This window comes from Melospiza georgiana, chromosome 3 (genome assembly GCF_028018845.1).
Source record: "Melospiza georgiana isolate bMelGeo1 chromosome 3, bMelGeo1.pri, whole genome shotgun sequence".
Taxonomy (NCBI): domain Eukaryota; kingdom Metazoa; phylum Chordata; class Aves; order Passeriformes; family Passerellidae; genus Melospiza; species Melospiza georgiana.
Window position 1 is genome coordinate 16,341,476 of NC_080432.1, and position 113,912 is coordinate 16,455,387.

At 46.7% G+C, this 113,912-nt stretch overlaps 1 protein-coding gene across 2 annotated transcripts; it reads left to right on the forward strand.

The window, feature by feature from the left end:
• The first annotated feature begins 1,354 nt into the window (after positions 1-1,354).
• SLC24A3 (solute carrier family 24 member 3) lies at positions 1,355-101,545 on the forward strand. Of its 2 annotated transcripts, none has more exons than XM_058021517.1 (17): positions 1,355-1,430; positions 18,968-19,108; positions 54,051-54,127; positions 61,547-61,621; positions 64,209-64,293; positions 65,860-65,963; positions 76,962-77,036; positions 80,528-80,553; positions 82,335-82,388; positions 83,929-84,074; positions 86,536-86,696; positions 87,273-87,549; positions 88,549-88,715; positions 89,347-89,461; positions 90,289-90,401; positions 98,913-98,978; positions 99,892-101,545. In XM_058021517.1, the coding sequence occupies exons 4-17, from the start codon at positions 61,556-61,558 to the stop codon at positions 100,039-100,041; spliced, it is 1,605 nt and encodes a 534-aa protein (XP_057877500.1). In that variant the 5' UTR covers positions 1,355-1,430; positions 18,968-19,108; positions 54,051-54,127; positions 61,547-61,555; the 3' UTR covers positions 100,042-101,545. The 2 variants fall into 2 exon arrangements, with proteins under 2 accessions (XP_057877500.1, XP_057877501.1); XM_058021518.1 differs by having other exon boundaries at positions 83,929-84,062.
• The last annotated feature ends 12,367 nt before the right edge of the window (positions 101,546-113,912 follow it).

Here is a 113,912-nt window from a genome sequence, read left to right on the forward strand (position 1 = left end):
CCTACCCGGAAAAAACACAAACCAAAACAAAACCCTTCTTCCATAGTTACATCCTAGGCCAGTTCTCAACTCCCTTTACTGTCTGGGTGGGAGCTGGCTCTGCCTACACTGGGCCAACTGAGACACCTGTGTTGTTAAAGTTGTGTGTAGGAGCATAAGCAGTGAATGCGTAAGAGTTGGAAACTGACATCCTGGTCAAGTTCAGAACTGGCAGAAACCCTTTCAGGAGAGGGTGGGTGAATGTAATTTGTTGCTGCCCCAGAATGAGACTGTCTTCATTGAGAAAGGTTGGTAACTGACCAGAGCTACTGACAGTGATGTTTACTTTCATTTCACTCTGTGTACAGCATACCATGGCATTTCTTGGGGAACAGACAGATCTTGGTAACAGATGTATTTGTTCTGTTGTCCTATTCATCTCAGATGAAGGTGGCATTCCAGCCAAAAAGGTCGATTGCTTGCGAAACTCCAGGGCCTGGATAATGGTGTGTCTCCACAAGTGTGGGCCCTGCAGGGGCAGCTGTTCCTTGGTGTGTGCACAGAGCCCAGGGCTCAGCACAGCCTCTAGGCGTTTGTGTCAATGTTCCAGCAGAATTACGACATTCCAAGAAAGAGGGGAAGAAAGGTTCTGGCTGGCCCAGGTTTCTCGAGCACGGCAGCCCCAGCAGAGGAGGGCTGGGGTGGCTGTGCGTGGGCTGTCCGGATGGCACAGCTCTCCAGAAGTGTGCGAGCCGGGGTGCCAGGGTGCCCAGTAGAATGATGAGAGGCAAGAGGGCTCACACAGGACCGGGATGAAGGGCAGGTGGCTGCTCACCCGGCAGAAAGTTGAGGGCAGAGTGTGAGAAACGGGAAAAAATCCCCAGCCAGCCGCAATGAGAAACCTCTGAAAGGCGCAGGGGTGGCAGCGAGGGCTGCCTCCCGCCGTGCCCGGGATCACAGGTGAGGGGTCAGCGATGCGCTGGGGCTTTTCTCTGTCCCACACAGCACAGGCCGTAGCCCAGGCGGCGATGCCGCGCGGTCCCGAGCGGTGGCGGGAGGTGCGATGGAGCGACGCCGAGCGCAGGCGATGCCCAGCCAGCCCCCTCCCAGGCAGGCAGGCAGCCGGCAGCGGGCACCACGCCGCTGTCGCGCCCGCTCCGAGCGCTGCCCGAGGAGGGGCCGAGCGCCGCCGGCCCCGCCGCCGCCGTGCGGCCCCCGCCCCGTCCCGCCCGCGGTGGGCGGGCGGAGGCGGCGCTGCGGCGCCCGGCGGGGCTCGGCGCGGCGCGGGGAGCGGTCGGAGCGCAGCGGAGCGGCCGCGATGGGCGCCCCGGGCACGGTGGCGGAGCGGCGGCGGCGGCGGCTGCTGCGGGGGCAGCGCTGCGCGCTCTGCTCGCTGGCCCTGCTGGCCCTGCTGCCCCTGCTGCTGGCCGGCTGCGCGGCCGGGCGCGGCGGTGAGTGCGGGGCCGCGGCGGGGGGCGGCGGCCGGGCCAGCCCAGCCCGGCTGCGGGGCGGAGGGCGGCGCCGCGGGGGCCGGGGCTCCCTCCCTCACGGGGTCCGCGCTGGCCGGGGCTCCCTCATGGGATCCGCGCTGGCCGGGTCTCCCTCACGGGGTCCGCGCCGGGGCCCTCCCGAGCCGCGGTGTTGCGCGCCGGGGGCGGCCGCGGGAGCAGCGTGAAACTTGGCGGAGCTCGGCGTGTGGAGCGGGGCCCGCCTGCCCCGGGGGTCCCGGCGGGCACCGAGTTCCCGGAGCTCTCCTGCGGAGCCCCGGGGTTCGGGGTTCCAGGGGTGCCCTGCCCGCCGCGCTTGGGCTGCGCGGGGGGCGGTGGGAAGCGGTTCGCGTTGTTGCTCTGCGGAGCCGCGAATGTAAGCAGAAATTAGGCAAGGCTTATTTGCCTTTAAGGAAAGAAGAGCGTACGCCTCCGTGACTCGAATTTGCTTTTTGAATAAACAGACGTGTCTGAAGGGTTTCACGGTGTCCAGCATGGTGTAAGGAATGCTCTGATGTTCAGGGAAGAGCACAAACACCAGCTACGGCTTGAACGCAGTGTTTCTTGTGGAGTGTTACGATGTTGGGATGTGTTTTTAAGATTCGGGACTTTTATGCCTTCAGTTTAATCGAATTGTCTTTTTTTTTTTCACATGTCTTCTAAAACTTACGCTTTTTCTTACAAACGTGGTGGTTGCTTCCAAGAAGTAAGGCCAGGATAAACATGAGCGACGTTGTAAGTAAACAGGAGTTTATGTATGTACTGAGGTGTATTCAGGTCTGCCAGCACGGAAGATGCAGATGTGTGACACAAATATCCATCCTTCCTTTACCTAAACTTCAAAGGCTGCTGGTGAGAATGGCTGTGGTGCTGGGGCCACACCTGTGCTCTCTTCAGCGGGAAGATGGAGATGCACTCCTCTCTCTTAAGTGCAGTGCTTCTTCCCATCCTGTGATTTGGGGTCCCTGCCTGTGCAGAAGGTGCTGATGCCACAGGTGCCTTTGTGCTCTGCCTGAACTGCCAGAGTGTTCCCCAGCTGGTGCAGCAGACTTGTGTCAGGGCTCTGGCTGCTTTGCTTCTGGCTGTTGTGATCAGTTTGCTCAAAGTTAATCTGAGAGGTGAGGAATGGCATTTGTCACGCAGAGCCAGGAATGACAGGGAGAAGAATCATGTCACAGGGGGAAATTTACCACAGCATCCACTGCATCCGCTAGCGCTGCATGGGACCAAAGTGAGTGGGCTCTTGGGGAGCCTCAGATACAGCCTGATGCTCTCCAGCATTTGTGTTGTGCTCAGGAGGTGGAAAGGTGTGTTTCTCTGTAGTTGTTTCAGTATTTTTCCCACATAAAACCAGCATTTAGAATCCACAGTAGAAACTTGTGACTAGACTGTGGTGCTTTTCTGTCGACTGGCATCTCTTTCTCTGCTGCCCTGGCAGCAGGCTCTGGGGTGGTTTTCAGTGTGTGCTGTTCGGAGTGCGTGTGGCATAAGCAGCTCCCAACATCCCTGGTGCCAGAGGGACCGATGGCAGTGTCAGGTTGGGCACAGGCTTGCCCGGGGTGCTGCAGTGACTGCTGCTCCTGGAGAGCCTTGGTGTCGAGGTCTGATCCAGCTCAGAAACCTAGGCTTGAATCACCTCTTTGCATGATGCACGCTCGCTTTTAGTGCTGCAGCTTTTCTTTGTCAGTCCCCTTCCCCTCAGGCACCATTTCAGCCGTGGCCTGGATGTGGAGGAGCCAGGCTTTTGGAATCACTGCAGACCTGTGTGTGTGTGTGTGTGTGTGTGTGTGCGCGGAGGGTGTTGGGTGCCAGAGCCTCCTTGTGAGGTGTGTGTGCTGGCACGTCTCCACAGGAAACAGGCAAGAGGCAGGTAACCACAGCAGTCTAGTTTATCAAGCATCTGGAGCAGGCAACTCTAGGGGACAGGGCATGAGCTCTGGGATTCTGCTCTGGTAGCTCCCCCTGCTTTTCTGAGGGTCTTAATCAAAGCTCTCCATGTCTTGTTTGGCTGGGTCTCGAAAATAAGGCTGCTTTGTGAAGTGAGTTTGAGATCTCCTGTTGCTAAATGATGTGTAATAACAAAGTGTTAAAACGTTATAGTGTTCTGTGAGGCTCATTCCAATGATCTCTCTATCCCACAAGGGACAAGCTTTTGGAAATAGATCTGGTGCTAAGAAGAAATCCAAGTTCACAGTTTGTCTGGGCAGTGATCATGCAGCTGGGGTGCCCCTTTCTCACTTGCTGGCAGTGTAAGTCTGTGGTTGTGCTCTGGCATTAAGGAGGTCACACTGGTTACTGAGAGGTGTAACTGAGACCAAACACAGCCCTGCAGACCCCAGATCCAGCTGTCAACCTCTGGCTGCCCGACTGCCACTCGTGCAGAAAGGGTTGAACAAAGTGTGAAGTTGGGTTTATATTTTTTCCCTCTTTATCCCCCCCCATCAATGTACTCGAGTTCTCTGTTCTAAAGGGAGGGAGGAGTGGAGACTTCATTATATGAGCCTGCCTTCTAAATTGTAATGATTCAGGCTTTTCAAGGGAGGCTTCTGAGTCAGGCCTCTTACCAGTTTGTAGTCACGGACAGCAGAAATAGCAGGGGCATCAGTCAGTGGGATTTTTCTGCTCTCCTTTGTGTCTGTGTCTTTGGCAGGATGGTGAGGAAAAGCTGGGTCTGATTCTGCAGCCCTTACTCATGGGGATGGGCACGTCCAAGCACTTGGAGTGGCCTGTGTGATTCAAGTGTGGAAGATTCAGGTTTCTTTTAAGTCTTGTTTTAACTTGATGGGAGTGAAGTGTTCAGCATGGTGGAGCAGGGCCCGCCAGATGCGTTTTGACTGGCTCTGAGACTTACCCTAAAAACGAAGCTCAGGCTCCTTTATCACAGGGCTGGTATTTGCCCGCTCCTTGTGGGCTGTGGTGTGTTGAAAGCATCCATGTCATGAGAGCACACTCTTAGAAAGCCTCTGAGCAATCCTGGGTGGTGTGATGAGAGATGGGGAGCAAAGATCCCGGGGCACGTCCGCCTTCCACCCCTGTGCTGGTTGGAGGAGCTGCAATGAGCCACGCAGTGTGCTTGCTCCTGACCGCTTTGTCACGGGCCCTGCCTCAAAGGGCTTTTCCTTACAGATCTCCTGCCTGCCAAAATAACTCTGAAGAACCTTGGTGGGACAGATCCCACTCCTCTAGCTGAGAGTTCAAGTGAAAACTCCCAGATCGGAGTGTTTTGGTTTGTGTGAACCGAGAAACCCAAACCGAACTTTGGAGGTCACGCAATGAAAGCACACAAGCAGTTGTTTTCCTCACTTCTTCAGCGGAGCGTAATCCTAGCTTCAGCGTGAGTAATCCTAGCCCAGATGTATTGCTGTAATTGTTGGACCCCTGGATATGGGAATTTACCCTCACAAACTCGGGAGAGGCATCAGGCCAGAGCGTGGTATGTGACCTCTTTGGCAGGGAGCGTGTTTGGCCTTGCAGGAAATGACTTGTTCATTTATTTAGTACTTGTTCAAGGTCCTGCACCCACAGCTGGTTGAGACTGAGCCCTTGTGTCGAGCAGCAGGGATGGGACATGTGGTGCTGCTTGCAGGGCTGAGGGGACCTGACCAGAACCAGCTTGAGGTGCTGGCAGAGCAGGGCTTGCACACCTGGCTGTGGCTGAAGGACTGCCTTCACAACTCCCGTATTTCAGAGTCTGTGTGCAGCCCACTTCATTGAAGTGCTGAGGGAGTGCCAGGCTGCATGCCAGGGCTGAGGTGGACCCTGGCACAGCACCTGGAACTGCAGGGTCAGGGTGCTCAGGATGCTCAGGAGCTCTGGCAGCAGGGTGTGAGGGCAGAGGGCTGCTGGCTGCCCCAGCTGCTCAACAGCAAGGAGAACAGCAGGCTGGCAGAGGGTGAGTTGCAGAAGGACTCAGGAGCTGATGTTCCTTTGGCTTGTGCTGCACACCTGCCTGTGCTAATGGAGCTGTGTGAGCTCAGTCCTGCCCTGTCCATGGCTTTTGGCTGCTCCTTGCCCTTATTGGTGCCTCCTGCCTGGACTCTGGCATGGTGGTGGCCCTTAGCTGAGCCTTTCCAGCAGGCTAACCCAGCAGAAAACTAGCCCAGGATAAATAAAGGAGGTTTATTGCCAAACCAGCACGCTGAGATGACTTGGTGAGAGGCATTAACAGAGAGCCCTTGGGTGGTGGCTGTGCTCAGAACAGCAGAGCTCATGAGGAGGGCTGGGCATGGTTGGTTGGTTCTGTCCCAGCCCTTTCCCAGTATTTCCTTCCTGCTGCTAATCTTCAGTAGTCCATAATTAGAAAAGGCAGGCTGGTCACACTGTCCATTTTTGGTCAGAGATGCTCAAAAGACTCAGCTGAACCTGTCATATATTCCTGTGGCAGGTATTTGTGCCTGCATCCTCTTGGGAGGATACAGACATTAAAAAAAGTCTGTGCTGGGACTGGGTCATTTAGGACATCAGCATCCAGCCCTGCAGTTGGAAAACTCCCCTCACCCTGGACCTGACCTGCTTCTAGGTGTTAGCCTGTCTGTTTTGTCTCTGTTCTTTAAATTGATGGCAACTCTCTGGTAGTTAGGAAGATCATTGGATTTTTTTTCTGGTTTCTGTTCCTTTGGAGTGGTTTAAGTTACCCCTTCTGGACTTCCTGTTGACGAGCATAGAAAATTTAGTAAAGCCTTAATTTCATAAAGCCTTCTCTAATACTAAAAGCTGAAGAAAACAGCCAGGTTTTGTGAAACCTGAGCCTGAAAATGTCAGAATTTTGTGGTTTGGAATGGAAACCATATGAAGTTGACAGGAGTGCAGGGTCTGAGGGGTGCATCTTGGTGATGGGAGCTGTGCTGTGCTCTCTCTCCCAACTCCTTTCACAGCCCCCAGTTGAGCTACAGCAGCTCATTTTTAAAAACAAATTTAGAGAGTTTAAAGCTTTTACTCTTTTTCTAGCCATGCCTTTCTTGCCCTTCTCTAGAGCAGTCTTTAGGCTTTGGAGAGCACTGGGGATGTTGAAAAGCTTTGTTCTGCTCTGGGTTGTATCAGCAGGAGCCAAGTCAGACCCATGCCAAAAGCCACTGGTAACCTCATCCTAATTTTTTTTCCGCTGCTGTGGCTTCCTGGGCAGGAGTGGTCAGGCATGCCCAGGTGTGGGCAGCGTATTCCAGGCCCTTCCATGCTAATCATCCCTTCCTGCAGACATGCTCTCAGGAGAGCAGGGCTGCACGGTGAGTAAATCCTTGTGGCTGCTCGGCATTACTCACAGCATCAAAGGGAAAGCCTGTGGAAGCAAGGTGGTAAATGAGTGTAATTTGCAGCTCGTGAATGGGTTCTTGGCTGACCCTACAGGGATGCAGGTGTTCTGCCTCTCCTCCCTGTGGGATCCTTGCTGGACTGGCAGACTCCTGCTGCCCTGGGCAGCCTGTCCTTGTTACTTACTGCCAATGGCATCTGGATGGGGAATTTGCAGTGAGCTGATCCCTTGGGGTTGGATCCCTCTGTCTTGTCCCATGGCAAGGTTCACATTCCCTTTCCTTGCATCACCTCCTGCAGGAGGTCAGGTCTCCACAGCAGTCAGCAAAGGAATGTTCAGGTGAGAATGAGCCCTGATTTTGTCACCTTGGGGTCCATAGCAGTGCAGCTGCTGGGACAGCAAGGTGGCCAAGGGATGAGCCTGCTGTGCCCAGGAATTTGGGAGGGTGTTGAGGCCTCCATCACTTTTGGGAGGATGTTGAGGCCTCCATCACTGATTTAGGAGACAGCTGAATGAGAGGACCAGCTGTACCTGTGTGAGACAGGTGAAATCCCTGTGTCCGTACTGTTGCATGGCTGGATTTCAGCTTCATGCTCAGATTTTAAAATAAAGTGGGCACAATCTCTTGATGCTGAGCTTTTCTTTAGAAGCAGGCTGAGAAGACTTTGGAAATAACAGGATTTCTCTGTGTGCTTGATTGTTGGAGGCAAAAAAAGGGAAGGGAGTGGGACAGGATGTTGCATCCAGCAGAAAGGACTGGACTCCATGCCAGAATTAAGACTGAAGCTTGAGGTGAACTGGAGATGTTTAAGCTGGGTTTTTCTTGCTGTCTTTCTTTTTTAGTTTGTTTGTTTGTGGGTTTTTGTTTTGTTTTCCTTTTTAGGTTTGATGTTTTTTTTTTTGTGGGGTGGGGTTGGTTTTTTTTTTTTGTATTCCTGGGACTAGGAGCATTGTGCCAAGGACTCCAGGGAAAGGTCCTGGGCCTTGTTCTTCTGGAAGAAGGGAAGCATTGAAGAGGAGTCCAGATGTGGTGTCCAGGGAGAAAGCTGTGTGAGACAGGACTTGCTGGGACTTTATTTGCCTTTTATGGACTTTTTTGGCTAAGATGGAATGTCATTTGCCTATAAGCTTTGCCTGTGGGAAGCAGATGGTCCCCAGGTCCTGGCTGGAACCTGGGAATGGCCTGGAGGAGAGGAGGGGAGCAGTGTGTGTTTCCAGCTGTGTTTTGTGCCCCACATTCTCCTCTTGCTCAGCTCTACAAGGCCAGGGCACAGGTCCTGTGTTGGTGGATGTGATTGTGTGTTGGCAAGGGGAAATATCTTCTTTTAGTAGGGGAAAAGCCCTCTGGGGCACACAGGAGTGTCAGGTGGGGTTTGGAGGCATGGGTTTGGTTGTTTTGGGACATTCCAGTGCCAAGCTGTGTAAAGTTGCTGGGATGCACAGCCTGGCCTGAGCTCACTGCTCCTCCAGTGGTGTGCACAGAGCTCAGCTCAGGGCTGGGTTTGTGTCCACAGGCAGTCAGGATCAGGGCTTGCCTTGCAGTGTGTCCAGTTCAGGTGGTTACCCCAGCCCTTCCTCACTTTGGCCATTCCTCAGCCCCCAGTCCTGCCGGGGGAAATGGGAGCAAGCATGACAACAGACTGTGAGGGAGGGAAACTGAGGCACGAGAGAATTTGTGGGGTTCTCCAGGCTCAGGAGTGACAGGTACCCAGGTGGAGCTCTGGTCCCCAAGTGTTCTGCCCTGTCCCTGTGGATTAGCCCTGGGAAGTGTGCCTGTCCCCGTGGTGGCTGAGGAATTGCAGAGCACAGCAGCAGGCATCACCTATCCAGGGAGAACTGCAAACAGATTTTAATGGTTTGATTGGGAAACAGCTTGCTGAAGTCCAGGAGAAGAATCTTTTTGATATGTAAGCCAAAAACATGCTAACTGAGCTACAAACAACTGAAGGGTCTGCTATTAAAATCATCCTTATTCAGAGATAGACTCAACTGCTTTTTTTCCCCTAAGATGGCCTGAACATCCTGTAACATAAAGCAGGAGGAGAAACGAGCCTTACATGGACATTCCTTTTTCCTCTGACAAGAACCTACCCTCCAATTCTCAGTGCACATATACAGGGTGGTTGATTTGTGTGTTGTTGAGAGGATGGGGCAGAAAGGATCTCTTGTAAATGATTGCAGCAGTTCACTTCAGGGAAACCTGGTCCCAGCCATGCACAGCTTGTTGTTCAGCAGGTTCCATCCATCAGCTGTGCTCACCCCAAGGTGCTGCTGGCCCTGTGCTCCAGCTGGGACAGCAGTGGCATGGCAGGAGAGGCAGCCAGCACTTAAAAACACCCTCAAGTTAGTTAACTTTGCTGCTGGCTGTTGACAGAGTAAAACAAATTGAGTTTCGTGTTCTTTGGATTTGTTCTTGCGCTAAATCGGAGGAGGCAGCAAATGAAGCTTGTTCAGAAGTGGAGGAGTTGTCCAAGAAAGTAACTGAGTAATGAGTAATGTAAAAGCCTCTTGAATGAAGAAATGATCCAAAGGGAGATTGCAGGGTGCCTGTCTCCATAGCAGAAGCATCTTTGTGGCGTTGCTCCCACAGGTCCATCCATCCTTCTGGTGTCCGTGGAGCTGAGTTCCAGGTGGGGCCTCACACAGCAATATTTCTAAAGCTTTGATCATAAGGCTATTTTAAAAAATCCCCAAAAACCAAACCAGGCTTTTTGTTTCATTTTATGAAAACCAGGTAGTGTCCAAGGGAAGCATGAGTTCTCTTCTTGCCCCCACTTGGTGCCCCTGAGGCGTGGGGGTGGCGGAGCTGCTCAGGAGAGGGAGGCTGAGGACCCAGGGCTCTGGGGCTGGCATCTCAAATTGTTTAAATTGCCTCTGGCGGCACAGTGCCAGCTGACACCAGCTGAGAATCTGGACAGAACAACTTGTCCAAGGTCACCTCACGGGCTAAGAGTAGAGCAGTGAATTAAACCTGGGTCTGCAGTGTCTCACTTCAGGGTAAATAAAGAATAAAGAGCTTCTTGGAGGGTCTGCCTGGCTTAGAGCCTTATAAAGAAAGGACAGCCTCAAACACTTGATTCTGGTATGATGTGGAGCACTATCCTTTTGTTCCAGGACCTCTGGTTAAAAACAGTTTTTTTTTTCCTCTCTGTAGTGTTATTTATTTCCTTAACACACTTTGTAGCATTCCAGGCTGGCTTCATTTCTCAGAGGAGGGCAGGGTGCTGCTGGGGACTGGTACCTGCTGCCTTTGTGCCTGTCTTCTCCAGCAGGCAGGGAACATTCCCAGGTGGAAGAAGTAAGAGTGCAGGTGCCAGTCTGGGTAGGGATTGCATCCATGTTATCTGCTTTTAGGGACATTTCAGGGATCTGCTAAGGAGCCTCTACAAGCTTCAGCCAAGCCTTAGACAGATCTCCCTTGGAAGCCTTCAGCAGCTTTGTGCTCCTGGCCCACCCTGATAAGGACCAGCGCAAAATCTGCTGGGGCCAGGGATAGTTTTTGATAATTCTCTATATTGATCTGTGGTGATTTATGAGGAGCTTCCTGGTGTGTCCAGAGTGGGAGTGTCCAGAGAGGCTTTCCCTTTTTCCCGGCCCCTCTTCCCTGGCCCCTTTTCCCCGGTCCCTCTTCCCTAGTCCCCTTTTCCCCGGTCCCTTTTTCCCGGGTCCCTTTTCCCTGGCCCCTTTTTCCCTGGTCCCCTTTTCCCTGGTCCCTTTTCCCTCGTCCCTTTCCCTCATCCCTTTCCCTCATCCCTTTCCTTTCTTCCCTGACTACCAGATTTATTTCTAGATGTGTTTACTTACTCCTAATAAATATAAGAAAGAGATGTCCTGAGGCTTATAGATATATTTGTCTGTAATTAAGGTAGGATTAATTGCTTAAAATTGTGTAGAAGGGCCTGTTATGAGATCAGAAGATAGGAGCAAGGGATAAAATGCATCATGAATACCATTATGTTATAAATAATGGACACAGCCAGTGTACTGGCATCCCCGAAAGGTAATAGCTCTTTCAATATTTAATGGAGTGGCTACCTGAGGGAAAACATTCTCTGTCACTAAGGTGATTTTCAGCTTGGCTTGGGGACACACAGGTGGCTCTGAAGGAGGGCAATGCTTTTTTTTTTTGTGGGGGGCACTGTTTGTGGTGACAGAGGGGTGTGGAGTCAGGCTTTCCATGAGGATGCTTGGTGGGATGGGTGCTCCCTCCTGCTCTGAGAGCCACCAGATCCATTGCTGGCCAGTGGCAGGGAACAGGACCACAGGCAAAACCTGCACCTTGCTCTCCCATGTTAATTCGAGCTGTTAATTCCTGGGAACCAAGCTGCTGCATTGGTGTCAGGAACTCGGTTCTCCTGGGGAGGAAGGCACAGCATCAGTTACAGGCTGCCCTTCAGCATGTTGTCAGCGCTGACAAGGATCATCTCAGGGGTTTTCTGAGCAGAGGCAGGAAAAGGGGAATTTCCAGTGCTCCCTCCCCCTGCCAGGCCCTGTTCACACCTCTGTCCCCAGCTGCTCATTTCACAATTCCCAGCTCCTCCACACTCCTGTCCCGCTGTATTCTATCCCGGTCCTTTCACTCTGTCCCTGCAGCCCTGCACTGCCTGGGAGGGCTGGCTGTCAGTGAATTTTCCCCATGTTAGGAGTGCTTTTGGGCAGCAAATCCAGACTTGGTCCCAAACAGTGGGGTTAAATACCAGAGCCAGTGTCTTGTCTGGGGCTGAGGCTTGTCTGTGTTCCCCAAGTGCCTTTCCAGCACCGTGGAAGCAGTAAATAACAGCAATTAAACAAATACCAGTTACAGATTCATGTGGTGGTGGTGCAGGGAAACACAAGGGCAAAGGAGATGTAGGGCAAAAGGACAGGAGAAATAGTCTTTTCATCCCTCATGCTTGTTTACTTTTATGCAAGATCCAGTTTTTTCATCATCTCTTGTGGAGAAAAGCATGAAAAAAAGATAAATCTCTCTTTTGTGATGTTTCCCCTATCATCAGAGATACCAGAGTGGGAGCCAGGGCTTATGACAGCCTTTTTTTTTCTTTTCCTTTCTTTCCTGGGAGTAGTAGCTTGTTTTTAGTGCCCCTTCCACTAAACCATGTTGCTCCAAGCCCTGTCCACCGACAGAAATTGTTCAGGCAAATCACTTTTCAATTTAACTGGGATAAAGTCATGGTTTCCCCCTTTTTTTTTTTTTTGTTTTGGTTTTTTTTTAGTGGTTTTTTTTTGTGGAAGAGTTGCTATGTTTCTTTTCCCAGCACATTTTACGGTATTTTCAGACTAAATTTAATTCTGTGGAGTTCTAGTTAGCCAGAAGTGTAAAAGACAGCAAACCAAAATGAAATATTTTATTCCACTAAAACATTTCATCTGACCCAAAACCGTCTTTCCTCCCACTGTGTCAGCTCAAAATTAGGAGAGAAATTCAAAAATGTGGGGGAAGGAGCAGTGACTGCTCAGCTCCTGAGCACAAACCCCAGGTATTCACCCCTGTCACAGGGGCTTGAAATGCAGTTTGTTTTTTCTCTGCTTTTAAAAGTGAAAAACCGTTTTTTTTTTTTTTTTCACTGCTTTTAAAAAGATAAATGCCTTCTCCAGAGAGTTAGCTCTTTCTGTAACACGTTACCCAATCCTTCCGAGAAGCAAGGGTCTGTCTGGTAACAGTGAGCCTCTCAAGTGCTGCCTTTCCAGCCTTGTAAGGTCATGATTGCCAGGTTCAGGCAGCCACAGGATCTTGGAATGGTACAAAAAGTAGCTCTGTTAGTGATGGAAAGTCAGCTGGAGATTAATTCATTGCTGCTCTTTTTTTTTTTTCTCCTCTCTGTCTACCATGAAGAAGGGAAATGGTGATGGATGGTTTTGATAGGGATGACCCAGATGTGCAGCCACCTGTAGCACAGCCTTGCTGCTGTGGCTGCTGCCTTCTGTGAGCAGGGTTTTCTAGTGGAATGAGCAGGGTTTGTTAGTGGAATGTGGGAAAGGGACAGAGCAGGGGGTCTGGATGTGCTTTAGGATTCCCTGGCATCCCTCACAGGGAGCAGGGATGAGGGCGAGATGCATGAGAAGGAGTTTGGTCAGGGAGAAGAGCTGCCTCAGGGATGTGTTGGAAAGGGGAATTTGCTCTCCATCTCCCTTTTCTGCCTCTGAAAATTTCCTTTCTGTTTGTTTGGGGCAGGGGGGAAAGCACTGGTGCCTGCAGCAGGGTAATGTGAAGGATGCTGCTTCACCTACTCCTGCAGTTTTCCTTTGTGACAGCCACAGGAGCGGGAGGAGGCAAAAGCAAAAGCACTTTTCTGGCTTTCTGGCGTTAGGAGACTGTCCCATGCTTGGGACAGAAGGCAGAAGGAAACAGCAGTAACTCTATCAGGGGAAACATGCTATATTGTGTTTGTGAGGTCCCCAGGACAAAGTGAGAGATGAGGAATCTGCCTCCGTGTTCTCAGAAGGCTGATTTATTATTTTATTATATTATATTAAAGGATGCTATACTAAAACTATACTAAAGAAAGAGAAGGATACAGACAGAAGGCTTAACAAGAATGAATAATAAAAACTCTTGACTGATTCCTCAGAGTCTGACACTGCTGATGGTGTTTGGTCATTAAGTAAAAATAATTCACATGAACCAATCAAACATGCACCTGTTGGATAAACACTCTCCAGACCACATTCCAAAGCAGCAAAACACAGGAGAGAAAAAATGAGACAATATTGGTTTTCCTTTTTCTCTGAAGCTTCTCAGCTTTCCAGGAGAAGAAATCCTGGTGAAGGGATTTTTCAGGAAATGTGACAGTGGCAGTGCTGTGCCAGCGAGCTCTGGAAATCACGGCGGGCAGTGCAGGGCTGTGAAGCACAGAGATGGTGCCAGCAGTGCCCAGACTCTGCACTGTGCCAGGTGAAATGCTAATGGGATCAGAGTGGCAGCAGGGAGTGAGATATCCCTGAGAAACCAGAGCAGGGAATCACAGCAGCCAGTGCTGCTGTACAGACCAGTCGGAAGCTGCTGCCTTGAGAATTATCTGAGTTTGGGCAGGGTCACAGAGGGATGTCCCTGGTAAAACTATGGAATAGTTTTATAGAAATAGAAGCATGAAAACATTGTCAGGAGAAGTAAAACCCTGTTTACTTTAGAGAGGAGTCAAGTCACACGAGGCTGTGATAGGGAGAAGTAAAATGTGGTATTTTTTACCAGATGCAGAACTGTTCCTTTTGCACTTAGATGTAGATCAAGGAGAACAGAATGGTCGATTTCATGGTCAATCTGATACAAATATTAAAGAAAACATATGTTTCTGCATAAACTGGTAATGAACAATCATGGAAGCTTGGAATAATCACATATCCAGTAATAGTTTTTGGCACAACACAGAAGGTCATGATTGACAGAATTTTATCTTCACTTAACTAAGCTTAATCCAGCGCTCTTTGGGATGCAGGAACCAAGGAGTTCTTGGGGAGCCTGTTCATCTCTTGCAGGGATACTTTTCCATCCCCTGGGCTTTGCTGTGTGAGGTGGTGCAGGCACTTTACCAGGAGTTTGATGAGCCATGGGTGCATTTCTGCTGAGCTCTGCCTGTCCTTGAAGTTGCTTTGCTCTCAGGGTGGAGCAGAGGCAGGCCCCAGCAGCATGCGTGTGGAAATTTCACTTCCAGAGGTTGGGCAGCTTTTCAGAGTTAAAATAAACCAAAAGTCACATTTTGCTGTTGCCATGAGAACTGTGGAGCTGTTCTTGGACCTTCGGAGTGTGCTCTGCCCTCCCGACTCCAGCTGGGCTTTGTTGAGAGCAGTGCTGGGCTGGGAGGGGCAGGAGCTTTGTGGGACCCTCAGCAGGCTCTGTGCTCCTTAGGAGGGAGCTGGGGAGCCTCCCCGGAGGTTTTGTGGGGGCTGTGGGGTTTTTTTTTTCTACTGGTGGTCACATAGAAAATACGTGAGAGGGTGTGTGGTGAGGGGCTGTTGGTGCAGGGACCCTGCCCTGCCTGGGTGCTGCCTGCAGCTTGGCTCTGGTTCTGTGCCTCACTCCTGTGGTACAGATATTATCAGCAGTGTGCTTTCCCTGCCCTTCTGCACCTTTCCGTGTAGGTCAGGATCCATGGAAATGCAGCTTTGAAATCCATGGAAATACAGCTTTGAAATCAGATGTAAGGAGCAGGCTGCTTGTCAAAGCCTGGTGTAGGATTTCTGGGGCTTTTGTTGTTTGGGATTTTTTTTTCCCCTGAGGATGTTACGTTTATGGTCCTAGCTGCTGATGATTTTGGAAGAAAAGCATCTCACAAATCAGCCTAGGCAAAGGGCTGATCCATTTATGAGGTGTTGATGCAATCACAAGCTCAGATCCTGTGGTGGCTGTCTGCAGTGGGTCTGGTGGTGCAGGGGCTCACTGGACATGTCCCTGAAGGTCTGGGGACACAGGGACAGGGCTGTGGGAGGGCAGATGTGGAGCAGGGCTGCAGCTCCTTCAGCTGTGTGCTGATCTTTCACCAGGGTTCATCATTCTGTCCTCAGGCCACCACACCACTGCTCTCCACCTCTGTGTTGGCTTATGCAGAAGCTCATGCTTGTTCCAGCTTTTTTTCTTCCCCCGAAACATTTCCCTGTTGTAATAACTGCAGGAACGATTCAGGGAGACAGAGATAATTCAGCTGGTTGTGAAACCAACCCTCCCAAACCCAAAGCTGCCACCATGAGAACAATAGATAAAAGGGACAGACGAGAGAGGAGGAAGGGCAAGCATATTTCGGAAAAGCTGTGCTGTTTTTGGCTCTGGCCAGCAGTTTGCATAGAAAGTAGTTTATTGTCAGTGGGAGCTGTGGATACCTGCCAGCTCTCCTGTGCAGCAGTGCTGTGTGCCAGAGAAAGGCCCTGCCTGTCAGGTCTTCCCTGCTCCAGCCCCCTGCCCATCAGCTCTTCCATGCTCCAGCTGCTCACAAGCACTTTTACATCTTTGTTGCTTTTATTCACCTCAGCATTGTTGAGCCAAGTCCTCCACTGCAGTAGATGAGTTTTTTTCTTCTCTTCCAGCTCTGGGGTTGGGTGTTCTTGTCTTCTTTGGCTGCCTGGAGCTCCATGTCCCTTGGGACCCCCATCTCCACGCCAGCCTGCTTTGTACCCTGTAGGAGCTGGTTATCTGCTCTGAGGTCTTGGTGCTGTTCCATCTCATTGGGGTTCCTGTGCCTTGCTTGCTGCTGAAAATAAATGTGCCTGTGAGATCAGAGTGCAATGGGGAACGTGGGGATGTTGTTGAGCATTGTAAGGTGGTGTTCTTCGTGCTGGGAAGTGCAGCCAGGATGAGTTTGGCTGTGTTTCTGCAGCACTGAAAGCTGTAAACCCCAGCCAGAGCCATCTGGAATAGCGTAAGGAGCTCCTGAGTTCCCACGTGGAGATCTGGGTCACACACAGAGCCTTTCCAGGAGTTCTGAGCTGCCTGATCCGTCCTTTTTTCCACTCCACCTCACTTCCATGCTGGAACAGGTGAGCAGTGTTGCTGGAGAGGCTGAGCCTGGCAGGGACAGAACTCCCAACAAGCACACACTCGTGCACTCCCTGCCTTATGGAAAGAGGCTGCTCGAAATGCACCGTCTGCATTGTCTTAGCTCTGTTATGAAATGCAGGGCAGGCACAAAGACAGGGAAAAATGACTCATGTGCTTATTGTCCATGGGAATATCTCGGGGAGGAAGTGCAAGTAAAGCTCTCCAGAACCTGGGTTCTGAGTGTGTAATGTAAAACTGGGGCTGGGGAATTGTGGAGTTGTGGAAAATACCTTGTTGCGGCGTTCAGTGCTTGGAAAAGTAATTCTTTCTCTTTGAAATGTGCTATGGTACAGAACTTTGGAAAAACTCTTCATTGTACCAGGGCTTTAGAGGGTGTCACAGTGTTGCTTTAGTATAAAGCCAGCAGCTTTATACATTACTTTATGTATAGAACATTAATAAGAACAGCATTCCATCTTGCTTGCCCAAAATGGCACTGCAGGTGAGGCAGTTTAGCAGTCTTTACCTCTGCTGTATGAAGAAAATGAAGACAACTCTTTGTTGTGTTTCCCATTAAAAATAATTCAGTCCTGAATAACTACAGTTGAGAAAGAAAACTGTTAGCTTCCTTTTTTGTAAGTTTTCCTGCTTTTCCTTGGGAGGAAGAGTTTGGCCATGGTGGTGGTGTCCTGGCAGCCCTGCTGTGGAATTCTGTGGCTGAGGTGATGCCCCTGGTGCTTGTGCCTTGTGCCAGCACCTAAAGCAGGGCAGGCCTTGAGCTGCCTCCACCCCAGCACAAGGAGACTGGTGCCAGCACATGGGGAAACCACAGGGACCCTCTTGTGTGTCACTGAGTGTCCTTGTTAGCAAGGTTAAAAATCTCCACGTGTCCCTGTTTTCACAGGGAAATCCTTGGGAGGCCAAAGCTCTGAAAAAGGTTCATCTCTAACTTCTATTTTCTATTGCTCTGTTGAGTGAAATGTGTTTTAGAATGGAAATGCCCTAGGCAGGATTTTGGGGATGATGGGCTGCAGATTCTGCTATGGTACAGACAGCTGGCCCTGCTCCAACCTGGAGGTGCCAGAGGAGAGCTTTTCCTGGTCTCAGTCACTGCATCGAGCTCAGGCCGTGGACCAGATCCACTGCTATTTACTCTGATTTTTGTCAGTGCTGGATGTAGCCTTTATAAACACTCCTGTTGCCAAATTAAGCTTTTCCCCTTCCAAAGTCACCTTAAATGACATTGTTCTTCTTTACCCCTCGCTTGGAAGAGTTTCCCACCCAAGAGAGGCAGAGGTTCTGCAGGAGGTTGGGGGCCATCCCTGTGTCCTCCCTCCCTCCCTCATGCCATTGCTCCATGCAGTGACACAGAGAAGCCTCTCTGGCTTGGAAAGGAGTTCCTCTGCTTTGAAAGCAGCTTGTATGTGGAACTGAAACTGCTTTGCTCAGGCTAGCAGAGTGTTTGTTGTTAGGGGAGATCCCTGATGCTGCATTACCACTCGTGCTCCTTCTTGGAAATGCAGCCTGCTTCCATCAGCTTCATCTTACTGGTGCTCACAGGATAAACTGACAGCAAATTCCATTCTCTAACATTTGTAAAGCATTGAAAGGACAAAGTGCTTGAAGCTTCAAATGATGGCATTTGGTTTACCAAGGTAAATGGGGTTTTGTTGCTTAGAAAACAGGGCTGCTTCAGGCTGCCCAGGCTGCTGTGGCTCTTGCCCCAGACATGCCCCCAGATGATTCCTCTGTATCCTGAGAGAATTGGTCCCAGTTACTGCTGGTGGCCTGGGTTGCAGATTCCCAGGCATCTCTCTCCCAAACATTCCCTCCTAGTGTGGCATGGAGGGGCCTGAGCAGAGCATGATCTGGGCACGGCAGACAAGTCTCAGGTTGGGCAGCCCTCTCACCTGGATGTGCCAGGGAACCAAACACAAGGGTTGGTACCTGCAGAGAACCTTTTCCTTTGTCCTTAATCACCCTCTGGGGCCCAAGATCTGAATTTCTATCCCACTGCTTTTTTGCCTGTGATCTGTTTGCAAAGTAATGGACAAAACCGGGAATAATTCAGGGATCCTTGTGAGAGAGCCCATGTTCTGCTTGTTGGGAAGGGGATGAATGGCTGGGAGGAAATCCCTCTCAGATGCTGTTTGTTCCTGGAGGCCTGCAAGGTCTCCACTGCAAGAGGGCTGATTTGGTGTGTGGATATCTTATGGTTTAAAAAAAAAATAGTTGTTTCTTCCTCCGTTAAATCTGAACCAGCATAGAGGCATGGAACTGACACATGAGCACGTTTGTCCAGCTGATTAGGCAGACATGGCATGTCCAGGGCTGACCAGCCTCGTGCCAGAAATATTGTAGAAACCAGCCAGCTGTCTTGTTGACATTGCTAAAACAGAGCTTCACTTAGTAGCAGCACCAAGGAAAAGCTGAAGGGGAAGCAGAGCAAGGGTTGAGGTAGTGAGACAAGCACTGCCCCTCGTGTTCATGGATGTTTCTTGTTACTGGAGGTGTGGAAACGAGTCAGAGGCATGCTCTGGCTTCAGTCAGATGGTGCTGGGTGGGAAATCAGAGGTGCTCTCCTAGGATGAACTTCAGGAGCTGTGGAGGAATGCACTTGGCTCCCGTGGGATGGGAAGCTGCTGCAGTGTCCCATTCCAGTGGGCTTAGAACCACTGCCCTTTCAAACCCAAGGGGCTGTGGAGCTTTTAAAATGCAAATATTCTGGCTGCTTCAGGATGATCAGGAGTTGCCTTTCCTCATGTATCCACTGCTCTTTTCCTTCAGGTTATGATGCCCTGAGCTATTCTGTGGGAGATGGTGACAAGTGGAGCGGGCGGCAGCTCCTGCAGGCGCGTGAGCAGAACGTGAGTGACGCTCCAGGGGATGGGGGACAGCAGCTCTACATCAGAAACTGCACTGAGCCAGGTAGGAATGAAAGCTGCCTCCAGCTCCTCAGTCCTGCTGGGGGCTTCCTCACGTCTGTGCTGCCAAGGCTTGCTTATTTTTAAATCCACACATGCATTTCCTCAAGTTTTGGGGAGAGGAGGGGAAGGGTTTTTTTCTCTGTTCTTCAGGACTAATGTAGGTTACATGCCCCAGGAGAAATTCTAACAAATCCAGTTCTGGCTGCACTTCTCTGCCTATAATTTTTCCTCTGCCATAATCCTTAATAACATTTCTGGACAGATGGATGATTATGGTGTTTTTTAGACAGCAAAAACTTGTACAAAAATTCTTCTTCCTCAATTTTTGCTTGTTTGCATAACTCTGGCACTGTGCAGACCCAGTGTTGCAGCCTCATATCAGCACTGGCAGTAATATTTTCCCCCACTGTGCTCAGCACCTTCTGTCTCACCACTGCAGCTGTTCTTGCTGCCCTCATCAAACAGAGTGGTCTGTAGGAAGCATGGGAGATTTTATTTGTGGTGAGATTTTATTTCTCCTGGGTTTTCCCCTCCTTTTTTTTTCAGAAAGTAGAACAATAACTACTGGGCACCCTGTGTTTTCTCAGGAGAGAGAAAGCAGAAATACCTAGATATGTGAAATTACTGTTTCCTCTTGAAATTGTCATGGTGTGACATCCAGTAGTAGAAACTGCTGCAAATTACTACAGAAAGGAAGTGAAAGTAACAGAGTTAAGGTCCTGCCTGTGGTTTTGTCGATTTTGTTTGGGTTTGTCACAGTGCAAATGCAAATAACATTAAGTAGCGTTAAGTGCTGTTGGGGTCAGGCCAGGTGGCAGTCAGAAGCATTTGGAAGTGTTCCACTCCCAAAATTCAGTGTCTGTGGGAGTTACCTGTTGAGCTCAGTGGGATGAGGATGACCTGCAGGATGCACCAGTTGTGCTGCTCAGCAAACAAGTGAGTAAGAGCTGGCAGGAGGGCATGGGCACATCAGTGACAGTGGTGTCAGCTGTGCTTTCCTGTCTGAAAGTGTGACCAGCAGTAGGGTGGCTCAAATCCTGGCTCAGCCCTGACAGCAGAAGCTGTGCTTGTCAGGCAGAGCTGCTGGGAAGCTCCATCCCAGGGCAGCACAGTCCTTCCCTTTGGATCAGGTCCCAAATGGTGGCACAGCACTTGGGGGTTCAGCAGGCATGGCTGCTTTGCCTTCTCCAAGGGCTGCTCAGGGAAACTGGGGCACTCTGTGGTGCTGCTGAGCATAATGCATCAGTGCTGTGTAACCAAAGCCTGGGGGCCCCTGTGACCTGGGAATCTGCAGAGCTCAAACCTCCCTCCAGTGTTGGCCTGCAGGTGCTTCTCCTTCCCTTGAGCAGGTGTCAGGAGGGAAAGGCTGCCTGAAAAGGGGATTTTTTCCTGCTTACTTCCCAAGTGAACCTGTATAAACACCTTGCAGCTTGGCAGAAGTGGGTTGTTTAAGAAAGCAGTTTTACCTCACCTGCTGGTGGAGGGGAGTGGAATGCCTCCTGTTAAAACGTGCTGTGTTTTTTTACAGTGCTTGGCTTCTGTTGGCAATAAACACACCTTGACCTGCTAAAGGGAGGATCTGTGTTCTTTAGCTGCTGGGTGATTGCAGGCTCATTTGAATGCCTGCCATGACATTTGCCAACTGCTGCTTTCATTTCCTAATGGTTTATCCAGTGACCTATCTAGTATCATTTCATCATCAGAGCTGCTCCAGATAGTGGAGGTTTTGCTCCCTTTGCCTTTGCAACAAAAACTGTAGAAATATTAGAGTGCTGAAATGGGCTGATTCCAGCCTAAAGACCATTTTTAGGATTTTTTTTGACGTTTTTCTGAGAAATGCCCATCATGGGCTCTGGCCTGGTCCTGTGGCTGATTGTGGTTGTTTTGAGTGGAAGCAGAACCACAGAGCAGCCTGCTGTCTTTTCTAAGGAGTCCTCTGAGTGTCCAGTCCTGCAGTCAGAGCTTCTTGTCCCCTCCCTCTTGGATCTTGGTGGCTTCTTATGGCATTTTCTGCTGTCTCCTACCCATCCCCTTGTCCTTGTGGTATCCACATGAAGGTGTGTGGAACTAGAGATGGACAAAAACAAATTGGACAGTTTATTCACTGGAGTTAGTGATACTGTTTAAATGAAACACTTGTGATTCTGGGCCATGTTTGACAGCTTCAACTCATGCAAAAGATGACGAGGAAAGAGTGAGAATGACTTGTGTCAGTTCAGGCAAAGTATCATTTACTCACCCAGTCCTGTTCAGAAATGTGATTCACCCACTGGAGGCCAAGAAAAAGGATTAAGCTGGTTTAATGTTGGGTCAGTCCCTGTGCTGCCTGATTCAGGACTCAAATTGCACTGGAGGAGCTCCAAAGCTTGCTCTTCTTTCTTTTATTGGCTGCCAGAAGGTGACGGGCTCTGGGGCTGTGTCAGGGTGGCATGTCCCATGTCTGGAGGTTCAGGTGGGACAAGGTGGCCAGGTCCCTGTGCCAGCTCCTCATAAGCTTCCTCTGATGAGCCATCATCACCTTCTTTCCTCCCCCTCTTTAGCACTTACACCTCAGAAAGGCTGAAAATAAAGTAACAGCCCTGCTTAAATGTGCTGTTTTAAAGTCATTATCAGTAATGGCAGGAAATACTTGATTGCTGCAGGAACAAAAAGATCTCCCTGTATTCATTCAGACCCTCAGGCATAAAAGTGCTTAAATTAAACAGCCTGAGAAGTTTTTTGTGCAATTATTTTTTTTTACATCTCCTCATGTTCTTTCAAAAGCAACTTTATCAATATTTCTCCAGTGAGTCACAGCTCGTGGTAGTGTAATTTGTAGTGCTTGGCTGTGGAGCAGGTAACCCTTGCTGAATACTTGTGGCTGTGTTTTTGGAGCCCCTTTGGCACTGAACCACACACCCAGACCCCCAAGGGTGGAGCTGAGCATTCTGATCTCTTTCCTCATTTTTGTTTATGCATGTGGTGTGAGTTCTGCTGGGCTGTCATGTCCAGAGAACTGCAGAGTTTAGAAAGGCCTTCTTCCCAAGCAAATACAGCACCCTATTCACTCTTCACATGAGTGATTTAATGTTTTGTTTTCCTTTTTTTCCTGTTCCTCCTTGAGCCTCAATCCAATTGAAAGTTGCCTTCCTTCAAGCAAAATTAATTTTATCCTAGCAAAAATGAAAAGTAAAAATTTGTTCCTGCCTTGCAAGTTGCCAAACCTTGCTTTCACTTGGGGGAACGTTAGCAAAATAAATTGCTGTAAGTTTAGTAACAAAATATCCTTGAGGAATAGCAAAAACGGTGTTCTCCTCTCACTGAGCTATAAGTTTGGTGAATTTGACAGGAATTTGCTCGAACTCCTGCTTCCACGCTTTGCTTCTGTTTGTCAACTTCAGACCTAAAGCGTCAGAAAAACCAGAATGTTGGGGTTGAAACCTCAGGAATAGAAACAAAAACATGCTTGTTTCTTCTGGGTTCTTGTGCTGGCAGGGAGCTGGGTTGTCCCTTGGTACATCCAGGAAGGAGAGATGTTCTTGTGGTGGGGACCAGGGGCTGAGCTTTGGTGCTGGGGCTCAGGGAGGTAGGTTCTGTTCCCCAGGTTGTGTCCAAACACTGGATTTGGCTGTGTCCCAAAGCTGCACTTCTGAGTGAGTGAGGGCTTTGGAGCTCTCCTTGCAGAGCTTTCTTTGCTAGAAACCACGGTGGGTGTTTTCATTTTCTGTGCTGTGCTCTGGGCTTGGAGCTTGGGCTTTGCCTTCTGGGCTGGGGTCTTTGTGGGACTGCTGGATTGTAGGGTCTCCTAGCAATGAGAGGTGGTCCCAAGTATTTTCTGTAGGATTTTCCAGCCATCCAAAGTGTGGCTGAGTGCAGGGGAGCAGGTGGCTGAGCACCATTGCTCTGAGGCAGGACCTGGTGTGTTCTACAGCAGGACCTGGACAGTGTGCCAAAGGGGGAGCTCAGAACAACTGCTTTTGGCTGGGTACTTGAAAACTCTGATTTGATCACCACAACCATGCAGTTCCCTGTAAAACAGGCCCCTCTGGGCATACAGGAGGCCAGTGGTGTTCTTTTTGCTAAAATTTTGCCAGTGTTCCCATGTGATTATGTGTGCAACTCTTAGAGCCAGAGCTTCAGGGAGGAAAATAACACAAAGCTGGTGAGATTAAAATCAAGAGGTGGCAGTGCTATTACCCAGTTCATCCTTGGTGTGTTCTGTTGCATCAGTGAAACAAAAGGAGGAGAAAGCAAACTCCAGATTCCAAAGCCAGCTTTGTCCCTGCAGACTGAGGAGAAGTGCTGAGCTCCAGAGTGTCTTCCCCAAAAAGCTGCTGTCAGTTTTTCCAGAATCCATAACTACACATGTATCAAACGGCTTTCAGCCCTGAAACTTGAGTTAATGCTTGAGGCCCCTGCTTACACATTTATGTTTGATCTGGGAAATACTATATTCACACCAACATTTAAAGCATGTGCGGGTAACTACTTGCTCTGATTTCCTTCATTATCAAGCTTACTCCCTCTACCCTTCTAGCATCATAGAGAAACTTTCAAACAGCTTAGGAAAGACACTGTCCTATATGAGATCTGCTCAGGAACCTCATACTCTGTCCCAGCAAAAACAACTCTCACATTTTACATGGCCTGGGGTCAACAGGCACTGAGGCAAATTCCTTCATTCCCAAATTTCTTGGTGTACTGCAAGTCTAAAATTTTCAACAACCAAAAATTTACAGCAGCACAGTAATTAAACTGCTTGTTCTGAGGAAAAGAACCTTGGCTCAGCCTTCAGTTCAGCCAGGATGTGCACCTGTAGTGTGGGCAGATCTCTCAGGCTGGGACTTGCTTGCTCCATTGGTGATGCTTGTGCTGAGCCTGTTTTAATTGTTTAAGTGTTTTAATTCCTGTTTTAATTGCTGTTCCTGGTGGGAAATGCTGTGTTGTCATGGGCTGGCTGTGCAGGGAGGGCCCACAGAGCTCTGGGAGAAGATCAGTGTGGCACCCTGCACAGGGAGTGAGGAGCGCCAAAGGTTAATTGCCTGTTGCTGCCCAAGAATCATGTTTATAATCTTGAGAAATGATGGCAAGGAGGGAGGAAGAAAGGAATAATCCATGTAGGTGAAAAAGAACAGAAACTGTACACTTGCTGCTGCCCAAGGCACAGGAGGAGGGGATTTGAGAGTCTGTCAGAAGTGCAGCCCCATCTGCATGGTAGCTCTCCAATGGTGGAGTAGGGAAGCCCTGTGTCCTTTTTTATGATTATGTTTCCCCCTCTGGAATAACTTTAAAACACCCAGAAATTTTCTTGGTTTTTGGATTTATTTTGGCTTTTTTTCCTCCATTACTTTTTTATTTGTTCTTTGTATCTGGAGGAATGAGGCTTGCTTCCTTGACCTTTCAGCAAGCTTGGGTTACTGTGTTGTGGAAAAGGCAGCAGAGAGGCTTGAAATACTGAAAGGGGACCCTTGCTTCCAAATCTTTAAATGCCTTTGCATTTAAAAGGTGTTAAGCAACAAAGCATGACTTCAAATGTGAATAAATATCACATTGTGCCTCCCTGAATTGGGTTTTACTTCTCTGACACTTGAGGATGCCAGGCTGCTGCTGTGCATCACTCTGGTAATCTGAGAAGTCTTCCATGAAGCCTGTGACCTGAATTTCTAAGGAGGCAGTGAAAAAAAAGAAAAAAAAAATTGTCAAGTCAGACTTGCTCCTTTCTCTGGGAGGAAAATGCAGCACTTGGATTTTCACATGCTGAGCATGGAAAGCAGCACCAGTGGAGGGTTTGGGGCTGGCAACTGGGAAGAGCCAATGTGGTCCCCTTGTTTGGTGGCTCTGGTTGCCTCAGGACATTGCTGAGGTGCAGATGGCTGCTCACAGCTGCAATAACATTGCAGTGATTGTGTACCAGATGTAGATGTTCTAGACTGGCCAGGCCAGATACCAAAATGGTTTATTTTTTTTTTTTCCCACACCTGAATCATTTGCCTGGCGTGATAAATGCAAATTGTCCACTTAGCATTGAAAAGTACATTGCTGCATTTTTGTAAAATGTCCCAATTCTCCCCAGGAAAATCTGTGCTGCTCCAAATTTTTGATTGTTAAAAATTTTAGACTTGCAGTACCAAGAAATTGAGGAATGAAGGAATTTGCCTTGGTGCCTGTTGATCCCAGGCCATGTAAAATGTGTGAGTTGTTTTTGTTGGGACAGTGCCTTTCCCAAGCTATTTGAAAGTTTCTCTATGGTGCTAAAAGGGTAGAGGGAGCAAGCTTGATAATGAAGGAAATCAGAGCAAGTAGTTACCAGCACATGCTTTAAATGTTGGTGTGCCTGTAGTATTTCACAGATCAAACATGAATGTGTAAGCAGGGGCCTCAAGAATTAACTTAAGTTTCAGGGCTGAAAGCTGATGTAGCTCTAAGATCCAGGACAAGCCATTCTTAGAGTGCTGTTTTAAATTTGGTATTTTTGAGCTATTACTGCAAAGGAAGAAAAATAACATCTGGCCCCATGTTGCAAACTGGATTTTTGTTGCTTGTTTTTTTGGTTCTTCCCAGTAGTTAGTAGTTAAAAACCAAAGGTCCAGATTCTCCACCAGTGTAAATTATTATTGGCGTCATTGACTTCATTACATTTACACTAGATTTAAATGACCAAGAATCTAACAAACCATCCCAAGTCAGGTTTTAATACAGTCAGGGTGGAGTTTTTATCATCTGCAATCTGCATTTTAAGCAGTGCTTAATTGTGTAGTTTTTATATACAGACACGTGCGTAAATTCACTTATGCATGCACAGAATAATGGCTTCATGTATTAATGCTGAAGCAGTCTGATTTAATGTGCAGCAGTGGGTAAAATAAAAATATTTAATTAAAAAGCCCTTTTTTTGTGGACTGCATTAAAAAGAGCTCCCAGATTAGATACTGGCTGCCCATATGTGCAGGTCCTTTGTCATTTCCCTGCTGCTCCTGTTAGAAAATGGAGAGGTGAGTGGTTTTTCTTTAACAAAGATCCCAAGATGCCAGGTGCTGGCAGAGGGATGAAGAACTCCTGCTTCAGCCCGTGCTCTTCAGGGGCTCTCCTGTTGGGATATAAATCTTCTGTGCTGGGTGTGATGAAACCACACAGAAAGGGAGAACACCCCTGCAATCCAGAACTGTCCATGCCAGCTCCGGGCACATGGGGGGAGTAACAGAACAAGGTGCCAGCTGCTTCATGAGCTCTCTGGCAGCTTCTCTCTTGGGGGTCCTGCTGCCCCCCAGCTCATTGAGTGCCTTTGCCAGTGACCAAAAGTAGTGTCCAGGCAGTGCCACAGCTTTCTGTCCTCACCATTGGTTTTTGGCAGTGTCCCTTATAGGCATGAGCTTGGATGAGGATCTGCCAGAAACTCTCAAGGTTGTTTGCACAGTCGTGGTTGTGCCTCTCTGCTGGAGGGGGAAATGCTTTGGAATAAACCCTTTCCTTGGTTTTATGTGTATGTGCATAGAAAAAAGAGAGGTGTGGGATAAAGGGAAGTGAGCAGTCCTGAGCAGAGTGAGTGTAACCAAGGCCAGTCCTGGTGAACACAAACAGCCCAGGCACCTGGTGATGGATGGATGGGCAGCTGCTGACAGCCTGAATGGCCACTTCTAATTAGCACTCATTAAGAAGAAACCAACTGGAGGATCAGCTCCTGCCCCCATGAGTGTGAGTCCCCTGTGACCCAGGCACTGTGTGGCCCGGGAGAGCATCCCAGTGATTCCCCAGCACTGCAGCTCCACTCCCAAAGGGCTCTGAGGACCCATGAGCCAGAGGTGTGCTGCCTTCCCATCTCTTAATGGGCAGCAGAATAGGAGGAAAGAGAAAGTGATCATTATTTTATGTTAAAACAGAGATAATTACTGCTCTAGAATTTCACCAGAAAACAAAGCGGCGATTAATTATTGATGGTCAGAACTCCAGCACAGCTCAGCAGAGTGGGGGTTCACGTGTCCTGGGGGCTGGGGCACGGGGAGCCCTGTGCCTTGTCACTCTGCAGGGATGGCTCCCTCAGGGGGAGGCTGCTTTGGAGTCTCTTGGGGCTGCTGCCCACGGGAGCTCAGCCTGTGGCTCCATAAAACCTGGCTGCAAGCTGGGTGCCTGATGGCATCCCTGCCTGTGCTCGTGGTAGAGATGTCAGTGTGCCACAGCATGCCTGGAGAAGGGCCCTGCAGTGGCAGAGGTGGCTGATCAGGCTGGAGGGCTGTGTCTGACACTGCCTTCTGGCTCCCTGTACGCCCAGGGAAAAAGAGCAAGCAGAGTGTGAGATGTGTTTGCCCCTGGGATGGGGCCAGTGGCCTGAGTGACACTTTCCTGGTGCACTCTTGCATCTCCCAGTAAGTCTGGTATCTCTGTATGAAATAGCTCCTTGTGTTTCCTTTTCCCTGGGAATTTGAGTGTTTCCTGTACCCTTTGTGCTCTGCAGTAAGAGTTGCTGAGCTTTGTGCTGCCTCTTGAGAGGAGGCCAGTGTGCTGAGGAAAAGGGAAGGAGGGGGCATGGATTTCCATGAGAGGACATCAGAGCCACTCTTGAAGCAAGCAGGATCTCAAGGATGTTCTCCAGGGCAATTGGTTGCTGCAAGGGCCCTCAGTGAGGCAGGATGCTTCATGCAGGGATGCAGTGACTTTCCTGTAGCCATAGCAACAGCTGGAGATGTGGTGGTGGCTGCCAGCATCCCTGGACTGATGGGCCTGTGAGAGAGGTGTGGCTGCAGGGCCAGGCAGGGGAGGCACCCACAGCCATGCAGGTGAGCAGGGCAGGTGTGCTGAGAGTGTCCAGCTGTGCTGCCAGATCCCTTCTGGTCACTGCACTGTGCCCCCAGCCCTAAAGCTGAGGGACCAGACAGGAGAGCTCAAAGAGCAGTGGACAGGGCAGTGCAGGTGGATCCCATGCCATGAACTATGTCCTGGAGTGAGGTTGTTGGATCCCTGTGGAGCCAGGCTCCTGTGGGTAATGCTGAACCTCACCCTCTCCCCCATGCCAGGTACCAGGATTACAGATTTAATCAGGATGCAGGAGCTGACAAATACCTGGACTGGGAGATGGAAAGTTCCACTGAGCCACCACTGCTGTGCTTGGGGGGAAGCTGGCAGTGGGGGAATGGAGCTGTTCATGCTGCCTCGGCTTGAATTAATTTTATATTCTTCTTGCACTTGGGTTCCTCCTTTGGAACCCAAAGGTCTGTCTTTCCAAACTCACTTTTTCTTAGAAAAAACCCATAAATTCCAAGTGAAGCTTCTGCTGAAAGCCAGTACATCTTCTGCCCTACCTCCACTGCCTCCGTGCTGAATGGTTTGGATTGAATCTCTGTCTCCTGGGAAGGACTCACGGGGATATTTAACCTGCCTCAGAACAGAATCAAAGAGCACACAGGGAGGCAGGAGGACCCAAAAGCCCACAGAGCTATGTGATACATCCTTACCCATAACCTGCCTGGCCAGGTTTCTCTGGAGCTCCTGGTGGTGTTTGGTGGCTGCTGGAGGAGCCCTTGGTGTGCAGGCACCCGTGTTGGGGCACACATGTGAGAGCCTGGGTCTTGTTTGCTCTACAGAGCACTTGGAGTGCTCTGCCCAGCCAGGGACACCAGAGCTGAGGACAGGATTGATGTCTCCCCTGGCAGATTGTTCCATGTAGGAAATTCCCTGCTGCTTCAGGCCTATAAATCAGCATCAGATGGCCTTTTAAGGGTGTGTGCTGTCAGTCAGTTTCCCATCCTATCTTGATTTTGCAGATCCATGGCACGTTCCCAGTGGAGGTGCAGACTTGCCTGCAGCCAGTGGAACTAGAGAAAGTCCTGTTGCTCTGATTCCTTGTCCCAGCCCCATGGATGGGGGTCCCACAGTGATTCTGCTTCTGCAGGTGGAGCTGGGGTGTCACTCTGGGGGACAGGGCTGGTGCCATCCCCTTCTCCCACAAATGGGGTGCTGCCAATCCTGCTGGAGCTTGGGAAGCACAGGGCTGGTGGGGTTAAAGCAGAGCCTGTTGCCCAATTTCACAGGGAGGAGGTTTGCAAGCAGACCAGGTTTAATTTACTGCCTTGTAATTAATTGTTGCATTGTTGTTGTGGGTCTTGGGATGAGGTGAGAGATGAGAATTGACTCCCAAGTTTTTAGAAGGCTGATTTATTATTCTATTCTATTCTATTCTATTCTATTCTATTCTATTCTATTCTATTCTATTCTATTCTATTCTATTCTATTCTATTCTATTCTTCTAATGATATACTAAAACTACACTAAAGAAAGAGAAAGGAGACATCAGAAGGCTAAAAAAGAATGATAATAAAAAACCTGTGACTGACCAGAGTTCCAACACAGCTGGACTGGGATTGGTTATTAATTTAAAACAATTCACATGGAACCAATCAAAGATGCACCTGTTGGTGAGCAACCTCCAAACCACATTCCAAAGCAATCAGATAATTATTGTTTACATTTCTTTTCTGAGGCTTCTCAGCTTCTCAGGAGAAAAATCCTAGCAAAGGGATTTTCATTAAATATAACAGTAACACTGCCTTATTTTTCTACTCCCACAAGACCAGTAGAGGAAACATTTACTTTGTAGTTTATCTGTGTAACTCAAAAGAACTAAGTGAACTGCTCAAAGGATGCTGCTGTGAGTGTGTGGAGAACTGAAGCAACCTGGAGGCTTGTGCTGGGAAGGTGTCAGGCTGTGTGCCGTGCCAGGTTTGTGCTGGAAATTGCAGAGGAGGGAGGTTCTGTGCTGTGTGGGAAGCTCAGGAATGGTTTGGGGTGGTGTTGCCCATCTGACAAGTTTCATGGCACAGCAGCAGGGCTGGGGCACTCAGGGCTGTGACAATGAGGTCATCTGACTTTTGGGGTAAACAGAAACTGCTGGGGAGGTTCTGTGTGGAGCCTCAGGTGTGGCTGTCAGGGCAAATCCATCCTTATTTCTTGACATGCTTAGCAGCAGGCACAGTGGGATGGCCTCAGAGTGCTGGCACAGGCAAACACACACTCTGGAGTGGCTGTGCAGTGTTTATGTGGAGGTGAAAATACTTACAGGAAAGTCAGAATAAATACTTCCCTCTGTTGCCTTTATTGTTCTCTTTAAAAAAAAAAACAAAAAAAAAAAAAACCAAAAAAAACCCCACACGTTTAAAGGCTCTTCTGTGTAATGCTGTTTTGTTCACTCAAAATTTAAACAGAACAGCTTCACCTGATTTTTAATTTTTGGGTGAAAACACTAGAGACCCTCATCTTCACATTTCAGCATGATGGTGCCACAGGCGATGCATCCTCTTCCCAGCCCAGGAGGTTGGGAGCAAGCTCCAGGATCTTGTGGAAGGCTGGAACAGCTGAGGAGAAACCTGTGCTGTTCCAGCTCTCCTCAGGCAGTGTGTCCTGAAGTGGGAGATGGAGCTGCAGTTTTTGGATTGAAACTCTTTGTTTCTAACATTGGCTGCAGCAAACAAGTCTGGAGAAGCATTAAATCCTGAAGCAATTAAATGTATCTGCAAAGATTTATTTTTTTTCCTTTTGTGAGATACTTTGCCAGCTGTTGTTTATGGAAAAAATCTCAATCTTTTTTATGAGAACTGTTTTTAGGTTTCTTTGTGTTTGGGCCTGATTTATACATTATGCATTAGCTCGGGAAGGCAAAACATTTATTTACCAGCCTGAATATTTAGAGGAAGAATAAGTGGGAGTCAGTGAAAAGCCTGTATGGATAGCTTAGCCAGAGATTCAGAAGAGCTTTCCTGGTGTTAGAAATGGCACAATTAGCTTGTAAGGGAAGAGCCAGGCAATAAATGGACTTTGCTGTGCCTATGTGGGGGTGACCCCTGGGGTGGTGTTCTCAGGGGTCCCAGGATAAGGGAAGAGATGAGAGAGAATCTTGACTCCATGTTTCATAAGGCTGGTTTATTATTTTATGATATATATTATATTAAAAGTAAATTATATATTAAAACTTTACTGAAAGAATAGAAGAAAGGATTTCATCAGAAGGCTTGAAAGGAATAGAAAGGAATGATATTAAACTCTTGTGGCTGATCAGAGAGTCCAGGACAGCTGGACTGTGATTGGCCATTAATTAAAAACCACTACATGAGACCAATCACAGATGCACCTGTTACATTCCACAGCAGCAGATAATCAATGTTTACATTTAGTTTCTGAGGTCTTTCAGCTTCTCAGGAGAAAAAATCCCAACAAAAGGATTTTTCATAAAATATGTCTGTGACAGACCCCTCTGCCTGCAAGGCCTTGTGCTCCATGGCTGATGCACAGAGATTACAGAGAGAGGGATTTTGGGGACTGCTGGATTTTGGGGACTGATAGCAGCTGGGATTTCTCTGTTGCTGGAGGTGTTGGCTTCATGGAGGCCAGGGAAAGAGGGGACACGTGGAATGGTTCCTGACTGGGCTGGCTGTGTTTGGGAGGAACTGAGGAGGAGTGGGGTTTTCTTTGTTCAGGTTTGCTAAATGGTGTTTTTGAGGGAGTTCATTTCTGAGGCACTGTGCTGAGAAATGCACAGTTCTTTATGCTGTTCCCTTTTCTTTTTGCCTGTGAATGAAAGGATGTTGATTAGAGCTGGGGCCAAGCAGCATGCCCTTGTCTGGGATCAGGCATGCCATAGGGATCCTGCTGCTACAGAACGAGGCTCTGAGGTGATTTTATTGCTTGCTGACTGCAAAAACTTGCCACCAAATGATAGTTTATGAGAGCTGGGCTGTCTTGGGAACAAATGGAGTAAGTGGGTTGGAGCTGTGAAGAAAACAAACAATACGGGGGATAATACATCCTTATAGTTCAGAACATCAGTTTCAGAACAGGGAAGTGACTTCCCTGGGAGCAGGTCCTTGGCTGCCTCAGGAGCTGGCAGGGAATTGTGACGTGAATTTGAACAAAATGCAGCAAACTGAGCTGTGAGACCTGTGAGCTTTGCTTCAGCATGATGGCATTAAACAGAGGAGCCGCAAACCTTCCTGAGCGTCGCTGTGGGAACGAGGACTGAGCTGTGGCAGTCACGGAGCAACACTGTGAGCTGTTCCCTGGAAATGCTGCAGGAACACACAGCAAGCAGCCAGGAATAAGGGCTCAGAGAGGGATTTGGTGTGGTCAGGGAGGGGACCGTGTGTGGTCAAGGCAAACTCCCATGGGCCCCCCAAAATCTCCCATTGTGTTTGCCACTGGTGCTTGGCCATTTCATTGCTTTTCCAGGCAGGCTGTGTGAGGCTGCTATGGCTTCACTCATCCTTTGCTTGCACTGAATAATGATAAAAGTATTATCATTAGGTGCACTGAGCCTGGCAGAGAACATGGGGGAGAAAGCAAAGCAAAACCCCGCCCTGGGCTTTGTGTCTGAGGGTGTTGTTCATTTCTTTGAGGGGGATGCAAGTAAACCATGCTTGGTTGGCAAGAAGCACATGGTCCAAAGCAGCCAGCCCCCAATCCAGAAGGGTTCATTTATTTGCCCCACAGCATGTCCTGAAATAGTAATGTTTGGATAATGTTTTGGGGGTAACTAAGCTGGAACATGTGTATAACTGTTCAAGTTGTGAATGCCAAAAAAGGGAATCCATGTTAAACTCAAAAATCTGGACTCGTCATGTAATTATGAAAAATGTTACAATTGTAGTTGGGTTTTGTTGAATTATGCTATAGGCTTTTTGGCAGGGATTTCATGGGAGATGAGGAAACAGCAGCTTGATGCTTCCCTCAAGCTTTTTTGAGCCTATTCTCTTTTTGGCCAAAGTGTACGTGATGCATTCTTAAAAAATCCATCTTGTGTTCCTCAACCTCTGCTGGAAACCACTCTGGAGGGTAAATGTGGGACAAAGCAGGTCTTGGATGCCCCTGCTCCCTGCCAGGGCTTTGTCTTTGAAAACCAGGGTGAGGTAAGGAAGGGTCTGGCCCTTCTGCTCAGCTGAACTGGTGTTCGGGGAGACAGGAGAGGTTCTGGCCGTCTGTGCTCCATTGGGGAGCGTAATTTGTGTGATCTGCAGTAAAATCATAGACATGTGGGGTGGTCTTCAGTGTTGGGGCTGAGCTGAGCTCTCCCAGGGGTTTCTGACCCAGGCAGAGGCACTGAATGTCTCTGAGCACATGGAATGGGTTTGTAACCCTTACATAAGGGCATGCCCTGCATGGAGAGGATGATTAAACATGCAGAACCCTTCAACAGGGGGAGTTTCTCAATTTCTTTGAGGAAAAATAAAGTCGTAAGGGCCGTCCCTTTGCTTGCATCTTCAGTTATCCCAGAGTTTAATTTGTTGCATTTGTTTTAGTTTGCCAGCTGAGCTCGGGCAGAGATACATCAGAAATTTGTGCTTTACTCCTTAGAAAAAACCACAAAGCCTTACAGCTGCAGGAGTAGCAAGGCTGGTGGAAAGGAGTGAGGGGGGAAAAGCAGATTTTTAAAGCCAGTAGATTTCTTCTTTTAGTTGAGAAACCTGAAAAACCTGAGGTTTTTAAGCTCTTTTCTGCAAACACGGGGATTCAGGAGCGCTTTTTGACGTTCGCTTGGTTTTCCTGGTTTTGCTCTTTAACTTGCTTGTGATGAAAGTGGGTTTGACCCTCTGGCAGTGCGAGGTGGCACTGAGTGAGTGCTGCCAGGCCGTCCTGCAGGGCAGCTGGCATGTGGGATGGGAGCTGGGAATGGGGACAGGGATGTGCCTCAAAGGGAGCCAGGACGGAGTGTCCCCTTTTCACAAGCATTGCCTGCTCCTCTAAGGAGTTCTGATGGGGAAATCTCTTGGGCACTGATGGTTTTTATGCTGGCATGGCTGGCTGGGGAGCAGGGGGAGCTGGGGTGCACCTGGCAGGCTGCAGGAATTGCCTCCCAGCTCTCCCCAGCTGTGGCGGTGCCGGCTGGGGCATTGTGCAGAGGCCGCTGGGCACTGGGAGCCACAGGCATATGGCAGCGGTAGGAGGGGTTCCCATGGAAACCTTTCAGCTGCATGACATCACCAGCGCTGTCACATTTAAGCTTTTCAAGGCTTTTTGGATTTTAGGGATTACATAACATTGGAGGGGTTAGGCTGGGGCTTAGATCTAATCAGTATTCAGGGTCTTAGTTGAATTAAATTTTTAGAAAATCCAAACACCCCAATCCAAAAGTGGCCAGCAGCAGCAGCAGTGCTTTTTTAGTTGTCTTGGGCACATTGTGTGTGAACAATGCCAATCACTTGTTTTTAAAATTTTAAAAGTTTAATAGTAATAAAATGATTTTAAAAATAGTAATACTATTAGAGTAATAATAATTTGGACAAATTGAATTAGGACAATATGAGACAATAGAGACAAAGAGTAACGGACATCTGGGTACCTTTTTCTGGGCAGCACCAGCCCAAAAAAGGACCCACGTTAACAAAGGATTAACCCTTAAAAGCAGCAGCCTGTTGCATATTCATACACCTCATACATGATGCATAAATTCCATTCAAACACAGGATTCTGTCTGGTCAGTGTCAGCTTCTTCCTCTGAGTCCTAACAGCGCCTTCAAGGTGGGAAGAAGTTGGTTTATTCTGATAATGGAGCAATAAATTCTTTTTCTCTGAAAGATTCAGGTGTCTTGTGGCTGCTATCTCACTACCAGTCCTTTCTTTAATAAAAGTATCCTACATAACATAGTTTCTATTTTAACATTTTTTATAACCTAAAATTATATTTAACACATTACTTAAGAGAATTAACACAGCATTACTTTCTAACACAACACATATAATATTCATTTTAATATTTGTGAAAAGCCAATCATGAAATACATGCATTTTTCACACTTTGCAAACCCTGGAGCCTCAGGGGCTGGGGCAGCAGGAGCTGCTAGGCTGGCCACTCACACTCACACCCACCTTTGTGTAGCTGAGTCAAGGTTTTTTTTGCTTGGAACAAAAGAAGAATCTTCATCTTGCTTCTTGGTGTCTGTAATAATTTCCTAGTAGCTGTGTTCATCTTTCTGCCCAGTAACTTGTCTTATATGTGAACTTGAGGAAAATACTCTGTGGTTTTCTGTGAAATGTAACTTGGTGTTTTTGTGAGGCATTCAAGACTGAAGAGCCTTGTGGGAAATTTGGAAATAACGCAATAACATCTAGTGAGGCAGCAAAGCCTGCAGATAACACAGGGAAAGTCTTGAAAGATGATGGATTTGTTTTTAACCACAGCACAACTGCTCCAGACTTGGGGTTCCTGACTCAGCATTCCTGATGGGAACAATTTCCAGCAGTGAAAGGCAAGTTAGCTCTAGGATTCCCTGGAACAAAAAGATTTACTGGGCTGGAAAGGAATGGCTTCTCTTGCTGAGAGGAGGTGCAGCATGAAATGGAGGGGAAGGACTGAAATCCACAGTGAATGCTATGAAGACCTTTCCTGGTGTCTTTATTCCAGCTGAAGGGCCCAAAGCTCTTCTGCTTTCCAGGTCTCAGGGCCAGATGTGCCCCTGAGCCACAGCAGCAAGTGCCAGGCAGGGTTTAGGACAGAATTCCTGATTGCTTTGGTTGGGAAGGGACCTTAAAACTCATCTCATTGCCCTGCCACAGGCAGGGACTGCTTCCACTGTCCCAGGTAGGGTTTAGGACAGGGTTTAGGACAGAATTCCTGATTGCTTTGGTTGGGAAGGGACCTTAAAACTCATCTCATTGCCCTGCCACAGGCAGGGACTGCTTCCACTGTCCCAGGTTCCCCCAGGCCCCATCCAGCCTGGCCTTGGACCCTTCCAGGGATCCAGGGGCAGCCACAGCTTCTCTGTGCCAGGGCCTCAGCATCCTCATTGTAAAAATAATTTTTAAATATCTCATGTAAACTCACCCTCCTTCAGCTTAAAACCATCACTCCTTGGCCCTGATTGAGGAATGCAGGGCTCTGTGGCAGCTTTGGGGGTTTATGGAATCTTACCTGAGGGAAGGCAGCTTTTAAGCATTATTTCTATTTATTTATTCATTTATTTAGTTATTTGTTTTAGCAAAACACATTTGTGTATGTCAAAAGATGTATCGTCTGCCAGAAGAGTGTCATACCTGGAATATTATTCATGAACCAGATGGCATTTGTCTGCCTCTGGAGAGTTAATCTCCTGATCTGTTTGTCTTTTACCTGCAATTGTGTATTGCAGATGGTTATTTTAAGGGAAAATGATCAAACCCCCTCTTTTTACTTAACTAATACCACTAGAGTGCACACAGAAAATTTTGGTTTGCTAACAAGATTCCTGGGACTGCCCCCAGTGAGAGAATTATCTGTGCAGGTAGCAGAATCTTTTCTGCAAAAGACTATGGTTAGGAGAGATCAGGCTGCTTTTCTTAAGGAGTCAAAAATGTTGCAATTCAGTAATTGCAGCTAGAAATAATTGCATCTACCTTGTTGGAAAAGAGAATAGTTATGTTCAGTAAAAGAGGGGTCAGTTGTAACCTTTCCAAGCCAGCCTTTTAGGGGATTTACTTTACTTTTGTTACCATGTGCCAGCTCTCACCTGCTGTCCTCCTGTGTTTGTGTGCTCTGTCCCCTCTCCCTTGCTGCCATCAGAAGCAGCTCTTCACTCCTGACAGGAACACAAGGAGTACCTTCGTGAGGAGCCAGGTGGGTTTTATTGCAGCCTGGGCATCCTCAGGAATGTTCTCTGGTCCCTGCTGCTTGGAATGAAACACAGCATGGTGTTAGTCATGTATCAGAGAGGGGACAGGTCTGTGAGGTGTGGCCTGAGCCACTTCTCCACGTCTGAGTCACTTCTTCTGTGGATGGCCAGAAGGAATGCCCCCTCCATGCTGGCCATGGGCCTGTGTTCAAGGTCTTTTAAACCTAAACCATCCAATTAAGAGCTGACACCTGGATTGTTTCCCTTTTAACCCAATAACTGATCCCAAAGAGCCCACAATGTGGACTTTTCTGCCCAATTACAAAATGCCACCCAAACCCATGAAGAAGCATGAAGAAGAAACCCAGATTGACACCCTGTGCTCTCCATCTTGCTTCCATCCACCACATACTAAAAATCACAAAACCTGAATTTCCCACCCAAGTGTCATACCTACACTGCTCTCTATTTCTCTATTTCACACTTTTGTGGATTCCAGTCTATTCTGGAGTCTAGGAAACTTTCTCCATGAGTGAGGGTCAAAGTCAGTGCTCCCCTGGGGGTCAGGGCACCCCAGAGCAGACAGAGAAATATTCCCAATACCCTGGGCTTCCACATCTTTCCACAGCACAGGGAGAGAGTCACTGTGAAGTGGAACTTGTTGGATAAAATGCACTCTGAGCTCTTATGGACGTGTGAAGTAGGGAGAGGATGCACAGGGTGAGTCCATGCCTTTTCCAAACTTGCTGGGGACCACTGGGGGAGTAAATCAATCCCTCAGGCAGGATCTGCACTGCCCAACTGAAGTTTAAGCTATTGCAGAAGCAGGCAGTTTGGAAACAATTTAATAGATGAGTTAATCCAGATTTGGGTCTTGGGATTGGTTGTTTTCCATGTATGTGGTGGTTGTTTGTGTACAGAGGTTGGAAGGCGGCAGCTCTGAGCTGGGATGGAGCGGACCCAGGTTGCCATGAGGATGAGCACAGGAGCCACAGCTGTGAGAGGAGCTCCCAGCACAGCCCCTGCACAGAGGGCAGCCAGTGCCTGAGCTCTGGCACGTGAAGCATTTCCAGCAGGGATCAGAAAATGTTCACAGCCCACAGCTCTACCGGGAGCTTGTTAGGACTGCTCGCTGCAGCAGTGTCAGCACACTGAGGAAGGAACTCAGCCTGGAGCAGGTAAATGGAAAATACTGGGATAATCAGGGGACTGTGGAGGCTCAGAACAAGAAAACAACACCTTGGCCTTATTTGGTGCAATAATTAAAAAAAAAATCAAGTGTTATCTGTGCATACCCAAGGATGAGCACTAAACTTGTGGGCAGGATTGGCACAACAGCGAGGGATGGGAATGGGCAATGGATAAACACAGGCTGGAAACAAGAAATTTTAGCCACAAGATAGGCAGTGGGGAAGAGCTTCCTAGAAAGGGTTGAGAGGGAAAACCAGCCCAGCCCCAAACTGGGACCAGTGAGGTCCCAGCTCAGATCCAGTGTTGTGCAGAAAGGCTTTACAAGAGTACAGGGTTCATGGTTCATGGAGGTGCCAGACTGGAGCAGCTTCCTTGGGTGGAGGAATCCCTGCCTTGGGAGCTGAGGGCTCTCAGGGACCCTGTGGATGCTCTGCCCCAGGCATTCCTGGAGCACCAGGAGAGAGCTCTGGCGGCTCAGTATTCAGGTGGGAAGGTGTTTCTCTTCTTTTTAATGAACTGCCATGAGACAAAAAGGGGAGCACAGCTTCAGGTAACTCCATCACTCCATGGGCTGGTACCTTGGTGTGCTGAGAGTGCTTCATCTCCTAGAAAAAAACCTGCCTTTTGCTTGCAGCCCAGGGTCCCATGTGCTCACCCACGTGTTGAGAAACAGCTTGCAGATCATTATCTGATTGGCACCCAGCCACTAAACTTCCAGTGACCTGCCTGCTGATATTATTTTGTGTGCTGCGTTCTCCTGACATAGCCTTGTTGAGCACGTTGTGTTGTTTTTGGAATAAATATGAGGGTAAACAGTAAAAGCTGCAAAAAGCTGCCAAGGATGGAGGTGAAACATAAACTTTGTGGCTGGTGTTGGAAATAGGATCTTTGGTCTGGCTGCCCTCTCTGGAAAGGGGCAGGCTTGCTTGAGCAGTGCCAAAACAAAGCACACTTGACCTGTGCCACTGCTGGATGCCAGCTCAGAAGGCATTGTATGCACAATCTGGCTATTTTTGGATCTTGCCCCACAGGGAAAGTGCTGCAGGTGTGTGGCTTGGTGTATTTAGGAGGTATAGAGAGTTTGTGCAGTGGTCTAGGCCAGAGGTTGGTTTTCTATCCCAGCTCCAGCAGAACTAGTTGCTCTTTAGCAGTTGTGTCCAAACTGAGGAGTCTGATAGGCACTGACAGGACCAGTCTCCCATGAGTTAGTCTAATGTGCTTTTTAAATTAATCTAAACTTTCTGGTTTTAAAAAATCTAAACCTTTTGGTCTCTGCAGTGCACTGAAATGCAGCACCAACACAATGAGTGTCGGCCACCTCTAAAATCACAGGGAGCTGGGGCAGCCTTTTGTGCCACACAGGGCTCGTCAGATGTAGGACTGGCAGCCAAAATAAATCAGCAGAGCAGGAATTTTGAAGCTTTATCATTCCAGATCTGCCACCAGCCAGCTTGGTGACACTGGGAGAACCCTTTTGCACCTGTATTTTGTTGAGTTATAAAAGGTGCAGAGTTGGTCCTTCTCTCCATGCCGGGCCCAGCAGAGCGCGGTCGGTGCTGAGGTGAAGTCTCCTGACTCTTTGCTGAGCAGTGAGGATGTTAACCATGGGTTTTTTGTGTCCTCATGTCCTCTTCTGGGTGGAGAAAGGTCTAACCAGGAATATGCAGTGAGCAGGAGTGGCTGATTAGCAAATCCCTGTCGTGTCTGTGATGTGACAGCAAAAGGCAGATTGCTGTTGCTGACTGCGCTCCTGTGGCATTGAGGGTGGCCAGGCAATAAAAGTAAAACTGTAAATTGCACAGTAGGCAGCAAAGGACAAGAAAGAGGTGTGATTTGGGAGTGCTTTGTATTCCTGGTGTTTCTCCAGTGTTTATGAGCTGTTGATTTTCTTGTGTTGAGTGATGGGACCCTAGCAAAGAGTCTGGGGATTCCCTCCGTGGCCTGGTGCCAGGGAGATCATGGAAGGTCAGCTCAGGTAAAGCCTCACTGAGGAGCTTGACAAGCACTGAAATACTGCTGAAATGGAAATTTCAGTGTTAGGGAGTTTGGGTGGTTCTTTCTTCTGTTTGAAATATTGCTGTTGTTAGAGACGTTTCAGCCAGACCTGCTTGCCCTTGTCCCTGATATGGGAACAGCTAAAGCTTCACAGATCCCTTGCAAACCTTTCCACTTCCAGTTTAAATGAACTCATTATGTTTCAGCTTGGCAGCAATAAGAGGAACAACAGGGAAGAGGGGAAAAATCTCAGAGTTAAAAGAGATTTCAAAAACACCTTAGGAAATGTTCCCAGCCAACCACAAACCCTCCCTGGGGATCCTATCCACATACTAGACCTCCAGCTGTGTATATCATACAGCTGAAAAAGGAAAACTTGGCCTCTGCAGTGCTTGGATGGAGAGCAGGCTGCTGTGGTGGAGTGCCAGAGAGCCTCGTCCTGTACAGCAAAACCTTCCCTGCTCAGGGCTAGGAAGCCTTTCAGGAAACTCATCAGAAAGTGCATGAGGTGGGGATGGTAATGCCTTCCCCAGGCATCATCCAAGGGCATGCTGCTTTGCAGATTAATTCCTTCCCCGTGGCTGGGGCAAAAATATTCTGCTTTGCTGATCAATGGAGCCTTGCTGTGGGAAAAGCACAAAGTGTGTCCTGTTTTCATGGCAGTGGCACAGTGTCAGCAGCGTGTGCCTTGGGAAGAGTGTGTGCTCTGGCATCCAGGGCTCTGTCCCAGGCACCTGCACAGTGGGCCAGGGAAAAGTCAGGTGTGGGAAGGGAAGAGGGAAAATGTGCTTCCCTGCCTTGCACCAGGGTGTTCCTGCTCTGGTTTGGGCCGGGAACTTCCTTCCATCCAGTCACTCTGTACAAATGGAGATGCCTTTGGGTAGTCCTGGGGGGTCACATGCTGCTCTCAGTCTCAGCACTAAATTATGGCATTGACAGCAAGCTGAAGTGTGCATCCCAGATTTCCACCAGAATAACCCAGCACTGGGGTGGTCAGATCCTCTGTCCCTCAATGCCTGAGCTGTATTCCACATCCATGTCCCCTCCAAGGGGTCCAGACCTCTGAAGCTGTCCTATTCCCAGCTTGCACTCTTGCCCTAAAAATCAGCCAGCCCTATATGTTTAGGGCTTCAGGTGGATTAAAACAGTCAGCAGAAAAACTTCCCTTGGTTTTGGTTTGCTCCGCCTGAGCCAAATTACGATAGGGAAATTCTCTGCAGAGACCTGAATAAAATCAGGGCTTTTGGAGGCAGGAGGGAAGTATTTAATGAAAATAATTTAGTTTTCCATAAAAGCTTTGTGGTTTGAGTCTCATAGCATCAAGCTTGAAGGGTTTTTATTGGGGTTTGGAAGGGGTGGGGCTGTTTCTGGTGATGATGCTGAGCCTGGGGGAAAGGAGAGAAAGCATTTCAGTCTGTGAATGTGCAAGGCAGTGCCTTGGTTTCGTGCTGCTTTGCCATCTCATGAGTCACTTCACCCCCCTGCACCTCTGTGCTGCTCAGTGGAGTGACAGGGGTGATGCCTGTGCCTCGAGAGGATTGTCAGCTCTTTGCAGCAGTTTGGGAAATCTCATGGAAGGGAGCCTTAGAAGTGGAACAGATGGGTATCTGTGATCCAAATACTTGGTTGCTTCTTGCTCAGTTCCAAATTTGCAGCTGCCAGCAACTGCTGTGTGCCATCCATCATTTTGGAGCTGGTTTTGTGCAGGAATGCAGGGATGCACTGATCCTGGCCAGCAGCAGGCTGTTACCCTCCTGGTTTGGTGACCCCAACTCCTTGCTGGGCGCTGTGTCACCAGGGATGTGCTGGGTCACTCTGGTCACTGCTGTCACAGGGCAGGTTTCTGTTGGTTGTGTTAATTATCACAGAATCATGACATTGTTTGGTTGGAGGAGAGCTTATTGGCTTTTAAAGCCTCTAAAAACTCAGGCTGTTTTGGAGAACAGAGCAGGAGATTGCCAAGCACTGTGGTGTTGTCATCTTGTTTTCTCTGGGACGTCCCTGCATCTCACCTGGGTGACAGTGAAGTCTGCTGCTGCCCCCTGTGCTTTAGGAAATCCAGTTTAGCCACAGAGATGCCAGATAGAATAATAAAAGATAAATGCAGATAAGTGTAGATAAATGTAGATAAGTGTAGATAAATTTAGAGCTTTTCCTTCCCTCACCAAGAAAACCTGAGTCGGGAGCTGTTCACTGCTCTGTTCCTGTGTGGATCTCATGGCTGTGCTCGCTGTGCTTTGCCCTCCACTTCCCTTGGTGGGGCTGAGAGGGGTTTGCAGCCCAAGGAAGAGCCTTGGGTGTGGAACTGGGAGTAGAAAGGTGCTGCTGTGCAGAGTCCCCTGCTGTGTGTGTCTCAGGGCACGAAGATCTGTTTGCTGCTGTGCCTGTGGTGCTTCTCCTCTGGGAGTGCTGGGGCTCTCTGGTGTCATTCCAGCCATGGAGGGCCCTGCCATGCAGCAGGTTGTTAGCATGCACAGCCATGCCCTGCCTGGCTCTCAGCAATCCCCTTTTCCCACTCCACTGCAGCCCCAGATTCACTGTTTCGTGCCCAAGGTTTGTACACCAGCAAAACCCCGTGCCCCGAAGCTTGGCAGTGCATGGGGGTGTGCTGTGCCCTCAGTCTCTGCAAACAGCCAGAGTTTTCCCTGCTGAAAGGGCTTCCAGCTGCTCTGCACACACATTTCTGCATCTCCACTGCATCCTCACCTTGGTTCTGACAGAAACCAGGCAGAGAGAGGTGCTGTGCTTTGGGCTTCTGCATGGCTGGAATGGCACCTGGGAATAACACCCTCAGAAACTGCATTGGGGTGCACAGGGTCCCTTAGCAGGTGTGCCCCTGAAATGGCTCATGCAAGGGAGATGAGAGGCCTTTTTGAGGCTGTTTGCAGATTATTGATGGCAGGGAAGTGTAACAGTTATGCAAAGGTTATGCCACCAAGGGAAACGTGGTATTTAGTTGTGTGATTGCCACTGAAATCCATTGCCCTTCTGGCTAAAGCTCCCCAAAGCTCTTTGAAAGTGTCTGGCATGTGTTCCCCGAGTGTGACACAGCAGTGTATAGGTCAGCAGAGGAAATTAGCCTGGATCATTGTGTGTGGCTGAGGGAAGCCTCCTCCTGACAGGATGAATCACTGGGAGCAGCTCACAGCCTGGTTCTGGAGTGTCCCCTCTGTGTCCCTGCTCACATCCCAATCCGGTTTGTGTCCCTCACTGGGCTGTCTGTGCCTTTAGCACCTCTCTGGCTGTGCATCTTGAGTGGTACAGTGCTTTTCTGTAGCCTGCTGAAGTGCAAGGAGATGCTTGCCATCCTCCCTAGCTTTGCTTTAAACATCTTCTCTCTCCTTGCAGCCATTAAAACTAAAAGCCACATGTTGTGCAAGTGGATTTTCTCTATATTAATGCTTTCAGGGGCTCTGGGCCACTTCTTAGTGCAGCATGTGTGTGCATTGTTAGGAAGTGGAGTTGGGCTGTGAATTTACAATACGAAATGGCTGAGGTTTAAGCATTTGCATTTTCCCTGTGGCCCAGGAAGATCCAAGTCCTAGCTGAGGAGCAAGTCTCCATAGCAGATTGTAGGAACCAGCACTGTCCTGCCCAGATGTTTGTGCAGCAGGCAGCAGGGGTGGTTTTAATGAGCTGCTCTTATGAGCTGTGTGTTGGAAAGGGGTGGGATTGATGGATTTTGTGTAAGGCAGCAGCACACAGTCAATATTTGGGCCCAGCAGCTGGAGATGGTCGGTGCCCTGTGTGGGAGCCTGTCCTGGACCCAGTGAGTGCAAGGGGGTCCCTCATCCTAGGAGTGCATCCAGAGCTACCAGAGAAAGAAGGATGTGAGCTCATGGCCCTGGTCTTTGGGAATATCTGGAGTTTGCTCAGTGAGAAGCAACATGCAATGAGGGATTCTTGTGCATGATGTGACCCTTTTGCCATTCCAGCCTGTGCAGAGTGTGTGTCATGTCTGGCTTCCTTCACACAAAGGAGGGAATTCCTTTCCTTGAGGATAGGAATGCTGCCTTCTTGTTTTTCCATCTTGGAAGGCAAGGCAAGGTGGCAGGAGGGGGGAACAGGGTGATGAGGTGGATGATATTTGGTGTAAAATGGAAGGTATCAGGTAAGGCATTGGTGGAGAGCATCTCTGGGGTGCTCTTTGTCTGTCTCCAGCTGTAGCTGCAACATCAGCAGTGCCAGCACCACCCTGACAAGCTGGCCTTTCCATGACACAGGATTTTGCTGTGCAAAACAGACCTAGGAGGCTTTTAAGCTATTTCTCCTCTTGCAAGGAGGAGAAATAGTTTAAAAGCCCCCACAGATTGCTGTGTCATGGTTCCCTCCTGCTGGCCGGTGGCCAGTGGTCCTCTGAAACCAGGACCACACTCTCCCTTCTCCTCCTTCAGCAGGTCTGGAGCTCTGGAGGAGCACCAGAGGGAGGTTCTGGGCTGCTCATCAAAGGAGGGGCTGGAGGCACTTCCCCTGAATGCTTCTCATTTTTTTGCCTGGTAAATGTAGGCGCTTCCAGAATAAATGAAGTTGTAAGTGTATCCTCAGGAATTGATTGAAAGACTGGCTCACCGTTTTAAGGTATTTAAAGACTTTAAAGACTCTCTCATTTGAAAACATAATCTTATTTTAAGACTCTGGATATTAGCAATGCAGTGCTTCCATTTAGGGAGGAAGGGGAGGAAAGGATATAATTGGGATAAAACAGAAAATTAAAAAAGAGCCCAGTAGTACCTTAGTAAAACAGATGGTCCTTTCTTCAGCCACACATAAAAGAGTTCTGCCTGTGTGGGGATTTAGATATAATTACAGCTGCCCTTGGAGCTCCCTCTGATTGTTTGGAAGAACAAATTCTTGGAGGTCCACTGAAATCAAACCTTTTTTGTGTCCAGCTTTGTCTTGTCATGTGAGGGAGGTGAGGGGGTTCCTCCTTCCTCTCTGCTTCTCCTTTCTTCCAGCAGACAGCAATGAATGCTTTTTTCATGTCAACACAGAAAGTGTATAAATGTTTGCATGTATAAAAGACATGAGAAACTTAAACCATCACAGAGAAGAACTGTTCTTTCCCTTCTTCTTCATTCTGATTGATCCTTTAAGGTCAAATTATTTTGGTGGGAGGGTGTGGAAGGAGCTGCCATTGATGATGGCCCAGTCAGCATTGTCACCTGCCATGGGGCACGTGTCACTGCAACGAGCAGGGGGTGTTGCCTGTGTCCAGTGGCCACTGCCACCAAGGAGCTGGGACTCTGCTGAGGGCACCCAGGGGCCTGGAGGGAGGAGGGATCACTGTAGGAGTGATCTGGGGTACAGCTCCTGGAGAGGAGTCCCACCTTTGGGACAGAGCTTCCCAGCAGCCTGGTGTGGTCAAGCTCCAGGGAGCTGGCCTCGTGCACATCATCATTTGGGAGCTAACAAGCATGAGGCATCCAGATGGCAGGAGTGATGTGTGTATTGTAGCAGAGCTAATGCTGAGGCCCAGTGGTATAGCAATGTTCCTTGGGTATCAGTAGCGATGTTCTCTTCTAAAATGGTAATAAAGGGCACATTTGCTTATTAGTAATGAATGTCAAGCCATTCACTATCATGAAAATATCCTATTCCCATGACTTTGATAAATAGCTGCTGAAGCTCATGAATTTTTAACAGTAGTCCTATATTTAGGGGCTTTCAGTTTCTGGGTGAGATGAAAGGCGCTTCGGAGATGGAGTTCTGGAAACGCCTCGTCTTCTGCAACCACTGGTACCTATTTAAAGCCAGTATTGTCTTTCTGATGTATGAACAGTATGTTGACATTGATTGATGTGATTTTTATGCTGGAGATTGGGCTCTAAGCCTGCCTGTCACCATAAAGCAAAATGCATAACTGCAGAGGGACCTGCTGTGTACTTTGCTTCATCTGCATGAGCTGCGTGTTCACTTTTCCCCACAGTCACAGAATAAGCTGAACCACTTCTTCTTCCCTGTAGGAACCAGCTAGGAGGAAAAGAGGAAAGCAAAACTGAAATCTGTCAGTGGGACCCCAGAGGAAAGGGCAGGACCCAGCTCTGCCATGTGACACAGAGTAAAGCCTGGGTGTGGGTTTTCCAAAGATCTGGATCCTGATGGTGCTCGCTCTCTGGCTTGGTCCCCTCAGCAGCACTGAGCTCCCCCATCAGGGATGCTCTTCTGGACAAAATGAGAGTAAGAAGGAAGAATGGCACTATATAGATAATTACAAAGGAGACAAAAAATCTCTCGAGCTTCCTGTGCAGTTCAGAGGTGAGGTGTGGGGAACAGAAAGTGTGTGCTCTGTCAGGCTGTGCTGGAGAGCCAGAACCCCCAGTTTCACTGACCTCAGCCCTCTGAGGGCACTGATTCCAAAGGGTGTTGTGACAGCCTTGCTGTGGGAGTCACATTGGTCCTTAGTCAGTGCTAATTGCTGGAAAGCAATTAGTTTGTTCAGACGAGGCTGTGGTGGTTCCCATCCATTGAAGATCTTGCTTGCTGCATCCTCTCCTTTCCACAGCCATCCCCAGTTCCCATCTGACTCTGCTCAGCAGAATGGTGTGCAGTTGCCCAGACTCTTTTTAGAAATATTGTGTTTCATCCCATTTCTTGGGACAGCACGTGTCCCAGTCTTCTCTGAGATGGTCATTGCTGGGTGCATGATGAATGCATGTAACACTGAGAAAATTGTTGAAATCTCAGCCTGGAGTAAGGGAATCGCTGGTGGCAGGGTAATAAGGGGGCTGAGAAACCTCCCAGTTGAACCTGGACATTTTCAGCTACTGTATCAAAGTGCAGTAAAACTGGAAAAATTGGATTAAATAATGGCCAGACCATGAGCAGGTAACTCTGGGGAACCTGTCAGGTGTGAGCTGAGAGTCTGAGGTACGCTTGGAGGAGCAGAGGGGTGTTCAGAAATACCAATGAACTGCAAAAGGAGCTGGAGATGTGATGAGGGCACAAGTAAGACCCCTGTGCTGTGGGTTTCAGCCAGGCAGAGAGCTGACTGCAGCTCTGTTCCAGAAGAGCTGGGCTTGTGGCTGATCCAAGCCAAGCTGAAGCCAGCGATGTTGGATGCTTTGGAAAAGGTTAGCTGTCATCCTGAAAGCTTTGTCACCTAAAAATCCCTCCCATGCTAATGTTTACACCCCCAAGAATTCCCTTCTAATGTACTTTTATTGTTCTATCAAAGTAAAGAATTGCTCTAATTTCCTTTTATAGAAGCTTTAGGTAGGTGTAGCATTTTAACCTTGCAATCTTGGAATGGAAATTTTCCCTGCCAGTTTTACATGCAAAGAGCTAAATGATGGATGTCTGAAGTATGGAACTGTCTCTGATTTGCTAAACATAATTTCCATAAGATTTAAGTGCCTGAGCACTTTAAGCACCTTGTGTTGGAAATGGGAAAGGAAAATTGCTTCTGTTGTGGCTGAGAGGGAAAGGAACCAGATCCTCTGGGTGTCATTTAAGCTTAAATGGAAAATCCTAACACGTTCTGGGTCCTGTCCTGTGCTCCCCAGGGTGTCAGGGGCTCTCTGTCATAGCAGGGCTGCCCTGCCTTTTCAACCAACTCTGGGTCTCTAGAGGAGACAGGCCATGTGTCCTCATTATCCAGAACCAATCTCCAAATAATGGTAAACACTGATTACATCAAAGTAAGAAAATAGTTAATGGGATGCCTAATGTAAAATAGCAGAGATTGTAATAGCTTTAAGCATTTATACATTCAGTGGAGCTTAAAGCATATTAGAGCTGCTCCACAGATGAACCTGGACAGTTCAAATGTTGAAATTCATTTGCAGGCAGTAAATCCCTGCCCTGATGGCTTTGGGGGAGGCCTGGAGCAGAGGCTGCTTTGGCAGGAGGGCAGTGCTGGCTTGGGGGCTGCATTCTGTGACCTGTGAGGGCTTTTCCAGCCCAAAGGGTTCTGTGACTCCAGGGTCTCTGTCCCCCTCACATCCTCCTCTGGCCCAAGGTGCTGTCCCTGTGCCACATTCCAGGTGCTCACAGTGGCATTGCCCTGCTGCTTGCCAAAGCCAGCCCGTGTTGAAGCTGCCTTTATTCCTTGACCACATGTTTAAGCCACAACTTTAAACATGTTTCTGGAAAAATCCAAAAGTTTGGTTCTTTGCAGGAGGTTGTTTTGGGTTTTTTTTTTAATATGCTCCAATCCATGTTCCCACCCACCCCTGTATTCCCAGGGGAATTTGCTCCCCTCCTTTGAGCTCATGGCATCCCTGCATCCAGTACTTGGGATGCTGAGAGGTTAAAAAGTCCCTCCCTTTCCCACCCCCCCAGAAAAGCAGAGAGGTGACAGCAGCATCTCTTCCTTTCCAGGTGGCTTTATAGAAGTGCTTCTTGTAAAGTTGCCTTTTTTGGTTAGCCTGCCCATGGATAGGAGCACAATATAAATATTTGTTACCCAAAATAAAGCTAATGAAAGAGGGACTGTATTCCGTTCCAAATCAGAAGAAGTCTGGGAACTCCAGAATAGCTGTAATTAAGCCAGTAAATTATTAGGAATTTCTGGCAGTTCGTTTGAGGACAGGAACCAGCCAGGGATTTGTTCTGTTCTTGCTTGGTTTTTGTTCTTCTTGTTTGATTTTGTTAAGAGCCTTCCTTGTACCAGCTATTTCTGCCCAGAGTGCGTGGCTGATAATGGATCACTTTGCAGGAGCATTGCATTTGTCAAGGGTAACATCTTGATCCAGCACCAGCTGCGGAGCTTTCACTCAGGTCTGTAAAAGTTGTACCACTGGCACTTGTGCTGATAGCTCCCTGTGCTGCCTCTCACAGGGAGCAATTGCTGCTCAGGATGGGGCACAGAGCAGAGCAAAATCTGCTGCAGATAGATAATAGAAAATATATTATATATTATATATAATATACAATAGATAATAGAAAATATATTATATATGATATAATATATATAATATACAATAGATAATAGAAAATATATTATATATTAATTATATATTATATATTATATATTATATATTATATATTATATATTATATATTATATATTATATATTATATATTATATATTATATATTGTAATAGAACATATATTTATATATATTAATATATAAATTTAAAATATAAATATATATATAAATGTATACTTACATGTAAATATATATTTATATCTAGTATGTATTATATATATAAGATACTATATATACTATATATACTATATATATATATATATATATATATATATATATATATATATTTATGTATATGTATAAGCAGCCTAACTATAGCATGGTCAAGTGAAACACGGGAAGATAAAAGCTCAAAGATCCTGGGAAGCAATTGCCAGATTCTTGCTGTGACAGAAATTAGTTCCTGTACTGAACAAAGGAAAGTATAACCTTCTCTTTAAAGGTCACTTGCTGCTGTTATTTGACTTAAACTCTCTCTGACCCATATGCTGTAGCATATTATTTATTATTTCTGATTTCTCCCCCATTTTTGCTAAGATATATGTGCTTGTTGTCCTTGGATCTCGATGCACCTCTGACCTTGCAAGCAACTCATTTGCACTGCAGCCAAGGCAGAACCTTTTTGACTTCACAAGGGCTCTGCTTGTGTTTAGGGGTTTGTTCCTTCAAGGCTGTGCTTCCTGCAGTGGAGGAAAGCACCAGGAGAGTGTGTGTGCAGCTGGCATAGGGAAAGAGCCCCATGATGGAGCAGGACTTGATTCTGGGGAGTGAGGAGTGTGCAGGGCTGGGCTTTTCACGTGCTTCTTTCAAAGGAGATGCATTTTGCACTTTCTGCACAGTTCTGAACATGTGAAATTCTGGAGAATTGTCAGCCAGAGGTGTAAGGAATGACAAGCTGCTCAGATTTTGGGGACACCCCACAGAACCATGCATGCTGTGGCTGTGTGCATGTTTACACCCAGGTAAAACAGCCCTCCAGCCTGGCCAGAGCTACCCTCCCTGGAATTGGTGCTGAGAGGCAGCAGTGGGGCTGCTCCGTGGGTGCAGGGCCCTGGGAGCTGCTCTGGCAGCTGCTGGGATTTCTCTCCACAGTAGCAGGGAGTAATGTTTGTTCTCACTTCCCATGCAAATGAGCTGCCAGCTCTGAATTCCCCGTGGTGCACAGGGTTCACCATCTCATATTCCTCCATCTCCTCCCTCCTTTCTTCCCCCAGCCCATGCGTAAGTTGCTCAGTAGAAACACAGACCTCTCCCATTCTGTTCACACCTGCTCTGTCTGGAACAGGTACCTGGCCAGCCTCAGTGGCTCCAGCAGGGATGCTCCCACCCCTCTGCCTCTTGCTGCCACCTCTGCTGGGTGACTGTCCCCCAGGGGCCAGGCACAGAGCCTGGAAAAGCCCCTGCAAGGTGTGGGATGGTGTCTCTAGGCATGCTGCATGATTTACTGTGGGCTCTGTGCCCCGTGCTGCTTCAGCTGCTGCTTTGCAGCAAGGTGGAGGCAGGAGTGAAACATTAGCAAAATGTTTTATTATTGATGTATCACCATAGTTTGGCTCTCTTTGCATTTTGGCTTATGCCACTGCGATGTAAGCACCATTTTCACTTAGTACAGAGTAAAACATTTATATATATATGTGTGTGTGTGTGTGTGTATTTATATATTTATATTTATATATTTGTATATTTATATATAATTTTATATTTTATATTTTTATATAAAATATATTTTATATATATTTACATATATATTATATTTTATATATTACATATAATATATTATATGTAATATATATTTTATTTTAATATATTTATATATAATATATATTATTTATATATTATATATTTAAATTTATTCTATATTTATATATAGAATATATATGTTATATTATATATATTTATATAAATAATATGTATATTAAATATATATTAAATATATATATTATATATTTAAAGGTACATATATATATGTGTGTGTGTGCGTGTGTATATATATATATATATATATATATATATATCATAGGTGACAACAGCAGAATTCACAGAGAAGGAATTGTGAGGACAGCATGAGAAAACGAACCAAGGCTGTAAATTTGTGAGTTTTCTGTGCTGGTAACTCACTGGGCAGGCTGAACATCTTTCATTTCTTATAGCTGTGGGAGATTTCCCAAGGGTTTTCTTGTCCCCAGAGTAGAAACACTGGCTAGCAATATAAAGACTTCCTAAAAAAATAAGTGGATGTCACAGCATTGGGAACTATTGCTCCAGTACAGTGCTGGATTTTTGGAAAAGTAATCCTTTTGGAGAGGTGGGAACATTAAATGTGAAGAGGGAAAGGAGGAGCTGGGAAGAGGGTTGTGAAAAGTGCCACCCCCAAGGAAAGGTACAGCAGCACCTTCCCTGCACACCTGGCCTGGGCAGAGACAGGTTTGTGTTGTGTCAGCCAGTGCAGAACCTTCTGTGAGTCACCTGTGGCCTGGGCTGAACAGGGTTCCAATTTTGCACGTTAATTGAGAGTAACAGGACAAGAATTAATTCCAGCTCATTGTATTATGACTAAAATAATTTTCTCTTGGCAGGTGCAGATCCAGACTTTTCCTCTGAATCTGGCCATACCTTTTTGATGGTATCCCCAAAAGGTGTGGGGTCCATGTGCTGCACAGCAGCCTGTCAGAACACCTGGGGTCAAGTGCAAAACAGCACAGCTTCTCACACCTAATGCTCATCTGTTCCTGCAATATTTACCTCCTTTTTCAAGGCCAATCCATACCTTGCTAATGGCCATCTAATTCCAGTTATGTGAATAATCCTTATATTCATTCACAGTTCTACAAGTTGCCCCAGTGCAAGGTAGAACTGCACCCTTGGAAAGAGTGTTGTTCAGCCCTTGGTTTTCAGGGAATGTGACCCTCAGGAACTGAAAACTGAGACTGAGTTGTGTATGTCCAAGGGCTGGAACCCCCTGGGAAATGCACCAGGAATTGTGCCTGATGCCCACAATGCAGGAGGGAACTGGGGAGGTGCTAAATAAGCTCTGTGAAGATCCTGCCCTTCCCCTGCTCCAATCTGATACCTGCCAAGTCTGCAGGACCAGAGTGGATTATCAGGCAGAAGTCTTTTCTTCTTTGAGTTTAGGTTCGTTGGCAGGGTGGTTGGGGTTTTTTCTGTGCAATCAAAATAAACCTGGCAAAATCTGCACCTATTTTCTGACAAAGGCTGGGGACGCTTTTAGTGAAATAACAAACTGTCTGGGCTTTTATAATCCACTAAATAGGGCAGCTGTTGTTGGAGTGGTGTTCCAGCAGCACCCTTTATTTCTTCTTAGAAAGGAGCTCCTGTGTTTTGCAAAGCTCTCCTCTTATCTGTACTCATCTGCACCTGATGCAGCTAATAAAAATGCAGCAGATTTCAGATTTGCATACATTAGTTTATAATTGCATGTTTCCCAGTGTAACCCTCTGAATGTGTTTGTGTTGGGGATGATGTTGTGGAGGATGTGCTGATGGACATTTTGGATTTTCTCTGAATAGCAGGTGCATTTCCTGCCTGAGGGAGCACTGGGCATTTCTGCTGTGCGCAGGAAGGAGGGCCAGGATTCCCAGCCACTACCCTAAAGACACCTTATGCTATTTTTGTACTGTTTCTTCCCCATGTGCCTTTACCTTAGGTGCACTTCAGGCCCCTTGAACCTCCCAGAGACTCTTGATAAAGGGATTGTATTTTTATCATCTGTCTGTAATGAATGTAAAGTCTCAGAAGCAGCTGCAGGAGGAGGGGAAGCACACACACGTGTATTGGCAAACAATTCTGCATATTGCTGCAGGCACACCTCCCTTGTGTTTCCTGTGGTCAGGAGTTTTTCTTAAAGCTTTGAGGGAAACACTGGATTTTGACATAATGATGTTTTGCTGAGGAAGGATGAATCCTTTACACCTCATTTACCTTTGCTGTCTCTCAGCTTCCACAGTGTTTTGTGTTGCTTGTTGGGGTTTTCCTCACTCCTGTCCTTGTGCTGGTACCTCCCTGACTACTTCCTTAGGCTGCACACCTAACACAGGGATTTCTGGCAACCTTTGGCAGTTCTAACACAGCAAATGTGCTGGGGTGGGAAGGGAGGGCAGCCTGGCAGGACTTGTTCTGCCTTGGAAGGAAGGAGTCACAGCTCCTGGAAGTGGTCACAGCTCCTGGTGGGTGAGTCCTGACTGGTGATGAAAAGTCACAGGCATTGCTGGTTCTCATAAAGGAGAAGGGTATTGCTGTGTTCCTCTGTTGTGGATATTTTAAAGATGCTTCTGCTAATTTGTTAGGACTCCTTATAGAATTTTCCAATCCATAGGAATACAATTAACGGTAATAAGCTGAGCCTTTGGGTAAAAGATTGTATGTAAAAAAGAATGGTTTCCTCCTCTGGTGCAGTGCCTGGGTAGAGCTGTTGCTTGCATGAGGAGCAAAATTAAAATGCAGCTGCCTTTTGCTCAGTTATTGCTTCAGAGGCAGCAAAACCAGGAGAGTGAGCTGGATTGTTTTTCCATTTAATCTTCTGTGCAATTGCTAATTAAGTCCCTATTGCTGGAGCTTTATTAATGCTAAAGATGTGAAAGGCAGAAGGAGCCTGCTAAAGATGTGAAAGGCAGTTTGATTTTTTCCAGCTGATGGCTGAATGTGAAGAACTGACCATTAGAAGAAAGCTGTTGTTTCAAAATCTGGAATTACTGAGAAGCACTTGAATGCTAGACCATCATCTTCACACTGGCTTTTTGATTTATAACCCAAAGCCATTCCTGCAGCCTAATTGCCAGGCTGTTCTTAAGAGCTTTATAATCCAATTAACATCCAGAGCATAATAAGGCATTTGAGCAAATGGAGGGAATTTGTCTTTTGGTGACTTGCAACAGTGCATTTGCAGCAAAGGCTGTGAAATGCTTGCTGTGCTCCTCTCCATGGTTCTCTGGATTGCTGGGCAGTGGGAACAGAGCTGCCAACCCCTGCAGGAGATGTTGCACCTGCTCTGAGTGCTTCCCTCGAGGAAGGAGCCGTGCTGTGCTCTAGGGGGGCATCTGTGGGTCACAGGGTGGTGCTGGCCACAGCAGGAAATGGCACAGTAAAATTTGGGGAAGGAGGTGCCTGAGTTCAAGGTAAGCTGAGCCCCAGGGAGGTGAGGCAGAGCCTGTGGCAGCGGCTGCAGGGCTGGGTTGGGCGCCTCTTGCTGTGCTACTGAGCAGCTCGTGGGGTGGGTGTGAGGAGCTGATTAAACATCTGAGCTTTCTTTCCCCCCTCCCTGCTTTTTGCAGCTCTCCATGAGTTCCCCAATGACATCTTCACCAACGAGGACAGGAGACATGGAGCTGTTGTCCTGCACGTCCTCTGTGTAAGTGTTGTGACTTTGCCTTTCTTCTCCTGCTGGCACGGACAGGGCCTTGTGTGCTCAGGAGCTCTGAAGTTATTTTCTCTTCAGTGCATTTTCATCTCCTGGATGGACTGTGAAGTCAGGGATGTGATGTTTTTTGTTCTTGGGATCTTCTGATATAAAGGAGTCAATAATGGAAGGATGGTTTAAACTTGCTTCCCATTTTTATTTTTTCTGTAGACACCATCAGAATGTCAGGCCACAGTAAAAAGAAAGTTGTCTCTGAAAATGGGACAGTTTAACATCTTTAAGATGAAAACCAAATGCCAGAGAGCTAAAAGATACAGGAGTTCTGCAAGAAGTAACTCTGGGACTCTCTGAAGTTTATGGGATGGAATAACTGACATAGAAATATCCATGGCATTACATGGATTGGAAAGTTTGCTTTATCAGCTCTTTGAGTTACATCAGAGGCATTCTTAAGCAGCCAAGAAAATACCTGCTCCTAATGCACGTTTAGAAGCTTTCAACAATTTTTAGTCAAATACTTTTAACAATTTTTAGTCAGCTTAAATGAGCAGTCACCATTAGCTGTAAGAAGTGATTCATGATTTCTTTTTGAGCATAAATTAGATTGCATTGTGTATTTTAATGTGAGCCCTCTGTGTAAGGATTTTATTTTGGCTAAATAGCTGCAGAAATTTGTTGAGTAACGTTGCTATTGACCGTGCCTGGCAAGTTCAAGAATCTCAAGTTTCCATGGGAACATTGAGCTTTGAAATGTTTTGGAAACTGAGCACTGGACCCGAGCTGGATTTTATACAACCAACAAGAATACTCCTAAAAATTCATATATAAATTCAGTTGTGAATATGCCCTTAACATGTACCAAAATGGAGTCTGGAGGACTGAACTGTCTAGTTCAGAATAAAGAGAAAAATCTGTTTTTAATGAGAAGTAGAAAAGCATCCACTGTCCCAGCAGAAATGTACTCAGTTTCTTCCCTGCTAGCAAACAGCAAGGCAGCTCCCTCCATCCATTGTTCCATGGGTGCTCCATTGTTCTCTGCAGCAGTTTGGTGGACTTAGGAAAATTTACTGACCACTCTTTGTCTTGTGGTCCTTGAGGTGCAGGACCTGGCTGGATTCAGCCTCTCCAGTACTGAGATAGCTGGAGAAAACCTCTTGTCAAAGTAAAAAATTATACTCAGATAAAACAGAAAATGTTAGCATTTAACAGCCTGCCTCTAGTCTGGGTTGGAAGGGGTGCTCTGAACGTCCAGTTCTGTTTTTTACCTCCCAGAAATAGTTACCAAACGTGTGATGAAATCAGAGCAGAAGCAGAAATGCACTTTTTTAGGGGAAGGAGGATACAGACACAGAGTTTTTTTTGCCTCTACTGAGGTTTCTTCGTGGGTTTGAGGAAACTGGACTGTAAAAGGAGCTCTGTAATGGCGGGGAGAACAATGCAGTGGTGATTAGAGGTCATCACCATGCTTCTCATGTTAGTGACCTCCCCTTAAATAGTTTCTGTTCATTGCAGTAAAAATGTTGTTCTCTGCCCCTTTGCCTGTGCTTTCATGTTTAATTCTGAAGGACATCAAGGCAAAGCTGGTTTTCCAGAACCCAGAGGAATGGGACAAAAGCTATCACAGAGACCTTGGGAAGAGCAGGAGGCTTCCCAGGGCATCCTCTCCCTATTGTTTAATTAAAAGGGAAAAAAGACGCCAGCAAATCTTCACAGTGGGGCTGTGTGAATTACTAAACATGATCTGATACTGCACAAAAATGAAAGTTAATCCCTAAACACTTGAAAAATGTAGGAAAAATGGGCAGGTCAGCAATAGTTTTAGGCTTGAACTGAAAATACTTTGGTTTGAAGAAGAAGTGGGCCACTGAGGCCATAATTCAGGTTAGAGTTATGGTGTTTAATTTCTTCTGGATACCTTTTCAGAGCTCAGCAGCTGACTGCTTCACTGCCATTCATCATTTCCATGAGCTGCTGAGTAACTCCCCACTAAGTCACTGGTTTGGGATGTTCATTTTGGAGGGGCCAGGGTCTGGATTTTAAGTCTGATGCTGTTCCTACAGCCTGGGAGCTCCCCAGCACCCAGGGGCTTCTTTTTGCAATCTTAACATCACTGTTTGTAGAATCATAGAGTAGGTTGGATTGGAGGGAAGCTTACACATTATCCAGTTCCAGCTCCCCTGCTATGGCTTGGGACAACTTCCACTATCCCAGGTTACTCCAAGCTTTGTGCAGCCTGGCCTTGGACACTTGCAGGGACCCAGGGGTAGCCACAGCTTCTCTGGGCACCCTGTGCCAGAGACTCAGCACCCTCACAGGGAAGAATTCCTTCCCAACACCCAATCCACCCTGCCCCCTGTCAACATGAAGCCATTCCTCCTTGTCCTGTCACTCCAAGCCTGTGTCAAAGTTCCTCTCCAGCTCTCCTGCAGTCCCTTTGGGTGCTGGAAGGCTGTGTAGGTGCTCTCTTAACCTTTTACTGGGTTTCATTTTGTTCCTGATGTCCCCCTGCAGATCCTCAGCCCTGCCATGCTCTGGGGCACTGGCACCAGTTACCCTCTCCAGACAGGAGGGAAATGGCTTTGCTGAGAAATTCCCAAGGGGAATTTGAGAGAGAATGGGGGGGTTTGGGTCTCTGCATTACCCTGGTGTTTTGACAGCACAGTGTTGCTTCCTCCTTTCCCAGCCTCCTCCAGCAGGTCTGGAGTGCAGAGTCAGGATATTTTGTCTTGCCAGCGTGAGGAGCCTGTTCATGGTCAGAGCTGAGCCTGTCCCTGGGCAGAGCAGGGTGGAGGAGCAGTGTGTGTGCTCAGCCATCCATCCCTCCTGCTCCTGCCTTGCCACTGCCTCCTGTAGCCATGGGAACAGGCTCTGACAGCCCCTGCCTCCCTCCTGCCAGGAGCTGGGGAATGTAGGTCGCCCTGGACGGGTCCTGTCTCTGTTTCTGCATCGGGTCAGTAGCCAGACACATCTCATTCCTGCAGCACAGGGCTGTCTCCTTAGGGGCTTCATTTCTCCAGTGCCCTGGCCGTCTGTGGGAGCACTGCTGGGCACATCATGGTACACAAACTGCTGGGCACATCATGGTACACCAACTGCTGGGCACATCGTGGTACACAAACTGCTGGACAGAGTCAACCCAAGCTCTGTGGCTTCCTGCTTTGGTTGGGGTTTTTAATTTCCCTCCAGCAATGGAGTTTTAGGTGGGTTTGTCTCGGAATCTCTGCTGCTCAGAGTGACCCCAAGATGTCTTAGAAAGTCTCTTTTCCCAGCCCGGTGCTTGAAGAAGGAGTCAGAACTCTTCTGTTCTCATTCTCAAGGTTGTTAATAGTTTCTTATCTATAAAATTCTTTCTCCTGGCATGCCAAGGTCCACTCAGCAGGACAGACAGAGACACTCTGGCCACCCCTGGGGCGGTGTTACCTTTTAATACTAAAAACTACATGTGCATTATTTACAATAACTTCCCAATACCTATCACCTATGTTAGACAGTGAGCTTCTACTCTAAACCAATCTAAAAATGCCAACATCACCCAGAAGATGGAGGCTAGGAAGAAGAAAAAAGAAGGAAAGGGCACGCCCAAATTCCTCCATTTTTGGGACCCTGAGCCCCCATTCTAAAAACCCCAAAAAATTTCTATTTTTCACCTGGTGACAAACTAACTATTATTCTAATTAAACCCTTTTAACTTGTAATTCTTCCTATAAGGGTTGGTAATTGTTTTTTCCAAGGGCTGAATCAAAGGCACAGAGGTCTTGGGCTCTGTGTGAAGGTGTCTGAGCCCCCCAGAGCCGCCAGAGGAATTTCCTGGGTTCCCACAGGTTTGTGATGCAGTCAGAGTTGAGAAAAGCCCTGTGCTTGGCTAAGGTGGTTTCAGGGGTGGACCCTTGCTAGTCCTGACTCCCCAGGGCAGGGTCTGTGGGGCAGCAGCAGACACCCCACCCCTGCTTTGCTGCCAGCAGCAACCTCAGCCTTTCACAGCCCCCTGGGAAGGAGGCAGGGCTGCAGGGATTGCTGCTTCCACTGCATTCTGCTCTCTTGTGAAAAGCTTCCTTCACTCAGTGAAGCGAGGTTGAGTGTCAAGACTGTCATGGGAAGCTCAAAGGACTGCTGGACAAACATGAAGAATGACCATTTCTGTGCTGTGCAGTGGAACAAGTATTTTGAGTAAGAAACTTAATCACCTTTGATGCAGAGATTGCATCTCTGTTTGTTAGAATCGTCATTTTAACATCAGTCCTAATGTGGTACTTAATCTGGCATTTATAATCCTTTTATGCAGAGCCATTGCATTTTCCTAATTTTTTAATGTCCCTTTTGACGGGGAGGAGGAGTGAGTGTGTTTTTTGAAGTGTATTGCCTGGCTAAAGACTCCCATATCATCACTTAGAACTGAATGAAACTGGGGCTGAGCCTTATTTAGTGTGTTGAGTCCTCCGTGTTGTACTCTGCTGCCATTGCACAGGCCATATTCTGTGTCCCCCAACCAATTCCTTACTTCCCAGTGGCACTTCCAGGTGGAACACACTTCAGTCTGTGCTGCCCTGCTCCTTTCCAGAGCTGCTGCTCCTGTGGTGCCCATGAAGACAGGGGGCCATGTGCTGAAGGAAAAATCCATGTGATTCCTTGATGAAATCACAGGATGACTTATTTGAAATCTCAAGATGTGATGTTGGCCCTCTCCTCACAGGACATGCCATGCAGACTGGCCTCCTTGATGCTCCTGCCTCTCCTCCCTCTTGCATAAAAAAGCCCCCTCCTGCTTGTGTTCCTGCTGGCCCAAACTCTTAATATTGCTTTGTTGTGTTTGTTTAAGAAGCAAACAAACAAGCCCCACCAAAAAGCCCGAAGAACTTCCAAGGAAGTCACAGTTGCTCTCCTCATGTGTTCACTGACTGTGGGCAGCTTCCAGTGATTTAGGCTGTGAACAAGGCTGGGGTTTAGCCAGATACTCCTTCAATTCTGACACTTTGCACTTTATTGCACCCACTTGAATGAACTTAGGAAGACTCAGAGCCAAAGCCAGCTTTGTGACAGCAGTGAGGTCATTAAAGGGAATGCTGGAGTGTGCAGGTGCCGTGGGCTCAGCCTGGTCAGTGCACTCTGTCCTGAGGAGTGCTGTGGGTTTGCTTTAGTGCTTCCAGCTCCTGCAGCAGGGATACAGTCCCCACTCCTGGGGGGAATGAGCAAGAGCCTGGAGGGGCAGTTCTTTCACATTTATTTTTCTGTTCCTTACTCATTTCAGTGCCCTTTTTGCCTTTTGTCTTGTACCTGATCCTACTAATGAGAAAGCATGGGCAGACAAAAGCAAATTCCCTTGTCACCCTTGAAGGTGGTTGCTGTGCCCTCTCAAAACCTGGACACCATGAGACTCCACTTTGATGCTGGGATGCTTGGGCAGTCTTGAGTGCACTGGAAGCGACACAGTCCCTCCCCTGGCATCATTTGAATGTGCATCTAAAATTCCAGAGTAGGAATTGTCTAAACTGAAGAACTGGTGGCCCTGGTGCCTCTGTGAGCCCTGTGGAGCGTGGCATCATCTGTGGACACCTACAGTGCAATGCAGTGCATGTGTGGGGGCATCTGGGGTGAGCTGCCTGGGCTCTGGGGCATGGGATGCTGTGGTGGCTGCCTCCCCTTCGCCCCCATTACCTTGCCTGCCTCAGGGAGGTGCAGGAAGCCCAGCAGCCTTGTGGAGCCCTGTGCTCCGTGGGTGTGGATCGTGTCAAATGGAGAGGACATGCTCACTTTACAGGAATGATGCTGCTGCACAGATTAGCCTTCTTGAGAGGCATTACTGTGTGTTGGGGCAGGGCACTGAGGGCATGACTCACTGCAGATTATTATGATTAGCAGATCAAAAATCTAAGCTGAAGTTAGGCACCCTTTATCTGTTATGTTTCAATGGAATTTGGCCACATCACTCTCTGGAGCCCGTTCTGATCCTTGTTCCTATCTTCCTTTATCTCTGTTGATACAGTTGGTATTGTGTCAGCAGCTGGTGCTCCCTTTGCAGGATCAGGTTCTTTGCTGCACCCAACAGAGTTGGAGACCTGGAATTTTGCTTACTCTTGTGGTCCCCGGGGCTGTTTTGCAGTGTAAGATTTTCTAAAAGCCTAAGTTACACTTACTCATGTTTATGACAAGTGACAAAGAAGCACAGAAACTATCCAAGTGACATTCCAGCACCTCTTGTGTCAAGATTGTGTCAAAATCATTTGTTATAATTAAATTCCCAACTCTAATCCTGAAAAAAATACACTTGAATTATTTTTGAGCTTGAAAAGTTTTCATGGCTGAGATGTACAGTAATTATTGATTTTTTTTGCAGCAAACTTGTAACTCTGGCAAAGTAGAATCTGTGTTTTTGATGGGGCTGGGGGATTTAAACCTGTTCCTGGAAAATCAAAACAAGAACAAAAAAACTGGAGGCCATTTTTATTTCTGCTTTCCCTCCAGAGAAAAGTACTCTGGTCTCCTCACATTGCCTGAGCTTCTGCAGGACTTCATCAATAAGCAAAGCTAGAGGATCTGTGGGTGATGTGCTTGGAACTATGGTTCCCTAGGATTAATACACTGTTTTTCTACAAATATTGGCCACTTCTCTCAGCTGTAGTCAGTCACTGGAGCTGCACTGCTTGTGGAAGTAACTCTGGAGTGAGCTCCTTCCCCGTGGGCAGGATGGGCCAGGTTGCCCTCCAGGGCTTTGCTGTGTGCATGTGAGCCACAGTGTTTCCCTCTTGGGGCAGAGATCAGGCCCCAGCACATTCTGTTTAATAGTACAGAAACCCAGATTAAGTGTTTCTTGCATGAAATTAAAGAACTGATTGGCCCAGTGTCTTTTCGAGTCCTGTGTTCCCCCTTGGTTATATTTTTTCCTATGTGAAGTTCAGCAAGATTTACTGCTGGGACCTAGGTGACATGGCAGGGCACTTCAGTCCAGAAAAAAAGCTTCTTTTCCAGAACACTAGATTTCAAAAGTTACTCCTCCAGGGTTTAGATTTTTACAGAACACAGTGATAGAAAAGCCTTGCACTGCCCAACAGGGAAAAAAAGGAAGGCGAAAGTACTTCAGTGTGGCTTAGTGATGTCCAGAGTAAAAAAGAAGGAAAGCAAAAATATTTCAATGTGGATTAGCAATGTCCAGAGAATTTTAAAAAAGGGAAAAAAAAGAGCAGCCTTTATGGTGAAGATAAAATGTTGGCAGTTTTTGATAGTTTATAAGAACTTTTGGGTAAATACTCCACGATCTTTCAGTTACATCCCGGACAGCTCTATGAATTCTTCTTGCAAGAGCATTTTATTTTCTTGCAAAGTCTGTACCAAATGAAACCTGGGATGGGTTGGGCTGCTGCCATTCAGTTGTGTGTGACAGTCTCCAGACTCAGCCCTCTCTCTCCTCCCTTGCAGGCTGTGTACATGTTCTACGCCTTGGCAATCGTCTGCGATGACTTCTTCGTCCCTTCGCTGGAGAAGATCTGTGAAGTGAGTGTTAGATGTTCCTTCCTCTTGTGCTGCTTTCACAGCACTTCTGGAGAGCCTTGGGCTGTGGTGATGGTGTATTTATTTGCTGTTGTCCTGCAGTGCTGCCTGTGCTGCTTGTCTTGTTGCTCAACATGACGTGTGTGTGCGTTGACTCAGCTCTGTGTTCTTCCTCGCAGGACAGGCTCTCCAGGTGCTCCAGGCATTCCCACTGGGGTGGTTCTGCTGCCTCCTGTTTTTGTGTCTTTGCAGATGTCTCTGCAGAAATACCAGGCCCTAGCCTTAGCTGACAGAAATTAAAACCTCTGGTGATTTATCCTGGTAGAAACCGTGGATCTTGTACCCTGCCCTCACAGTCATGATTGTCAGACCTTGTGTTGTGTGGGTGTGAGTTGTAAAGCAGCAGGGACAGCTAGGTCAGCTGTAAAGAAGCTTGTGAATGCTTCCAGCAATTACAAGGGACTCTGTTTCTCTTTGGTAAGGTCAGGATGCCTAAATTTTAGAAGACAAGGAGAACATTTTTGCCTAAATCAGCTCGGACAGCCACAGAGCGAGCACAGACCATGTGCCCAAAATTACTGCGAGCCATATCTGCTGTCAGTTCCAGCAGTGAAATCTCTGTGAGGGGAGAATATGGCTGGTTTTGGCAGTGAGAGATCTGTGCCATTTGTAGAAGACACCTGTCCATGTGCCTGGGAACAAGTGTCACCCGTCAGGGCGTGGGCTGTGCTGGCCCTGGGAGAGGTGTGGGAGCTGACAGGGCAAATAATTTGTGCTGACAGCACTGACGGAGGCTGTCTCCAAATTAATCTGATAGTTAAAGTTCAGCACTCTGCTGTGTGGGCCTTTTTTGCATCATCAAAGAAAAAAGCCCCCAGGAAACTCCACTTTTGATGCTTAAGTATAGAGGTAACTGAAAGGTAGCAACATAAGGCAGGAGCTTCTGTCCTGCAGAGTTGCTGCACCCTCTGGGCCTGAATCTGGGGAACCCCATTGCAAGGTTCAGGAACACTGGTGTGAGAATGGGGATAGGAGATGCTGGGGGTTGTGGACACACTGTGTTCTTTGACTTCCCCTCTCCCAGGCAAGTGAACCTGACTGGTAACTGTGGCTCTAGAAGCTGGCTCAGATGTCTGTGGGTGAACAAAACCTGAGCTGAGTGAGCAGTGTCCAGGAGAGGCTTGTATTTTGGGGTGCTGTCAGTATGCCCAAGGGCAAACCACCCTGCCGTGATGTCAGCACAGCTGTCTGGTGGCTGTGCCACCTTGGCTGGTGGCTGTGCTCTCAAGAGGCACCACCATGAGTTCCAGCAGCTATTGTAGGATGGATGTTCCATAGTTTCACAGAGCATCCTGCAGAAGAACCTGGCCTTTGAGGATCTGCCTCTGGTCCTGTGAACTTCTTTCATGATAGTTTTAATCCTGTTTAAAATAGTTTTCCATAAATCTGTACTTTATCAGGTTCCACAAGCTTTATAGCACTCCAGCAGTACTGTGGTCTTCTGCTTCAAGGGCACTCCTGGTGAGGGCACATCCTGTCCTTTTCCCTTGTCCCCATAATTTATGTACAAAGGGTTGTTACCTCTGTGTGGGCAGTGGATAGAGTTACCCTCCCTCAGGGGTGAGGAATACCCATTGTGGAATCTTCAGAAAAGGCTGCTGTGATGATTTCTGTTCTTGTCTCTGTGCAAAGGTACTCAGGCAAGGAGGAAACAGCAGAGGAGCCCTGCAGTGTGCAGGGGAATGGGGACAGAGGGAGGTTTGCTGTGTCCTGCCAGGCTGGGGGGCAAGCCAGCTCTGCCAGGGACACTTCCCACCACCCTGAGCTGCCTTCCTCATGCTCCTGGCTGCCTTTCCTGTGCTCCCACAGTGGCAGCTGCTGCCTGGGTGTAGTAACAGCTCAGGGTGGTTGTTGCTCTTCTTCAGTGCCTTGTGGCATCTGCTGAGCAGATGCAGATGGGTGTTGGCTCAATGGGAGCCGGTGCAGATGGAACAGTGGGAGTGCAAACACAGAGGGTGTAATTAACCAAGGAAATCTTTGGAAGCAGCATATGCTGATGAAGTTTTTGTAGAACAGTGGGTCCTTTCCCTTCCAGAAGCCCCAGGTTTTAGACAGTCCCTGGGTACTGCTGAGGGACAGGTACAGGAGGTCAGTGATGTAGTCCAGGAGAAAGGGGGTAAGGAGAGGGTAAAGCAAGGCATAACTTGTGCCAGGGAAGGTGGCTGGAGGTGAATGAAGCCTGAGCCCTGTCCCTGCCCTTTACAGGTGAAAGTGGGAAAGATGAGGTGTGTGGTGCTGGAGTTGTGGAGCACACAAACCCATGAGTGGTGAACCTGCCTTCCCTGTTGGCTGCAATGGTGATCTTTCCCTCCTCTCTAAAAGTGTCTCTGGCATAACCTGCCCTCTCTGCCAGGCGATGCTCACTTCAGCAGCCAGTGCCTGTGGTGGCTTTTCCCCTATACTTAACCTTTGTTTACACAAAACTTTACAGGTACCCACTCTCAGCAGGCAGGTTAACGTTGGGACTGGAATTCCTTCAGCTGCTCAGTGTGGGATTCCTCAGCTAATCAGTGACTGTGTTTCTCTGCAGCGCTTGCATCTCAGTGAAGATGTGGCTGGGGCAACTTTCATGGCAGCAGGAAGCTCTGCTCCTGAGCTCTTCACATCTGTCATAGGTAAGGAGCCTGCTGCTGCTTCCCTAAACCTTCCAGTTTCCCTGGCTGTTTTCAGGGCTGAAATGGCATTGCTGTGTGCCTGCAAGGTTTGTTGTAACACTGGGCACACATGGCACTGACTGTGGGGAGTCCTTGCCACAGTCAAGGTGAACTGACTCTGGGGGTACTGTTGTCTTGACCCTGCCAAGCCAGGACAAGTGGGCATTTTACCATAGCTGCCCATGAGCCGGGTTTCACCTACATTATCCTCTCCTGTCCACTTTCCTGCCTTGTCTGCCACCCTGCTCCAGGGCCCTGTGGGAAAGGATTTCCCCCAGATTTCCCTCTCTGGTACCCTGGCACACTGTTCATGTCCTCAGTGGCAGGTTCTCTGCCATCACCTCCCCTCTGGTTAGTCTTCCAACACTGCTTTTCCCTGGAAAAGCCAGAGTGGGGAGGAGAAGAGGATTTGAAATTATTTCTTACAGCAACAGCTTGTCAGAGCATCACATTTCCAAAGCAGCTCTCTGCTTATGGAAAGTGTGATGAAGGGATTCAACCATCCTTAAGTTGCAAAACCTGGGAAACTCTCAGAGAGGGACTGCAGGCAGTGCTACAGAGTGATGTTCTACCCAACCACATCAAGAGGGTGAAGTGTTCCTGCTGTAAAGCTATGTGCTCTGCAGAGGTCTGATTGCACAAGCAAAGCCTTATCATTTGGGAACTTAAATTGCACCAAGTTGGGATTGTCCTTTGGTTAAGGGTAGTGCAGCACCAGGGTGAAAATAGTACCAGATTCCTTCAGGTGACTTAGAGAAGCCCTGATGGTCACCAGGATCATTTTCCTGCTGTGGTGTAACCTGCCAGGTGCCCTGTGCCACTTGGCAGGTGAGGGCTTCTGTGTTTCTGAGAAAAGGATGAAGCTGGAGAAAATATGTGAACTGGTGTTGGAACCTTAAAAGCAAGAGGTGAATTTAAACAGACTGACAGCTAGCAGGAGATGGAGTGTTATTTTTAGGCTGTCTTCCTAAGGAAAGGATTTTGTGCAGCACGGTGATGCATGTGTCTGTCAGTTCATCTCCCTCACCATTAACCTCATTGGCCAATTTTAACCAAATTTGACAGAAGAGCTCTGAAAAAAGCTTGTGGCATAGCCCCATAACTCATCCTGAGAGGCATCACTTGGCTTGTGAGTAGCTGTGGCCAGACAGCTCTGAATCATCTCCAGCTTCTACTGAAGCTTCATCCCACTGAAGCCAGTTGGGATGGGGATATGGGAAGGAGCAGAATACTGCTCAGGGAATATCTTAGGGGAGACAGCTTCCTGTGGATTTGTGTCCCACCAGCTGCTACCATGAGCTTGCAGTGTTTGTGGTGTGTATTGCCATAATGTTGGGTCACAATAGCAGGAAGTTCATAACTTGGATGTACTTGGTTTCCATCACACAATCCATTCAAGTCCCCTCAGAAAACAACTCTCTGCAGTTTGCCTTTAGAGTCATTAATAGGGTATGAGGTCTGCAATTTTATGTGAAGAAAAGTGAGCTCTTTCCCATTTACACAGCTTCTCTTGAACTTGTTTTTCAGGTGTTTTCATCACAAAAGGAGACGTGGGCGTTGGAACCATCGTGGGCTCGGCTGTGTTCAACATCCTCTGTATTATTGGTGTGTGTGGGCTTTTTGCAGGACAGGTAAGAGCATTTAATGATTCCTTACAGTTCTTGCTTCACCCTGTGCCTTGGCTGAACTGCAAAATCAGATGCCAGGTTCACCACCTTGCCACAAATTTCTCTGGTTTTGCTGTTTTTAATCGCACCCTGTGCTGTTCCTCCTGCATTTTGGAAATGAAAAACAGCAGCAGCAAAGGTCAGCTCAGGCATTTTGAGCTGCCCAAGGTGTGTGGGTGGGCAGAGGAATAAATGTTGGTTGTTTGCTCCTCGTGTAGTTTGTGACTGCTCTCCAGCATGTCAAACCACTGCTGACAACACAAGCTATTCATCTGAAATTAAAGCAATTAAGCTGTGAGATCTGAGCTGCTGTCTGAATTGCAGACATGATTGACTGTATAATTAAATACCTGAATCTGCATTTACCTTCACACTTGCCAACATGCCAAGTGTTTTTACAATCTCATAAATGTTCTCATAAATGCGTGTTACTGTGCAGACTTATTTGTAGAGAGGAGAAGCAGAGTCATGTTACCAGCACAGGGCAATGGAAGAAGAAGTGAGAAGACCTTGGTCAGTGTGGGAAAGCATGCAGAGAGATGGGGTTTTCCTTATGATCCAGTTCTGTTTTCCTTATGATTCAGTTCTGTTTTCATTAGCAGGGAAGTTTTGCAAGCTGAAGGTGAACATTTTCAGTGTGAGGAGGCCTCAGGATAAGGTCACAGCAGTACTTTTTAACCACCCACGTGCCCTGATTTGCATGCAGCATGCAGCTGGCAGCTACAGATGCTCGGTGTGTCAGTGGTTCTGCTGTAACTCTTACTGTGAAAACCCAGTTAATTGAGGTAAATTTTTAATGACCAAAGCCTTCCCAGGGCATGAGGCTCTGCTCCCCAGAGGTATTCTCCTGTCATCAACAGGACTTCCTTCTCAGGCTGCTTTTTTCATGCAAATGAAGGTGATTAACTGTCTAGCAGTTAATGATGGCAGAGGAGTCAATTCTGATTTTTATTCTCCACAATATTGATTACATGCCTCAAACCTGCTAAAAATTGGCTACAAATCACAGCTTTGGAAAAGACCTGCTGGAGTTTGGGGCTTGACAGAGAATGTCAGAATGTCAGAGGCCTTTTGCAGGTGGGAGATTGTTGTTTCGGAAGGATAAATCACAGCCAAAATGCTGTTGTAAAACATCTTCAGCCATGGTAGCTTTCAGAAGTTCAAGTCATCCTAAGCATAGGCTGTGAGTTTCTTTCAAGCCAAGCGTTGAGATTTTGACTGCTTTGCCCCATCTTTGTTTTCCTTGGGACTCTGCTGATGATTTGTGTGTGGTTTTGTCAAGTCACATAACCTCCCTTTGCTGCAGTCCAACCCTCAGAGGGTGGGTGAGCACTGGAATGATTGACGTCACCGTGTGGAACTGTGATTTTAGTGAGCAAATAAGAAATGTCAGTGTCAATAATTGCAATGTTTTAGATAAAACTCTGGATCAGTTCATGCTTTTCATTGTTTCCCAGCCTTTCACCAAAAAGTCATTCCCTCTTAGTGGTGTGATTCATGATTTGCTTTGTGTTAGTGTGAGTAAGAGTTTGGTTTTATTGTCAACAATGTCTCTACAGAGGCACTAACATAGGTGGTAAATGTGGTTGTTGGTGAGATTTCTGTTCTGCTGGGGCCTGGATCTCAGTAGTGAATTGCCAGGTGAGTCTGGGGTTGGTCAAAGCTGCTTGCTGTGCTCCAGGATTTTTTTTCTTTGAGCTCAGACCTGTGGATTGAGCAGCTGGAGCCCTCGGAATTTCAGATGTATTGCCCCTGAACTGGGAATCCCAGAGGTCAGACCTGCAGGGGCCTTCTGCTGCATTTCTGTTTTTTATTTTATTTTTGACTAGTAAACAGTTGAATTGTAAAATACTGTCCAGCCCTCTCCAGGATATGTTTTATTTTTAAATTAGATTGTAGTTTGTATGTGCTGTGTTGGATGTATTCTTCTTTGGCCTAAGAAAAGACTGGACTTGGTTATGTGCACCATGTTTAGAAAAAGAAACAAATGCACAGCCCCAGAAAACTGGCATGCATTTGCTTGAGCCCCAGCCCTAATTGTTTATTCTTCCAAGCCTTTACTGGCTGTATGCACACACTTTTCAGGATAAATCAGAATAAGCATCCCACTGCTGGAACGGGAGAAGGGAAGCGTGCCCACGCCTCTGCACACCTAAAAAAGGCATTGAAAGAGCATTGTGAAGGCTGAAAGTCAAACACTGCAAAGTTAGAAAATAGCAGTGTGAGGGTTCCCTGTGCACCCTTAATTTGCCCCCCCAGTGTGTGTGCATTATTATCCAGGCTTTAATTACGGAGTCTCTTGCCGGGATCTCCACGGGCTCCCTGCCTCCCTCTGCACACAGAACGGACTTTGCTCACTTAATGAGCAGATATTCAGGATTTTGTTTTCTCTTATTGTTCACTCTGTGCCCTTCTGCCTTATTTACCAGGCTCTATTCAAGCCCTGTTCCAGAGGCAGAATTATTAATTTCCTCTTGAACTTCTGCCGATCTCGGCGCTATTGTATCTGGGCAGTTGATGAGCAGTTAATTAATCTTCCCCAAACCTCTGTGAGATGAAGGGATGCTTTAAAGATGGGGAAACAAAGCACAGAAAGATTAAATAAAAAAGAATAACTTGTCTTTTTAGGGGCCAATTAGAGCTGGCACAGGCCTGCTCTTTCCTGTGGTGCATAGGATTCTGTGGCATGCATAGGATTCTCGTGGGTCCTGGTGCTGCTCCTGCTGCTCCACGAGGCTTTCCTTGCTGGAAAACCATGGTTTGAGTGGCCATGTCAGTCTGCACACAGCCCAGCTCTCCTTGGAAGCACTCAGCTCCTTGAGCCATATGAGCCCCTCTTCTCCTCATTCCCACTTCCTTCCACAGAGCACACACAGAATGCCTCTGTCCTGGGCCCTCATCCCCAGGGCTGTTCTTGTCTGGAACTAAGCAATGACTTAACTACATCTCCTAACATTTAGTGGTTACTCTTGCCTGTGTGGTGGGGATGGTGTTCCTTCTCCCTCCAGCTCTTGAGCCTGAGAGTAAAGCTTTCACCAGATTCCTGCCTTGGGTCATGCATCCACCCGTAGCAGCTTTCTTCCAGTGGTTTTGATCCCTTCTACTCTCCCCACTCCTCTGCTCTATGTCTCCTTCTCCTGGCTGATGTTAGCCATGCCAGGCAGGCACCTCTTGGGATGCAGGAGTCTGCTCTGCAGTCAGGGAAATTGTATTTTCCACTGTTTTCATCTCCTCCTGAGATTTTGGATCGGAGGAATTAAAAAAGCGACAGTGGTTGCAGGCTGCCCATGTGTTTGATGGCCAGACAAGCGCCATCCCCTAAAAACTGGGTTTTCTAAACTAGCATCCACACTCTGAAAATCAGAGCTTGCAAATATAGCTTAATCTGGGTCTCTCCAGAAGCAGAACTTCATGTCTGGTGTGTATTGAGATGTTTGATCAAGGCATGTTTGGAGAGAGAGCTCAAGTTTTCCCTGTGGGTAGTGAATGCTGCCCTTGTGCCTGTGGCAGTGAGCCTTAGAAGCTCCTCCTGCTTTCTTCTTGCAGCCTGTTGAAATACTCTGCATAGCACTCACACCCAGAGGAGGATTTCTCTTATTTCATCCAGGCAGTAGATGCAACTTCTAAGCTGTAGATGATTTCAGGGTATGGAAATAAGTTAGGAGCTGTTCTCATTCCCCACTTGTGCAGTGCAGGCTGGATGTGTCTGCAGCTGTTTCCTCCTATGTCCCCACACCTTGGACACCAGCACTTCTCCTTGCAGGTAGACAACTGCTAAGGCACATAACCCAGCTGTTGTTTTTCAGCTGCTGTGTGTGCTTTGCTTCCTTCTGGCAAAGGGGGAACGAGGAGGTCAGGGAACACGGAGGGAGAGTGAAATGGCAGCAGATGCAGCCCTTCAGTCAGTAGTCCAGCAGCATTCACGGGGACACAGGCTGGATAGCGGCGAGGAGGCTGCTGTCTGCCTTGTGATGGATTGCATCGGGCTTTTTCCATGCTTGCAAGCCAGCTGTGTATGGGGAGCTTGACCTTAGCCTGGGGTCCCCTCCAGGCCTTGGTTGAGCTGTGCTGTCTTCTCTCACGCTCGTGTTTGTGCTTCCCAAGCCCTCCCCTCCTTCCCCTGCCCTCTCGCCGTCCTTGGCGGCAAGGACGCGGCATTCTCGGAAGCCGTCCTTGCTTCATTCAGCTCTCATTCAGGCCAGCACAAGCAGAGCTTGTTCCCTTTTGGACATTCCCCCATCCAGATTCGTCTTGTTTTCACAGCTCTGCTGCTCTCTCCTCGCCATGCTGTCCTCCCAGAGCTGACCCACAGCGTTTTGCAGTGCTGCAGAGGAGGCTGAGAAGTGCTTGTGTGCTTAACCATGAGTTGCAAGTCACTCCAGCATTACCATGTCATTTTGAATGTGCATGGCTTGATTTGTTAATTAGTGTTTAATTGCTCTGATTTTCAGTTGAGTCAAAGTTTCTCTATTTCACCTTTCCCCAGAAATAGACAGGCTTCTCTAGGTGGAGCAGGGGACCAGGAATGCTGGCTTGTGCTACAGACCCTCTTCAGTTATTGGTTCTGTCTTGGGGCATCATTCCTCAACATACTGGAGCAGAAAAGGATGACAGTGACTGTCTGACCTGCCTCCTTCTCCTTCTTTTCCAGTGGGATTCTTTTACTTCAAGAATTAAACTAATTTCAGCAGGCTCTCCTTTGTCCAGGTCACAGAATGCTTGTGCCAGCCGAGGTGCCTCTAGGAATTATCAGCTGCCATGGGTTATGTCAGTGGAAAATACACCTGTGTTGACCAGGACATTAAACAGAGTTTAATAACCTGGTGGAATGTTTTTTAACGAAGCAACTGGGACTTCTGTAATCTGTTTTACCCCACTTCTGCCATTCAGCCAGCTTGCATGCCTCTTAATCTTTTAAGCTTTAATTTCACTCACAACTCAGATTGCAGCCATTACTGACTTTGGGCTTTGATTGCATTCGTGAGCTTTTTTATTTTCTTCTTCTTGACTGTGGAGAAATTTTAAAAGGTGAGAGTTGAAATCCTGTTGCTTTTTCTTCATTGGTTTGTGAATGTTGGTGGAAAACATGTAAAACTCTGGGGAAGTAGTTTAAGGAGAGCTTAATGCCAGCTGTTGGGACTGTTCATTGCTCTCAGAGCCCAGGGCACATTGGAGTTTGGTGCTGGCAGTGTTTTATAGTGACCATTAGCCTGGTTTTTCACTGACAGGCTGTGTTGCAGACATGGGACACACTAACAGGTCAGACTGAAGTAGTCCAGAAGCCAAGGCTGTGGTCCTTGGGTACCTAAAGCTGCTGGCATGGCACACACAGAGGTGTGTGAAAGCCCAGGTACAGGGAAAGCAGGGGGGACTGATGGATGATGGCAGGATGCTGTGGAGAATCAGGCAGTCTGTAAGGCGCCGAGAGTGCAGCCAGGACAGAGAGGCAGGGATGGAGTTTCAGGATGGAGAGATACCATTAATTCAGAGGTGCTGCCCAAGGCAGTCAGAAGAGTGGCAAATGGATTCCTATCAGCATCAAACCAAGGCTACTTCCTAATTGTCACAAAAACCATCACCATTTTCGGTTAAGTTTTCTCTGTCAGAATTGACACACAGATCAATACCATGGATGTACCATTTGTAGGATATTTCCTCAAATCATTTATAGTGTAAATAAGGGAGATAATAAATTCTGGTTTTTACTTCTGGCAAGAACTGGTCAGTCTGAAGAGACTGGGAGATGTTTACTCTGTGCACGCCTTCCTGTCTGCAACTATCCTTGAATTCTGCTGTGGATCTTGTGGTCCAGCAGAGGCCTTGGGGTCCTGCTGCCTCAGCACTGTGGGAATCTGAACTAAAGAGACATGCTGGTCCAAATAACTCATGGATGATTATAACCACCAGTTGAGCAGGGAAATATTTCTGGCTTTGTCCTGAGGTTTGGAGAGTGTCCACTGTTTCCATTCTGAGAATGTCACATAGACAGATTGCTGCAGCAGTGATGAAAATATCAAGAGAGGCCTAAAAAAGCAAATATTCTTGGGGAAGTAATGAGAATAGATGGAGTTGGTGCACAGTGTGCAGACTGGGAGCCAGAGTGACAACTGAGCTCTGCAGAGAATGGCAAAGCAGAGGTGAAATTAGAGGGCTGGTAATTGGGAGGAGGCTTTCCTCACAGCAGGTCCCTTAGATCATGGCTGCTTTAACTGCCTGAGAGAGAAGGATTAGGCCTGACCTGTGCTCATATTTGGTGCTTTGCTGAAGCTGGGAGTTGTATTGGTCAAAGCCTCAAGGAAGCCCAAATGCTGCATCATGAGACCCTGAGGCCAAAATTATGATCTGGAGACTGAGCTGGATGCTTGTAGTGTCCTGGGATATTTAGGCACGCCATGGGGTATAGAGGGAGTGTCACTTAGTGCAGGACATCCTGCTGTGCAGTCTGTCCCAGCACAGGGCCCTCTGGCTGATGCTCACTTCCTGCTGGAAAGCCTGCCTGGCTTTCCTGGGGCTCTGCACAGGAGAGCAATGGCTTTCCATGCAGGACTCTGTCTAAAAAGTCTGCTGTGGCAGAGTGGTTCAGTGTGCCAGGAGGGGATGTGGGGTCAGGACTCCTACTGCGCTGGGAGATGGCACCTCTGGGATCCTGTTGGACCTGCTTGCCTGATTTATGGATGTGCCAAAAGTGCCATCAGGAACCCACCACCCTCCAAACCATACCAAGTCCTGCTCATGTCTCCCAGGAAAGGTGCAGAGGCTCCACAATGGCTTGTTGCTGACAGCCACAGGTGGATCTACAGCCTTATTTAATGTAAAGATGAGTACAAGTCACTCTCTCCCATTAATCTGTGATGCTTCACTGATACCTTGACCAGTGAGAACGAGCAGGCAGGTGCCAAGGTCCTTGGAATTACCTGAGCTGAGCAAAATAGTCTGCTGCAAAGTTTAAAGGCAGAGCTCGTACCCTGATACCTGACATAGAGCCCTTTTTATTTTTGTATAATTCTGAATGCATAAGACATGGATTAACTGCAAACTGTGGCCAGCCTGATTCCTTGAAAATCTGTTCCAGACCTCCACCTGATCTCACTGCTTCCTGTAACAGTGGCCAGCAGTTGGTCATTTCTCTTGCTTTGGCACGAGATCCTGCTGTTTTACCGTGGGGCTGATTTGAAACCACATTGAGGGTTTGCAGAACAGCGGTGTGAGCACCACAGCCCTTTCTGGAGGGGACCCCAACAGGCTGGAGAAGGCTCCTCCTCAGCTCTGAGGGCAGCTCCTGCAAGCCAGGAGCAGCGTGTGAGGAGGTTCCACAGCACAGCTGGCTGCAGCTCACCCAGGGGGCTGACACAGCACTTGGGGGCTTGTGAGGGATCACAGCGGGCAGCAGCTCTTCAGGCAGCAGAGAAAGCCAGATCCCTGCATCTGCTAGGCTGGTGTAAGAGCTTCCCTAATCACCTCTGTGCAGTCCACATCAAAGAGGGGCAGCATGAGGAATGACCCAGATTCTCTGCTCCCGGATGCCTTTTGATGGTGGTGGATTCACTGCTGGCACATCTCTGCTGACCTCCACAGACTCTCACAGCTAATCGCTTGCAGGGATTGTCTTTAATCTTTTGACACCCTAGTCCAAGCATTCCTGCCTCTCCACATCAGCAAATTAGATTATTAGCTCTTAATACCTTGAAATCTAGACCTTATGTGCCAGAGGGTAACAGAGAAACAAGATTAGGGAGATTGTTTCCAAAGCCTGGCATTTCCCAGCAGGGTTAGTAGATGATCAACGCTTGAGAATGTCAGGCAAAGAACCAGCCATGAGATGAGGAAAACCCTCAAAACAATTCAGAGTGAAGAAGATCCCTGAAGAACATGGATGGGATTGCATGCTTCCCCTGGAATTTTAGCAGCCAGAATACTCAGAAGTGCACATGCCTCTGGACATCCTTGCCGAGGAGGGAGCAGCAGCCCTGTTCTGCCACATCTGCTTTGTCTTGGGCCCATTGTTGCTGTGGGCAGAGCAGGCTGGAAAACAGCCACCAACAGGGTGGCTTCTGGTGATGGATATCTCCTGGGTGGAGATAGAGCTTCCATGCTCTGAAGAGCAGAGAAACAATTTGGATGAGCAGGAGAGAGAAGGGTCAGTTTTACAGAGGATAAAAGGTGAACTCCTAGGATGAAGCGTGGGGCATATTGCCACTGAGGTCCTGGTTGCCCTGAGCCAACTTCTGTGCTACAGGAAGCAGACCCCAGTGTCTGATTTTAGGGAAATTTTCCCTCTGGTAGCTGATCTCTACATTGTGCTAAGTGGAGAAGGTGGTGTGTGCTGCACAGGGTCACAGCTTTGGGAGTTACAAACCTCAAAAATCAAGCTAGAACTGAGAAAATCTTGATTTTTCTGCTCCCCGGCCCATCAAAAAGGGAAGTAAGCATTCTGAGTAGTGAATTTTATATGTGGGATTTTGCAGGGTGAAAGTTTACCTGTGAGAGACCAGGTAGCTATTATGGGTATGTTTACACTTAGGAGTGATACTGTAGCATGCAGGGGAGCAGGCTCACTGTGTCTTGTGTGGAGCATCAGGGGATGCTCTCGTTCAAGCCTTGACTTCAGAGCTCTTCTTTTCAGCTCAGGTAAGCTGGGTTCAGTCCCCACTAAGTGGTCAAGGGATAACTAAGAGGTATTTGTCTGGTGTTTGGATTTCAGGTACTCACTTCAAAAGGAGGAAACATCATTGCACTGACAATCAGTGGCTCTACAGATGCCTCCTTATGCTCAGCTCCCACAGGACCAGCTCACTGCTGGGTTACAATATGACAGTATTGCTGATTTAAAACTCAAATTTGATCATGTTTTTACCCAAGCTGGTTACTTCCCTCATTTCTTTTCTGCCTTGCTGATCTGCAATTTCAGTAGTTTCCAGCATGTTAAGGTTTATGTGGAGTCCTCGGTACATGGTTGCCCTATGTGCATGGCTTCCCTGTATCACATGGATCAAATGGTTGAGAAACTTCAGATAGGTGATTCGGGCCCCAAAGATGTCTGAGATTTAGCTGCCCCACAGTTATTGCATCAGGGAGACCTACTCTGATGTCTGTGAAATGAGGGCAGCCTGTGCAGGTGCCGGGCATGACCACGTTCCCCTACAATCCAATCTGGAATCAGCACAAGGCTCCTTGTGATTCCCACAGGATCTTGGTCTGTCAGTTCTGTGCTGTAGGTCCCTGCTAGAAAGCTGCATTTAAGCATCTGGATCTTACTGTGCTCAGGAAAATGCCTTGGGAAAATATTATCCTTCAAGATCATTGTAGAATACCAAAGAACAGGAGGAAGACTACTTTTGACTCCTTATAGCCAGGCACCTTGCTTTCACAGGTGTGCTGTGCTCCCTGGTGACACCTTTAAGGCCAGGGACACAGGTTATGAGACAGAGCCTCTTCCTGTGGGGGCTGTCCTTGGCTTCAGAAAAGTGAAATTTGCAGAGTTGCACTTCTTCTGAAGTTTGAAGTTGCACTTCTGTGTGCAGAGCTGAAGTTACAGTTGTAAAATCCCCACCAGGATGCATCCATGCTGAGGCAAGTGCAGAGGACCTTCAGCAGCATCCTAAAGCTGAGTGGAATAGTTTCCTATAATTCTATAAACTTTCTCTCAAAATTTGCTCAATCAGAATGAAAGGGCATGCTGATGTAAAATGTGAGATTTAATTGAGGATCTCTGAATAGAATTATGAATCCAGCTCCATGTTCCTACATTTGGAAATTTCCATCAGAAAGCATCTCCATTTATCTATGTCTGTGTGCCTTGGAATGTATTGTCAGCTGGTAGAAATCTGGTTTGACCCAAGGGCTTTAAAAGCCTGCATTTTTTGCTTCATGTAGGAGTTTCTAACATGTAAATGGTTGCATAAAGAGAATTTGCACTGGGCATAAATGACATCAATTTTTTAGAAAACGATGCTACTAAGAGACTGTAGAGATTTTTCAGGTATAATGGACAGTATCTTTTTACAGCATTTGTTTCATTAGCAGTTTTGGAAAGTTCCAATATTGGAGAAATTTGGGAAACTATTTTTGCTGACACTGAAATAGAACTGAAAATGATGTTACTGTTCATGTGACTGAATTGATGCACAAGTATGACTGGAGGGTACAGTCAGAAAATTAATGTATATGTTCAGATCCAAATCAGTGAAAATGAACCATCTCCCATCTTCCTCCTTCAGCTATGCACCTTTGAAGGATTTGATCCAGAGTGTTTGAAATGCACTCCAGGACTGGGAAATACAGATTTGAGGAGAAGCTTATACTGAGGGGACTTCATAGAGCTGCAAAAAATAGAATCATATTGAAGATGTTACCTCCACATGAATGCTTTTAATCTGTCCTTTTGAATACTATTAATGAAATTAAAGATTAACTCACTATTCAGTGGTATTTTCTTCTGAGTTGCAGGCTCGTGCAGCCTGCAGTGAGAATTCTTCCTCATTTCTTTGGCTTTGGAAGGTCACAAGTGACATGAACTGCACAGTGATCCCTTTTTATTCTCCGTTGCATCCAAATTCCTGGGTTTTGTTCGTTACACTTTGCTGGAGTGTTGACTTGAGTGTTTGTCCCAAAACCTGTGTAGGTGCACACAGAGCTGTAGTGATGCTCATCAGTGTGGTTGTGCTGGTAAAACCTGAGCTTTACCTTCCTGTAAAGCAGCAGCCCTCACAGATTTTGTGGGGACACACAGCCTGACATGAGGGACAGGTGAGTCCACAGGTTCTTGCTGTGTGGCAGTTCCTGTCTCCCTTGCAGCTGTCCCTCCAGCAGCCACAGAAAGTGTTTCCTGTCTTAGGCCTCTTCCACGAGTTCCCAGCATGTGTGGGGACATCTCCCCACAGAGGTGGCACTGGGCACACTCTGCTGGTGTGGCAGTCGTGCTGCAGAGCCTGGCTGACACCTTGTCTTTGCCTCTTTCCCCAGGTTGTTGCACTGTCATCGTGGAGTCTCTTGAGAGATTCGATCTACTACACGCTGTCTGTTGTTGCGCTCATCGTGGTAAGTTTCTGAAGGTTTTGGGTGCCCATGTCTGCTGTTTGTGAAGGTTTTTCATCTGTGGGAGCCCATGTTTGCTGCCACCTCTAAAGGTGGCATAACAGTCATGTAGCTGACATCCCAGCTCGAGCACTCAGGGGGATTCCTGCTTGTGGAAAGCTGCTCTTGGTCTCCCTGGTTCTGCTGGGAAGCTTGGCCTGAGAGCAGGAGGTGGAGGAGTGTCATGGTGGCCCTGTGCAGACATGGGGACAGAGCTAAACCCACGTTCTGAGCCCCCAGGCAGGCCTGCAGTGGAGGGTCAGTGCTCTCCTGGCCCTCATGACTTCCAGAAATGCATGTCACTAACCTGTACGGAGGCAGCACTTGTGCCCAGAGGAGAGGGATCCTGAGCAGCTACTGCAAAACCTTCAGGTTAGTTTTCCCACACACAATAGGGGCAGGTTCAGTGCATGCTGACAGCAAGTCCTCAAACAAAATCTACACTTTCAACAGTTCTTAGTGCCTACCCCGATTTTCATCAAGCTCAGAAAATGCTCCAGATCTCTTCAGAATTGGGCTATTCTTTGAAAAAAATTTGGCACAAGAGTTAAATAAAGACACTGCTATCATTTTAGCATTACCTTTGCAACCAGTACCAAGCAGTGCCAGGAAATGTAAAAATTGAGTTTTCATGTAGCAGTTGCATCTCTTTTTTTCCTCCCACCCTAACCTAGTACCCTAGATTCCCTAAGGCAGGAAGAGTGATTCTGGGAGGTTAACTTCTATATGTCAGCAAGAAGGAGACTTTAGAATCAGAAGAGGGTTGCTTGCAGTCTGGGTTACTTTGGTTGGTGTGTTTCAACAGGGGGTTTTGGTTTGTTTCCTGCTTCTCAAGCCCTGTGTTTCCAGATATACTCTGTATCTCCAAAGGTCTCCATTTGCCTTGTCCCAAACAGGGGATCTTTCTCTACCTGTTTGTACTTTTATTCCCCATAGTGCAAGGCCAGCCATTTTTTACCTGGTGAAAAATAACTTTTCTACATAATTGCTAGCAATGAGGTGCAAAACAAAAAGCTTTTTTTTTTTCGGTTTTGTTTTGACAGCTTGACAGTAACCTCTTAGAAGACACTTCAGTGCTTTGCATGCAGGGATAATTTTTCCATATGAGGGCATTGAGACTTCTCTGCAGCTGGAATAGAGTAATCAATCTTAAAGAATTATATTGTTTGTAGGAGTTTGTTCTCATGGTGTTTTAAACAACAGCCTGTGGTGCTGTGTTAAAAGTTGCACTCCACTGGTATCTTTAGTAATCATAAATACACCTGAGGGGAAATAAATATATTCCTTCCAATGCTGAGATACAGCAACTTTAAAAAGCTTGATACTGTGCTGGAAAAATCAATATGACTTTGTCTCTATTTGCACTAGAAAAGGAAGTATTTCTTACAATGCTCTTGTAAGAAATAGAGCAGTATAGACTCACCTGTTTGCTGCTCCAAGCCATTTAGTGAACCCTGAACCACAGAGGTTAGAAGTGGATATAAACCACATTAACTGTACTTAATTCATCTTGATTCAGCCCTATGATTTTTTTAACTTTATAATAGTATTATTTGTCTTCTAGTAGAGTTTGGCAAAACTTGCTCCTTGTTCTCTTGAAAGGAAAAAGATGCATGTGCATCTTAACTTGAAGGGACATGGTCAGAGTCATTAGAGGCAAAATTGAGATGGGTGTTATTTTTAGTCACAGAAGTCAGTGCACACACTTTCACCTCCCATCACACCAAAACATTGTAACCTAAAACAGGCCCTGTCAGATTAGATCACAGTGACTGGGAACTGTAATTTACAACGCTTTGTGGTCATGTTTTCTTCCAGTAACCAGTGTAACTCTTGCCTCATGCCGGCTGTCACACAGGAGTTGCTATTTACGGCTGTATGGCCAAGGGGAAGTGTTCACTGTGCTTTCAGGGCCTCGTTCCTTTTCCCTCCTGTTTACCTGGGGCACAGCCATGGATCTGTAATCCCTGGTGTGGTCACACATTTCCCTGCTGGTGCTTTGGAAGGGCCAAATGGACCACAGCCTATCATGGGGCCATGAGGGCTGCATGTGATTCCAGCTTCAGCCTCCTGTGGAGGCAGCGGCACCATGGGGCCCTCTGCAGCCATCCCGCTGTGCTGGGAGCAGGACTGGAGGCACGGGGAATGGCAGGGTATGACAAGGGGAAGGGCCTGGACATGGAGCATGGCAGCCACTGTCCCTGTGAGCCTTCAGGCATTGCCAGTGTGGCCCTTCAGCCTCTGCCGGTGTGGGCCCTTCCCTCACCCCTTGCCATGGTGCTGCTGCTTCCTTCACAACTCTCACCATGGCGTTGGTTCTCCCTTGACACCTCTCACCTAGGTGCTGTTCCTTCCCTCATGCCCCTTCGCCATGGCACGTGTCCTTCCTTCACACCCCTTCCCTCACACTCCTCAGCATGGTGCCTGTCCTTTCCTCGCGCCCCTTCCCTCACCCCCCTCAGCATGGCACTGGTTCTTCCTTCATGCACCTTCCCTCACACCCCTCAGCATGGCACTGGTCCATCCCTCACACCCCTCAGCATGGCACTGGTCCTTCCCTCACACCCTTCAGCATGGCACTGGTCCTTCCCTCAGACCCTTCAGCATGGCACTTGTCCTCCCCTCACACCCCTTCCCTCACACCCCTCACCATGGCATTTGTCCTTCCCTTACACTCCTTCCCTTACACCCCTTCCCTCATGACCCTTCGCCATGGCTCTGGTCCTTCTCTCACGCCCCTTCCCTCACAACCCTCAGGATGGCGCTGGTCCTTCCCTCACACCCCTTCCTTCATGACCCTTCGCCATTGCTCTGGTCCTTCTTTCACACCCCTCAGCATGGTGCTTGTCCTTCCCTCACCCTTCCCTCACACCCCTCAGCATGGCGCCGGTCTTTCCCTCAGGGAGGAGGTGCATCCCCAGCACTGTTGGGGAAGCCACAGTGCCTGTCCATCGGCAGGTTGCCAAAGGGGCTGTCAGTAGCTGCAGTCAGCTGGGATGATGGTCACCCTGAGCTGATGGGAATAACACCCTGGGCCCAGCAGGGCATGGCAGCAGCTGCAGAGCTTGCTGTGGATCTGCTGGTGGGTCACTTGGCATCCAGCTGGGAGCTGGCAGGGAAGAGGCCATGTCCAGTGAGAGAGCCAGGTGGGTAGGTGGGTCAGAGGGGTGCAGCCCTGTCTCTAGCTCACCACTGCTTTCTCTCTAACTGCTGCACAAGGACCCAGTGCCATTTGGGAAAGGGGAACCTGCCAGCCTTGAATAGCTGAGACAAACTATGGGTTAAGAAGTTCAAAGGCTTGGCAGGAGGGCAGTGCCAAAATACACCCGAGCTTGATGCCATTGCCATTGCCACGAGCCCTGGCTTGCTTTACTCTGTTCCCTGCCTCAGGTGATGAGCTGTTTTCAACTGTTGTTTTGTGTATAACATGCTATTTTTAAATCTTTTCTCCACAGTTTATTTATGATGAAAGAGTTTCCTGGTAAGTGAATCCCTTTTCATTTTTTCTGGTTATACCACAAAAGCTGTCATAATTAGTGTTTATGAGGAGGAGAAAGCTAAAAAGTTCTGCAGGGCAACTATTTGCTGCTGTATGAGAAACATCAGCACAAGATGGGCCAGAGTAACTAATTTTTTGAGCTAGAGAAGAAAGCCCAGGAGAATCAGACTGTTCCTGGTACAGTGGCAGGAGTCAGTGCCCTCTGCATGCCCTGCAACAGTCTGGGGATGACAGTGTGCTCAGCAGAGCTGTGGGTGTGCAAGCAGTCATAAATAAGTGTATAGTTGGATTTTTCATAATTTAGTGAATGGCCAGTTAAAAGAAGTAATTTAAAAAAAATCCCTATTAATGTGTTAAAGAGCAGTGCAGTAGGTATGATAGTCTAGGAGGGCTGCAGATACTTTTCAGTTGCTTTGGTCTCATGGTTTTGTTTCTGACACATCGCAGAGGTGATGTGGTGACATCTGGAGGTGACAGTGGAGGTGACAGCTTTGGCTTTGGTGTCACTCCCAGCTGGTGTCATTTGGATTACAAGCACTAGGGAGCGTCAGGCTGCTTGGGTTGGTGTTTTCCCTCACTGGCTCTTGCCCATTTCAGAGGCAGGTTTCAAACACCCGTTCTTGGCAATGGCCTGGTTTCCTTTGTTGATTTTTTGTGTGTTTCTTTTTAACTGAAATTCTCTCGAAGACCAGTTGTATTTAACTGTGGTCTAAAAAAAACCCAAAACACACAACACAGAAGCTGAGTGTTGAATCTTAAGAAGCAGGGAATGAGACATGGATATAGTTAGTGCAATATCTCAAAATCCTTGTGGAGAAAATGCTCCATGAGTTTAGCATACAGTAGTTTGATAATGATGATTTCCACAAAGACTAGCAGTTTGCCATGGGGAACTAAGCAGAATGCAGCATTTTGGACAGTGAAAAAGATCACCTAGAAACAAGCTCTAAAAGCCATATTGTAATTTGTTTTCATACAAATTTCATTATTCCATTAGTCTGACATGGAAAGAGCAGAGGGAAAAAGCTTGTCTGTATGTAATCAGCAGTTTGAACTGCTGCCTGCTGCATTCTCAGCACACATGCAGCAGCAGTAGCAGCAGAGCAGCTGCCCCTTGTTCAGGTTGTCTCAGCACAATTGGTTTTAAAAAGCGCAGCATCCTGCTCAGATTGTCCCAGCACAGCTGGCTTTCCAAAGCCCAGCGTCCTGCTCAGGTTGTCCCAGCACAGCTGGCTTTCCAAAGCCCAGTGTCCTGCTCAGGTTGTCCCAGCACAGTTGGCTTTCCAAAGCTCAGCATCCTGCTCAGGTTGTCCCAGCACAGTTGGCTTTCCAAAGCCCAGCATCCTGCTCAGGTTGTCCCAGCACAATTGGCTTTCCAAAGCTCAGCATCCTGCTCTACACTCCTGCAGGCAGAGCAGGGTGTCTGCTCCCCTCCCTTGGCCACATCCCATGGTCATTGTCCTTATGGAAGTGTTGGTGGGCCTTGGGTGTGTAATTTGCTCACTGAACTCCTGGGTTTTGTCACTTGTTCTTAGCTGACAGGTCAGTTTGGCCAAGTAAAGTCACAGAAGTCAAGAAAACAAAGAAGGATGCGTGAGCTGTTTCTTTGTGCATCCCTTTTTTATAGAGGAATGTTAAGACAGCCTAGGAGGCTTGAGCCTTTCTGCACACTTGTGGCATGTCAGAAACATGGGGGAATGGCTGAACTGGGGCTGCTGATGCCATGCCCTGCTCTGATGTGTTTGTGTTGCTCTTGTTTCCAGGTGGGAGTCCTTAGTCTTAGTGCTGATGTATGTCATCTACATCTTTATAATGAAGTAAGTCAAATGTGCCCTCAGTTTATCTAATTTCTAAGGCTCCTTGCTCCCCTTGCCTCACCTAGGCCTAGAAGAAGCAGCCTCCAATTCTATTAGGGAAACTTTCTGGCTATTAGGGAAAAATTTCTGCACCAAAAGGGTTGTCAGGTGCAGGAACAGGCTTCCCAGGCCAGTGGTGGAATCACTATCCCTGAAGGGGTTTAAAAGATGTGCAAATATGGTGCTTAGGGACATGGCTTAGTGGAGAGCTTGGCAGTGCTGAATTAACATTGGACTGGATGATTGTGGAGGTTTTTTCCAACCTAAACTACCCTGTGAATCTGTGCTTTATGAATCTCATCCTGTGTGAACTAACCAAGGCTAACAGCAAACCTGTGGCAGAGCAGAGACCTGGATCCATCCTCAAGTCCCACCAAAACAGTCTCTTCTGACTTCACTTGAGCATCCCTACTCAGAAATAAGCAGGAGTGAGATTCCAGTCTGCTTTTCATGGGTGCAAAGCTCTGCAGCAGTTCTTGCTTGCCTGGAGATCTGTGATAAAACTACAGCGCAGTCAGCAGTGATTTTCTGAGCACATTTGCACATCTGGCCTGTGTGACTTCTTCCACACAACTTCTTGCTAGTAAAACTGGTCTGTTCTGCTGTTTTGTTCACCTCCTCCTGTCTTGTTTTCAAAAGACAGTGGAAAGGAAACCCAGATTCAAACTGGAACATTCAACAAAACCTTCCAGCTGCCAAACACACCAGTGGTCTTGTCTCCACAAGTAAGACTGGAGATTTGTTTTGAAATCATGAATAGAGTAATATTGTGAGAGTAATTCTCAGTGAGAACAGCAAAACACTCAGGCTGGCTGAAGGAACACAAGTCAGAATTCATCTATTAATTAGAAATTTTGACATGGAGGGTAGCTTTTTACTCTTGGAACAATTAACTGACCAGCAAGACAGTTGTAATGTGTACTTTTTTTTTTTTTCTAAAAACAACATTGTAATGTGAACAGGCTTTTCAGACCTGTTTGGTTATAGCTTGAAAGGTTGTCAGCCTAGTTAGGGACCTCTGCCAGGTGTTTATAGGGGTCTGCCCTTGCCTCTGAGTGTCATGGGGAGAGCCTTGACTCTTATTTGTGTCAGCTCCCAGATGCTCCAAGAAGCAAGGATTATTCCCCACCCATGCCAAAGCTGAAATGAATTTAGCATAAGGTGTTGTGTTTCTGGGTTGAGTCCTCCCAGTAAAATAATGCTGGTACTCAGGTGTGATAAAAAAATATACTTGGATGATGACAAGCAAAGATTCACACCTAACACATAAACATGCATGTCATTCAAGATCTATGGCTTCTGTCTTTCATAGTCTTGTGGGTATAGAGAGATTGTTTAATGTGCAATTTAGCTGGAGCTCTGGGATCCTCCTTAAATCCAGAGGAGTTTACTTCCCTCCCTTAGCTGTATTGCACAGGATACAAGGCTAGGAAAAGAAGACTTTCCTAGAATTCCTTTTCAAGAATTAAAGGTACATCCTGAGTTTGTTTCCTTTGTGCAGGTACAACTCAACCATACATCACTTCTTTGAGAGGAAGACAAAAAACACTGCAAATATGGTGAATGGTTTAGCAAGTAACACAGAGATGGATGACAACAGCAACTGTGATGCCACAGTGGTGTTACTAAAGAAAGGTAACTGTTCCAGTAAGTCACCCTGTCACTTGCATCATTCTGGGTGTTCTCTCCCTGCTCACACAGTGGGAACTGCTACTCTCTTGTAAGCCATGAAATAGGGGGTGGCAGGTGGTCCTTTTGGAGCCCCTCTCCCATATGTGGGACACAGTGTGGTGATCCCAGCCACCACAGCCTGTGCCACTGGAGGTGGCTGAGGCCTCTTGTGGCTGATTCTTGCTGCTGGACAAGGTGCTTGGCTGCAAGGATTCCTTCAAGCCCAGGGGCTGCTTATCTGGCCTGTTACAGCCATTTTAATTCCTCCTGTGGGTGCTGTTACTCTGCACCGAAGTAACATGTCCAGTTAAATTTAACTCCACTCCAAAGGGACATCAACTGAGCAAGAAAAAAGGCCCTGCTTAGACCAGTATACACATATCCCCACTGAAGGAAGGGCAGGGACTCTCTGTGGGTCTGAGTGTTGTGCTTTTACTGCATATGCTGACTTTACCATGCACAACTTTTCCATGTGAGTGATCTTTAAGGGTATTTCACTTTTGCTGAAATCTGTTCCAGTTTGACTTTAGTCATGATCATGTATAAAAGTGGTTGTATTTCTTCAGCTTAAAAAAAATTCCCCCATCCCATAGCTCAGCAGTTGTTCAGTGTTTGCATTTGCAAGGATGTCCTGAACTGTATTCACAGTGACTTTATTTTGTCTTTAAAACAGTCAACAAGCATGTGCAGTATCTGCTTGGGATGTATGTGTACCTGTTCTCAGGAATAACACCTCCCATTTTCCTGAGGCCCTGACTTAGCCTGAGAAGAAGCTCTGTCTTGTCCAAATCAGTCTTGGTCTCTGAGCACAGACGGGTTGCCTCTTTTGTTTAGCTAGTCTTTCAAAACACCCCAAGCAACCGCTCAAAAATAGGTCTCTTTTCCTGCAAGTGGAGCTTAGTCTGTATACAGCAAGCAGTTAAGCATGAAATGCAGTGGAGTTTATTTGCAGCAGCCAGCTCTCAGTTTCAGGCCTGTTGCAGAGGGAAGGCTTTCACCAGTGCTGTGCACTCTGATTTGGGGAAGCTGCTTTTTTGGGGACAGCTCTCTGTTGCCTGGAGCTCTCCACAGCAGACCTATGCTGGCAATTCTGTACCAGGAAATCTGGATTGGGAAACCTCAGTGAGCACAAACTCAGGCCTTGCACATCCAACTTGACCCAGTGGGATTTGCTTTAAATACTCCCACAATGGGTTTTTTGCCTACTCTGCTGATAACTTTTTGATTTGGACACTTGTGGTTACTCACACTGGCCCAGGAAGGAAGACAAGAGGGTTGCTTCATCTTCTTGCAGATTGTTCCTGTATTTCCTGGGGACTGGGCCACAGGAGGCCTGGAGAGGCAAGTGGTGCTGCTTTGTTTCCCAGCCAGGGGTGCAGGGCCACCAACAGCACCTGTTGCAATGGCATGCCTGGGGATTTCAGACTTCTGAAGCCTTTTCTGAAACCTTTTCGGAACAGAGGACCAAAAGTCTGAAACAGAAAGATTCCTGTGTTTGGCAGTTTTTCCAGGTGCCATTCAACAAGTGCCAGTGTGGAAAAAACTCACAAAGAAAAGCTGTGTGGTTGGTTTTTGTTGTTGGTTTGCATTTTTATTTTTTTAATATGGAGGAGCTCACATATTTACTCCATGTAAGCCTCAGTAGGCAAAAAAAAGCAACATAAGGGCTGAGGAGATAGTCAGACTAACAGTGATGGTTAAAAATGGTGATGCCACAAAACATCTGCCAGTGTTTAACACTGGTTTTAATAAACCTGTGCAGAAGTGTGTTGGAGAAGGCCTCAGGTGTCACTGCTGCCAAGTCCCAGACCTGGCACAGAATTCAGAGCCCAAGGTGTCATCCAGCTGAAGGAAGGATGATCCCCAGAGGCAGCAGTGGGCGCTGGCACTGTGCTCCAGGTGGAGCACGATCCAGGGACTGGCTCCCTGTCCCTTTGCTCCCACACTGTGGATTGCTCTGGCACATGCAGTTGCTGCTGGATGTGGTGGCTGTTCTTAGCCATGAGCTGCAAGCCCAAGGTGCAGGAGTGTTCTTTTCATTTGTATTTATACCTTGCAGGAACACAGCAGTGGATGAGGACAATATCCTCACAGAAGTGCAGGTTGCAACTGGGAGTAGCTGCCTGGGTGGGATAGCTGCTGTTGAAGCAGTGGTGTGCCTAACACAGGCCTGTGATGAAGTGTGCAGAGCAGATTTAGTTCTGCATGAGTGGTCATACTATGTTGACAATTTATTAAAAACCAGGAATATAAGGTGTGTAGAAGGCACAGATGAGACTTTAGGGACAGATGAGACTTGTTTTGAATGGTGTAGCTGAAGGAATGGTTCTTACAGAGAACTTTGGAACTCATGGGTTCATTCTTCTTAGAGCAACATAGAACAGAAGGAGAGACTGCTGAAAGAAGGCCTCAATTTGTTTTTGTTCCTTGGCTGCAGGAAATTTCCACCGAAAAGCCTCAGTGATCATGGTTGATGAGCTGCTCTCTGCCTACCCACACCAGCTTTCATTTTCCGAGGCTGGGCTCCGGATCATGATAACCAGCCATTTCCCTCCCAAAACACGGCTCTCCATGGCCAGCCGCATGCTAATCAATGAGGTGTGTCTCTTATCTCCCCCCCTACCTGCCCTGCTCCTCCTGAATTTGCATTTTCCTGTGGCAGTGTCTATCTTGAAATGAAACTCTGGTGTTTCTTCTGGATCCTTGATTAGCGCTCTCCCAGATTTTATCCTTCTGGCACTGACTTCACTGAATGTCCCTTGCTTTCTGTGCTCTTGGAGGTTTTAGCAGAGGTTGTTATGTAGCTGTTACGTGTAGCTGTTGCTCACAGGAGGTGTCCTCTGCATAGATCTGTTTGATGATATGGTACTACCCCAAGACTGCACTTAGTGTGTCACTTAGTGGTCTTGGAGTACTCCTGGAGTCAATTCCGCTGGAATTGACCTTGTAAAAGTTGGCCACTGGACCTTCTCTTGTAAAAGTTGTATATGTAAGATTTTTCTAGTGGTCTGCAAGCAAGTATCATGTTGTACCTGCTGAAAATCATTCTTTTTGCTTTCAAAGATAAATTTGTAAAGACTTCTACACACCTCTTTCTCTGTTCCCCCCTTTTGCTTAAAAAACCTGCAAATTTTAAAAAGTCTTATTTTTCATCAAGTCTGCCTTTATTTACAGAGACAGAGGCTGATCAACAGCAGGACTTACACCAACGGGGAGTCAGAGGTAGCCATCAAAATCCCCATCAAGCACGTGGTGGAGAACGGAACGGGCCCCAGCAACTCTGCCGAGCGCGGCGTGAACGGCACGCGGCGCGACGAGGACGCGGCCGAGGCCAGGAACGAGAACGAGAACGAGGACAACGAGAACAACGAGAACGACGAGGAGGAGGAGGATGATGATGACGATGATGACGACGACCATGAAGGGCCCTACACGCCTTTTGACCTCCCCAGTATGAAGCTCTCCTGTGTTTGTGCGGTGTTTGTTTGGATATGGTGGAAAGCATTGCGGGTGGATGTAGAGGTGGAAGTGTCTCTGAGGGCTTCCATCAGCTTTCACTTGGCAGTGAGGGTCCTGGCCACATGTAAAAGAGATGGGGGACTGGGAAGCAGCAGGAGCCTCTCAGGATTCCTTTGAGTCACAGTTGCCATAGCTGGAAAGATTTGCTGTGTTGATGTCCAGATGAGCTGGAATACTGTAAGGAGTGGTCCTGCCCTTTGCAGTCTAGATACAATTTTGGAAACTCTTGTTCAGGTCTCACTCAAACAGCATTTCTGTAGTTTGAGTGAGGAAAAGACCTGAGCCTTAAAGAGAGTAGTTTAGATGTCCTGTGGACTTCCATAGTACGTGAAAGGCTGGACCTGTGAAGATCTCTGGTTCCAACCCCTGCTCAGAGCAGATCATCCTCCAAGTCTGTGTCCAGTTGAGTTTTATTATCTATAAGGATGGACATCCCACAGACTTTTGGGTACCTGTTCCAATGTTTGACCACCCCAGTAAGAAAAAAAGAGAAAATGCACAACTTGGTGTACTATCTGTTCTGAATTTCCCTTTTTGGAAGTTGAGTCCATTGGCTTTTGTAATTCCCTTGTGCAAGGAATTTTGTAATTCCCTTGTGAAGGGCCTGCTTCCATCTTTTCTGTACCCTCCCTCAATTAGGTGATTGAAGGTGAATCAGATCTCTTTCTTGGACTTGCATTTTATGTGGTTTTGTAAGAACTTGACTAGGGAGCACATGTGGTCTGACCTGTTACTTAAACTCTCAGGGAGGCCCTTCATACTCCTGTGCCTGTCTCTGCCCTCCTGTCTGCCATCACATTATTATCCTCTAAACAAGGAATGACATTTTAGCATAACAGACTGAGGTGTCCCTGGCATCTTGTTTGCACATGCTGACAAAATAATAACATTCTGAAATGTGATTGTTTCCCTTTGTTTTGTTGTTTGGCAGCTGGCAAGATAGAAATGTTGAAGTGGGTCTTCACATGGCCCTTGAGTTTTGTCCTGTACTTCACAGTACCCAACTGCAACAAACCCCACTTGGAAAAATGGTTCATGGTCACCTTTGCTTCTTCTACCCTGTGGATTGCAGCTTTTTCCTACATGATGGTGTGGATGGTACGTACCAGCTAACCCAGAAACCACTGGGAGAAGCAGCAGGAGGGGGTTTGTCAGTCTAGAGAAATGCATAGGAAGTTCTACACACCTGAATTTTCAGGTGAGAGACCCTAGGTTTGCTTCTATTTCTTTTGGACCTGTCCACACTCAGAGAAGAAAATTAGGGACCAGTAGGCATGGCCTTTGAGCTTGATTTAGGGCTGGCATTTCATCCAGATTCTTTATCTTGGGCAACAACTGCAGCTGCAGCAGTGGAACATCTCCTAGTCCTGCAGGGCAGTGTGAGGGGTGCTGAGGGACAATCTGGCCCCAACAACTTTTCATTCTCTTGGAGCAAGCAAGCTCAAGAGACATGGAGTTGTGAATGATCACACTTTGAATTTAGCATGAACAATAGCATGACATTCGGTCAAATTCCTGCAGAACTAGAGCCATAGGGTGGATTTGTGTCTGCTTAGCTGGTATTTGTAAATAACAATGTTTACAAACCTCATCCAAGCTATTTAAAGGAAGTGTGAGTTTGCACTGAGAGATACCCTCTGTCTCACAGGATCTTGCAGATTTGGGCCAAGTTGGTGTCAGGTCTTAATTGTTGTAAACAGCTTGACAGTTTATTCCATGTTCTGTTTAGGTGACAATCATTGGGTACACCCTGGGAATTCCAGATGTGATCATGGGCATCACTTTCCTGGCAGCAGGAACCAGTGTGCCAGACTGCATGGCCAGCCTGATCGTGGCCAGGCAAGGTGGGTCACTGCAGGGATGGCTTCCTGCTGTGGGGCTGTGTCCTGACATTCTGCTCCTCCTCAGGCAGCACAGATGTTCCCTCAGCAGAGCTCTTTCCACAAGCCTGTAATTTAAAACAAGAGCAAAGAAGGAAATATATTGTGCTGCTATTGCAAAGCAGCAACAAGTTCTCAGCAGAGGTTCTGGCAGTATTGTCAGCTTCAAGCCTTCCTCAATAATCAGAGTAATTTTCTTAATTTGAATATCAGTGGTATAGAACTGTTTAATGGCATAAGGATCTTTCAGGTCACCTTCCAGGTTTTCTTCACAGTCACAAGGACTGGAAGATACTGCTGGTTTTAAGGAAAGCAGCTCCTCAATATTTGTGGCACTTGAAACAAGTGTGTAAAGAGGAAAAGCCAGAAGCCAGTACTGCTTTGGGGAGCAAAGCCAGTGGCTTGTCACTGAAATAAGCAGCTGCTGAAGAGATGATTCAAAGACCTTTTGCAATTAATCCAGTGCAGAAACTCATGTCATGGTCACAGTAAAGGGTCAGAAGTCCTCCTGAGCATGGCACCAGAGGCCTGGCAGGTCACAGCCAGTACAGCAGGTTCCCTCAGCAGCAGAGGATTAGTGGAGGGGAATTCTCAGATGATCCTGGAAGGTGGATTAAGCCCCTTTAAGCCTGCTGGCCTTCTATGATGGGGGGCAAAGGGAAGGGAGGGAGTGAGGGGCATCCTCCACAAATCTTGGCCTTAATCAGGGGAAACTGCCTGGATGACTGCAGATTAAAGCTGCAGGACTTTTCTGAGACATGTCTGAGTGTTTGTGGTTTCCATTCCTGCAGGTATGGGGGATATGGCTGTGTCCAACTCCATTGGAAGCAATGTTTTTGATATTTTAATTGGCCTAGGCCTTCCATGGGCTTTGCAGACTCTAGCAGTGAATTATGGATCATACGTAAGTCCTGCATTTGTTCACATCATTGTTACTTATTTATTTCTTTTTAATAAGCCAGATCTATATAGGGGAAAAAAAAAGTCCAAAATTCTATGGATTTTATTTGAAAAAACAAGTAATTTTCTCTGTTATACGGGAGAAGTAGAAATTAATTGTCACTGGACGTTTCCCATCGTTTTGAGGACATGTACTTCCATTTCTTCCTTGAAGACAGAAGTCTGTGCTGAAGTAAGCTAGCTTTACTAGAGTGCACTGGATTTTCATGCTCTTGAATGTATTCTAAGTAAGAATGACCTTGTTTTTAATAAGGTAGAGGGGATAAACACAGAGGTGAAATATAAAATGTAGATGAGATCTGTAGACCTTTTGCTAAGAAAAATTCTGGCATTACTAAACTGTTAACACACTGCAAAGTGAAGGAAACTGTTCAATATTAGATGGTTCAGAGCGTGACCATCAGCAGGAAACTCTACAGAGCTTTCCTGTTTAAGACAAAAGTACCAAACACCAATGAAGTTATCCTTTACTTCCCAAGTGATAAAAGAGCCAGCCTCTGCCCCAGAGCTGCTGCAAGGCTCCCTCTGAGAAGTAAAAGCAGGAGATGCCACAGAATTCTAGAGGGAGGTCTCTGTGGCTGTTGCTGTTACCTGGACCCCAGTCAGACAGCAGGGTAGGGCAGAGAGAAGAGTGTTGACTACAGTCCCTGAGTGAATGCAAAATTAAAAGGCAGGAGAATGACAGAAGTGCTGAGCTTGATAAGTACCTCTGGAGATTGTCCAGTCCCCAACCCTCTGCTCAAAGCTGGGTCAGCTAGAGCAGAGTGCTTAGGACTTTGTCCTGTTGGATCTTGAGTACCTCCGAGGAGTCTGCACTGCCACTCTCAGCACTTTGCTTTGGTTTTAACCACTCTCAACAGTCAAAAGCATTCTTACATTATAATGGGATTTCTGTATTTAAAATTGTGTGGTTCCTCTTGTCCTTTCAATGGATATCACAGAAGAATCTGGCTGCACCTTCTCTGTGTTCTCCCATCAGGTATTTGTGCACATGGCTCAGATCTCCCCGAAGCTTCTCTTCTGTAGGCTGAACAGTCACAGCTCTTTGAGCCTCTCTGTATGCCAGATGCTGCCATCCCTTAAATCTTCCCTGTGGTCCTTCACTGGACTTGCTCCAAGAACTCCATATTTTCCTAGTATTGAGGAGCCCAGAACCAGACCAATGTGAGCAGAGCAGGATCATCTTCCTCTCCCTACTGGCAGCACTTCTCCTGATGTAGCCCAGGATGCTGTTGATGCTCCATGTCACAGGAGTGCATTGTTGACTTCAGCTTGGTATCCACCAGGATCAACAGGTCTTTCTTGGCCAGTCTGCTTTCCAGCTGATCTGTGGAGTTATTCCTTCCTAAGTGCAGGGCTTTTCATTTATTTCCCTTTGTGGATATTAATGAGCTTTCTGCCTGCACATTTTTCCAGCCTGTCCAGCTCCCTCTGTATGGCAGCACAGTTCCCCAGAGCACGAGCCACCTTCCTTGGTTTCGTATGGGCTGTGAACTTGCTGAGCCTGCTCTTTCCCCACCATCCAGTTCATTAAATAAGGCACCAAAATCTCTCTCCCCATCATCCAGTTCATTAAAAAAGGCACCAAGCAGTCCTGACCCCTGGGGTGAGGCCCTAGTGACTGGCCCCAGCTGGGCTTGGAGCACAGTGCTTTGGCTGCTTATCAGGCCACTTCACTGGCCACTTTTCCAGGCTGTTCTTCCTCTGTTTGTCTCTGAGGATGTTTGGGAGAATGCCAGAAGCCCTGCTAAAGTCAACATAAACAATGTCTGTTGCTCTCCCCTCACCCAGCAAACCCCCCTCATCCTACAAGGCTGTCAGGCAGGGTCAGAGGGATTTCCCCTCCATAAATTAAAACATGTCTGTCCTTTGTGTATTTAGAAGTGGTTCCCATGATTATGTGCTCTGTCTTCTTCCCAGGGATCAAGGTCAGGCTGACCAGCCTTTAGTTCCTCACATCTTCCCTCTTCTTGGATATAGGAGTGCCACAAGGAAGCAGTGCTGCAGGAATAAAATCCCTTTCTTTCATGAGCAATTTATCTGTAGCTCATCTATATTTTTGTGAAAAAGGATAAAAAGAAGTGGCTGAACAGAAGCAGCCAGCTTTCAGGGAGGCATAACAGTGTCACTACTGTTTTGCATACCCAAAATGTCCTTTGTACAGTGTGATCACATGGTTAGAAAAGGCAGTCTTGGAAACTGCCCCACAATTAGCAAAAGAGAGTTTCCTCAGTTTTTACTTGCTGTTCCTGGATTTCTCTCCAAATTCTTGGGTAATTGGACTTTAAAACAAAGCAAGCCCCCTTTCCTCACCCCGTTATTAGCAATTAATTTTTAAAGTATTACTCCCTTGCTAGCAAAGCCTGGCATTAGCTGGCTCAGGTGTACCTTGGTGACAGTGCCTAGAGCTCCAAGATGCTGGTTGTCATTCCAGGAGTGTGGCATCATCCCTGGCACCCAGGTCAGAGGGGGCAGCACACGTAGAGCTCCAGCTCCTGAGGTCTGTCAGGCAGGAAATTCCCTTTGGGCTGCATGAGCAGACCCTGCTAACTGCCCTGGGGCTCGTGGGCTCAGGCCAGCCTGGTTGTCCACTGAATAACTCTGGGAGTCAGAAGTACTGGGTTATTTCTGAGCTTATACAGGATTTAGTACTGCTCTTTTGGTGTTTGACAGGACCCAAATGTGTCTCTCTAGTATCTCCTCTTTGTAAGTGGCTTCATGTGGAATCAGGACTTCTTGTTTATTCAAGCTTACTCCATGGGATGGTGTCTGAGTGGGGAAAAGGCAGCTTTGTGATCTAGCAGAATGAGTCAGGAAAAGAGCAGGAGGGGGACCTGTCAGAGAGACAAATGGGCTTGCTGGAGTCACAGTAGGTGAATGCCAGCACTGGAAATAAGCTGTGATTCCCTGGGGACATGTCCTGTGTCTAAATCTCACTTTGATTGAGTGCCTCTCTTCTGACTGCTGCTTCCCCAGCCCCATTGTCAGTTTATGCTTCAGTTTAGTATTTATTTTATTCTGTCTTCCTTATTACAAGAAGGGAGAGGAAAACCATCTTATAATTCTCAGGCTGCATCTTGGAGGCATCTGTCAGGAGGTTTTCCTTCTGTGTTCCTGCTTTAAATGAAACATCTTCCCCTAGAATGTGGTTACACTGCAAGTGCTTCACCCTTTGCCTTCAGCTCAAGTGTTAGTTCCAGAATTCCTGGCTTGTACCAAGCCACCAACCCTTTTTCCATGAAAAGGCAGATCTATTCAGGATTAAACTTTCCACATCAGATCCCTTCTGTTTTCACAATGCCAAGTCTTTAGCCCAACCATATGTTTATTATTTCAAGGGCCCTTGTTTCTGAGCACTCAATAATGTCCAGGTACTAACTCTGCCTTCCTCTGCTTCCCATTGGAGCTTCCACCTCCACTGCTCACTTGGCCACCCTCTTGCAGCAGCTCTCCCCTTCTGTTGTGTACACAGCTAATCTGGCAGGCTTTTGGAGGAAAAGCAGCATCCTCTGGACCTTGAGAGTCCTTTGACATTTTCACTCTCTCCTCTCTTCCAGCACTGAGTCCTGGACACATTGCTGACTCTGTAATCCAGCAAGCATCCTTCCCTAGTGCACCTGGTATATGCAGAGTGGAAGGATTTTTCCTCCTTATTTTCTATCCAGTTGCTTTCTTCTGGAATATTTTTTTTTTTGCATGTAAACCAGACATCATCTAGCAGTATTTCAGAGAACAGGAATTTTAGCTTAAGGATAAAGAGCCAGGTTGATTTGATCACATCAGTTTCAGCAGAATTTGACATGAGAGAGACCTGAGAGACCTGATATTCCTTCTACCCAAACAAGCAGCCTGAGACAGCAGAAATAATCCCAGTGCAATCATATTTAGGCATCAGAGGATGCAGAGGGAAGCAAATGCTTGCAAAGCACAGATGGAGATGGGAAGCCTCACTGCTCTGCTCCTCACTGACCAGTTGATTTGCACTGGTTAAATTCCAAGGCACTGTTTGTTAGGACAAAGCTGGCTCCCTGGCTTTGTGGCAGAGAGATTTTTGGGATGATTCTGCTGTAGTGGAGCAAAATTGTCCCTGCCAATCCTCCTATCACTACAGGAGTTCTCTCCAGTTACAGCTCCTGCATCTCCTGCATGATATTCTGAGTGGCCATGTGCAGCACTCCAGGTGTGTACCCTGTGCAAAATGAATTTTGTGATATGGAGCAAAACAGGGACACTTTCTTAAGAGTCTAAAACAGGTTTAAGAAGGAAATTCCATTTAAACATGCAGCAATGCATCAATGTTTGAAGTTCCAGTTTGCTTAGACCACTGTCTCATGGCAAGACCTCAGGAATGCTGGATTTAGACTGAATTTGCACTGCCAGGGAGAGACACTGAAGCAAAAGGATACCCAGACATGCAGAAGACCCGCAGCTTTTTCAGCTGAGGGACTGGAAACAAAGCATAGCCCTTCTGAAATTCCTTACTGGCGTAATTTCTGTCATATTAAGGCCCTGAAGCAAAACCAGTGTGGGTTTTGGCAGTGGCTCCTTGTTTTCCCTTAAGCAGCTGCCAGAAAAAAAACTTAAGAATAGAATAACTTTTATATCCATTGTTTTTCCTCTGCTGTTTGGCTTCAGCCTTGGTTACCACAGCAGCATGGGAATGGCTGGAGCTGGTGGCAGCCTCTTAGCATTTGCTGCAGGAGCAGCAGGGAGGTGGCCCCCCTCAAACTCAGATTCACAGAGGAGGCTGTGAATGTGCAAACCTCCTGTGCATGATCAGCCAGTGCAGCATTTTCTGCCTTGCTTCAGCCCCTACACACAAGCCAGTCCTCAGAGGGGAGTTTGGGAATACTGATTTTTCCTCCTTGCAGCATGAGGGAGTGCTTCTTCTGCAGCCCCTTTTCTCTTGGGGAAGAGGCATTTCCTCCTCTTAAATGAACAGGGGACTGGGCTTTTCCTTATGCAATTAAAAGGACTCCAGCTGAGACTCATTTTCCAGTCTTTGCCAAAACCTGAAATTATCTCCTCCCTTACTGTGAGTTTTGAATGTTTTGCTGCCCTTGTTTTCCCCGAACTTGCACATTTTCACATATCCCAAGGAAATGTATTCTGTTGCCTCTTGCAGGAAATGCCACTTGTCTCATGAGAGGGCTGCTTGACTATTTCTGCCCTAATTTGACAGATCAAGGACACACTTTTCTTAAGCTTCTGTTTCAAATTTCAGCATCTTCTGGGCTTCTGTGCTCATAATTAAAAGTCATGATAAGAAATGGGGTAGGCTGGTGATCACCACAGGAGTGGAATCAGTTAAATCTGCATTTCCAGAGCTGTAGACTCATGGGAAATCTGTGAAACAGCAGAGGGTAGTCCAGAGTCAAATTCAGGAAAAGAAAGGGTTTGTCAGGAAGCTCATTTGGCTGAACTAGATACACATTACAGCTGGAATTTCTGGAAGAAAAAGTGCAACTGTTTGAGTAAAAAAAAAATTCCTGGTGAGCTCAAACTACTGGAGAAGGTGTGAAGGATTCCAGATGCTTCTGCTGAGGCTCAGGAGGTATGCATGGCACCCCCCTGCCATGGAGCAGATAGAAAAGGGATAGAAAAGGACAGAAACCACATGTGAAAAGGGCTATAAAATAATTGAGAAGCAAATAAGAAATAACAGAAGAACAGCTGGAACAAGTAGTGCTCACACTGCCACATTTGCTTGGCCCACATAGGAACAGCATGACATGTGTGGCTCTTACTGCTGTAAATAATTAGCATACATTTTCTGCTTTTGAATTATCCCTAATGGCATCTTTTATTCCCCTAAATGACCTCCAAGGAAGAGCCTTGCAGATAGTCTGAAGAAAGCAGCACCAAACTTCTCTTTTTTGAAGCAGTGTTCTCAGCAAATTAGACACAGAAGCCTTTGGAATGCTCTGCTGGTTTTATGGAGCATGAAGTTGTAACTGAGAAGCAGCATTAATGTTAAATTTTTGCACTTTAGGTTAAATTCAGACATTTTCCATGGTAAAATAATTCCATCTCCTTAATTTGCTTCTTTTTCCTGTAGATGCCTTTCCAATTGGTACATTTTATACTGACAGATTTTAAAAATATTCGCACTAGTCATACAAAATTCCTGACCAAAATCCAGACAGGAATTTATTGTAAAATATTATCCCTTTCCTAGCCAGCTGCTGTTCATTTGAGATATAGCAGGGAAGGCAGCTTTAAGTGTGTATTTCAGTTTCAGTACACAGAGTCAGTGTAGGGCTTTTTTGAGCTTCATAATAATGGAAATGCAGGTTGACTGTTACATGTGGGCCATTTGAACTTTACAATAGTGGAAATGCAGGTTGACTGTTACATGTGGGCCATTTGAACTTTACAATAGTGGAAATGCAGGTTAACTGTTACATGTGGGCCATTTGAACTTTACAATAGTGGAAATGCAGGTTAACTGTTACATGTGGGCCATTTGAACTTTATAATAATGGAAATGCAGGTTGACTGTTACATGTGGGCCATTTGAACTTTACAATAGTGGAAATGCAGGTTAACTGTTACATGTGGGCCATTTGAACTTTACAATAGTGGAAATGCAGGTTAACTGTTACATGTGGGCCATTTGAACTTTACAATAGTGGAAATGCAGGTTGACTGTTACATGTGGGCCATTTGAACTTTACAATAGTGGAAATGCAGGTTAACTGTTACATGTGGGCCATTTGAACTTTACAATAGTGGAAATGCAGGTTAACTGTTACATGTGGGCCATTTGAACTTTATAATAATGGAAATGCAGGTTGACTGTTACATGTGGGCCATTCTGATGGGTGGAAGCAAGAGAGGAGGAGTGGATGCACAGGAATGACTGAAGCCAAGCAGGCTGGTCCATCTCTGAAGTTTACGTTAGCAGTGGGATCATGACATTTTTCATCTTCTGTTAGGCAGACAGTCCCAAAATCAGTGTCATGCCCTAAAACAATCCAAATCCTCATTTCTTTGAGCAGTCTGATGAGGATATTGTATTTAAGATGTAATGACCATAGGAATGGAATGGTCCTGCTGTCCATCCATACCCTTACAGCACAGTCATCCTAAAGAAATCCTCAAACACCCTTCAGAAAAAAAATATCATCATGGTTGTAGCCTTTTTTATGGTGTCAGCAATCAGTAGGGAACTCAGCACGTGTAAAGGGAACAGCAATGCTCAGTCAGCATGGATTGGCTTAGAAGAACCCAAATCATTACTCTGGATTTAGGAGCAACAGTGGGGTGAAAATGATTTCTTGGCTGTGGTACAAAATGATACAAGTGTATCTGTATTCCTGCAATCTTAAAATTGTAGTGTTGCTTGACATGTTAGCAATCCCCACTTCACTTGCAATTGGGATTCTTTATAATCTGACTAGAAGGATGGGAGCACTGAGAAGCCAACCTTTCTTAGAAAAATGTCCCTTCCACACAGTAGCTCCTGGAGAAGTGGCGAGACTCCAGAGTGCTGCCCTGATGATGCTGCTCTGATGATGCTGTCTGAGGTCATATAACAATGCCCAAAAGGATAATTACTAAGTTCCACAAGAGAAGGATGGGAAACCAAGGAGAAGTGTGATCCTAGCTGAGGAGCAGGATTGGAGAGATGGCTTTACTCCCTGTAGCCTTCCTTTGTAACATTAGGTTTATGTCTCACAAAAATCACATTTTAAGAAGTATTTGGACCTTAAAGATGCAGGTGAGCTCCTTAGGTTAGGCTCAAAGCCTCTAAAAGTGGCAGTTTAATGGCTTCCCAGCTTTGTGGAACTGCATCTCAGTTCTCTTGGGCAGTTACTGTAACTGGGGCTCTGCCTGAAGACAGCTTGCACCAGAGCCTGTGATGTGCCTGTACACAGCCCTGCAGGCAGTAAATTGTCTCCTTGTCTGATCTGCCTCAGTGCCAAATCATGTCCAGCCTATGTTAGTGTGCCATGATGCACTGATAGACAACTTTTCAGCACCTGAGGTTTTGAGATCACTGACTTGTTCCCTTCACCAAGAGGAGTAAGATAAGGGAAGAAATAAGATGAGAGTGGGGAAGAAATCAGGCACTTGTGTGTGTCCTTGTTTATTTCCCCCACTGTGAAGCATTAATTGGTGACTGAATGCAAAATTTCCTTTCCCCTGTTGGTTCTTACAGGGCTCATATAGGAGCTAGAAAATGTCATTATATAATAGTACGAGGGATGGCAAAGCTCACATGGAACACTGTGAAATGTTGTCAGGTCCAAAGGACTTTCCTCTAATAACACTCCTTCTTTGGCAAAATAGGGAGTAGGCAAATTTATCTGCCATGTAATGGCCTGACTTGGCATTTACAGCTTGCAAGCCACTGTTGAGCAGCTCAGCAGTTTAGGATTATGGAAATATAAGCAGAGAGGAATATTGTGTGAAATTCTGAGATGGTTTGATGAACTTCCTTCTTTTACAGATTCGGTTAAACAGCAGAGGACTTATATATTCTGTTGGTCTCCTGCTGGCATCAGTTTTTGTCACAGTATGTATATAGACTTTTGTTCTTCTTTTCCAAAAGAGGGATTTTTATAGATATTTTCTTCACCTGCTCCTTTCTCACCTCCAGCTGAAATAGTGGTTGCAAAGTCTGTTGTTATGGGATAGGGGTGCTCCCTGCTTGAAAAGCTTCCCAAGGCCTTGATTTGGCTCTTTGCAGGAGCTGTCACTCCATGCGAGTTTTCCATGGGAGGAGCCTGGGAGAGCCATCAGGAATTTCTGTGCTAGAGCTGAAGCAGGTCCCTTGATGCATGATGAGATCCATTGTCCTGTGAGACAAGCAGCCAAAATGCAGGTTGCTTGGCCCTCTCTAGGATCCTTCTGAAATACAGCACAGGCCACAAAAAACAGTGCTGACAGTGTTTCTGTTGAAATCAGTACTTGGTGTTCCCTGACCTTACCCAGAAATGATAGAATGTGACATCTTCCAAATCTTGAGGTGGGAGGGGCGTCCTGTGCAATGCACACCAACACAATTCCCACATACACAAGATGTTAATCTTTGCTGGGAGCAAACTATGCAAAGTCAAGCAGTCTTAGACTGTGTGGCTCTAGATTGAGATGCAGAGGAGCACATGAAGCATTTTCAGTTAAAAAAAATAAGGGAACCTGGTCTTTAAATCCATTTCTGATTGAATTAAGTGGGATTGTTCTTGCCAAAATGAAATTTCCTGCAGAAACCTAAGGTGAGGTGATGCAAGTCAGGGTGGCTTTTGTGACTGCTGCTCTGATTCACTTGAGCTGTGGTTTTCAGCTCACTTGGTGCAGTTTGTGATTGCTTCCAACTAATCATCATCAGTAAGGGCACAGCCCTCTTTTGGCTCCTGTAGCTGAGGAGAGGATTTACCACTTGATTCAAAATGTTCCTGCTGTGGTGGCTTACTCTGTGTTTATTGTAGGTTTTTGGTGTCCACATGAACAAATGGAAACTGGATAAGAAGCTAGGGTGTGTGTGCCTTTCCCTTTACGGCATCTTCCTGTGTTTCTCCATCATGACAGAATTCAATGTTTTCACTTTTGTGAACTTGCCAATGTGCAGAGATCACTAACCCAGGTGGCAGACTGTCGGGAGGAGCTTCCTTTTTTCCTGTGCAATACAAGCCACGGCTGGATTTCCTGGATGCAGTGCACCTCCAAGTCGTGACCTATATCCTGTTCACTGTTCATAGGACCCGTGGCCCCGTCTAGGTTTGCCCTCTCCCTGGCCCCCACAGCCTGGAACAGTCCTTCATCCATGTGAAGAGCTTTTTTCTCAACATCCATGTGATTTCCTTGCTCAGTTTTTGAACAGTGGGACTGAGACTCAAGATGAACTGGCTGCTAACTGGCGTTAAGCCAGTCAAAACTGGTCTGCTACAATTCCTTCTTTTTTTAAGTTATTTGATGGAAGACTAATTAATTTATGACTTAAGACTATTGCTACAATGCAGGAGAGGGTACGTCGTATGGAGGCTGACTTTCAAGGAGAATAATTGTTTTTTTTTGGTTGTGGGGAGTGTTTTTTGTTTGTTTTTAGCTTTTAGTTTTGGGTTTGCAGGGTTTTTTTGTTTGTTTGGGGGTGGGGGTGTTGCTTTTTTTCTTTTTTTTTTTTTTTTAATTGCCAGAGATCAACGTCCTCTCTTGCATCTTCTCCTCCTGAGTGCTGGGTCTCCTGTAACAATCCAAAGGCCACAGGGCAGTGTAAAATGGAAATGCAATTCAAGGTACTCAGCATAAGAATGGATAAAAGAAGATTGTCAAGGAACAAAACTGATGACTTTTTACTACAAATAATTAACCTTGTACAGGTTTGTTAAAGAATGCAAGCTAAATGTGGATTCAAAGGGTAAACACTGCTACCATTTTACTATGAATGTTGGAGTTTTATTACTAGGGTGTTTGTTATTTCCAAGCAATAGTTTGATCTCCAGCCCAGAAGGGCTACCAAGGAGGTGGCCTGGTTTTTAATGGTCTGTACATGGAAATGGAAGGTCAGAACTTTCTCTGCTTCATCAGATTTCTTGTTTTGGGGGGGATTCAATAGTTCATGTCTTACTTGTTCTGAGAAGGACATAAGTACATGTGAAAACTTTTCTAAATGAGTTACAGACACTGGTTTCTTTAAGAGGAAAGAGGCATATTTTGCACAGACATAGTTACTGAAGTCATAATTTGCCATTCTTTAAAGAATACACTGGACCTGGCCAGATATTTTTCGTCTTTAGCAGCTGAACTTATCTGATAACAGATCATGTGGATTCATCACCTCTCCCTTTTGGGAGGGAGGAAGACACAGACAGAGATGGCACATTTTAAAATGTGGAATATCTTCAATGCAGACTCGCTCACAGATCTTAAGTTATTGTGAAAGTTTAGCTATTCATTGTTCCAATATCCCTGCTAGATTTTGTATAATTCTGTATTAATATGCAGGCAGATTCCACCCCTGAGAAACACCATCACTGCTTCATTTGTATGTATTGATACTGTGCGTTCCTGCCACTTGTATTTACTTTGAGCACTGATCACTTCTGATCCTCTTGTATATGTTCTGCTATGAAATGTATTAAGAGACTACCAGCTAGGTGAATGTTTTTGTCTATGGTACAAACAGTGGCAAATAATAGTAAAGGTACAGCAAACCCTACGGAACAGAAAGAAAGGAAAAAACCTGAAACACCAAACCCTAAACTATAGCAGGAAAAGAAAGCGCTCCAGTTTAAAAGAAAAAAGAAGAGAGCCACGTTGTGTTCACAGATGAAAAGCCAATTTTTTTTTTCATTTGCACTTTTGGAATTGATTTTTTCCGATCTGATTTTCTTTGGGCAAAATGTTGTAAATGAAAATATTTACACCCTGTGGTTTCCCTTCAGCTGAGAAGCTGGTTTTCTTTGTTTGTTACACCAAACACGGGGAGGCACTGGCAGCTCTTGCGCTGTGTGTGGCAGCGAAGTCCTGTGGAAAAAACCATGTCCCACTGGGAACAGCGTGTGCTGGTGGATCCCTGGCAAGAAGAAGAAGAAGAAAGGGTCCAGGGACAGACAGCAGAGAGAGTGAATGACATGCCTGCTTTGCCAGTTTCCATCCTGGAAAGCAATTGTGTTGCTGCTTGTTGAGCTCTGCAGCTGAGGTTTGAGCGGCCTTCTCATACCTGTGCCCACGGGACATCCCCTTGTGTTAGCAAGCCCACTGTACCTTCCTGTTGTTGGGTTTTTGTTTCTTTTGTTGTTGTTGTTAATGAGATGAATAATAATAATAGCAACCACTAAAATGCCTAAAATACTTCTGTAAGTCAAATGATGTTTGCAACGATGTGGCACACGTGTCACTAAAGCCACCCCACAAACACGCAGCTTCACTTCATAGCGAGTTGCTCCTAAGCAGAGTGTGTCCTTGCTGATAAGGGGAAGGAATAAAAGAAGTTTCATATCAGGGCCTATTATTTCTTCTATTTTGAATATTTATACTGCTGCTCCAATGGAGCCAGTTGGATCTATTTCTGCGAAATAGCCATTACCTATCCCATGGCACAAAAACTACACGTGTATTTCTTAGGAACTTTTCCTACTGGTGTGCGTTAAATACTGTAGCAATTGTAGTTTTGTGTTGTGTGTAAAACCTGAAATACCTTGCTTTGTTACTTGTGTGTGTTGCCAGAATGTTCTGCAAGCAGCTTGTTCTAAGCAGGAGCAAAAGGCACTTTGAACTGCTGTTACCTGTGCCGTAGATGGCTCGATAAGCACATCCTAAAGCGATGCTTTCTGATAGATGTGCTGATGATTTGCATCAAAGTCATCAGGTCCAGGCCTGCTTTGGAACAGAGCAGACCAACTGAGTGTGCCAGGAGAGAGAACACCTCTCATTCTTGTTAGCTCAGTCACAGCCTGTGACTAGAAGAGCATAAAACTGGCAATTTTTGGCATCCTTCCTGTACGCTGCCTCCAAAAGTGGCATGGACAGTTCTCTTCCAATGCAGGGCATCCTCAGAGCTTTACTGGGCCTTGCAGAGGACTGAGTCTCCCAGGAGTTCTCTCCTCCCAGGGGGTTCTCTCTGCCCTCCCGAGGTCAGGCTCTGGAGGACAGCCAGTGCCTGGCTGAGTGTCCCCGTGGGAGGCTCTGCTTTGCCCATGGCCACGAGCCATCAGCGCATGCAGGGCTCAGGAGCCAGCCAGGCTGGCACAGCCACTGGGGCTGCAAAGAGGGAGCTGAGGGGCTCTGAGGCTCAGGGTTGGGGGCTGCAGGGAGCCACCAGGGAAGCTGGGTTGTGTTGGGTATTTTGAGCATGACTGTGATTCATTTGCAGTTTTCATCTTCTGGAAGCAAGGGTCACCTTCACATCCGAGGCTGCTCTGGTTCTTGGACCAGGCAACTGTTTTTGTTTCCATTCCTAGCAATTTCAGATGATCTTCAGTGAGTATTTCAAAGGGAGATTAAAGAGCCTTTTTCTCCGTGGAGAGGCTTCACTGCAGTTCTTACTTTGACTTAAATATGTGACCCTTGGCTGGCTTCAGATCTGCTTGACATGGATGGCCTTCCTTTGACAGTGGTTCAAAGGCAGAATGACAGGAGAGGGTATGATAAGAGATGGTCTTAAGACATGCTGGGAAAACTGCTTTTGTCCCTACCAAAGGTGAACTTTTTACTTGCCTTTTTTCTCCTCCCCTCTTTTTGTTTTTAAATTTTAATTTGCATGTACTACGCTTTTTAATAGACTTTTTCTGTGATAGGAACACCAATATGAAATGTGCATGGGAGATTTTAATTTGCGTAATTTTTTGGTTTTGCTGTGATGCCACTTGCATGCTTAGTTTCCAGATTTCTGTCCTCAGCTGTGCCACTGAAATCAATTGATTAACTTTGGATTTGTGGTGGTTGTGCTTGTGGAGAACAAGGTGCAGGACTGGCTTTTTTCCTTGACAAAACAAATCAGGTAGAACGGCAGTCATGCTTAGGAAAAACAACATTCAAGGCAGGTGGAGTAACCTGAAGGTAGCTTTTAATACCCCTCTGTCAGAACAGGGATTTTTATGTCTTTTCCAATTGATACTTGTGAGATAAAATGTACATTTAGTATTGTTGAATAACTTTTTAGAAAACCATAGCTTTCTGCTGACTGACAAATATTTCTTATATTAAGATTTTTGGAAACCCTAATCCTTTCAATTAAAGTTCACAGAGATGCAACAGTGTGAGGTTTGTCACTTTCAAAGTTACACCACTGGAGCTTTAAACTTGTTTAAAAATATATTTTAAAAATCAATCTCAGTGGACCATGCTTACCTGAATTTAATTCTGCCTTGTGCTTTCAAAATTTTGCTTGATCAGCAGCCACTGCAAGTTAGTCTAAAAATGTCCCTTTTAGACTGGTACAACTTCAACTGAATCAGTTTAAAGCCATGGTTTTAAGGAAAGCAGTGGAAGTTTGAATATTTGAAAGACCTCAGCCACTTCAGATTTAAGGAGCTGCAGAATCTGAGTGTGCTGAATGGATGTTCCCAGCAGAATGCAGGGCTTAGTTTCAGGAAGGGATTGTTCAGTATTCAGGGACTTGCGTGAAATCTGACCTTTGTGAAATCAGGGGCAGAACCCCTGTGACTGTTGTAGGGTCAGTGCTGTGTTTGTAGCAGAGTCCTGGAAGGGATGAGGACACTGCATATTTTTGGGTGAGTGGCTTTTTTATTTTCTTACCTGAATAGATAAATGACTATTAATTAATAAGACCAAGCACCTTTAAGGGAATTTACATAAATACTCTGTTACCACTTAGTGGCCTCAAATCTGAAGCACAGTTCCAAAAAGCATCAACTTCTGCCCAAACTGCTTGCACTTGTCTGGCTGAATCTGCAGAATCAAGCTCTGGTGAGGATTTGATCCCTGCCTTTTGGAGAAGTTCACTTTATTCTGGTAAAGAAATAGGGTAAGGAATTGAAGTCTGTTTAGTTGTGCCCTGGGGATGTAAATTGGCTATGAAATGGATTATTTGCTGGCCTGAAACAGTCTGACATCTAGGCCAAGCTGTCCAAGTTTGGGTAGAAGCACCTAATTTCAGGAAGACCTCCAAAAAAAGCAGATTGTTTTAAGCAACACATTTTAAAATGTATTTATGTAGCAGAAATTATTTTATTGTGGTACTTTTTAGATAGGCTTCTGTTTTTCTAATAGACTTGCAGAACAAGTTTGAAACCCCCCACACCAGAAGAACCTGACAGAAATCTTGTCAGTGTAATCTGTCTCTGCCAGGTAGGATTTGAATGGTGCTAAAAGGCAACGTGATAATTTTACAGCAGCAATTCAGCACAACATTTTTACTGCCAGCTGAGGAAAACCACACCACTGTATGCCTGCCCCTGCGAGGATGTTTGTAGCTGGTTACAGATCCTCTCCAGTGCTGAGCATTTGTAACTGAGGTTTTCCATTGGTGTGCCCAAAATCTCTCCCAGGGGCAGATATATCCCTGTACACCCAGCAGCCACCCACTTTGCTTCCTTATTTTATCTTGCTCCTTGTGTTGCCAGGATTCAGAATTTTGCTTTGACTTCCTCTGTATCCCTCTGGCCCACGTGTTGCTTTCTGTAACACAGAATTAATGCACTGGGCCAGCACAAATAGTGTGCAGGTTTTGATCCAGTAAGCTGGTGGGAGAAAATGCAAGGAGATCCTTGCTTGGCATACCAGCCTTTGAGCACCTGGCTCCAAACAGCACAAACTGCCTGCCTGGAAAGTGCCTGGAATGTTCCACTGGGATAATCAGGCACTGCACAGGACATGGGAACACTTCTCACGTGTTTTCAGAGACCCCCTCAGGGGAATTCTGCACCCTGTGCAAAGACATGCATTATACAATAAATATAACTGATCTAATTAAGGGATTTTAGATCTGACCTGGGCCTTTTACACTTTATGAAACCAGATTATACTATGGGAGTTTTACTGAGGGACTTGGTCACAAGTTTATATAATTCATTGTCAGGTTTTTAGTGTTTTTTTTAAAAATATATGGACATAAATTTGTATTCAAGCAAAATAAAATATTTATACATATATATGTATACACTTTATCTAGTAAAGTATTTGTGTGAACTGTTGTTAAATTGAAGCCCTGTGGTAACCAGCTATTTCTGCATAGGAATAAGTTCTTACCATGGTAAGTGCTAAGATACTATAGGTGTATGAGTATTTAAGACAGTCTTACACATGCCTATTTATAAACTCAAGCAAAGTTTTGTATTTGTTTTAGCAAGGTATTGTGAGTGGTGCATGGCAGTTGCCATGCATCTGTGTAATACATCTGTGTACATTGAGTAATATTTCTAATTATTGTTAGTCATTTGAAATTCCAGTTCTATTGCTGAATATAAAGTCAGCTTTGAGGGAAAAAAAGAGCATGTGTGAGACATTGAGGAGGTCAGAAAGTTCTGTGCTGCAGTATTTGTGCATTTTATTTATTTATTTATCAAACACAGAGTGCTGAGCCCCTGGTTCAAGAAAACATTTCCACATGCTGGCAGAAGATTTAGGAACCTAATTTTGGTCCCTTCCTAAAGCCAATGCCAGGTTTCCCTGGATCAGGGGCCAAGCAGACTGAGCTATTTAAAGCATCATTCTGTCCTTTTAAGTGGCCACAAAAAGGGGTGAGACCTTCTCAAATGGTTCTTGTAACTTTTATTAGTAGAGAAGCTGAGAAATGCTGAGAGATCCAAAGATGCTTCTGCAGGTGATGTAGAAATATGTAAATAGTAAATACTCCTTGCACTTTTAATACTTGTAATATCGCTGTCACGAGGTACCATTTGCAATAACCAAAATCCATATTTCCTAATGTCTACCCACAAGTAGACTTTTTTATTATTATATTTAGAGGTGGGGTTTTTTTGTTCCCCCTTTCTCATTAAGGAATTAATCTTCCTTTGACTTGTTTTCCCCAATTCTTTTCAACAGTAAGTGATTGGCTCTGGTTAAATGTGAAGATCCCCCTAGACCAGGTGTCATGTGCCAGCTAATGCTTGGGGGAAGCTGGCATTTATTGTCCCAGCTTTATGGCAGGGCTGTTCCCATTTACAGCAGGCAAGGACCTCCCACCTTGAAATCCTGCAGTAAAAATGGTCCCGCCACCCACAAACACAGCTCTCCCCTGTTTCCACCACACTGGTTTGGTTTCAGGGGGTCAGCAGATCTCCAGTGTAGAGAATCTGTCACATCATCACTATCAGGGGGGATACAGTAGGGTTTCCTGGGGGAACACACAACAGCAACAATGGAATCCTTTTACAGATGTAAAAGGACTTTACAATGTATTCAAGGGGACTTTATTTTGCCATCTTTTAAAGACATGGGGCAATTTTAGATCAGGAAAGAAAAAAAATGGAAGATAAAGCCTGATTGTACAAAGTACAGCCTCAGTCTTTCATGAAGGTTTGTGATAATGTTTTTAATAATGTTTATGCAAGTTTTGCATAGAGTGAGCTCCCATATTCTGTCAAGCACAGAGCTCAGCTGAGTTTTTCATCCTTGGTTCTCAGAAACAACCTTTTCCTCTTGTGTTTCTCACTGCAGTCAGGACCTCTGAGCATAACATGCATTTCTGTATCATGGAACTGCCTTGTAAAATTGCTTATAGGTGAAGTGAGCAAGCACAGAGATTGAACCACAACAGGTTTTTGAAAGAAGCCAAAGCAAGCGTGTTTGTTTAGTAATTTCATTCTGATTTTGTTTAATGGATGCCAGGAGCAAAGGACACACTGGGAATCTGTAATCATGCAGCACCAGTGGAGAGAAAGTGCAGGCGAAACTAGTATGGCACCACAAAAATTTGTCTGTAATTCAGTTTCACAGGGGTCACATTTACCTGAAGATTTTCCTGGATGCTACTTGATCTTTGTAACCCTTGGTCTTTGGTCAGGAAAGATGAGAAGTACTCTGTCCCTTTTGAGGGAGAAGGTAGAGAGATGCCTTACCCAATATCTCCAACTCTTCCCCTGGCTGCATGGATGTGCCAATCACAGTCTGTGCACCTGAGAGTTCTCTGGTGTGCAGTGAAGATTTAGGGGTGAATTTTAGTTAGCATTCCCTTGAGGAGCAGTGTGATTGACTTCATTGTCCCCCCTGGTAAAGCTGGGAGTTCCCTACTGTGCAGGCAGTGTTGTGTGAGGTTACTGATGGAATGTTGCCTTCATCCTTGCATCCAATCTTTGCTTTCAGGACAGATACGCTACTCAGAAGATGTTTGTAACAGTTTGGGGGATTTGTTTGGGTATTTTTTAAATTCTTTTGCTGTCTGTCAAAGTCCTGTGCAATATGAAGCCTCCTGGCAAGGTCTGGCCATGGCTTGGGTGTTCCTCTTGCTGGTGCATTCATCAGAGCCCCATCCCAGTGGGACATGTGGGAGGGTGGGAGTGCCACTTCGGGGTGTGTGACAAGTGGAAGGGGCACTTCTGCCGAGCACTCAGCACAGGCCTGGCACTGGGAGTTGAGACTCAGGTAAATCAGGATTCCATAGAACACAAAGGTGAGCAGACAGACCTGTTAACCCTCTAGTATGCTGTGCAACTTTTAGCCCCTTCCAGTGTTTTTTCCTAGCCAAACCCAAGCTGATGTGTGTACATGGGTGCCAAGCCAAAGGCAGCCAAGCTCAGCAGCCACAGTGAGCCTGGCATCACCAAGGCATGTGGGGACAGCCCCAGGGCCAGCCCTGCATCCTGGGCAGGGGGGAGGATGATGTTTAAATCCTTTCAGGGCCCAGCAGTCAGCTGTTCAAGATCTGATAATTTCACAGCGCTATAATTGAAAATTTGGGTTTATTCTGAAGTTTGTTGCTGAAGTCTTAGGCTGCTGAACGTGATCCCTGCTGTGGCTTGTTCTAAACCAGAGGGCTGAGAGTGTGCCAGTCTCTGAATCGTGGGCATGGAGAGGTCTCTGCTTTGTGATACAGTCACAGCATCCAAGCTGCAGGGAGCACAGCAATAAAAGTGACTGATAGGAGCACTTTCTGTTTGACTGGGGATCAAATGACACTGTCTGGGTCCCTTACCTCTGGGCAGTTCTGTGATGCTTCTAATCATAAGGAAGAAAATGTAGGTGGAACTCAGTGCAAATGTACATATATAATGTATGTTCATTTACAACCAGCAGAAAGCAAAACAAGCAGTGGTTTCTAGTAATATAATTCTACTCAAAATAGCTTTCTATTAAGTCAGCTTGAAAGTGTTAAAATGGTGGAGCCACAGACAAAACATTTGTTACCTTTTGAAATCAGTTGCAATGGTTTTGTCATACTTGTACAAGTGTTATAAGGTCAGCCTTTCTGTATGTTTTACAACTTAATCTAGAGTAGTCTTCTATGCATAGCTGTTCCACTTGCCTGTGTAAGTTACAAATCTAACAGAAATGAAAGCATGCATTTTTCTCTGTTTGCTGGTAACCTATGAAATTAGAAACTTGTATTTCTGTGTTTTTAATGTGTTATACTATAAACAAAATTCACAGCACTATTGTCTATGGAATATCAAAAAGTTTTATCAGAATGAATTACTTTAAATGTTTTGTCAATTGATTTAATAATGTGTCAGACATCTACACTAAGACAATATAACGTTTATCAATAAAAATATCCTCTCTTTGTACTAACTTAACATTTCAGGGTGTGCTTGGACATAGGACTAGAGCACCCCTTTGGGTTCCAATCCCAATGATTTGTTAATTTTTGGCTTAATTTTGAGAGTACTTCATACCCCTTGTTTGACCTGAGCACTGGATTAGGGAGTGAAGGAAGAAGAAAAGAGAGTTTTTATTCTTTGGATTACCTGTGGCACTGAATGTGTGTTTGCTGTAAAGGTGTGTGCCCCACAGCAGCTCCTTTAGAAGTCATCCTGTACATGCTTCAGCTAAATTCAGTTTCATCATTTCCTGAGGAATCCAGAGTAACCTGAAGGAAAGGTTTGAGATCCTGCCATGTAGCTGGGTCTGGCTACCTCACCTGAACCACCTTTACTTGAGTCTGTGTAACATCTGCTGACAAAAGGATCTGATCCTTCTGAAGTACACTCCATGTCTCCAAGAAGCAGTGCTGTGTCTCAGGCAGGTTATTTGCACATCCACAGCTCATTGCAGGTGCAGAAGAGTCCTGCAGTGCAGGAAAGGCACATGTGTTGATCCTACACTCCACGAGTGCAGGGGTGAGGTGCAGCTTTTGATGTTAATGCAGAAAATGGCTTTGATCAGTGCCAGCCCAGCGGTTGTCTTGAAAATATTTTCCATTGGTGTGATTGTTTGATTTCCATCTCTGTGTGCTTGCAACCCAAAGCATATGTTGGAATCCATACAGATGCTCCATCTCTCTAGGTATTTCCCCATTACTGGTTTTCTGGTTCAAGGATAATCTTGTTTCTTGTCACAATTTGGTGCAGCTCCAGTTGGCTGTTGGTCTCTGAAGATGCTCTCACTCCCTGCCCCATGCCATGGTGATATGACAAATGTGCATCTTGCTGGTTCTGCCTTGCATGCTTCACTTCAGAAAATTTTTATGTAGCTTACAGCCTGGAAAGTTAGAAATTGGTTTTCAGAGATCAGGCAAGTATATGAATTTCTAACCGCTTCCATTAAAATTAGGAAAATCAGAGTGTGAAGGCAAGCCATCATTGCTTTCAATGGAGTAGATATGGATAAACGTGTATTCATATTTATGTATTCACTTCTGCTTCTTTAGAAGCTGTTCCTGTGTTGCCTTTACAGTTACTCTTCAACCATCCCAAACCCTGACTAAGCAAAGATGTGAATTCTTAGTGCAGAACAACAAAAAAACAAAAAAAAAGAAGCATCAGAGCAAAAGTACAAACTGGTTAAAAGAAAACTAACACTCCTCTCCCACATGACTACTTTAAATATGCAAAACTAGAGCACAAATCTGGGGGGTTTTCCCCTTTGGAACTCACTTCTAGCTTGCTTTACAGAGGCTTGACTTGTGTCTTTGCCACCCCAGCAGTTATTTGCTTTGAAATAATACTTGCAGAGATAAGAGGTCTGTTCTCTGTAAATTGCAGATAAAAATCTCCCTCCAGGCTCTGCCCACTTGATTTTGACCTGTTTATTCCAGCAGAAAGAGTGCGTGCCTGCTGGGCAGGTCGTGGGGCTGCTTGGCACCCCAAAGCAATGGGGTTTTACACTGCAGGAAGGCTGGGGCACATCCATGCAGCCCTGTGTACACCTCCCAGCTCCAGGTGAGACTTCCTACCTGCCTGAGGCTTCTCCCCACCTTTGCACAGGCATGCCAGGACATGGACATCCTAGACTTGCTAACCACACCCTGGAAAACAAGGGCTTTAGCTGTTAGAGCTTTTAGTGCCAAAATCAGATTGTTCTGCTGCCTAAAGCTGGGCAGCCTGTGGGTTGCTGCTGGCTGCACAGCTCCTGGAAGTGCAGCTGGAAGTGCAGCTCCCAGTCCCTGGTGCTGGAGATGGATGCACAGGGGTGCTCCCAGCACACTGTGCTGGCTGGGAAGCTGAAGCAGAGGAAACGTGGCCATGCCTTGGGGAGAGCAGTGTGGGGACACTGGGACTTGGAGTGAGCTGCAGGTATTTTGGGTTTGTGTGGTTTCCCTCCCTGCTCAGCCCTCTGGGCACAGCTGAGCTCCTGCCCACTTCCCGTCCAGCTGCCTCCAGCAGGCTGCAGCATTCAGAGAGGAGGAGGAGGAGGGTGATCTTCAGCCTCAGACTGTGGGGAACAAACAGCACTCTCTTTACAGTGCCAAGCAAGTTGCTAGAGAAGAGTAGCACAGAATAAACAAAAACAATTGAATGCCACAGCCTGGAGAGAGCAGGTGCAGTGAAACTACTTCAAACTGTGCACACTGGAAGATTTTACAAGTGAGCATTTTAAAAACAACCAGGGAAAAGAAAAAGTGGAATAATTAATATATCAGCTGCAGTGCAAATGTCTCAAACAAGTAACATTTTAAAAAGAGAACTCTGATTTGTGTGTGAACTTAAATCAACACTTGTACTGCCTGAAATCCTTTTGTGCTGACTGCAGGGAGAGATTGGATTTTAGGAGTGTATTTTCTAATGTTGCAGAGCAATGCCATCTAGGGCATAGAGCCTTGCAGTTACCAACAGGAATGCTATCCATCCCTAGTGACAGAGCTTCCTGGATTGAATATTTAGAACTGGTTCATCACATCTGCATTAGGCCTGTTGAAATGTGCTCATTTTCAATATCTGTTTCCAGTTTTCTGGACTATGCTCAGTTGTCAGATATTAGTGGATTGTCTTGTCTCAACTGGAACATAATGAATTTCTGGATATACCTTATTTCCTCCTTAAATCCTCTTGTTAGCTTTCATCTGTGCAGCTCAGCAGGGATTACTGATGGTCTCTAATCTTCAGCTACTCGAGGAATCCACCATGGCTGTGATTAGAGCCACAGTACACTTGGGCAGCAGATTAAAATATTAAACCTAACAGGCCAGATCTTGTCAAACTTACTCAAAGCTGTTTACTGTGTTGCTGAGGCTGTACTGTTCAAACCAAGCTGCCTCTAGAGTGCTGAACACAGCCCAAGAACCTGGCCTGTCCTCACTCCTGGCTGATGCAGCTCTCTCCACGCTGAAGGTGAAGTGCCAAATACCAGGTAACAATCTGCTGGGTTTTGTCAACTAATGATTAATGAACTTGGACTCATGGGTAGTACATTTTAGGTACCATCTCTTCTTCTTGCTTCCTGCCATTTGAATTCATGCTGCTTGGCCTTTCTAGGGAATGGTAGCAATATTTAGTGGCACTTTAGACAAATACTTTTAGACAAACAAGAGAAATGTTTGTCTCTGCAATGGGTTTTGTTCTGTATACACAAATTTGCTCCCCATTAGAGACAAGCAAGTGCTTTAGCTCACAAACCAGTCTCAGGACATTCTTCAAACTCCCAAGGCTGCACAGCAGGTTCTAGACCAGCCAGCTTCTGCCTGCATCTGTGGGAGTTACATTTGCAGCTGATGATCCTCAAGTTACTGGTTGGGTATGACTTTGTTGTTTTTACAAGCAGCTCCAAACCAAAGGCAAAATACTTGGCTTCAATTTGAAAGCATACTGGGAAATGTTAGTATTTTCACTAATAAACACAAGAGCTTTCAATGCAGCTGCAGGAATTCTTTCCCCTCCCCTGGAATAGTGGCATTCCTGTTGCCATCTGAGCATAGAGGAGGCCTGATTCTCCTCCAGGTTTGTAGTGGTCTGGTTTGGCTGCCAAGAGATAATAAAGCAAAAGCCTGCTGCTGCCTTGGAGTGCCCACAGACAATGCTATTCTAAGTCTGGGGAAGGATTAGATATTAACAATATTAATTAAGAAGCATAAAGTACACTAGTAATTAAATTTTTGTAGGGTCTAGTTAAACAGTGCACTGTCAAAACATGATGCTGAAGGGAGAGATAATTGGTTCATCACAGTTCTCCCTAATGATCTGTTGTCCCATAAATTGTATGGTGTATGGCACTCCTCACTGATACTGGAGATCTAGAGCACAGATGAGTTTATTTAGAAAACAATTCTAAAGCCAGGCTAAAACCACTGTCTTTTTCCCTCTTCAGTGTAAAGACAAAAGGATGAATCACAACCATTACTTTCCTGCAAGTTAAGACAGCTGTGAGAGAAATACTGGAAATGTCAGCCTGGTTTTTTTGAAGGTGATGAGAGCATGCTGGTTTTTGCCAGGACTCCATCCACCACACTGAAGGCAGAGGCTGGTTACTCAGTAGCTGGTACTTCCAAATCAGCTCAAGGTGCTGTGCTTCAGTGGTGGGTCAGAGATAGAATCAGGGATGCTGAACTGGGGTGCACTGAGGAAGTCCTGACCCAAACACAGGTCCTACCACTGCTTCTCTCCTACCCACACCATAAAAAAAAGATACATGTTCATCAGTGGGATCAAAACATGGCTCAGATCATTCCCAAGTC

Coding starts and splice junctions, on each gene's coding strand:
- SLC24A3 (XM_058021517.1), top strand. CDS start 61,556: ATGTTCTACGCCTTGGCAATCGTCTGCGATGACTTCTTCGTCCCTTCG. Junction 64,294..65,859: donor GCTCTTCACATCTGTCATAG/GTAAGGAGCCTG, acceptor CTTGTTTTTCAG/GTGTTTTCATCACAAAAGGA. Junction 82,389..83,928: donor ATCTACATCTTTATAATGAA/GTAAGTCAAATG, acceptor TCCTTTGTGCAG/GTACAACTCAACCATACATC.